The sequence below is a fragment of the Bubalus kerabau genome, chromosome 1 (assembly GCF_029407905.1).
Source record: "Bubalus kerabau isolate K-KA32 ecotype Philippines breed swamp buffalo chromosome 1, PCC_UOA_SB_1v2, whole genome shotgun sequence".
Lineage (NCBI taxonomy): Eukaryota > Metazoa > Chordata > Mammalia > Artiodactyla > Bovidae > Bubalus > Bubalus kerabau.
The window spans coordinates 149,394,500-149,509,945 of record NC_073624.1 but is presented as its reverse complement, the minus strand read 5'-3'; the positions used below and the strand labels follow the sequence as shown (position 1 = coordinate 149,509,945).

Genomic DNA, 115,446 nt, shown 5'->3' with positions numbered 1-115,446 from the left:
ATGAGCGGCTGGCAAGTTTAGGGACAAGATGTTTCCCTGGGGTGTCTGTGGGACCTCAAGTGGAGAGCAGAGCAGGCTGTTGAGTAAGTCCCATGAGTTAGGATAATGCAGGAAAAGGTCCCCTCTCCCCCAGCTCAGTGGCTAAAGACAATAGAAGTTTGTTTATTGCTCACAGAAAGTCCAAAGTCGTGCACCTGACCAGAAAAGTTGGGGGGGGGGGTGGCTGTCATGCATTTGGGGTTAAGGGACCCAAACTCCTTCCCTCCTACAGCTCTATTATCGCTGGGCCTGGGACCTCGGACCCTAGCAGGTCCTCTGTATACTGCTAGTGGATGGGGCAAGAGAGAATGGACAAGATATTCTGGCTTCTTTTTTAAAAAAATTATTTTTTATTTTGAAACAGTTTCAGACTTACAGAAAAGTAGCAAGAATCCCGACACACCCTTCCCCCAGACACCCCTTACCGCCTGTGCCAAACACCCCAGTGATGTTCTCTATGACAGAAAGACCTCATCTGGGATCATGAGTTGTACCCACTTGCCATGGCTCTCTCTCTACCTTGACGTGGAGCAGCTCCTAAGTCTTTCCTTGAGTTGGATGCCCTTGACCTTCCTGAAGTCATTTTGTAGAATGTGTCTTAGTGTGGGTTTGTCCATACTTCCACATGATTAGATTCAGGACGTACATCATTGGGATATCACATTAGTGATGTCTTGTCATTTTCTCCTACTGGGTGTCACATGATCTTTATTTGTCAAATTACAGATGATAATATCGATCCTTTGACTAAGATGATGCCTGCTAGGTTTCTCCACTATAAATTTTCTTTTTTGTTTGTAATTAATAGGTATTTGTGTGGAAATATTTGAAGACTGTGTAAAAATACTGTTCCCCACCCAGTTTCATCTACTATGCTTATCACACATTGATGTCCCTTGACTAACTTAATGTTTGCCAAATGGTAATCTTTTGTTTTCATTTTTCCTCCTACATTTATTCATTGGCATTCTATTGAAGTAAAAGCTTTCCCTTCTCTCCGTTTAACTATGTTTTTGTGGAATCATGGATTTGTATTTTAATCAGTGGATTATAATCTATTCTTGTCATTATTTTGATGCTCAAATTGTCCCTATTGGCTGGTGGGGACTCCTTCAAGCTAACTTCTGTGTTCTTTTGGCCTCTCCTCATCATTTTTTTTTAAATTAATTTAGTTGGCTGTGCCAGGTCTTACTTGTGGCATATGAACACTTAGTTGCGGCATGTGGGATCTAGTTCCCTGACCAGGGATTAATCCTCGGCCCCCTGCTGGGAGCAAGGAGTTTTAAACATTGGACCACTAAGGAAGTCCCCTCCCCATCATTCTTTGAGAACTTCCTTCAAAGCATACTGTTCTAGACTTACCTTGTACTTTCCCTGGAATCAGTCACTTCTCTAGGGTCCTTTTTCATTAGAAAATGGTATTTAGAAACAAATATCTAGGTACTAGATGTGCTTCTCACTCAGGTGTTGCTGCTCCCAGGCCCTCTCAGTAGACAGAACTTAGATCTGTATTTACTTCTGTCTCTATATATTGTAAGTCACGAGTTAACACCAACAGTTGCAGTTTGAAACTAAAAGCTCAATACCACAAGGTTCATTCTCGCTGTCCCCTTTTCATATTGGTACTTCCCTCCTTTCAGTGAGAAACACAGCTCCGTTATCCTCAATATATTAACTTGTTTGTTCCACCCCCTGCATGTAGCCAGTCTTCTGACCCCATCAGGCTGTCCCTACCACCCTGCTCTGATGCTGCTCTTAAACAGGCCACCATTACTGCTTTGCACAAGCCTGCCTCGTGATTTTTTTACTTCATTAGTAAAAAGGAAAGAAAGTTGCCCTTGCTGCGTAACTGCTTCAGCCCAGAAGTGACATTATAATCATCCCTGCTCACATTCCTCCCATGAGAATCTGGCCCCAGCCAGCAGCAAAGTGGTGTGGGGGAGATGGGCAACGTAGTCCCTGGCTGGCAGATGCTCCTTGGCAGGCCCCCTGTGCCATAGAAGGGGAGAATGACCTTTGTGGAGAGCTGGTTGGCTCTGCCAAGCTGGGTCTAGTTTTAGTGCTGCTTTAGGAACAAAGACTCACTCATATTACCAAAAAAAAAAGTCAGTTTGGCATTAGATGCTCCTGCACAGGTGCTGGAAAGCTGCTTGGCCTGGGGAAGCTCTAGGGCCCACTCGGCATGAGTGATTACTCAGCATCCCTCTCTGCTTTGCTTCCTCTCTTCTGGCCTGGCCTTCTGGGCACTGAGTCTCTCCTCCTGTGTTAGTACAATTTGGTCTTTCTGGCCCTTCTCTCCATGACCTTTTACCTCTAGATTTCCTTGTCACATGCCCCATTATCAGATTTCCTCAATAAATGTCCAAGAGAGCAAATATCTGCTTGAGCCCATCATTTTCTCATGCCTTGCTACATCTGGGAGCAGGTGCAGTGGAGAGCCTGGGGCTGCCAGTGTTTAAGAGCAGGAACCTGCAGGAGCCTGAGAAAGGACAAGCAGAAGCACAGGAAGTAAACCAGGGAGGCTAAGACCTCGGTCAGCAGGGCAGACACCAGGATCTGTTTTCCTCTCTTCTTTTCCGCCCATACTCTGGATGGCAACTCCTGGCCATCCCCAGTCGGGTGTGTCCATGAGTTCCAAAGCACAGAAGGGAGGTACACCACTTCTGGGCCCGGCCTTTTCTGTGCCCTTACCCCCACCTGCTGGGAGTGGAGACATCCCTTAAGAGACACCTTGGCAGCCCCTTGGTGAAGACAGTCCCTTTAGCTGGTCCCTGGATGATGGTGTGGAGCTGGCAGCCTCATTAACCAGTCCACTGGCCTGGTACTGAAGCCTAGGCAAGTAATCCACTTCTGTTGTATTTGAGCCATTAGACTGGGGGGTCTGCTTGTCACAGCAGTAGAACCTAGCTTCATGAATATAGTCTTCCCCTAGCTGTGAGCACTCTGCCAAAGCACATTTCAAGGGAGAGAAGAAACTGGAGGATTCCCCTGTTGTTTGAGGGTTGTGAATTTCACTAAAACTGACAAGATTCTTCAGATAAAGTTAAGAGTTGTCCCTTCCTTAAGTGGGAATACCGCTTCTGTTTCTCTGGGCCCTTGAGTTGATCCCAGTACCGTGGCGCTCCCCACAGCCCTGGGAGCCAGCAGTAGAAACACCTGTTGCTGTCAGGGAATGTATGCCTTCAGGCCTTGCTGAGAGCCAGCAATGCGTCCTCCTCTTAGGTTCTGGGATATTAGACAATCTGCCTGATGTTCCTACTAATTTTTTTTTTTAATTCAAGTTTCCCATCTTTCATTTTTTTCTAATTATTTTGGCAGTGCTGTGCAACATGCGGGATCTCAGTTCCCCCATCAGGGATTGAATCCGTGTCCCTAGCATTGGGAGCTCGCACTAATCATTAAGGTTCCATAGAACTACCAACATTAAGGCATCTGAATTGTATCTCCCTGGTCCCTCCAGCACCTGGAAATTCAAAGACAAAAGTCCCTTGTTAGGCAAGGAGCCACAATTTTCAGCGCCAAAGATATGTACACTGTTGAGTGGGAAGAGAGAAGTGATGTGGGGACAAGAAGGTTCCACTGGGACCTCCTCCCCTCTCTTGAATCAAGATGTTCCCTGGTGGCCAAGAAGGTGTTGAATGACAATGACACTTTCCCTAGTTTTCCTGGTGTGGGTCAGGTCCTTGGAGACGGGCCATACCAGCTCTGCAAGCCACGCTCCAAACCCAGCATGGGCCACTGCATGCCTCTCTCTCCTCCCTCCCAGCTTCAGGTTTGAGCTGCAATTTTAATAAGTTCTTTCCTTGTACCCTGCCAATTGGAATCCACTTCACCTGTATTGGTCCAGTCCTTCCACAAAACTCTCCTTGACCTTCCCAAGCCCCAGGGCTGTGTCCCTGCCCTGGGCAGGCTGTGGTGGTTTTCTCCACCTCTGTTTCCCACAGTGCCGGGGCATGAGCCCAGTGAATTTCTGATGCCTGTGTGACTCACCACTGAGTCTCTCCTATGCCTGCTCAGTGACCTCTGGCTCCCTTAGCCATGATGCCCTGATTTTAGGGTCAAGTCCCAGCTCCTCTCTTTTACTAACTGTGTGATTTTGCTGATTTATTAGCTTGAGTTTTAGTTTCCTCATCTGTGAAGTGGAGATGAATAAGACTTACCTTGGAGGATCCACGTGTAAAGTAAATTTGAGAAGCTATCCAAAGCACTTAGTCTGTGTTCAACAAATATTAGTTACTATGTTTCTAGGAGTACTGGTAGGGTTGTTTCACCAGATATGAATCATTCTGGTTGTCAGCGGCTGGATGGAGGCAGGAGTGGAGAGGGACTCCTCATTGAGTATGGGGTTTCTTTTTGGAGTGATGCAAATATCCTGAGCTACCCTGGTGGCTCAGACAGTAAAGAATCCATCTGCAGTGCAGGAGACGTGGGTTCGATCCCTGGGTCAGGAATATCCCCTGGAGAAGGGCATGGCAACCCACTCCAGTATTCTTGTCTGGAGAATCCCGTGGACAGCTATGGGTCCTTGGGGTCACAAAGAGTCAGACACGAATGAGCAACTAACATTTTGGGCTTCCCTTATAGCTCAGTAGGTAAAGAATCTGCCGGTAATGCAGGAGACCTGGGTTTGATTCCTGGGTTTGGAAGAGCCCCTGGAGAAGGAAATGGCAACCCACTCCAGTATTCCTGCCTAGAGAATTCCATGGACAGAGGAACCTGGCAGGCGACCTGGGGTCACCAGGAGTCAGACATGACTTAGCAACTAAACTATGGGATATCCTGGAGTTAGATAATGGTGAGGGTTGCATAGCCTTCACCCCATTATTTTATGTTTTAAAAGTGAATTTTATGGTATGTGAATTAAATCTTAATTAAAAAAAATCATTAAAGCAGGGACTTCCCTGGTGGTCTAGAGGTTAAGAATTTGCCTTGCAAGGCAGGGGACTTGGGTTCGATTCCTGGTTGGGGAACTAAGATCCCACATATACCTCAGAGAAGCTAAGGCTGTGCACCAGAACTACTGAGCGCGAGTTCCATAACTAGAGAGTGTGTGCACCACAGCAAAAGATCCCGCAGGCCACAACTAAGCCCCAGTGCAGCCAACTAAAGAAATATATATACTTTTAAATCATTTAAGCAAACATTAGTGAACTTTAAGGGAACCAAGTGCTGGGTCAGTGCCAGATGCTGGGGACTCAAAGTCCAGCAAAGCCTGGTCTCTGCCCCAAAGAGCTAGTCAATGGTGGTTGTTATCTTCAGTGTCAGAGTTTAACCACCCCACCCTCCACTTTCCTCTAGATCTTCCCAGGTGGTGCTAGTGGTAAAGAACCTGCCCACCAATGTAGGAGACACAAGAGACATGGGTTTGATCCCCGGGTCAGGAAGATGCCCTGGAGTAGGAAATGGCAATCCACTCCAGTATTCTTGCCTGGAGAATCCCCATGGACAGAGGAGCCTGGCAGGCTACAGTCCATTGGGTCGAAAAGAGTTGGGTATGACTGTCTGCGTGCCCCCCGCGCGTGCACACACACACACACACACACACACACACACACACCACTTTCCTCTAGGGATTTCAGGAGGACTAAGAGGAGATACAAGCTATTTGGAAGTTAGCAAAGCCCAGGACAAATGAAGGCTCACTGCGTCCAGAACATCAAAGCCAGCTCGGGGCTCTCTGATGCATCCCTGAGAGACAGGGGTGGGGTAGGCAGGGCTTATGGGCTCTCTGTACCCCACACTCTGGCACAGCTGCTCTTCTGTGACCTCAAGGCCTGAGAGAAGGAGGTGCAGACTCCCATGCCTCTGACTGTATTCTTTTCTTCAGCTCATGTTCTCACTGGGCAGGGTGCCAGCTGGATGGGAGGAGATGGGAGGATTCCAAAGGACCAGCAGATGCAGCCTGAGGTGTGTGGGCTAATAATGCGCATGGGATGTTCATGGGAGGATGCCAGCTCCTTCTCTACCTTGAGATGATTCTGGGTACCAGCATCCTCTAGATGGAATTTCTCACAACACTCCCTATGCCAGGAGTATTGAAAACAAGACCTCTGACCACAGCTTTTGGAAAAGGTACAGAAATGCTTACTTCTAGCATAAACAGTCATGAAAACCAAGGCAATAAAGGGCACTATTCAAAGGAGCACCGGGCTGGGAGAGAGGAAGCTGCCAATGCTCTGCGTCATAGCCTTGGGCAACCTAATTTCCTTATATCAAAGAGCTGTAATAAATGGCTGCTCTGTACTCTGCTGCTGCGTGCCAGGCAACGTACTAACACACTTCACACAAATGATCTCACTGAACCTTTTCTTTATTTTTTTTCCCATCAACTCTTCTACAATGCTTCGTGTTAGTGCTAATATTTGCATTAAATAGATGAAGATAGCTTTGCCATTTCACTAAGTCGTGTCTGACTCTTGGCAACCCCGTGGACTGTGGCCTGCCAGACTCCTCTGTCTGTGGGATTCTCCGGGCAGGAACGCTGGAGTGGGTTGCCATTTCCTTCTCCAGAAGATGGCTTATCTGTCACCACATTGGCTCGATCCTACCTCCAGTTTGCATCAGTATATTTCTTGACAGATCTGAGTCCAACCGCTTTCTTCTTTCCCCTGGACTCTTCTCCTCCTAGTTCCCTTAGTTTCAGGCAGCCTTCCGTTCCCCCATCTTTTCACCCTCCAACATAACTCAGACCTCACTCTTCTGCTTAAAACCCAGCAGTGGGACTTCTCTGGTGGTCCAGTGGTTAGGACTCCACACTTCCACTGCAGGGGCATGGGTTTGATCCCTGGTTAGGGAGCTAACATCCCTCATGCTGTGACCAAAAATAAACCAAAACCAAAACCAAAACAATCCCCCCCCCCCCCCAAAAAAAAAACAAACCCAACAAACAAACCCAGCAGTGGCCTCCCCATTGCCCTGGACAGTCTTCACCAGGGCCTGGAGGCTTGTGCCATCCTGCCACGCTGGGCTGCTCTGTCCCCAAGCTCCCCTGCAATGCCCCCATTGTCAGTTCTTTATCCTGCCTCGGTCTTTGCACACCCAGAGTACACTTGGCTCCTATCTGCCCAGGGCTAACTTATCCTTGGAGAGAGGCCTTGGCACCCTTCTTTTGCCCCCAATCTTTCTTACTGCAATTAGTGATATATATATATATATATATATATTTATTTATTTATTTTATTTTTTATTTTTTGCAGCTTAGTATCTTTCCCCAGACTATCAACCTCGAGGAAAGCAGAAACCATACCTGTCTTGTTCTACATTTTACAACCCCTCGTCCCCACCCAGCGCACCTAGCACAATACCAGACATGGATTAGGCGCTCAGCTTGTTACCTAAGCCAGGGCAGAAGGCTGGTGATCCGCGCCGCCGAGGTCCCATAGCCCGCGTCGGAGCCCGAGCTCCAAGGAACGGCAGGGAAGCCGGGCCGGCGCAGCGCGGGCGGCCTCGGCCGCAGGGGTCAAGGGCACACGGTTGGGGCGGTTGACTCCTGGGCGGCTGCAGTTCCCTGGGGGGCCGCCGGGGGCACAGCCCAGGCTGGAGGGCGGACGCGCCGAGTCACGCCGGCCCGGGCGGGGCCTCGGGCCGGGCGGCGACAACGGGAGCTGCTGGCGGGAGCAGGAGCTGCAAGAGGCTTCCGGCAGGTGAGGGGCGCGCCGGGCGGGCTCTCCGGGACCCCCGCACCTGCTGGGCCCCAAGATGCCCGGAACAGCGTCGGGGGCCGGGGCGCCCGATGTGGCCTCGGGAGGAGGGGGCGATCTGTATGGGAAGCGGGGTTCAGGCCTGCCGCCCCCCAGGTCCCCCAAAAGTCAAGCGGGAAGTTTGCTCCAGCGAGGATGGAGCAAACTTGCCTATCACCCCGTTCACCCCGCACCCTTGAGATCCGTGCTAAGTCTTCCCAAGTAAGACAGACATCCTCCCCCTACGCCCATCCCGGGAGGGCTCCGAGGGTCGCGGCTAGATGGTGGAAGCCGTCCTGGGCGGACTGAAGCCGGTGTCACAAGGCAGGAGCAAAGCCTCAGGGTCAGGAGGAAAACGCGGGGGTTACCGAGTGCTCACAGGCTCCAGGGTGCACTGGGAGGTCCTTTTCTCCACGGAGCTCCAGCTTTCCCGGAAACTAAGGCCAAAGGTGACTCAAGTAACTCGGATGGGCCGGCGGGGTCCAGGAACTCCTGATCCAGCGGGAGCTGCTTTTGGTGCCTGATGTCTGGCATTTTTCTTTCAAAGCACCCATTAAATATACCCTGTCTTTCCCCTCTGGTTACACTCTCTCTGCCCCTTGATTGTACCATGAGATTGGGAGGGGCAAGGCGCTTGGGAGTTGATGGTCCCACAGCAGGGCAGGCACAGGGCAGAGGTTCAGACATAGTTTGGGAAGGGGCTTCCACGTGTCCCAGCTCTGCACTTTGTGTTCAAAATATGTAAACGTGTTAAAACATCAAGGAGGCCTCCTTGGGTTGTAAGTGCCCCCAAGCTCTCAGAGGCCTCCAAGGAGTAGTCAGTCACCTCGCATTTGGAGGGTCAATTTCAGAGGGGTAGATGAGGCCCAGCTGGATGGGCCTTTGCTCAGGACTATCCAGCAGGTAAGTGAGGAGCTGGGCAGAGCAGGTATGCTCCAGGGCCAGCCTGATCTCTATGTCTGGTGGTGAAATGAGGAAGCCAGGGTCCAGGCACAGACTGTGGGGATGTTAAGGGAACCACAAAGTGACTGGCTCCCAGGAGATTGCACAAGTTGTGTGCCCTGGGTTTTGGCACCAGCGGCTATATGACACATGAAGGAACCTGTCTGTCCAAAAATGCCCTCTCCTGGGACATGAAATGACAACCTCTTCTTCAGACTTTGAGTCCCTTTTGGAAACTTGTCTTTTGGGGTTTTGTTCTGCATATGTTTACTGAGGAGCTGGCTGTGGAGTGCCCACTCTCAGCCTGGGCCCTGGTGTGCAGCAAGGGAGGCCCTTTACTCCTTTGCCTTCCCCTGTGGGGAGGGGTATGTTTATGGTGTTTTGAGTCACTCTCTAGGCCCTTTCAGATCTTTCAGCCACCCCAGTGGCTCAGTGGTAAAGAATCCACCTGCAATACAGGAGACGCAGGTTCGATCCCTGGATCAGGAAGATCCCCTGGAGAAGGAAATGGCAACCCACTCCAGTATTATTGCCTGGAGAACTCCCTGGGCAGAGGAGCTTGGCAGGCTACAGTCAATGGAGTCGCAAAGAGTCAGACATGACTGAAGCAACTTAGCATGCACGTACACACGCATGCTAGGTCCTCTCATCCAGGTCAGCCACTCTGGAAATGGCTGGGGAATCTACCTTGGGCATAACCAGTGAGCTCTCGAAAGCGGTGGGTTTTATTTGTAATCTCTATGAAACAATTCTGGGGTGATATCCACCGTTTGATCAGAGCCCACATGGTTCCCGCTGTGTGTCTTCCTGCTGTGTGTGACCTCTTCACAGCTTTGGCCTAAATGTAACTTCCTTGTTTTTCAGTTGATTCCTAAAAGCCCTTTGTTTTATTGGAGAAGAGTCCCGTTGGGATCAGGCTGAGTGTCCTTGGCAGAGGAAACAGGATTTACTGAGAAAATCTGAGTATAAACCACATTGTGTGTGTGTTGGGGAAGGGGCAAAGATAGCATTACTTAGGAGCTGCTGGACAGTTAGGATCTGTTCTCTTGGACCTTCTTTTATGCTGACATTTCTGCATCTAGGAAGATTCAGTCAAGATCCTCTGTGCTCATTCTCTTGGCTTGATGATCAGTAAAATCAGATGGTGGATTTGCAGTTCCTCAAAAAGTGAAGTCTAGAGTTACCATGGGACCCAGCAATTCCACTCACAGGTATATACTCAACAGAATTTTTTTGTTCATGCAGAGTTATACATTCATAGCAGCATTATTCACTTTAGCCAAAAGGGGGAAACAACCCAGATGTCCATCAGTGGACCAAAGGATAAACATAGTGTAGTATTTTCATACAATAGGATATTACTCAGCCATTAAAAAAAAATGAAATACTGATACAAGTTACAGCTTGGATGAATATTGAAAGTATCATGGTAGGCAAAAGAAGCCAAGAGCAAAAGGTATGGAATAGGCACATCTATAGTGACAGAAAGATTAATGATTACAGGGGTTGGAGGGAGGAAGGAATGAAACAAATTCTAATGGCTATGGAGTCTTTTTTAGGGGGAGTAGTGATGAGCATGTTCTGGTATTAGATCGTGGTGACAGTTGTACGACTTTACGAATGTTCTAGAATCCGCTGGGTTGTACACTCTAAGATAGTGAGCTTCATAATATATGAGAAACATCTCACTGCACCGCCTGGCTTACGGAATCTTGGTTCCCTGACCAGGGATTGAATCTGGGCCCTTGGCAGTGAAAGTGCGGAGTCCTACCACTGGACTGCCAGAGAAATCCCCCAAACATCTCAATTTAGAAAATTAGGCGGTAGGAGGCCTGCTCTGTCTTTAAAACTTTATTATTTCTGTAAAGTGGCATACTCACTTAAAAATATTCAAACAATACCAGAAAAGAGGGGAAAAGCTCAAAGAAGAAAGTAAAAACATCATCCGGCAAGCACTGTTAGCATTTAGGTTTAGAGTGCAGATGTGGTCAAATTGCTGAGGATTAATCTTGGGCAAGTTCCTGAAGTTCTTGCCAAAATGAAGAGGGACCCCTGATGCTGAATGCACAGATGTTGCTGAAAGCTCAGTGATGCCCGCTGTTGTCATGGTTACGTGTATGTGTATAAGTGTAGTTAGGTCCCTGTGCTTGGTGGTCCACAAATGAGATCAGGCTCTATGTGCTGTTCTGTTGTCTAACTTTTTCATGGACAAGCTTTTTTTTTAAGACTTTATGATGTTTTTAGAGTAGTCGTAGGTTCACAGAAAAACTGAGTGGAAGGCATAGAAATTTTCAATACGCCCTCTGTCCGACACATGCATAGCCTCTTCCATTCTTGACATCACTCACCAGAGTGCTCCATTTGTCACATTTGATGAACCTACATTGACATAATCACCCACAGACCATAGTTTATGTTATGGTTCTCTCTTGGTCTTGTATAATCTGTGGGTGCAAATGAATCATGAACAAACTTTTCATGTAAAAAATCTTCCACTGTAAAATTGCCTCCAGAATATTCCATTGTATGGGTGTATAATAGCGTAGCCTATAATCGCCCATTGGTGGAGGCTTCCATTGATTGATGGAGTTGCCCATTGGTTGAGGCTGTTTGCCCAGCACTGCTACTACGTTAGAACCTACAGTTCAACATCACCAATTGCACACTTCCTTTCTGAGCGCCTACAGGGTGTGTGCCTGGGAGTGCAGATCCGTGACTTAAGCCAAGGGTTTAGGTGTCTGGAAAAGTAGGTCACGGCTGATCAGAGGGGAGTCCAGTTGTCCTTGGGCCCAGGTGAGAATTGGCATTGGACGAGCCAAGGGAAAGGAGGGTGTCCAAGAGTGTTGGGCAAGGCAGGCTGCCGAAGAAAAGGGTGGAGTGGGGCTGGAGTGCTGCCAGGCCCCCTGTCCGCAAGCGGGTGTGTCAGGGGTCAGTGGAGGAGAGAGAAGGGCAGATTCCAGGAGAGGGGCCTCAGGCAGCTTGTGGCTAAGAAATGCCTCCCCTCCCCAACCCGGCTATGGCAGCCCTTCCTGGGCCTGGGTGTGTGCTCAGGCCCCACACTTTGGACCTGGACAACTAGAGAATCAGTTTACCTTTATTAAGGGCTGTGCCTAGTTGGGTGAGGCCAGGGTTTGTCCTCCGGGGACCCAGTTAATGATCCCGGGGGCACTGAGGGAGCAGGAGTTCAACTCGTTTGACTAACTCACTTCCCGTCCAGCCTGTGCTGGGCTCACGGGGCTTTCTTCCCTGTGAGGCCCTCAGGGCAGCCTGTAGGCCCAGACACTGGCCTGACATGACAGTCCTCTGTGTGTGCTAGGCCCTGCCACCTGCTTTCCTGGCTGCCCAAACCTGTTCCTTGAACCCTTCACACCCTCTCCCTTCCTGCCACTGGACTTCTTGGCCTAAGCTATTTCCTCTGTGATGAAGGCCCCTGGCTTCAGCTGTTTTTCAAGGCTCCACCTCAAGCTTCCCTGGATGGCCCATGGTGGACCCCTCTCCCCAACAATCTGGTAGCCTCTCTTAGTCCTATGGCCCCCTGGCTTTGGAAGCAGAGCTCTCTGGGTGGTCCTCTGACCTCCTCACTGGCTGCTGGCCCCAAGGGCAGGCTGGCACAGAGGGGGGCCATGTTGAAGGGGGCAGGTGAAATGTACCCCTTCCATAGCCTGCCTGACCACCTGCCACATTCCCAGGCCCCGTTCAGCTCCTGGTGTCTGCTTCTGTCCCTGGCTGGTCCCTGGGGTCCTCTTGGGTCCTGGCCCAGTTGACAGATTCAGCCTGATGAACACTCCTCGGGCTATATCTGGACAACCTTTCTGAGGGCCTGGGACCGTGAAGGTGACAATACCTGCTGGGGGGCTTGTTTTGGTCCCAGCCCTGCCAGTTTCTCATTTGTAAAACTGATTCATGTGGACATATGCCAGAGGCCAATAAAATATCGTAAAGCAATTCAGTTCAGTTCAGTCACTCAGTCATGTCCAACTCTTTGCGACCCTATGAACCGCAACATGCCAGGCCTCCCTGTCCATCACCAACTCCCGCAGTTTACCCAAACTCATGTCCATTGAGTCAGTGATGCCATCCAACCATCTCATCCTCCATCATCCCCTTCTCCTCCTGCCCTCAATCTTTCCCAGCATCAGGGTCTTTTCAAATGAGTCAGCTCTTTGCATCAGGTGGCCAAAGTATCGGAGTTTCAGCGTCAACATCAGTCCTTCCAATGAACATCCAGGACTGATCTCCTTTAGGGTGGACTGGTTGGATCTCCATACAGTCCAAGGGACTCTCAAGAGTCTTCTCCAACACCACAGTTCAAAAGCATCAATTCTTCAGTGCTCAGCTTTCTTTATAGTCCAACTCTCACATCCATACATGACTACTGGAAAAACCATAGCGTTGACTAGATGGACCTTTGTTGGTAAAGTAATGTCTCTGCTTTTTAATATGCTGTCTAGGTTGGTCATAACTTTCCTTCCAAGGAGTAAGCGTCTTTTAATTTCATGGCTGCAATCACCATCTGCTGTGATTTTGGAGCCCCTAAAATTAAAGTCAGCCACGGTGTTCCCCATCTATTTGCCATGAAGTGATGGGACCAGATGCCATGATCTTAGTTTTCTGAATGTTGAGCTTTAAGCCAACTTTTTCACTCTCCTCTTTCACTTTCATCAAAAGGCTCTTTGGTTCTTTGCTTTCTGCCATAAAGTTGGTGTCATCTGCATATCTGAGGTTATTGATATTTCTCCTCCAATTAAAAAAAGTCATAATTAAAAAGAATGGTAGAATGCATAAGTTTCAACACATTAGGGACCATTTAGTCAATGGAAGGCAAAGTTAAAAATTCCCTCCAATCCCCTATGCCAGATCTGCCCTCCCTCACCCAGGTTTTTACTTCCCCAGAAGAGAAATTAGTGTGTATTTGAATACCAATGGCAACAGTGCCTGGAGGTCCAACCATAAGCTGCCCCCATAAGTGTGAGAAGATCTGGGGACCACCATGTCTTGGAAAGCTACTGTTCAAGGACATTGCGGGCTGGCCCCTCCCATTACAGAGGGTAAATGAAGGCCCAGAGAGGGGAGGTGTTGTGCCCCAGACCACACGGTCGATGCAGGGCAGAGTGGTGGCCTTCCAGTTGCCTGCGGTGCTGCCTGAGGGTACAAGGTGGGCCGGAACGTGCTTCTGCATCGCTTTTTGGCAGCTTGCTGTCTGTCCGGTTCCTCTCCACTCCTTCTTGCTGTGCTCATGCGTGTGTGTGAGCCTGGGCCACACTTGGCCTGCAGACCTGGCCCTCTTTCCTTGCAGATGCTCTCTTTGATTGCAGGTCCCCTTTCCTGGGCATCACCTGCCGCTCTCCCTGCAGCCCTCATGATCAGCGCTTCTCCAGCCTCTTTCTCACCCGTAGACTTCCTTCTTGGTCCTTAACCAGCACTGTTTCTTCTCTCAGCAGAGCTTCCCTTCTGCCCCCTCTTTCCTGGGGGATATCACCCAGCAGTCCCTTTGCACCTCCTCTGTTCCAGCAGCCCCCTCCTCCTGACCCCACTGTCATAGCCTCACACCACAGCCTATTTTATAGGCTGGTTGTCTTACTGGCTAACTGATCTCCTTAGACCTGGGGCTGAAGCTGGTGACCTGTGAGCTGGTGGAACCTGGCCACTGTCTGCTTAGTGTGCTCCTTAAAGAATTCTGTTTGTTCCTTTAACGTGGCCTCTGCTCACCAGTTCCCCAGAGGCACACCCACTGTTTCTTGGTACTGTGCACATCCAGCTTCCCACATCGTCCACTGGCCCTTTGAGTTTGAAATCCTCCCTTTACAAGGGCTAAGCCTTATCTTTCTGTCTGTCTCTGACTACGGCATCCACAGCACAGAACACATCAAAGAATAAGAGGTTCATTAATTTATATTATTGACTGAATGAATATATTAATGAGTGAAAATAAGTGCAAAATAGTTGTTTAATGTGTGCAAAAAAAATCATGGTTATAGGTGCACAGAATATTTCTGGAAGGATTCATATAAACTTGGTAACAGTAGATGCCTTGGAGAAGGGAACTTGGGGGCTGGGGGGATGAGATGGAATTAGGATACCCCTTATTCCTTTGGAATTTAATTCAAATTTTACAAAAACTGGAGTTTCATTGAAAGGTGATTGCATGCTTTCAGAAGATCAAGTCTTGGCATTTGAGGCCTTTTTTGCTGTGGGCCCACCTCTGCCTTCTCAACCTTGAGCCCCCCTGAATCTGATGTGGTCTTTCCTCCTATCCCAGTAGTGCCCGGTCCGAGATGGGGTCCCAGGTCTCGATGGACGCGGGAGCCGTGCATGTTGTGATTGTGGGCGGGGGCTTTGGTGGCATCGCTGCCGCCAGCCAGCTGCAGGCGCTGAACATCCCGTTTGTGCTGGTGGACATGAAGGACTCCTTCCACCACAACGTGGCAGCCCTCCGGGCCTCCGTGGAGAGTGGTAAGGGGCCCCTCTCTGGGGCGTTCTTTGTGACAGTGGCCTATTCACCACTGTGGGTCAGAGGGTGGTTTTCTCCCTTTACGGCAAGGTGCCTAAATTCCACCATCGACAAGCTCTGGGGAATCTGAAGTCCCTGCCCTTAAGCGGCTACCACACGAAGGCCCCAGAGGTCAGAGTGTGAGTTTCCTTGAGGAGCTGGGGCTCATACTGGGTGCCTTAGGGTGTGGTGGGTACCCAGGGGTCGTTTAACCACTGCTGTCACTGTTGGCATGCGGCTCAGGATGGGTTCTGAGTTATTCTGGCCTCCTGTGGGCAGCCCAGCTTTATACTGCAACCTCCTTTCTATCCATTCCCCAGGGTTTGCCAAAAAGACATTCATTTCCTACTCGGTGACCTTCAAGGAAAACTTCAGACAGGGCCTGGTGGTCGAGATAGACCTGAAGAATCAGACGGTGCTGCTGGAGGATGGCCAGGTGAGTCCAGCAGGGGCTGACCATTCTCAGCTAACTGCAGGAGGCCCCTGGGATGCGATTGCTGGTGGGAGGATACCTAGGCTGGTCTCCTCAGGGACGAGGCACCCCCATCCCTGCCCTGTGCCTGGAAGATAGCAGATGCCTCCTGAGCCAAGGCCAGACCCCAGCAGCCACAGGAGAGTGGTGCAGACATTTTTGGAGCCCTCCCTGTATGCCAGGCACTGTCTGAAGCCTCATGTATTCTCCTTTAATGCCCAATGTGACCCTGGGAGGGAGGTGCACCCTGACCATAAGAGGCTTGCCCAAGACCCCACAGCTGGAAAGACTCCACCAGCATGTGGACCCAGGCAGTTTTTTTCGCCCAGCCCAGAGGCCCCCTTGCTGTCTGGAATCAAAGGGTAGGTGCCACGATCCCATCACCCTCCTGGAGTTTGTGCCCCTCAGCATGGCGTAAGTTCGGTACCTGGTGGATCCCCAAGGGACCAGAAAGCTGTCAGTGAACTGCCACCTGCCCACCCACTGGAGGGTCACCTCCAGCCTGGCCCTCTGCTCTAGTCAAAGCTAAGTGGGCATTGGACAGAGGGGCTCCAATTCCTATGTTTAATGAGTGTGTGGTTTCTTGTGAATTAGTCCTCCTTGAATCAGTTTTAAGACTATAGAACCTCTGCTTGGCATGATGATAGAAAACCTCGTTATCCTGTGGCTTTGGGTCCCTGAGGGCATCTCAGGCCTCCATGGGGGAGTGGCGGGCTGAGTAGGATACAGACCCTCCAGTCTCTCTCCCATCAGAGCAGCTCTGCCTTTGTCAATTTTAATCTGTAACATCTTATGGAAAAACCCGAATGAATGAACTTTTTGGCCAGCCCAAGGGATTTCCTTCCCCCTCTTTTTTTTTTTCTTCTTTTGGCCAAGATGGGGGAAGTTTCTTCTAGAATAAATGTAGTAGTAGGGAGATTCTAGACTAACTCCACATTGGAAGCTAGAATCCTACTTATTCCCCAGAAATAGTTTTTTGCCTGGTGGAGCCTGGGGTTGGATGCAGAAGCCCAGGCTCTACCCTCACCCCTTTTTTTTCCTTGCTCCTCGCAGGCCCTACCCTTTTCACATCTCATCCTGGCCACGGGCAGCACTGGGCTCTTCCCGGGCAAGTTTAACCAGGTTTCCAGCCAACAGATGGCCATCCAGGCCTATGAGGACATGGTGACGCAGGTGAGCTGCCCACTGCCAGGGGTGGGGATTGAGGACAGAGCTGGGGGAGGGGCCCTGGAGAGTGAAACAGCTGTGGGACACCTGGGGCGGCAGCAGGGAGCCCCCAGGAGGTGTCTGGGGCTGCAGGGACACTGTAGAGATGCAGAGTTACCAGAAAGAGGCTCCTGGGGGAAGACCTTTGGACCTGTCATGAAGTTTGGACATGGGCATCTAGACCTGCTCATGTAGCTATTGGCTCCTGTTTGTACAGGGCGTATGTTTTACAGAGCGGGCTTGGATCCATGCTCTTGGTTCTCATGGGGATCCTGAGAGGTGGGTGGCATGGGTCTGTCCCCACTGAATAGATGAGGCATGGGGACCTAGAGAAGGTCATGCAGCCGTGTGACTGAGGTCAGGCCTTTTCTTCTCTGCAAAGCCGCTGAGAGGCCTGGGGAACTTCTCACATAGTCATGAGCAGACGTTAGACTTGAAGTTAAGAACCTAGCCTATGAACTCAGGCAGATCCACTCATCTGCAAGGTGGGCAGGTAGTGAGAGCTTAGAAAGAAATGCAGGGAGACACCCAGCAAGAGCCTGACCCCCAGGAAACTTATTTGGACCCTGAACTTGGAAAAGGTTCTCTATGCTTCCTTGGTCAAGGAACCTGCTTCCTAGTCTGGACCCAGAGGTGGGGTGAACTTGAGGGTATGCTTCCATTTCCTGCTTCTATAGGTCCAGCGCTCACAGTCCATTGTGGTGGTGGGAGGAGGCTCTGCAGGAGTGGAGATGGCAGCAGAGATTAAAACGGAATATCCTGAGAAAGAGGTAGGCCAGTGACCTTGGGTTTGAACTCCCAAAAGTGGGCTTCTTTTTTGTCTAATGAGCATCAGAATTTGCTCAGGGCCTGGGAAGGGAGTCCCATTAACGTAAAATGGGAGCGTGTGTTTCCCATCTCCTGCTCTCTGTACTGGGGCTCCCCTAAAGTCCCATTCTGCTGGGAATTCTTCCTGGAGAGCTAGGGTGTGCCCTAACATTCAGTGAGGGGTTCTGCCCTCTAGGCCAACCCAGAGGATCAAGCCCGGGGGGAAACATTACAAACTCCCGTGTGCCCTGCAGCAATTTCTCCTTTGTGATAGAAACTTTGATTACCTCTTTTTGCTGACAACCAGCTTGGTCAAAGGTTCCCTCATTAGTGTCTTGTCTGGGTAAGAGATGAGTTTCCCTGGTGGCTCAGACGGTAAAGAATCTGCCTGCAGTGCAATGCAGCAGACCTGGGTTTGATCCCTGGGTCAGGAAGATCCCCTGGAGGAGGAAACGGCAACCCACTCCAGTATTCTTGCCTGGAGGATCCCATGGACAGAGGAGACTGGCAGGCTATAGTCCATAGGGTTGCAAAAGAGTGAGACATGACTGAGCGACTAACACTTACACTTTTTCTGGATAAGAGACAGTAGTCTTCTCCCTGGACAGATAGGGGGACCCTGCAGTGCACCCCTCACAGCTTCTGCTGGGGAAGGACTGGCCAGCACTGTTTTCTGCCCATGAGAGGGTGGCCCTGCTCCCGTTTGTGGAGGGATAGAGGCATCTTGCTGGCATCTTGGAGAGAAAGGGAGCAGGCTGTAAGGGCTCAGCCTGGGGCTGAGTGATGATCAGCAATTATGGATCCATGAGGCGAGAGGTTGCCTATAGCTGATCCCAGATCAGCTTCTGGGAGCCACGTGGAGCCTGTGGCTGGTTCTTTTTCCCTAGAGAAAGACAGGTTGGTTTTGAAAAGTAAGATCAATATAGGCTAATTTAATTATATGGCTATTCTTTGATGATTTATTGGAAATTATTATGAGCGACTGATGTAGAAGTTGATTAATTTTGGTTTACAGGGTAGAGACTGGTCTAAAGTAGTAAATAACTCAGTATAATTCTTGTATGTTTATAATTAGTAGACAGGTAAGAGTAATAGTAGTTACCCTTTATTAAGGAGTCACTATGTGCTGAGTTGGGGCTTCCCAGGTGGCTCAGTAGTAAGGAACCCACCTGCCAATGCAGGAGATGTGGGTTCAATCCTTGGGTCAGGAAGATCCTTTTGAGGCGGAAATGACAACCTGCTCCAGTATTCTTGTTTGGGAAATCCCATGGACAGAGGAGCCTGGTGGGCTACAGTCCATAGGGACCCAAAGAGACATGACTTGAGTATACACGTACATGTGCTGAGTTATGTGCTTTCTACTTACTTTGTCATTTCATCATTACAAAATTCCTCTGAGTGGGACTGTCCACCTTATGAAGTCTTTGGGAGGTGTCTGAGTGGATATCTGAGATGGGATTTCAACCCAGGCAGTCTGCTCTGAACATCTCTACAGGCCGCCTTCCACGTCACTGCACTGACCCAGGCAGCAAATAGACCTGCCTGGAAGCACCCGTTTTAGAACCAGCTTTAGTGCAATGTCAGCCTGATTTACAGAGTGTCGATGGCTTACTTAGAGACTGTGTACGTGCCCAAGGATGCTTGAAAATCATTTTCCACATGGCGCTCGGTGAGGTATGTGTCAAGAAGCATTGGCATATCTGAAAAAATTCTAGTCTGGGAGATATGGGTTCCAGCCCAGCTCACCATTAACTGGTCTGAAAGTGAAAGTGTTAGTCGTTCAGTTGTGTCCAATTCTGTGCGACCCCATGGAATGTGGCCCGCCAAGCTCTTCTGTCCATGGGATTCTCCAGGCAAGAATACTGGACTAGGTAGCCATTCCCTTCTCCAGGGGACCTTTCTGACCCAGAGATCGAACCCGGGTCTCCTGCATAGCAGGCGGATTCTTTACTGTCTTATAATTGGTCTGCCAGTGGGCCACTTACTTCTCTGGGGCCACTTACCTCAGATTCCTCACCTGTAGACTGGAAGTTGGGAGGAGGTGGGGGAGAAGTGCTGCTACGTTTTCGGGCCTCTTTGTGTGAAGGGGAGACTCAGTGTTTTTTCTTTGCCCTGTGGTTCTTTGCCCTCAGGTCATTCTCATTCACTCCAAGATGGCCCTCGCAGACACAGAGCTCCTGCCCTGTGTCCGGCAGGAAGTGAAGGAGATCCTGCTCCGGAAAGGCGTGCAGCTGCTGCTGAGTACGTGCAAGGCCCCTCCTGCCCGGCCCCTCTCCCCGGCAGAGGCTTGGTCTCTGCCCACAGTCCGAGTGAGGGTGGCCGCGCTAAGCCCAGGCTCTCTGTTCAGTGCCCGTTTAGCCCCTTGTCCTGCTGGAGGTGTGTCTGGGCAGGGCCGAGGCCCCAGTCCTGACAGACTTCTGTGTCGTGGAGGCAGCACTGTCCTGGCTGTTGCTTTGGACGGAGTACAGGTGGGACCCATTTGTTGAATGGTTTAAAAGTCAGGTAAAAGATTTGACCTGAATTATGATATCTCTTTGCTGGAGAGAAGAGGTGTTTTTGGTTTGTATTTTGAGGGTGGTGGGACTTCCCTGTGACTCAGATGCTAAAGAATCTAGACCCAGGTTTGATCCCTGGGTCAGGAAGATACCCTGAAGAAGAGAATGGCAACCCACTCCAGTATTCTTGCCTGGAGAATTTTATGGACAGAGAAAGTCTGGCGGGCTGCAGTCCATGGGGTTACAAAGAGTCAGACATGACTAAGCGACTAACACTTTCACTTTTCAAGGGTGGTGAATAGCATGGCTTTTGTCCAGAGCAGGAGGGAAGAGATCTACCCAGCATATTAGGGTGGGGCTCTTGTTCCTGGGGTGTGACCCCCCCCAGTTAACTGCCCGACCCTCTCACCTTTTGCTGGGAGGGTGAGGTGTCTTCTCCGTGAGAACCCTCCCAGCTCCTGGGCTTCATGGAAGTGGCTGTACAGCCCTCCTCCAGGCAGCAAGGACAGTGGACCCCTCGACTTCCCTTGTCGCTGACGGGGATAAACCTGGAGGGCTCGTCCTGCCTGGCTGGGCTAGTGGAGTGCACATTCAGGGAGGTGGTTTCCTCAAATAACTTTTTGCAGAACCTCTTGGGAAACTCAACCTCACTCTCCCAAGTTGCTTCTTGGAACCTGCCTCCCCTTGGGTCCCTTGGGACCAGATGTCCCGCTGGTGCTTCTCAGGGCTTCAGAGCGCACTGGTGTCCAGCTGTTAGGCCAGCCCTGGCTTGGGCCTCGGCCTTGGAGACACACCTGTCCTCTGCCAGCCTCCTGGTCAACGAGCCTCCCCTGACAGGTGAGCGGGTGAGCAACCTGGAGGCGCTGCCTGTCAACGAGCATGGCGAGTGCATCAAGGTGCAGACGGACAAAGGCACGGAGGTGGACGCCAACCTGGTGATTGTCTGCAACGGTATCAAGATCAACAGTGCAGCCTACCGCAGTGCATTTGGTAAGTGGGAGGCTGAGCGGAGGGCCCCTCCACAGGCTGCCTCTTCTCTCTCCAGCCCCTGGGGAAGATCCTGCAGGACTCTGCCCCAGGAATCGGCGCTCTGCCCCCGACCCCAACCCTATCTCAACGGCTCATTTGGTGTCTTCTGAATGGTGACATCAAACTTCAAGTTTGGGTCCACTCCTGCTGTGCTTCCCTCCGCTGTTTTGATGGTGACTTAGCTCAAGGTGCCCAGTGACCAGATTCTTCCAAAATCGGATCCCACACCCCTAGTGGTGAGAGATGGAAACAGGTTTCAGAGAGAAAGATTTGCTTTCTGTTACTTTTCTCTGCTTTTTTCTACTTTTCTCTGGGCTTCCCTTGTAGCTCAGTCAGTAAAGAATCTGCCTGCAGTGCAGGAGACCTGGGTTTGATCCCTGGGTTGGGAAGATCCCCTGGAGAAGGGAATGGCAGCCCACTCCAGTATCCTTGCCTGGAAAATCTCATGGACAGAGGAGCCTGGTGGGCTGCAGTCCATAGGGTCCCAAAGAGTTGGGTACTTAACTTTTCTCTGCAGATGCAGGGGAAATTCCAGGGTCAGGCTTTTCTCTGTCCATAGGTGCTGCTCTCCCAAAATCCTGGCCCAGACATTTGACCACTTGAGCTTGGAACAATCTTGAGGAATGGGGACAATAATGAAACCTCTTGTTCTTAAAGCTCAGCATTGACCTATTGAACTAAAATGGAGATGAGGCAGCTGGACCCATGGCTCCACCTGTGAGCTGGAGACTCAATGGTTCCTTCTCAGGTCCCACTGTGGGCGTGTCCCCAGGTCCCCATCATATGCTCCCCAGTACCTTTTCTAGATAAGAAGCTCCTGTTGTGTGTCTAGCAGAAAAGAATGATCCAATCCCAGAAAGAAACTAGTCCTGGCTGTTTGGGGGTGGGATTGAGGACTTAAAATGTACAGAGATCCCAGGACTTAACACCTAATGGTCCTAATGTTATATTCCCAAAGATAAATTGTTTAAGTCCCTTATAAAGAAAATTTTATCATTTATTAAAGCCTTGCATTTATTTAAAAAAAAATCTGATCCTCATTCAGAAGGAAATCCAAGACTTGCCTAGGTTGTCACTTAATCATCATAAGTGAATTCTTGTTAATCGTGGTAACTTATAAAGACTCAAGTGCTTTGTAAGAAGTGACCCTTTACGATATTTCTGACCAGTTCCCACCCTAGAATTGTAACCTCACCTTTGCACAAAGCATTCTGAGGTGGGGAGGTCAGGCAGACTTGCCTCTTGAGGATGTGCCTTTGGAGGGTGGCCGGACCAGCACCATGGCCAGGCCTTACTGTGGTTCAGGTGGCCACGGCAGCTCAGGATCTTGGTTTCGGGCTGGTTCTTCCTGGCAGGTGATCGGCTAGCCAGCAATGGCGCTCTGAGAGTAAACGAGTACCTCCAGGTGGAAGGTTACAGCCACATCTATGCCATCGGAGACTGCGCCGACGTGAGGGAGCCCAAGATGGCCTATCATGCCAACCTCCATGCCAACGTCGCCGTGGCCAACATTGTCAACTCCATGAAGCAGAGGCCCCTCAAAACCTACAAGCCAGGTCAGGAACCCCACATGCAGCACAGTCTTAAGAGAGTTTGGGTTAGATGTGGAGAAGCCTTTGTGGACTTCAGGATGCCTGAACGCTAGAACACACTCAAAGTTAGAGATAGAAACCCGCCCCCACACCAACCCCAACCCAGAGCTCTAGGAAGATATGTTGGGGACTTGGCCAACTTCCTGAAAGCCATATGCATTTCCCCACCCCGACACTGAAGGCCCGGGAAGAGTTTGTGCCCAGGGAGTTGCAGGCCCGTGAACAGTGAGCAGGATTCTAGATTGCACGCATGTTTCTGGTCCACAGGTTCACTGACGTTCCTCCTGGCCATGGGGAGAAATGACGGTGTGGGCCAGATCAGCGGCTTCTACGTGGGGCGGCTTATGGTTCGGCTGGCCAAGAGCCGGGACCTGTTGGTCTCCACGAGCTGGAAAACCATGAAACAGTCTCCACCCTGATGGGGGATCCGGGAGACAGGTACCACCGCCGCCTGGGGATCAGATTTCTTGACAGATGGTACCCACTTGACAAATGCCTAAGGGCAAAAGCTCTTTTCTTGGAGTAAGATGTCAGTGAAGTACCGACCAGAAACACAATTTATAGAAAACCAAAAACTGGGAGAGGGAGAGGGATATTAATGTTAAAAAAGACACCCCTAAGGAACTCTTTCTGGGTTTGGAAAGGTGTTCTTGTACTCATGCTGGCTGAAGGGTTCACTTGTTCCTGAAGGGCATGGCCTGCCTTCTCTACCCCAGCCTCCTCTTGGATGTGTGTGTTTGTGTGTAAATGCATGCATGCACACAAGCGTACGGTGTGTGGCTTTCAGAGCACTGAGTAGGGGAGAGAGCTCCCTCTCCTGGTGGCAGGAAGCATTTCCCTGTCTGTAAGGGCAGGAAAGAGGGCCTGCGCAAGACCAGCTAAGGAAAGAGGGCTGGGATGGAGGGATGGCCTGCATCCCAACCTCTCCCATCACATGGCGGGTGGGGAGGCCTGTACATCCTGCAACACTCAGATTAATAGGAGCCTGATTTTTAAACTGTTAGTCCATACCATCTTTATTCTTCATGAAACATATTATTTCTATTTTTAGATCCTGATTATATACCATAGGTTATATTTAAGAAGCATTAGATGAAATTTCCCTCCTGGTTAGTCCATTCTACCAGAGAGCGAGTTTTTATAGACCTAAAGGGTTAAGACAGAAGCCTGGTCTGCCAGCTGCTGGGGGTGTTTAAGGAAAGGCAGCCAAGCTAACGTGACCATGTTCATGGGTTGCAATCTGGCTAACATTCAGGGAATAGACTGGGGTTCAGCAGGGGAACCCCTGCATGCTTCCAGGCTAGCGTCATGGGCAAATTTGTGACAAATCTCTAGCTGATGCTGGGGCAGGAGTACCCTGTGGGAACCCTGTGGTTCTGTTCCTCTGATTTCCTGACCAACCCCAATGTCACTTATCTGGAGGCTCAGCCTTGAGGCAATAATGCCTGCCACCAATGATGTTAAGGTATAAAAAATAAAAAGTTGACTCCTCTATTAGAGAGAGGACTTCTAATCAAGACAAGCCTATTTGGGACCACAAGCCTAAGGCAGAAGTGGCTGATAAGTTCATCTGAATAAATTCAGGCCCTGCCCTGGCCCACCCTGTCTCTCCCTGCCTACTTTTAACAGTAACCTCTGGGTACTTGGCCAGAATTCTTAGGATACCAGCCTCACTGGGGTCTTGTGGTCTATCCTGTCTGGGCTGTGGCCCAAGTCTGTTCCATGCTGTTGCCCATGCTTAAGAGAGACTGTGCCTCTCTCCCAAAGGATGGCCCCCCCATGGAGGCTTCACCCAGGCCTCCATTCCTGCGGACCACAACCACCCAGGCTCCCTTCCTGCAAGCGGGACCTGCTGCCTGAGAAACACAAGCCATTGCGTGCAGTCTGTCCCGGGGCCTGGCATGGTGGGAGCCTCTGTCCTGTAGTGACAGGCTTGTTCTATGTATAGCATTCTAGAAGTGTCCATCCATGGGGACACAGTTCTCCAAAGTGAGGACAACGTTGCAATAAAAGAATATATTGTAAGAAAGACACTGGATCTTTTATTTTTTTTTTCCTTTCATTTTCTTTAAAAAAAACAAAACAAAAAAAAGCCTGAAGCAAAATCTTTTTAAGAGTAGTTACAGATATTATAGGGTTAAAGGTGGGGGCACTAAAACAGAGACAAGCACCAGTGAGATGCCTTTCTAATTTTCTTCTCTCCCATCACTGAATACAGACAGCCAACAAAGCCCAAGTCACTTTTTTTTCCGCCCTCTTCCCTTGCAAAAAAAAGGAGAAACAGAAGATTTTAAGAATTTTGAAAGGATTTTGTGTGTATGTAAAAGTCAATGCTATAAATCTAAACAAAGTCTGTGTTTTTTTAAAAAAGTTCTAAAACAACAGGAAGAAAACACATAGAAAGAAAACCCTGGTGGAGACCTGGTTAATTATGGACTGAGGCTCTTTTTTAACGAGAATATAAAATAATAGAAATGCAGAGGGCTCTTCCCGTGGGCAGGGCCTGCTCCTGCAGCTCCTGCTACCCGCTTCCCTTTCCGCTGCCCTCCGCTCCCCTGCCGTCACCCTTCCTTTCTCCTTTTAAAGATAAAACCCCGCTCCTGTGACTCTGATCCTCCTGATTCCCGTTGGTGAGTGTGGTGGCCGCCTGTGGGTGCAGGGCGGCTACTTGGCATCAAGCTTGGCCATCTCCTGTACGTAGATGCCGATGCTCTCGCTGTCGAAGAGGAGGAAGTAGACGTTCTTCAGCGAGGATGCACTCGAGTCATCAAAGTGGGCCGAGATGGCTTTGAGGGTCACCTGGGCTGCCGTCTGTTTGGGGAAGCAGTTTCTGTGCCAAAAGGAAAGAGGAGCCAATGTCACTTTGGTCCTGGGGCCCATGAAGGAACTCTGCCCTCAGCCCGGGGTGGGGGCAATGTGATTCCTTGTTATCCTGGCACCAGGCCCTTGTTCCTGTCACTCAAGGTCTTACTGTGTGCAGGGGGGTCCACACACAATCTCTTTTGACCCCAGAAGAGGGACAGCCTGGGAAGGAGACAGGCAAGGGTCATTGTCCCCACTTTACAGGTACCACACTGGCTCACAGAGGCACCATGGTTTTAGGGCTGGCTGGTGAGGAGCCCAGTGTTTGAATCTATGTGGCCTGACTCAAGTCCGGCTTAACTTTAAAAAATACCAACTCAGTATTTAAAAGACCTGATCTTGCAGAAAGCCTGTATAGTTTTAATCAGCTCCCTCAAAACTGGGTTCCATGCTAAACGGATTATTAATTAAAGGGCACAAATGTATGCTCAAAAGAGGGACGTCTTCATTAATTCCTGTTTCATGCATTTCACCTTCCTCTCACTAACCCATGTGGATGTGCCAATGTAATTTCAGCAGTGATGATTCTGGGCAGGGCCCCAAGCCCCAGGATGCCACAGGAGAGCTGTCTGCCAGGGACCCAACCATCGTGGTGACACCCTGGCCCCCTTGGGTGGGTCTGGGATGGGCTGGCCTGATAAGAATTCTTCTTGGTCAGCTGTCATGTCCCAGCCCAGGACATCCTGGCGAGTGGTCGCAGTTGTATGCGGAGAATTCCATTCACAGCATCTCCAGGCCAGGCTATGGAGACCCAGCACTGCCCACTTAGGTTGGGATAGAATTGTGGCAGGAAGCTAAGCCTCATTCCTTCCCTCTCCGCCTTCCGGTGTGACTCAGCCGTAACATCTTCAGACTGTAAATCATATCTTCGCTATGAAGGACTCTCGAGAGAGAGGGTGTTCAAAATTAAAGCAATAACTCCCTCTGGCTGTGAGTGTAAGGGGAGAGGCCATGCTACATGTGAGGACAGACAGCCTCATTATTTGCCTGAAATATTGCTCCCGTGCCCAGTTGGGGTCCGTGGCAGAGAGAGCAATCATTTCTCCAATCCCTGAAAGCAAGCCTTTGCTGAGGACCTTTCACTTCTCCAGCCTCTGCTGCAGGGATTCTGAGATCTGCATCCTAACTCGGGGCTCCATGCTGCTGGTCGGTGGACCACGCTTTGAGAAGCAAGCGCCTTTGAGCCTGGTGTTTACCATTCTGTGTTCTAGACACGGGACAGCTGGTGGGCACGCGGACTTTGAACCTGGCTCTCAAAAATGAACTCTGCCTCTTGTTCCTCCTGGAAACTACCTTTCTCTGTTTCGAATGATGGAAACTGGGATTCTCACTCTGTCGCCTGGTCAAAGTGCTTGGCTGCCGCTGGCAGTCCTTGGTTATGTCCTCTGGGATGGCCAAGCTGGATGTGACCAAGTGGGGGCGCAGCTGGTTCCCAGGGAGAAGGCTGGATGAACTGACCCAGCATCCCTGCTGCCCGCCCAGAAGAGAACATCTTACCTGCCGCTGGGGAAGGGCGGGAACGCCACCGACTTCAGCTTCTTGTCCTCTGCTGCCGAGAGGCAATTTTTGATGGTCTCTTCAAGCTGTTCTTCACATTTGTCAGAGCCCCACTGAGGGATGTGACAGTGGATGACAAATTTGGCTGCAAGTCCACTCGACTGGCTGACGGCAGCTGGGACATGAGAGAAAAATGCTGCAGGTTATTTCTTATGTCTTCCCCTTAAGCCGGGGGTTAGGCTGAATCTCCTGTGTCCTCCTTAGGAGAGGAAGAGCCGTGTCAGAATTGCTTTTGACAGTTGGCACAAGTTTTGGGTAAACAGTGAAAACAGATGTGACGGCATGCCACAGATGTTCACATGGTCTGCCTTCTGGCCTCCTAATCAAAGGTATGGGGCTTCCCAGGTAGTATGTGTGCAGTGGTAGAGAATCTGCCTGCCAGTGCAGGAGACGTGGGTTCGATCCCTAAGTTGGGAAGATCCCCTGGAGGAGGGCATGGCAACCCACTCCAGTATTCTTGCCTGGAGAATCCCATGGATAGAGGAGCCTGGCGGGCTGCAGTCCATAGAGTCATAAGGAGTCGGACATGACTGAAATAACTTAGCACAAACAGAAGCTGGAACAGGCAAGGAACAGCTGCTTTAAGAAGGAACCAGCCCTGCCAGCACCTTGATTTTAGTTTCTTAAGACTCATTGCAGCCTTCTGATGTCCAGAGCGCTAAGACAATGCATTTGTGTTGTTTGAGTCTACCAAGTTTGCACTAATTTGTGCGGGTCTGTAATAGTTTCTAGTGATAGGAAACTAATACAACGGCTTTTTAAAAATTGACAAGCCCTCTCTTCCCTCCCCATCTGAGATTCTGACTTGGTAGGTCTGATGCAGGCCTTGTGCTTGGTGATTTGAGGACCCTCCATAAATTGAGAACCACTCTATGTTGTACACCTCCTTGGACAGGGACTGTCTTTTGATCGTCCCTGTACACCTAAAGAGCCTGTAGCAAGCAGGTGTTCACAACAGGTTGTGAAGTTCGATTACGCCTGCTTGGTCTCATAATTTCAGTTCATACTCCCTACTTTTATTTTTTACTCCCCCAGACCTCTTTACTGTCAGTGCCGGAGCTGACAGTGAGCAGTTCTAGGTAAGTCTCTGTGGCCATTGATCTCCAAAGGAGCGGTTGGGTCTGATCCACTGGCCACTCTCTGGCCCCTTGGGGGCGTCGGTGGCTGCAGCCACCTGCTGCTTGCCTCTAAGCCACCCACCTTGTGGAGCTGGGGCTCTGTGCCACTCAAGGGACCAAATTTAGCAAAGGTCCCCCACCCTCCTGCAGTGGCCAGGCTCTGGGAGACGGGGGACTTCGAGCAGGTCACGCTGCTATGGCAGTGTTTCTAACAAATATATGTCTGCTGCATTCCAGAGCAGTGTGTGGGGTTGGTTTAAAAGACTTATTTGGAATGTATGATGCCTACCCAGTACACGAGCTGTGTTTCCTAGTGATGTCCATCCACAGTGCTGAAGAGGCTATACCTGCACAGGCCAGGGTGGGTGGCGACACATGCAAGGGGCGTCCCCCGCCTGTCGGCTACAGCTGTGAACGCCCTGCCTTCCCAGTGCCCAGGCTGGTGCCAAGTGTCTGATTAGTGAATGAATGAGTTAAGGAATCAGTCGATGTGAATACTGAGGCAGCAGCGGGCATGACTGGTTGACTCTCTGACCATGTACATTTGTACACCAGAAGCAGAATGTTCCCACTGGCCTTGTGGTTCAAGGGAACCCAGTATCGTGGGGACTGGCACTGCCTGCTTGGGGCAACTTCCCTGAGGCCCTCACTGTTCTTATACGCTGGGGAGATTTCAGCTCCTTACAAACCAGGTTGATTTATTTTATATATGTTTAAAATATGATCATGTTACCAGCTGAATGATATTCTTTTTAACATTAAAAGTCATTTTAAATAAGAGAAATGTACCCCTGATGGTAGTGTTAAGTGAAACAAGAAATGTGTTAAGTTAATCAAGAAAAAATGGCATGCCTTCTCATCTCCTCTGACACTATCTATTTACACTAGTTTTTTTTTTGTTGTTGTTTCTTTCTTTCATGTTTTTGGTCCATGCTACATGGCATGTGGGATCTTAGTTCCTCGACCAGGGATTGAACCCAGGCTCCCTGCAGTGGGGACCATCAGGGAAGTCCCTACTCTAGATTTTGAAGGAAGTCCATGGTAGCAGGTCAGCCTAAAACAAAGCATTTCCATGGCAACTGGAAATGGAAACCCCCGCTTGTAGTTGTAATGATTTAGTGTTCTCTAGAGGCGCCAAGGTGAAGGTCAAGTGATCTTGGAGCTTGGGATCCTGATATGTGGTAGAAACATCTACTAATACTCTTCATGTGATGTGACGTCCCCTGGTAAGTCACCTTTACTTGGTGGGGACCATGCTCTGAGATGGCAGAGTGGCTGCAAGGAGCCTCTAGAACCTTCCTTCAGGGGAGCCCGACACCTTTTCAGAGTCACCACCATCAAGTGGACAGCAGGGCGGCCCCAGTCCTGCTGGGAGGCTGAGGCTGCAGCTGGTCCTTGGTCTCCATGGCCCTGTGCTTTCCCTCCTGCCTCAGTTCCCTGCAGCAGCCCCTCCTTCTCCTGTCCACCCAGGCCTAGTGTTCTCTCTGCTGCCACTTGGCCCTGGCTCCTACAAACCATTTTTGTCCTCAGTTTTCATCAGCTGCTTACCAGTGGCCTTGCTGGAGCCTCAGGTCCAACAGGTGCCCATCAGAGTCATCACTCGCACCCAAAGCCAGTTCCCCTTTCTCTGTCTCTGGCACCACCTGTTGGTTTTCTCTGATTTGCCTCACTCCAGGCCCGTCTGCTTCACTTTCACCACCATGTCCCACCCTTCTCCCATCCAGCTTCCCGGCTGGAATCTGGACGCACTTATAATCGCTGTGGGCTTGGACCGAGATGAGTTCTTCCACAGGGAAGTTACGTTTGCTTCTATGTCATCTGGGGACTCTACCATACCCAGGTCACGTCCCACTAGCCTTCCCAATTGAGGTTTTGGGGCCACAGTGCAAATCCACAGGAGTACCAGCATGTGGTTCAAGTTCCCTAGTGAGGCTTTTCTCCATTGGTCTACCCAATGCCAAGGTCAAGACAGGTACTGGCTGCCCTTTCTGCATGGTGGGTCCATGTTTTGCTTCCTGTTAAACTGAAGGTGCCCAGGCTTTGTGTGGGGTTTCCTACTGGACACTCCATCTTGGAAATGTATTCTTTCTTACAATAAGGACATATCTTACAAGTGATGGTGTTTTGAAACTGAATGAAATATGGTCTAATTTACACCCTGATGAACTATCTCCCCTTTTCCAGATGCACCCACACAAAACCCTTCTTCCCCGGGAGATAACTGCTGTTTGGCCCCGGGGCCATGAATACTTGGACCTAACAGATGTATCTGCTTTCTTAGCTCACGCTTGTTTCCTGCAGCCCTCTCAATCCTTCTGGATTCATTTCTGTTTCTCCCTGTGAGGCTTCTGTAGTCCTTTCAGCAAGAGTCTGCGGACCTCTGACTCTCAAGTTTTGCTATCTGAAACTCTGCACCTTTTACCCTCCCTGTTGAATAATAACAAACAACATGTGAACTTCTTAGTGCAGTCTTCCCCCTTGGTGCTTTGAAGACACTTCTGTCTTCAAGCATCTTTTGTTGCTGACAAGTCTGCTGGCAGGAGAACCATCTTTACAAATGCCCTGCCTTTCCGTAGGCTGCTTTGCAGGTTTCTCTTGATTTTTGGAAATGCCACCATGATAGGCCAGGTTTTGGATTTATTTTGATGTTTTAAATATACTCAATAATGTTTTCAACCTGAGGACTCAAGGATTTCATTCTGGAAAATTCTCAGTCAAGATCTTTTTTCTTTTAAATTGAGGTATAGTTGATTTATAACATACTAGTTTCAGGTGTGCAACATAGTCCTTTAGAATTTTTATAGATTATACTTCATTTAATGTTATCATAAAATACTGGCTATATTAGCTGTATTCCCTGTGCTGTACAATATATCCTTGTAGTTTATTTCACACATAGTAGTTTTAACTCTTCATCTTTTTATTAATTATTATTATTAATTTTCTAAACTTTTTGGCCTGTGATACAAGATCCTAGTTCCCTGACCAGAGATTGAACCTGTGGCCTTGCAGTGGAAGCATGGAGTCTTAACCACTGGACTGCTAGGGAAGTCCCTTCATCTTTTTACATACTGCTTCTCTGCCTCCTATTTCCTACCTCTGGAACTGTTTAGAAGCACGTTGGAGGCTCTCGCTTTATGTAGGGAAGCTGTTTTTCTCCCCACCCTATCAGGCAGTTTGCAGGCGCTTCCCCAAGACCCCCCGTTAGGAGCCTCTCTATCACGGATGACTCAGGGCTCTGTCTCTGGGTTATACAAGGGATGGGGTAGACGCAGGCACTCAGCTGATGGGTGACGTGGCCCTGGGCTTGGGTAAGGGGCTGTCTGCACCCTTCTGCTTCTCTAGAAAATGGATTTCACATGAGCCAGAGCCCAAGGAGTCGCTCAGAACCTTGGCTTCCTGTAAGGGCTGGGAGTTTCATCCAGCCCTTTCCCTCAGCAGGGACTGGCTCGCGTGCCTTCCAAGTGTGAGGTGACTCTAGTTCTATCAGGTGACCTCCTGATTTCTCTGCATGTTACCAGACCTGCAGCCCAGCTCCCACGCCCCTCACTGTGGCTGCTTGCAGCTCTCCTATCTCTGTCTACATGGATGCTTATGTTTTATGTCAGCATGCTTCTGCCTTAAATTTTTTTTTTAATTTTTACTTATTTTCGGCTGTGCTGGGTCTTCATTGCTGTGCGAGGGCTTTCTCTAGCTGTGGTGAGCAAGGGCTACTCTCCATTGTGGCGCACGTGCTTCTCATCGCAGTGGCTTCTCTTGTTGCAGTGCATAGGCTCAGCAGTTGTAGCACAAGGGCTTAGTTGCTCCACGGCATGTGGGATCCTCCCGGACCAGGGATTGAACCCATGCCTCTTGCACTGGAGGTAGATTATTAGCCACTGGCCTACCAGGGAAGTCCAATGTCTTAAAATTTTAAAAAGGAAATTCTATCTATCATCGTGTGACGAGTGGTATGTGCAGCTGTAAAGTGAGGACACGCGTTCTTTCTTGATCAGTGGCCCTATAACTTTTCTTGCAATCAGATCTGATCGTGACATTCCCCAGCTTCTATTTTCAAAAGCACCTCTCTTAGTCTATATAGAGTCAAATCCAGACCATTAACACAGCCCACGGGACAGGCCCATCTCTGGCTGCTGTTCATCTCCTCCCTGCCGGCTCCTGACCTTGCCTTCTCACAGAGTGTGTCCCTACTGCCCACAATGTCCTTGCCCCCGTGTAGATCTCACATCCTCACTGGTACTTCCCCATCTCCCCAAGCAGAGTGTATGGCTCCCTCTCTGTGCCCCACTTATGTGTCTGTCTCTCCTTCTCGACTGTCCAGTGCTGGAGGACAGGAGTGGGATTTCTTTGTCCTTGGAGCCCCCGCCCCAGGACAGCACTTGGTACCAACTAGATGTCCCTGGAGGTAGGTGTGAACATGGATCTGAAGTTGGACCCACTTGTCAAAAAGTTACCTTTGAAAGTAAGTGTTCAAACAAACAAAAACCTGTGCACAGGTGTTCAGAGGAACTCTATTCACAGAAGTCAAAGGTGGAAATGACCCGTGATGAATGGATAAACAAATGAAATAGTATTCAGCCCTAAAAAGGAATGAAGCACTGATACAAGTTACAGTATGGATAAGCCTCCAAACATTTTAAGTGAAAGAAGCCAGACACAAAAGATCACATATTATACAATTCAATTTATATAAAATATCCAGAAGAGGCAAATCTATAGAAAGAGAAAGCACACTGGTGGTTATCAGGGGCTGGGGGAGGGACGTGACTACTCAATCCATGTGGACTTTCTACAGACGGTGATAGAAAGTTCTGGGAACTAGATAGTGGTGACAGAGAAGCAGCACTGAGTATAGTTAACGCCACCGCACTGTACAGGTTTAAAGGTCACAGTGGTAAACTCTGTCATGCATTTTCCGCACACACAGAAAGTTACCCAACCGTTCTAGACCATTTTTGGGTAAGCTGATGATGCAAAATGGCCCGTATCCAGACACTTTGTAGTCCCCATGGTGTATGAAATGATCTATGTGGGCCTGCTCAAATTATCTGAGAGATGCTAAAATACCTTCCTGATTGGTTGTGGCCTGTTTTGCTCTGTGAACTGAATGTGTGTGTAGCATGTCCCGCTAGAGGGGAAGGTGCCTGGGGACATGACCCAATTCCACACTTACCTTCAGCTACTTCCAAAGGGCCCTGGGACTTGCGAAGCTCCTTTACTGTTTCCAAGAACTCCTTGCCCCCAGCCTTTTCCAAGGCCTTACCTGTGAAGGACAATAGCGGAAAGCCATTGTGGTTGCCCTTTTCAAAGCCATTAATTTACACTGGTTGACAGTTTGACTAGGTCTTAAAAAAGTGCTTAGAAATTAGGAATCAACTTTTGCAATTAAATCCTGGTTACCGGGCTTCCGTGGTGGTCCAGCACTTAAGAATCTGCCTGCCAAGGCAGGGGACAAGGGTTCAATCCCTGGTCCGGGAAGATCCCACATGCTGCGTGACAACTAAAGCCATGAGCCCCAACTACTGAGCCAGTCTAGAGCTGGTGAGCCGCAACCACTGAAGCCCGTGCGTCTAGAACCTGAAACAAGAGAGCCACTGCCATGAGAACTCCGTGTGCCCCAGCCAGAGAGCAGCCGCCATTCTCTGCAACTGGAGAAAGCTCTCATGCAGCAACAAAGACCTAGAACAGCCAAACTAACTAACTAACTAAATAAACTTTAAAAAATTAAAAAATTAAATCCTGGTTGCCAGTGATCACCGGTGGCAGGGGTCCCTGTGCTTCTATCCAACAGTACTTAGATTCTAGCAAACTTTTTTTCAAAAGAATTATTTAATAGTTTATTTCACTTACTATTGCTTCTAATGTATCATAGGAATTATTTCCCCAAAATGTTAATCACAGCTGGATTGAAAGAATATTTGCGAAATACAGTAATGTTGTTTCCGTAACTGTACCACACTATAAGTCTCCTGGAGAGTCAAAGGGGTTTGCCTTTGTGGAATGTGAAACAAGAGCTCAAGGAGCAGAAGCTATTGAGGCAGGTCTCAGCCCTTTAGTCAGAACAGGGAAGAGGCAAAGAAGCTGCTCTGAAGATGCAGAATGCCTCACTCCCAAATTAGAAATTTTAAAAATGGCCCAGAAAGACAACAATAAAAAAGAAGCCTCAGAAGTTTGCAAAGAAGGAATTTTGTGGTGGTCCCATGGTTAGGGCTTGGCACTTTCACTGCCGGGGCCCGTGGTGTGGCCAAAAAAAAAAAAGTCTGCAAAGAAAACAAAGGTATTTATAACTTTAAGGTTTAGGGTTAGATAAATAAGGTTTTCTTTTTTTCAACTTATGTCTTTATTTCTTAACTTGATATTTCATTTCGAAGAAGTCTCCACTGTAGAGGAAAAGGATACTGGAGATATAAAAGACTGATCCCTCTTGAAAGCAAAAAGGAAGCATAAGAAAAAACAGAAGGAGAGGCATAAAATGGGAGAAGAAGTTATGCCATTATGAGTACTATCAAAGTAAGTCAGTGGTACAAGTTATATTGTTGGCAATTGACACAAACTCTTCAAAGGACCTTTTTAGGGGTTGATTTGTTCATAAAGCAGTCTCAATGACATGAACTCTTAATGATCTCTTTAAAAAATTAAGGACTCAGAACCTCCACTGGGTGTGGGATCTGACCTTGAGTTTTTGTTACAATTCTAGTGTTTTTTTTCTATTCTACTACCACCCACCACCTAAAAAACAGAGCTATCTTTATTGTTCTCCTGATATAAAAATGCAAATACTGTAGAAATGAAAAAGAAGGTAAAACTTTAAAAGATAAACTTATTTTATTTGTGAGAAGCTGCTGCTGCTGCTTCTAAGTCGCTTCAGTCGTGTCCAACTCTGTGCGACCCCATAGACGGCAGCCCACCAGGCTCCCCCGTCCCTGGGCTTCTCCAGGCAAGAACACTGGAGTGGGTTGCCATTTCCTTCTCCAATGCATGAAAGTGAAAAGTGAAAGTGAAGTCGCTCAGTCGTGTCCGACTCTTAGCGACCCCATGGCCTGCAGCCCACCAGGCTCCTCCATCCATGGGATTTTCCAGGCAAGAGTACTGGAGTGGGGTGCCATTGCCTTCTCCGTGTGAGAAGCTAGGACACACTTAGAGTGAAAGTGTTAATCGCCCAGTTGTGTCTGATTCTTTGTGACACCATGGACAGTAGCCCGCCAGGCTCCTCATGGAATTCTCCCGGCAAGAATCCTAGAGTGGGTTGCCATTCCCTTCTCCAGGGGATCTTCCCGACTCAGGGATCAAACCAGGGTCTCCTGCATGGCAGGGAGATTCTTTACCAACTGGGCCACTAGGACACACTTAAGGCAGAGCTCCAGATTAAGGCCACTAGTGGGAGGCTTTCCAAACGCAGTGAGTTGAGGGCAGCTGGTAGAGCCTGGGCTGGGTTTAAGGAGTGGAGTTTTCACCATCTCTATGTGCAAGAGAAATCCTGTTTCTCTGTAATACTAGTTTTTGTCGTTTGTTTTTTCTGTTTTCCCCCACCCAGCGCTATCGTATCTCCATTTCAGCAAAGCAAGTGGCCTGTGATGTCAAGGGGGACACACAGGTGAGCTCGGCAGCCTGGGGCCCCTGGTGCTGCCATCCTGGGCTGAGCTACTAGTATCCACCCCAAATCACCTACCTCAGGAGCAAGTCCTGTATCCCAGGAACAAAACCCTTTCCTTACTCATTTCTGTCTTGTAAAAATGGGTGAGATGGTGACCATCTAGTTGCCATCTTATTATTTCTAGTGTCAGGAAGCTTACCTTCCTAGGTTCCTCCACCTAGCCTGGTACCACTGGTGGGACAGATTGCAATCCACTGGTGAAATAATTCAGTGTATATAGCCTTACAGACAGCCTAACTTGTTCCAGATGTCAATTTCCTTTTTACCAGTGGTGTTCTCAATACTGCAGCTTAAAATATATGTACAGGTTTACCCAAAACAAGCACAACAATACTTAGAGTAACACTACTCATTATAGCCCACATTGGAAACAGCCCCAATGCCACCAGGGGTACACTGGATCAACAAACTGTTATATTTCTACAACAGAACACTGCACAGTAAAGAAAATGAATGAACTACAACTACGCTCAGCAGCATGCGTGGATTTCACAAAGTTGAGCTAAAGGAGCCAGACACAAAAGGAGACATACTGCATGACTCCTATAAAATATAAAACAGATGAGACCCCTCTATGCTATTAGAAGACAGGAGAGTGGTAGGGACTTCCCTGGTGGCCCAATGGCTAAGACTCTGTGCTTCCACTGTAGGGGGCATGGGTTCAATCCCTGGTGGGGGAACTAAGATCCTGCATGCTGTACAGCGCAGCCACAAACAAACAAACAAACAAAACAGAGGACATCATAGTGGTTACCCTCGGAGAGAATGGTCCTGGGACGAGGGATGAAGGGGCCTTGTGGGGTGCTGGCAAGGTTCTGTTTCATGATCACGATGCTGGTCACACAGTTGTATCCATCAAGCTGTGCACTAATGATCTGTTTTTGTATAACACTTCAATAAAAATTTCAAAAATATATGCATATTAAAAAAATTAGTTTTTGATCCCTGGGTCAAACCTGGGTCTCCTGCATTGCAGGCAGATTCTTTACTGTCTGAGGCCCCAGGGAAGTCCCAATACTTTAATGATGTTCAGTTAAACACAAAGGCAGAGTTTGACTGACAGGGTCCGCCAAGCAGAGGCTATCCAGCTGACAGAGACCAGCCTCACGAGAACTTGCCAGAACAGTAGCTATTCTAAGGCACTTCTCCTGAAGTCTCAGAACCTTACCTATATCTTCCTTGAGGTCAATTTCGGCTGTGGTTGGGTGGACGATGCCCTCCACTCTCATGGAGCCAATATGGCTGATGTCACTCTGGGTCAAGGACAGCTGCATTGGGAAGAGAAGATGGAGAGTTGGGAGAGATAAGTCCTATGGAAAACCTTCGCATCTGTGCATTCTTTCACTGACTGACAACAGAAATGGCTCTATGTGGAAAAACCATCTCAAATTTCCAGGTGTGTGGTTCTCAGTAGGCTCTTTTGAGCTCAGTGGATTTGATATTCACCCTGAGGTTAGCAGCACGCAACAAATCTGCCTCCTCTTCCAGGAACAGGAATGGGATCTCCCTTCCTTTTCTTCTCCCTATAGATTATGCCCTCATTTCTCATCTGGGTGGTCTTGGTGTTTGACGTGGTAGTTTCTGAGTAGCTCCTGCAAGAAGCTACTCAGTCCTCACCATTCTTTTCAGAGCAGCACAGACTTCTGGGCACAGGGACGCAAAGCCAACCACTTCTGCGGGAGAGAAGGTATGGGCTCCGGGATTCTGACCTGCCTGTATATGGCCACCTTGTCTTTTGGGGACCCTGGAGCCACACTTGTGAAATGCTGCCCTAGGGGCGTGAACTGAGTGGAATGGAAACCATTCTCCATCATCTCCCCACCTGAGCAAGAACTTCTTGCTCCCCTATTTAAGTGAGAGAAAGCGAATCATCTCGTAACTACAGACAGCCCCTAGAGCGGACGTAACTTCCACCTCTTTGCTCCGCTGCTTTCATCAGTGATAAGTTAGGAACCCGCCACTTTGATGCGCTTCTCAAAACATGCTCTTGCCAATGGCTTCAAAAGAGGTTCAACCATTGTCAGGCTGCAAACATTCGCTACCTGAGACATGATTAACTGACTCTTTCCACACGTGTCTTATTGCAGCCCCAGTTGACTTAGTAGATAAATTGTCTGTTATGCTTGTGGGAATGAATTATCTGCATGTTTGGCGGGGGCTGCTGTTGTGCTGCTGAAAACTGTTCAAATGTATAACCCAGTTTGTTTTCTTTCTACAGCCTAGAAAGGCAAGCAGACTGAATTATTGGCAAATAATTCACTTCTAACACCAGGGATATTCCGGGAACATATCTTTCTATTTTCTTTCTATGATAAATTACATCACATCATGTAAAGCAGGCCTCCCAAAGGCTGGTTGAGAAAGTTAGCTATGGATTTTTTTGGTGAGCACAAGAATAACTGGGACATGGGAAGCAGAAAAATACTGAGCAGAAAGATCCACTGGCTGACCAATGTCAGCATAAACAATTCTCAGCACTAAAGAGTTTGTTTATCCTCACAATGCAGACATTGCCACAGCTTTTTAGTTTAGAAATGAATATGAGACCAGAGTGAAAGTTGTATCAGGGAAGGAATGGATGAAGGTGGCATCATTGCTTGTAAACAGTAGGTTATAAAAATGCAGTAGTGCTTTATGACAGCACATTACAACTTTCTTTATTACCTTCTGCCCTAGAACAAGGCTCTTAGAAGACAGGATAGTGAATCCATCCCCTGGCCCGTCTTCAGAGGTGGAATTTGAAGTCCCTTCTTTATCGCTGTCCTTTGGTTTGGACTGTTGGTAGAAACCAGAAGGACAGATGAGAAATCATCCAGAAAAAGCCCAAAGTGGCTTTTAAGTCTTTCCCTTGGTAACCACCCTGTTGGATATAAAAGGAAGTGGTCAGGTGTTAGGTTCTACTGTTTTTGATGGAGGGAAGCAAGGGATACCAATATGGGGAAAAAAGGATACTACAAAAAATAAGGCGTATTTAAGGGATTCTTCGGAGAAGGCAATGGCACCCCACTCCAGTACTCTTGCCTGGAAAATCCCATGGACAGAGGAGCCTGGTAGGCTGCAGTCCATGGGGTCTCAGAGTCAGACATGACTGAGCGACTTCACTTTCACTTTTCACTTTCATGCACCGGAGAAGGAAATGGCACCCACTCCAGTGTTCTTGCCTGGAGAATCCTAGGGATGGCGGAGCCTGGTAGGCTGCCGTCTATGGGGTCGCACAGAGTCGGACACGACTGAAGCGACTTAGCAGTAGCAGCAGCAAGGGATTCTTGTGCACCCACAGTCCTTACTCAAACCTGGACACAGGTATGTTATTCTTGCTCTTTCAACACCTGCACGTTATGGAGGCTGGGGTCATTCACAGTACACTGTTCAATCTCCCTTCTCCCCAGGGCTCCCTGGGGCACAGCGGCCGAGAAACGAACTCTTTTGTCATCTTTTTAGTCATCACAGAGGTCCGAGGAATGAAAACTTGAAACCCCCAGAGCAGTGCTGTCCAACAGAACTTCCTTCCTTCATGGAAATGTTCTACCTCTGTGCTGCTCGGTACTGTCAAGCATGTGAAATGTGGCTGGAGCAACCAAGGAACTGAGTTTTTATTTCATTTTAATTAATTTAAATTCAAATTTAAATAGCCAAATGTCGCTAGTAGTTGCTGTACTGGGCAGCATATGAAAAATATGACTTCACAAATGGTATCTCTGAGTTATAGCTACTTAGCATATCAGGTTATCCAAACACCTGAAATGCCAGTGGCTGAACTCGGATGACTCTCTGTGGAAGGCTAGAGATGTGTCAGCTGCCATGGGGGAGGTGGGAAGTAGTGTTCCAGGCCAGCATCTCTCACTGAAGATTTTGGTGGGGGCAGTGGAAGGGGTCCGGAAACGTGAAAACCACCATGTTTGGGGGTTGGAAATCTCTAGTAGACCCTGCATGATTATCTGAGCTGGTCTCAAAGACTCTCTATTTATTTTTTTAAGATTTTTTGGAGGTAGCTAATTTTTAAATTCTTTATTGAATTTGTTACAGTATTGCTTCTGCTTTTATGTTTTGGTTTTTTGGCTTCCAGGCATGTGGGATCTTAGCTTCCCAGCCAGGGATGGGTTGAACCCACACCCCCCTGCAGTGGAAGATGAAGTCTTAACCACTGGGCTGCCAAGAAGTCCCCCCTGTTATTCTTTTTCACAGACATTCCTATCATTTCCTCCCCCCACCCACCCGTGGTACCAAGCTGAGGCAAGTACCCAGTCCTTTGGAGATGCTGGCCACATCCTCCTCTTTGGATGGTTCAACTTCCCTCCTGCTCTTTGAGTGTCCAGGGCTCACAGATACCACTAGGCTTACCTTTTTGGATGTCCGTGGTTTGGCAGCCTTCGATTTCTTTCCCCCCTTCTTTCCTGACGTGGCCTTCCTTCCTCTTTTCTCTGGGGGAGGGGAGAGGATAGTTTCTGACTTGCCTTTGGTCCCTCGCTTTTTGGCCAGCAGTTCAGGGTGGATTCTGGGCAGGACGCCTCCGCTGGCGATGGTCACTCCTTTTAGCAGCTGAAGAGAGACGATGTGTGAGCTCAGAAGCAAAGAGCACGTTGGTTCTGGATTTAAAATGATTCTAACTGTTGGCAAAGAAAGTGTTAAACCTGGTCTCTGCTTTCCAAAGAAACTGCATGATACATGATTTAACTGGTTTTCCCTGTCTCACGGGTAGGGCTTTTCTCTGTAGGTATCAAGGCAATCCACAATTTTGTATAGAAAACAAAACAAGCAAAGTGAAATGAAAGCGTAGACAGGGTGGAACCAGGGATGTTGCCCAGAGCTCGGAAATTCCAGACATAACAGAGGATAAAGAGCTTCAGACGTAGGAGCACAGCTTGACAAAGTGGGGTTCAAAGGTTAATGCAAGGGCTAGACTCAGTTAACAACCTTCCTCACTCCTTTGATCATGCATTCCATCAGTAAAATATGTTTGACCGTGCACCTCCCAATGGATATCTGTTTACTCTAACTAATCGACATGAACGACCACACTAATACATTTTGCACATTCTATAGCAGTGCTACTCCAAGTGTGGTCTGCAACCAGGGCCCGCCCACAAGCTATTAGTTACCCATCTGTGGCAAAAGCGCTACAGAAATCATGAGGAAGTGTCTAATAAGTTGATAGAGTTATTGTTTATCTATTCGATCTAGTAACAACAAAATTGTAGCTGGTAGTTTGTATATTTTTGTCTTTTAATTTTTCTAGTAATTACTTTTTATTTTATTTTTGGAAATTATCAGTTCATGTTGGATTGGAAATAGGAACTGATTCTTAGCCACAAACAGGTTGAAAAAATAAGACCAGAAAATAAATATAAATGAAAGTTCTTATACTATCCACATGCTACCTCACACATCTTCGGTGGGGGGATGAAGGTGGGAATTTACTTGATTTTGGAATCAGTTTTAAAGTATAAAGGGTTAGTTTTGATAATAGAAAGAAGGACACTTCTGCCCTCGTCAGAATAAATCATCAACAAAGTTTGGGTGAAGAACCTGTAAAGAGAAGAACACGTGTGTACTGCACCTCCCCTAGCAACACACAGAGCTTGCTTTTAAGGAGGAAGCGAAGCTCTGGCAAGATTCAAAATATATAATGGAGTCTATTCCAGAGACAATTTTATGTTGAATCTCAATCCTATACTATCTGAATGTTTCAGCGTAGATGTGACTGGGCACTATAGCAGGAAGGATTTCTAACCAGCTGGGTCCACAAGCAGTAATGTGTTTGGCAAATCCATTTGGTGGCTGGTGTCAGTGCTTCAGACGTACCTGGTTGAGCTCCTCGTCATTGGCAACAGCCAGCAGGATGTGTCTCGGGGCTATCCGGGCCTTCTTGTTGTCCCTTGCTGCATTCCCAGCCAATTCTAGAATTTCCGCTGAAATTTCAAGGGAGTGTTAATAGGCAATCATGGAATGGGGTCTGAGCTTTCCAAAGCTTTTCTTTGGAAATGGTCTTTGAGTTTGATCACTTTTACTCATTTGCGATTTTTATGTCTGGGACTGGAAAGAAATCCAGAAAACTGAAAAGTACTCGTCACAGACATGTAAGATATTTTAGAAAGGCCTGATATATGATCCTTTGGCAAAGTCTTCTAGCTGTCCCTGGACATTAATTCTCCCCCATCTTCCTTAGCAGTAGACCTCTGATTTTTTGCTGAGCCCATAATCACAGGAATGAAGACAGTATTCCAATCTCCCTTGTTGATAAATGTGGTCATGTGACAAAGATCTGGCCAATGAGAGGCAAGCAGTCGTGTTGCATGGTACTTCTGGGAAGTATGCGTCAATGAAAAGACAGTATTCTTCTTCCCTCTTTACTGGCAGACTGAGGACACGATGGCTGGAATTTGAGCAGCCACCTTTGTCCAAGAGTAAGAACTGTGGATTACAGAGCAACAAGATAGAAGGAACCAGAATCTCTTATGACTGTGGAGCCTCCTTGTCTTCTATAGACTTCTTTTGTATGAGAGAAAAAGAAACTCTCTTGTTTAAGCCACATTCAGCAGAAGTTAACCCTTATTAAAACATAACCCTAATATAAAACCCGAGTTTCTTTCACTGTGCAGCCATTTCTGAGGAGAGCTGAGACCGCTTTCAGAATCTCCTTCTTCTTCACTTGATGCCCCTGGTCCCTTACGTCCTAAAGGAAAGTGGATAGAAAGAACTGATTTATACTCAGGAGGTGAGGAACTACTTGACCTAAAAGGTGGACTCCTAACGGGAATACCTTTGAGACCTAGGAAGGGAGGTTTGTTGGGCCCCAGGGGTTTTTCACATATCCCTCAGGACCTAACCATGGCTCTGACTTTAGCAAACGTATCATTTGATAAATGTGAAAAAGTTTAAAGAAAAGAACATTCCTAAAAGTATTTCACATACTATCAAAATTTTGGAGTCAATAAATTTTTTTTTAATCCATAGAATTGGTTTATACTCTTGAATGCTTTCTCCTTCCACCTTTGTTTTATTATTATTTTTTTCTTTCTCAATTTTAGAAGAATGTTTTGCTAAATCAAATGTCTGCCTTCAAAAGTATGAATGAGCCTGTAAAAAAAATTCCTTCCCTAGAAAGAATTCCTTCCCTAGAGAAAGAGGCAAAGTGCCATGTGTTATATGTGGGGGTGGGGGGAATTGTATGTGCATGAATGTGTTGTATGTATGTATGTGTGCAGGTGTGTGTGTACGTGTGTGTGTTGAGGGGATTTGCTGGTACAATGGCATATATACTAAGCCCTAAAATTAACAGACAATTTTGCATGATTCAAATAAATCAACACATGCAGTTGCCATCATTCATAAAATCTATGGCAATAAAACAAAAACTTGGCATAAATACGCCATATTAACTAAGCAAATGTGATTAACAAAAAATCAGAATAAAATAAGCATTAGAGTTAAATATTTATATGGCATTTCCATAATGAAAGGCGCTAAATCACTGCAAATTCATTCTCACAACATCTTTTCTAGGTTATTAAGCAAGGAATATGGTGTTTACCAACAATTCATTTACATAGTCACGGCGTTTTCTGAATCAAAGATTGAGGCACCATGGTTTGAAAAATATGAGCAGGCTTGTTGGGAATGGAACACAAGAGCATTTGAAATGAATGCCATATTAGATATCCAATCTGGTTTGCTGCCTTCAGATTGTTGCCCAACTTTTCTTTCTTTTAAAAAGGGTACCCAATGGGGCTTCCCTGGTGGCTCAGTGGTAAAGAATCTTTCTGCCAATGCAGGAGACTCTAGTTCGAACCCTGGTCAGGGAAGATTCCACGTGCTGCAGAGCAACTAAGCCCATGCGCCACAACTCTTAAGCCTGGGCTCTAGAGCCCGAGAACCACAACTATTGAGCTCATGTGCTACAACCACTGAAGCTCGAGTGCCCTAGAGCCTGTGCTCCAGAACAAGAGAAGCCACCACAATGAGAAGCCTGTGCACTGCAAAGAAGAGTAGTTCCTGCTTGCCACAACTAGAGAAAAGCCCACTCGGAAGACTCAGCACAGCCAAAAAAATCAATCAATCAAATTATACAAAAGGGAACCCATCTAAAGAGGTGTCATTGTAAAGTCTTCACAATAGGCTTGTGTTATGATTCTAGGTTGAAATGTATAGCACCCCACTGAGTGCAATTAAAAGGACTTTCCTATACCTGCTGATCCTACGGGCCCCGAACCTGGGAGGAAGGAGCACTCCACTCACCCCTTTGTCCAGATGGGTGGAAATGCGCCTCTGAGTTTTAAGCTTCTGAACAGGTGAATTTTTAGCATCACGGACCATAACTGTCCTGCCTCTGTCACCAGCATTTAGAGGAAGCAGTTAAGGATCCTCTCCAGGGTTCATCAAATTAACCCTCAGTATGAGAGGCCAGGCTAATGGGAAGCTTGCAGCCTTCAGGAAGCCCCTGAAGGTCAGGTGATTTTCAGCTTGACAGACAGAAGCAAAGACTGGATTCTCAAAGGGAAAATCTGCCCTCATCGCACACGGCCACAGGAAGAGGCTAAAGGCAGCAATTTGTTAGAAGGCGCAGTGCAGGCCCACAGGTGAGGCTGGCCTGTGTACAGCTGGGCTCTTGGACTAACTCTTCCGAAATAATTTATAGGAAGGAAAAGCTTGATTGTGTGCTTGAGTGCAAAAGCAGAGGTAGAATTTTTTCTCTTTAAAGAGAAAAAAAAGAATACACAGCAGAAAATCTAGACCTAGAAGTTCTTTTCTCTGTTGGATGTTTAGCCTAAAAGTTCCTTGGGCCAGATTTCACCATTTAAATGTTTGAAATAATGTTAATCATTATTAATATCTTCAAATGTTGTTATGACAAATATATTCATGTCAACTATAAAAGTTTGCTACACTCCAGAGTGATTTTATTGATCTTGGGAACACAAGTATCCTTGCGTGAACTGGCAATCAATAGAAAAACTGAATTTATATGGCACACAATGTTTCACTGCAAATTTTGTGGGAAGATCATAATTTGTTAAGTGGTGGAGACTTCCACGGAAGTCTGGAAATTACTACAGCAAACTTCTCACTTCTTGCAAGTCACACTTCCAGTTGCAGTAACCATCTGGAATACAACTGAGTATCTGATAGTAAAAAGAATGATTTCTTAGCCAAAAAGGATGCAGGAAAGCTCATCATGCACATTATTCTTGGAGGAGCCCGTGTCCTCTCATTCTGGACACAATCTAAACCAACAATGGACAACTCAGCTCACAGGAGATGGGAAATACCACAGTACATCTGAGACAGAACACAGGATGGTCTCCTGCCCTCGCCTCTGCTTGTTTGTCCACCTGCCCACTAGGTGGCGGTGTCCCTGGGCCCGGTCTGGGTGCTCTGCTCTGCTCAGGCTGCGCAGTCTTCTGGTGAAACCTCATTCAGTCACAGCACCCGCTTCCATCCTCCTTCCCATGTCACCAGATCTGTACTTCCAGCCCTGCCATGATGTCACCTGGGTGTTCTGCAGGTAAATAAAACTCACCACATCCCCAAATCTAAAGCATCCCCAGAAACAGGCTCTTCCATCACCCCTGGGACTGGCAGTTCCATCCACGCACAGACCTGGAGTCATTCTCCATCCCTACCTCTCTTGACTTATCAGTCTTACACACCTTTTCTTCTCTTTTCCAAACTTATTGCCATTACCTGAGTTAAAGCTCTCTTCTCCTCCAGCCCAGATAATTGTCGTGGCTGCCTAAGTGGTTTTCCTGTCCCCGGTTTTGTCTTCCTCTAGACCCATGCCAAAAAGGCCAGCACTGGCTGATGGTATTTTGTGCAAATTAGAAAAAGATGCCCCTTCCTCAAGATGCTGGACTTCCCTGCTTTTGTTAGGACAAGATGCTTTACTGCCATCTGCTGGAAATGTTCATAATAATGTTACAGTTCTTTGAGGTCTATGATGTCAATGCTACTACCTTAAATGTATGTCTTTGTGCAGTGTACAACCACAGGTGTGATCCTGGCTGCCAAAGTGATCTTTTCAAAACCCAAATGTAAAACCTAAAAAATCAATAGATTAAAAAAAATGTTTGGTGTTAAATCGGTTCAGTCACTCAGTTGTGTCCCACTCTTTGGGACCCCATGGACTGCAGCACGCCAGGCTTTCCTGTCCATCACCAACTCCCGGAGCTTGTATAAACTCATGTCCATTGAGTCAGTGATGCCATCCAACCATTTCATCCTCTGTCGTCCCCTCCTGCTGCCTTCAGTGTTTTCCATTATCAGGATCTTTTCTAATGATCAGTAAGTATCAGTCCTTCCAACGAATATTCAGGACTGATTTCCTTTAGGATGGACTGGTTGGATCTCCTTGCAGTCCAAGGGACTCTCAAGAGTCTTCTCCAACACCACAGTTCAAAAGCAACAATTCTTTGGTGCTCAGCAATGGCACCCCACTCCAGTATTCTTGCCTGGAAAATCCCATGGACAGAGGAGCCTGGTAGGCTGCAGTCCATGGAGTCGCAAAGAGTCAGACACGACTGAGCGACTTCTTTCACTTTTCTCTTTCATGCATTGGAGAAGGAAATGGCAACCCACTCCAGTGTTCTTGCCTGGAGAATCCCAGAGATGGGGGAGCCTGGTAGGCTGCCGTCTATGGGGTCGAACCGAGTCAGACATGACAAGCGACTTAGCAGCAGCAGCAGCCTTCTTTATAGTCCAACTCACATCCATATATGACTACTGGAAAAACCATAGCTTTGACTAGATGGACCTTTGCTGGCAAAGTAATGTCTCTCCTTTTTAATAAGCTGTCTAGGTTGGTCATAGCTTTTCTTCCAAGGAGCAAGCATCTTTTAATTTCATGGCTGCAGTCACCATCTGCAGTGATTTTGGAGCCCAAGAAAATAAAGTCTCTCACTGTTTCCATTGTTTCCCCATCTATCTGCCATGAAGTGATGGGACCGGATGCCATGATCTTCGTTTTTTAAATGCTGAATTTTAAGCCAGCTGTTTCACTCTCCTCTTTCACTTTCATCAAGAGACTCTTTAGTCCTTCGCTTTCTGCCATAAGGGTGGTGTCATCTGTGTATCTGAGGTTATTGATATTTCTCCCAGCAATCTTGATTCCAGCTTGTGTTTCATCCAGCCCAGCATTTCACATGATGTACTCTGCATATAAGTTAAATAAGCAGGGTGACAATATACAGCTTTGATGTACTCCTTTCCCAATCTGGAACCAGTCCGTTGTTCCATGTCTGGTTCTAACTGTTGTTTCTTGACCTGCATACAAATTTCTCAGGAGGCAGGTAAGGTGGTCTAGTATTTCCATCTCTTGAAGAATTTTCCAGTTTGTTGTGATACACACAGTCAAAGGGTTTGGTGTAGTCAATAAAGATGTTTTTCTTGAATTCTCTTGCTTTTTCTATGATCCAATGGATGTTGGTAATTTGATCTCTGGTTCCTCTCCCTTTTCTAAATCCAGCTTGAACATCTGGAAGTTCTCGGTTCATGTACTGTTGAAGCCTGACTTGGAGAATTTTGAGCATCACTTTGCAAGCGTGTGAGATGAGTGCAATTGTGTGGTAGTTTGAACATTCCTTGGCATTGCCTTTCTTTTGGATTGGGTTGAAAACTGACCTTTCCCAGTCCTGTGGCCACTGCTGAGTTTTCCAAAGTTGCTGGCATATTGAGTTCAGCACTTTAACAGCATCATTGTTTAGGATTTGAAATAGCTCAACTGTGATTCCATCACCTCCACTAGCTTTGTTTGTAGTGATGTTTCCTAAGGCCCACTTGACTTTGCATTCCAGTACAGCTGGCTCTAGGTGAGTGATCACACCATCGTGGTTATCTGATCATTAAGATCATTTTTGTATAGTTCTTCCATGTATTCTTAATACCTTCTGCTTCTGTTAGGTCCATACCATTTTTGTCCTTTATGGAGCCCATCTTTGCATGAAATGTTCCCTTGGTATCTCTAATTTTCTTGAAGAGATCTCTAGTCTTTCCCATTCTATTGTTATCCTCTATTTCTTTGCATTGATCACTGAGGAAGGCTTTCTTATCTCTCCTGCTATGAATTAAATTTACCCATTGGTGTTAAATGGATAGACCCAATTGTCTGGAAATGATGTGTAAATGATAGGTTTCTCGGTTACATAAAGATTTCATGAAGCGCTCTCAAATTCAACCTTGTTTTTTTTATTTTGTCCATGCTGAGTGGCATGTGGGATCTTAGTTCTCCAACCAGGGATTGAACCCATGCTCTCTGCAGTGGAAGCATGAAGTCGTAACTACTGAACTGCCAGGGAAGTTACTCAACCCTGTTTTAAGCCTATTTGTCCAGTCAATTAAAAATACCTTACAGAACATTTTCTCACCATAAAATGATTATAAATTTCTCATTCTCAATATCTTAGATTTACATGATAACTATTGCTGATGGATATAAAATTCTTTTCCAGAATTTGGGCTTGCCTTTTCAGTCCATTTCCCTCACTACCATCAGAGATGTAAACCAGGCCAGCATTTACAGATTGATAAACTGAACTATGAATGTGATGTCCATTCTCGGAGGCTGGTGGATGTTTCTAGATGAGCAGTCCAACATGTACTTGGCTGCCGGAGTGTGCAACCTCCCCCAGAGGTTTGGACCAGAAATGGCATATGGCTCTAAAGTCATGATGTGTGAACCTGGGGTTGGCCAGGGAGCCAGTCCAGAGAAATCGGGCAAGGCCAACTACTATTTCTCCCCAAGCGCCTGAAAATTTGTGCAACCTTTTTTTTTGGCTAAGTAGCACCCACTCTTTTGTTTTTTTCCATTTGGTATAGATTTTATTTTTATCTGTTAAGTATTTAAATTTTTAATAGATTTTATTAAATTGGGGGATCTGCTCCAGGAAAAATTAAAATGGACTTTAAAATATGGATAATTTCTTGGTACAGTTTTACTTAATAGAAAGGATGGTTCATGAATTTCAAAGACTTGTGAAATATGACTTTGCATGCTATTTTTTAAAAATTTATTTATTTTTAATTGGAGGATAATTGCTTTACAATGTTATGTTAGTTTTTGCCGTACATCAACATGAATCAGTCATGGGTATACATGTCCCTTCCCTCTTGAACCTCCCTCCCTCCCACCCCACCCCCCTCATCCCATCCATCTAGGTTGTCCCAGAGCACCAGGCTGAGTTCCCTGCGCTAACAGCAACTTCCCATTAACTATCTATTTTACACATGGTAATGTATATATACCAGTGCTACTCTCTCAGTTCATCCCACCCTCTCTTTCCCTGGCTGTGTCCAAAGTCTGTTCTCTAAGCCTGTGTCTCTATTCCTGCTCTGCAAATAGGTTCATCAGCACCTTTTTCTAGATTCCATATATATGTGTTAATATACAATATTTGTTTTTCTCTTTCTAACTTACTTCACTCTGTATAACAGGCTCTGGGTTCATCTGCCTCACTAGAACTGACTCAAATTTGTTCCTTTTTATGGCCAAGTAATATTCCATTATATATATATATGTACAACAACTTCTATATCCATTCATCTGTCTATGGACATCTAGGTTGCTTCCATGTCCTGGCTATTGTAAACAGTACTGCAATGAACACTGGGGTACATGTGTTTTTCAATTATAGTTTTTCCAGGGTATATGCCCAGTAGTGGGATTGCTGGGTCATATGGTAGTTTTATTACTAGTTTTTAAAGTATCTTCATACTGTTCTTCATAGTGGATGTATCAGTTTGCATTCCCACCAATTTGCTGCTGCTGGTGCTGCTAAGTCGCTTCAGTTGTGTCCAACTCTGTGCGACCCCATAGACGGCAGCCCGCCAGGCTCCCCCGTCCCTGGGATTCTCCAGGCAAGAACAGTGGAGTGGGTTGCCATTTCCTTCTCCAATGCGTGAAAGTGAAAAGTGAAAGTGAAGTCGCTCAGTTGTATCCGACTCTTCGCGACCCCATGGACCACAGCCTACCAGGCTCCTCCGTCCATGGGATTTTCCAGGCAAGAGTACTAGAGTGGGGTGCCATTGCCTTCTCCGTCCCACCAATTTACACGCTATTTTAAAAACCCTTTTCTTTAAAAAAAATTTTTATTGAAGTATAGTTGATTTACAATGTTGTGTTAATTACTGCTGTACAGCAAAGTGACTCAGTTATACATACATATATGTACCTTCTTTTTTGTGTGTGTGTGTTCATTTACTTTAATAACACTACATTTACCATGTTATCACCATGGAATGTAAATTCAAGTTAGACAAGAGAATTTCCCCAGTACAGCAAAGCATTCTGTGACACTCAAAATTTTGTATAATGTCTGACCAAACCAGCTTGCTCATCAATCACTTCCATTATAGGCATTTTATTTAGTTGATGATTCTTTTGGAGAAAATAAACATACTGCACACATTTAAAAAGTGTTTTTCATTTACCTTTGCATTAGCACTTAAAATACACATTTGTTCCAAAATAACAGTTAAAATTATTCTAATATAATAGCAGCAAAATATAATTCTGCAATTACAGAAGAGCTAAAAGGGATCTACAATTTAAGTTATTCTCATGCTTACAACTATGATTCTAAAATAAATACTATTCCAAAGTGGCTCTGTTACCAGCTTTTTAGGTTTGGTTTAAAGACACACACAGACTTGCAGGGAGGTTTATAACGTTGTATTCCATGCACTGTTCTGAAAGGGTTCCTCAAGAGCCAACCAGCCCTTAAAACAGAACTCAGTCCACAAGGCAGTCAGAAAGTTAAATTAACTGGGGTAAATAGGATTCCTACATTACATCAAAAGCATATGATATTCTGCAGCAACTGGGAACATTTTCAGGATTGGCATGTTGTCTTCTTTAGAACTAATTTCAATAGAAGAGTTTAAGAAGGTGGACAGGTACCACTATCAAGTGTATTTAAAAGCGACATGTTTCTTTTGTGCTGATCTGACTCCCCTGAATGACCTAGCTAGTGAACTAGTCACCAGTAACCTGGTCACCACGCAAATCAAGCCTGCAAGAAAGGAAGCCAATTTTCAAATTACCATGTTCTTGTCTGACCCAAACAATTTATTTTCAATATGAACATATGAGCTCAATATGAGATGTCTAACTAAAGCAAGCACCACCAACAAGACCGATACGGCATCTCCTCTTCTAGGGTTTAGCTTTGCCCAGAATTCTTGATACAGGGAATAGCCCATACCAAGAGTCACTGCTCCCACAACAAAGCCTTGGGCTGCCACACGCAGGTTATCAGGTGAACAGACATTTTAGTATTTCCCCTGCTTTTCAATCTATATAATCCATATGCAACAATTGCTGCAAAACCTGCCATTCCAATGGGGACAAACGGTGCCTCTCTAGCTTTTAGGGTAAGTTTAGATCCCTGATCTTCATCAAATGAAGAAAGAGAAACATCTGTGTTGCTTGACATAGTGACTGAAGAATCTTCAGACAACTACAAGACGCTTCAGGTTCCTACTGGCTTCTTGTCCATTCTTTTTCATATTCTTTTCCATTATGGGTATTGAAGGGCCCCAGTATGCCACCTCCTGCCTTCAATGCCTTCCCCTGGCATGAGTGTGCAAAATGTGCACGTTCTCATGTGGCCCTCTCTTCACTCTCGTTTCTCCGCAATCTGACAATTAACCCATCTGAATCTATCCAGCTCCTACTAATTACTCATCACGGCTGCCCATCAGAATCTTTTGGGGAAATAAAAAAAAAATTCTGATGCCCAGGATTATCCCAGAATCTTTGGGAGTAAGATCCAGGCATCAGGATTTTAAATCAATCAATTTGTTAAAAAACCAGGATTGAGAACCTGATTTAGGTCTTTACGGCCCTTGCTTGATATTAGGCAGCCTCCCCCTGCTTCCCAAAGCTCCTCTAGCTTCCCTGCCCACAGGCATGCCATCTTATTGTGTTGTCTTTTGTTTTTGTTTTTTAGCTGCACCAGGTTTTAATTGTAGTATGTGGGATCTTTAGTTGAGGCATGTGGGATCTAGTTCCCTGACTAGGAATTGGACTCGAGCCCTCTGCATTGGGAGTGTAGAGTCTTAACCACTGGACCACAAGAGAAGTCCTTTTTTTGTTGTGTTTAATGTTCGTTGGTCCTGCTAGAATGTAAACCCAGGACCACATCTGTTTGTCTTCCTTTGTATTTTCAAGGCCTGATCCAAAGGAGAAACTCAGTCAATATTGTCATGAATGTTGAAGGTCATTTCAAGGGTGATGGGAGACTTTCACACTTTCAACTCCATTGCCTCAGTTCAGTTCAGTTCAGTCGCTCAGTCGTGTCCGACTCTTTGCGACCCCATGAATCGCAGCACGCCAGGCCTCCCTGTCCATCACCAACTCCCGGAGTTCACCCAGACTCACGTCCATCAAGTCAGTGATGCCATCCAACCATTTCATCCTCTGTCGTCCCCTTCTCCTCCTGCCCCCAATCCCTCCCAGAATCAGAGTCTTTTCCAATGAGTCAACTCTTTGCATGAGGTGGCCAAAGTACTGGAGTTTCAGCTTTAGCATCATTCCTTCCAAAGAAATCCCAGGGCCGATCACCTTCAGAATCAACTGGTTGGATCTCCTTGCAGTCCAAGGGACTCTCAAGATTCTTCTCCAACACCACAGTTCAAAAGCATCAATTCTTCGGCGCTCAGCCTTCTTTACAGTCCAACTATCACAGACCACAGGAAAAACCATAGCCTTGACTAGACGAACATTTGTTGGCAAAGTACTGTCTCTGCTTTTGAATATGCTATCTAGGTTGGTCATAACTTTCCTTCCAAGGAGTAAGCGTCTTTTAATTTCATGGCTGCAGTCACCATCAGCCGTGATTTTGGAGCCCAAAAAAATAAAGTCTGACACTGTTTCCCCATCTATTTCCCATGAAGTGATGGGACCGGATGCCATGATCTTCGTTTTCTGAATGTTGAGCTTTAAGCCAGCTTTTTCACTCTCCACTTTCACTTTCATCAAAAGGCTTTTTAGTTCCTCTTCACTTTCTGCCATAAGGGTGGTGTCATCTGCATATCTGAGGTTATTGATATTTCTCCCAGCAATCTTGATTCCAGCTTGTGCTTCTTCCAGCCCAGCGTTTCTCATGATGTACTCTGCATATAAGTTAAATAAGCAGGGTGACAATACACAGCCTTGACGTACTCCTTTTCCTATTTGGAGCCAGTCTGTTGTTCCATGTCCAGTTCTAACTGTTGCTTCCTGACCTGCATACAAATTTCTCAAGAGGCAGATCAGGTGGTCTGGTATTCCCATCCTTGCTGCTGCTAAGTCACTTCAGTGGTGTCTGACTCTGTGTGACCCCATAGATGGCAGCCCACCAGGCTTCCCCGTCCCTGGGATTCTCCAGGCAAGAACACTGGAGTGGGTTGCCATTTCCTTCTCCAATGCATGAAAGTGAAAAGTGAAAGTGAAGTCGCTCAGTCGTGTCCAACTCTAGCGACCCCACGGACTGCAGCCTACCAGGCTTTTCCGTCCATGGGATCTTCCAGGCAAAAGTACTGGAGTGGGGTGCCATTGCCTTCTCCAATTCCCATCCCTAAACAAAGTCAATTCATGCCCCTCTCCCAAACAAAACAAAGCAACAGCTAACAGAATCCTCCTTTTACTTATTCACCAATGGCCTGCAGTAATGATTCATTCCTTTGGCTTAAACTCCTTGTCTCATTAAAATGCAATACAACTCCCAAATAAACCACCTTTATGGAATTAGTCATTACACTTTACCCTAAATGATTTCATCAGCTCTTCATAGAAGAGAAAGGAGAAGGATAAGCATTTATTGAGTGCATCCTATGCACCAGACATTTTACATACATTGTGGCTCATTAATAGAGTTAAATGAGCTTAGCTCTGAAAATACCCAAAGATCAGAGAGGTTAAGGAATTAGTCCAAGGTAACGGAGCCGGTAAATTGAGAAACCAGATTTAAACTGATATCTAAACCCCTGCTCTCAACAACAGCCTGAGTTTGGAGAGGAGGAAAAAGCACAGAAGGAAGGGATGGAAAGGACACAGAGAAGCCAGAAGACCCGCTTCATCTTCTGCATTTGACCCAGGACAGCCGGAGGCTGGCCCTGGGAAGGAGTGTTATTGGAAACACCATCCTTCCGGGTGCTCCTCCTCCTGTCTCTCACATTTCATGTCCAATCTGTCAGCAGATCCTGTGATTCTGCCTTCAAAATCCCTCAGTACTCTGATCCCTCCACAGAAGCTTCACCGGCTGCCCCCTAGCCTCGCATCTCTAGCCTGGATCTCTGCAAGTAACTAACTTCCTTCCATTTTCCCTGCTTCGGCCTTGTATCCCTCTGCCTGCAAGGTCAGATAGCTCCACCTCTGCTCAAACCCTTCATGACAAGTTCTTCTTCCCCAACCAGCCACTGTCCCTTGGGCCTCCTTTACATTTCAAGCCCCTCCCTCAGCCCCAGCCTTCCGTCCCCACTGCTGCTTCTCAGATGCCCAGCACCTGCTTCTCTCTGCCCCGAGGGCCCACCCCACATGCCCCTTCCTGGCCTCCTTCAGGTGCCAGCCCCCTCAGTGGGCCTCCCTTCAGCTCCCAGCTTCCTGGAACAGCCTCACTCCTTTCCTGCTTTATTCATCCCGGAGCACGAATCACCATCTGATAGAGCACACACACTTCACTCATTTGTTGACTCATTTGTTGACTCATTTCTCTCTCCAGAATGCACTCTGCTCCAAGGCAGGGACTCCCGTCTGCCTTGGTCTTTGATGTATCCTCAGCATCTAGAACCACACCTGGCATATAGTAGGTGCTCAATAAATGTCTGTTGAGTGAATGAAGGACTATGAGAAAATGGGTGATGTTCTACTTTGAGAGACACCATCAGTCTTCACAGATGTGCTGTCTCAAAGTCCAGAGTGTGACATTCAGGCTATAATATGCATTGCTATGGGGTCTCGTGGAAGTAAGCCAAAATAAATGAAAAATCACATAAACAGCCCAATGCTATTACCAGGAAGAAGTCTAAGGACTTACTGTGTGCACTGACAGGTAGAGGCTTGGTCAATATTTGTTGAATGAGTGGAGAGGAAAACATAAGGTTTCTCATCAAACACATGTGAACCAAAGAAGAGAGTCTCTGGTGGTTAAAAAGGCCAAATTTTGTTTTATTACGCACAGTTTAGGCTTTGGCTAAGTGGAGGCACAGGAAGTACTAATTATTTTGATTATACAAACATTGTAATGGGCAGTGTATTGAAGTAGAAAATGCATGGCTTGGGATTGAAGAACCTCAGGGAACCCTGGCTCCTGCTTGGAGGATATGGCATCTCTGGGTTACTCAGGATCTTCTTGCATCAGTGGGTGATACAGACCTGATAGGTTGTTTTAAAACTTCTGTCACCACTTTCAAAGTCCCTCCTCTCCCTCCAAGTCAGGAGATTTTTTCCTATCAAATTCTTGGGTCCCACTCCAGTCCCAGTGAATCAGACCCTGGGGGGTTGCAGGCTGTGCAGCCAGGAACCTGCATTTTAAACAAACATTCATGCTGCTGAAAGACTGGCTAAAATCTCACTCCTCTGAGTGGTCCCTGGACCACATCAGCATCATTGTAGCGTGTTAGAAATGCAGTGTCTCAGGCCTCACCCCTGACCTTGTCCACAAGATTCCCAGAGCGACCCCCACTTTGAAAAGCACTGCTGTATCACGCTTGATTGATTTGCCTTTCAGATCCCTCCTGCCCTTCTCTCCAACCTCCTAAAGGATCCTCCCAAAAAACTTCTAGCTCAGGAATCAGCGTTTCATTTCATGAGAAGATAAAGACTCAAGATGCCAAGGTCTGCCTGATGGAAGCTTCAGGGGGAGGAGGTTTCCACGGGTGGATCACAGCAAACCTCCTGCCAGTAAGTGTTGCTTGGTGAGCGAAGGGGGACCAAGAGGGCAGAACAGGACTGAGTAGATAAAGAGAAGGAAGAGGCCGCTCTTGAAGGAGAAGCAGGAGGGAAAGAGGGACCTGGTGCAGAAGCGGGGTCATGTTGCCGCTGCAGGGAGCTTGGCTTCCCAGGTAGACAGTTTGGGGAGGTTTGTTCTGTTACCCCATGGACTTAACCAGGATTTAACCCTGGTATCTGGAGAATTTGTTAAAATGACCTCTCAAGGAACTAATCACATTTCTTCATATGTATTTTTATACTTATATATTTTATATATGTATATATGCTTTGATACTGTAAAGTTTGGTTTCTGTTTAAGACATAAGAGAACCACAACTAAAAAGCTAAATATAAAGTCGTCAAATAGATAGAGACCACACACAACAAAAATGTCATCTTTCAGTAAAAAAAAAAAAAAAAATTTTTAGCAACCAACATGGGAAACTATTTCCAATATATCTGTAGACAGAGGACCACCTCTGTAATGGAGAGTAAAATTAAAATACTGTTGGCTTTATAGAACCAACTGAAGATGCTTTCAGTGCCGGAGTCAACATTACTTATGGACATTGAGTCCCTTATTTATGGACATTGAGTTCAGTACAGCAGGAGTACTGAAGTGAGGACCCTGAAGTAAAAGTGAAAAACTCTCCTGCAAAATGAATAGCAAGCCCCTATCTTCCCTGTAGTTTGTCTTCTGCGGGAGCCTAGAAATTTAGGTATTACATTTGTATACAGCAAGACACACCTCTCTTGGGGTGGTCTAGGAAAGTCCCTTTGTTTCTCTTCCCTTCATGTTGATCCTCTGTCCTCTTCCCTAAAGCCTGCAGGAGTCAGTTTTAGTCAATCAGGCAACCCGAAACCCCAATACCCCCCACAGCGACCCTGAGACAGCCACAGGGCGAATCAAGGCTCCCCTGCCCAGCCTGGGTGGAGGGGTGGGGGGGGCGAGGGTTACCTGGGAGGGGTTACCTGACCTTCGTGTTCACATTACCTGCCAGGTACTCGATGACGGCGGCCATGTAGACAGGAGCACCCACGCTGATCCGGTACTTGAACGTCCCTTTCTTCAGGTACCGCATCAGCCTGCCCACCGGGAAGATGACCCCGGCCCTGGCTGAACGCGACAGCTTGGACATTTTCTTCTTCCCGCTCCGGCCCGACATCTTGCCTTAGTTTCCTTCACAGCTTGCTTTACACGGTGGCCTCCGGGCACTGACTCAATGCTGGAAAGGAAAGATGGCAGGGTGAGGAAGGGCGACTGGCCGATGGCTTGAGAACTGTGGTGCAGCCCCAGGGCACCTGCGACCCACCTAATAGCCCCGGGGAGGTAGCTGAGACCTGGCTGCCACTGCAGGGAGCTGCAGATGGGGAGCTGGGTGTCGGCACGCCCACCCACAAACAACTCCCCATCCCACCCAGCCAGCCCAGCCTCCGTAGGAGAGGCCACAGAAACTCAGGAGAGGGATACCCGGTGGTCAGTCTCCAAGGAAATCCACTTCATGATCTCCAGAACCTATGAATTGGCTACTCAAGCATGTATCTGAGGATACTTTTTAAGTTGACCTGGCTTTATACTCAGAAATGTCTTTTCATAAGTAGGCTTCCCTGGTGGTTCAGATGGTAAAGAATCTGCCTGCAGTGTAGGAGACACGTGTTCTGCCCCTGGGTCGGGAAGATCCCCTGGAGAAGGAAATGGCAACCCACTCCAGTATTCTTGCCTGGAGAATCCCATGGATGGAGGAGCCTAGCGGGTTACAGTCCATGGGGTTGCAAAGAGGTGGACACGACCGAGCAACTATCACTCACTCGTGTGGCCAAAGACACTTTGGAGATGTGATTAAGTGGGAGAGGTGATCCTGGATTATCTGGGTGGGTCTAATGTAATTGCAAGGGTCTTTCTAAGAAGGGAGGGAGATGAGAGGAGCAACAGGCTGACAGCAGGAAATGGATTCTCCCCTCAGAGCATCCCAAAGGAACCAGCCCTGCTGACATCTTCATTTTAGCCCACTGGAAATGATTTTGGGACTCCCCTGGTGGTCCACTGGATAAGAATCCGCCTGTCAATGCAGGGGCTACAGGTTTGCTCCCTGGTCTGGGAAGATCCCACATGCAGAGGAGCAACTAAGCCCATGCGCCACAACTACTGAGCCCATGAGCCTAGAACTAGCGCTTCGAAACCTGAGAGGCCACCGCAATGAGAAGCCCACTCACTCAAACTACAGAGTAGCCCCTGCTCACGGCAACTGGAGAAAGCCCATGTGCAACAATGAAGCCCCAGCATAGCCAAAGAAATAGTAAAATTAAGTTTAAGAAAGAAAATGATTTTAGACTTCTGACTTCTAGAACTGTAAGAGAATAAATTTGTATTGTTCAAAGCCACTAAATTTGGGGGATAACTTGTTACAACAGCAACAAGCAAACCAATATGGTTCCTCTTTGCCCTGATTTGCTTCTGCCTCTTGTTAATAAATAGTACAAAGTTAATATGGCTATGCCTATCGTAATGGTTAGCTTTGACCCACAACTCAGAGCTGATGTGCCCCTTTTGGACGGAAACACTTCTCTAAATTCTCTAGTAATGTAGCATCCTTGCAAACAGAAATATGCCAGAAGAGGCAGTTTTATTGAATATGCTAATGCAGAGTAACAAGCAAATGAAAAACCACAGTGCAACTCAGACTCTTGCTCTTTGGAATGGGGAACCCAGGGTGATTTGGGGGAGGAACTTCAGAATCAGCACAAAGAGGTGACTTCAGTACAATGCATGGAGAGATATGTATATGATTCATTGTCATTTCAGGAAGCTATCTTTAGTGCAAAGATGAAAAATAATTATATACTTCTGAAGAAGCCTTTGTAAGGCTAAAACTAATTCAGAGAATTGTAATAGAGCTTAACCTGTTGGTGGAGAGAGTATGATAACCAAAAAAAAGGAATATAGGCTAGAATAAGTAAAAGCAAATTACAAACAAGAAGGACCAAAGAAAAGGAAACAAAAGTTTTCTAGGAAAAATGTTAGTGAATCAAACCTCTCTCGCCCAAGGGCAACATTATTTTCAGTGGCCGTTTTCTTTGGGGATGGAAAATGAGAAGGTCAAAAATAAAACTGGTTCTACCTGTTGAGGCAACACAAATTTTGGCTCGGTCGGCTAGCCAACAGCCAAGATGTTAATGAAAGTAAAAAAAAAAAAATGACAGAAGAAAGTGCTAGATAGCTCTCAGAACCTTCCTGCCACCGCGTTCGGACCTCGCTGCTTCAGCCTCCGGGTCCCGTTCCATCTTTCCACCCTGCGACTAGCCGCAGAGAAAAACTAATTCCATATTATTTTTTTGCCCCATACACACTTTGAGGCGAGCAAAAAGATTAGAATAAATTTTAACAATGAGGGAAATCGTGCACATCCAGGCGGGTCAGTGTGGCAATCAGATCGGTGCCAAGTTCTGGGAGGTGATCAGTGATGAACATGGCATCGACCCCACCAGCACCTATCATGGGGACAGCGACCTACAACTGGACCGCATCTCCGTGTACTACAATGAAGCCACAGGTGGCAAATATGTCCCTCGTGCTATCTTGGTGGATCTAGAACCCGGAACCATGGACTCTGTTCGCTCAGGTCCTTTTGGTCAGACCTTCAGACCAGACAACTTTGTTTTTGGTCAGTCCGGTGCAGGCAACAACTGGGCCAAGGGCCACTATACAGAGGGAGCCGAGCTGGTTGACTCAGTCCTGGATGTGGTTCGGAAGGAGGCCGAGAGCTGTGACTGCTTGCAGGGCTTCCAGCTGACCCACTCGCTGGGTGGGGGCACTGGCTCCGGAATGGGCACCTTGCTCATCAGCAAGATCCGTGAAGAGTATCCTGACCGCATCATGAACACCTTCAGCGTGGTGCCCTCACCCAAAGTTTCCGACACTGTGGTTGAGCCCTACAACGCCACCCTCTCCATCCATCAGCCGGTGGAGAACACTGATGAAACCTACTGCATTGACAATGAGGCCCTTTACGACATATGTTTCCGCACCCTCAAGCTGACCAGGCCAACCTACGGAGACCTGAACCACCTCGTCTCGGCCACCATGAGTGGAGTCATCACTTGCCTCCGCTTCCCTGGCCAGCTCAACGCTGACCTCCGCAAGCTGGCCGTCAACATGGTGCCCTTCCCACGCCTCCACTTCTTCATGCCTGGCTTTGCCCCTCTAACCAGCCGTGGCAGCCAGCAGTATCGGGCCCTCACTGTCCCTGAGCTCACCCAGCAGGTCTTCGATGCCAAGAACATGATGGCTGCCTGTGACCCCCGCCATGGCCAGTACCTCACCGTGGCTGCTGTGTTCCGTGGGTGGATGTCCATGAAGGAGGTAGATGAGCAGATGCTCAACGTGCAGAATAAGAACAGCAGCTACTTCGTGGAATGGATCCCCAACAATGTCAAGACAGCTGTTTGCGACATCCCACCCCGTGGTCTGAAGATGGCAGTCACCTTCATTGGCAACAGCACGGCCATCCAGGAGCTGTTCAAGCGCATCTCAGAGCAGTTCACGGCCATGTTCCGCCGGAAGGCTTTCCTCCACGGTACACAGGTGAGGGCATGGACGAGATGGAGTTCACTGAGGCTGAGAGCAACATGAACGACCTCGTCTCCGAGTACCAGCAGTACCAGGATGCCACCACAGAAGAGGAAGAGGATTTCGGTGGGGAGGCCGAAGAGGAGGCCTAAGGCCAAGTCCCTATCACCTTAGGCTTCTCAATCCCCTCAGCCTTCTTCCTCAACGACCCCTTTCCTCTCCCTCAGAATTTGCATTTTCTGCATCTATCTTGTTTTTCTTTTTTGGGGGGGATTCTAGAACAGTGCCTGGCACATAATAGGCGCTCAATAAATATTTGTTGTTTGTTGAATGTCTCTTCTCTCTTTCCACTCTTGGGGAGCCTAGATTTTCTGCATTCTGGGTAACCCTGTCATTTTCCTTCTGGTGCCCACTCCTCCCATCTGTCCAGTTAACATTTCCCTCTCTGTTTTCGAGATAGCTCTCCAAGAGGCTGGGTTTCCTCAAATCTCATTTAGAACCGTGTGCTGAAAACCTGGATTGGTGACTGCCATCCTACGCCAGTGTGCTGGCCCAGGGGAAGGAAACTGAGCAAGTAGAAGTCCCTACCAGAAAGGGTTGGGTTTGGAGAGGGGCATCCAGGGTACTGAAGTCCCAGGTGCCAGGTATCTCCCTGCTCCTCTCAGCTTGTGCAGAGGTGTTGACAGTATTATCTTCATTTTCAATCTCCTTCCAAGCTCTGTCCTGAGCTATTACCTTTGCAAGTTTCTGGCCCCTGCCCTATCAAGTGGGAATCCCTTCCTCTTCCACTTTATCTCCTTCATAATAACGTTGAATTCCCTCCTTTCTCCTGTTTGAGAAAGGGGGTCAAGAGAAGCAAGAGATAGCCTTGGTCTCTAAGTCTCCAGAAAGCCCTCCCCACCCCATCTTTTCTTATCAAAAAAAAATAAATAAATATCAGCCCCTTCTGTACCTACATGGAAAGGTATGTGCTGCCACCTAAACGTCATTCCCCAGACAGGGGACAGAACACCTTCCATCTTTTGGCAAACATCTCATCTCTCCTGCTACTGCTTCCCCACTTCCTGATTTTGTCCTATTCTACACTTCAGATTTCTATTGTGTTGAACTTGCTGCTTTTTTTCATATTGAAAAGATGACATTGCCCCAAGAGCCAAAAATAAATGGGAACCGAAAAGAAAAAAAAAAAAAAGAAAGTGCTAGATAAATAAACCCATGACTAATATGAAAGATACAGAACTGGGATTTATTTAATCCAGATGGAAGACTGAACATGGAGTTCAATTTTCTAAAGTATCTGATTACTCTGTATGACTGAGGATTTTTATATAAAAACTATGGAGTTAGCAACAAACCCCATTCTCAGCACCCTCTTATCTCAGAGGTAAATGATGTACATTAGAGGCATCTTTACTACATACTTTACATACATTCTTTTTGTATGTTCTTATGTACTTACTGCACTCCTATTTTATGTCATTTTGCCACCGAGAGATGTAGGTATTCATCAAAGTTAAGTACGAGAAAGATGAGCAAATAGCCTAAGAACTTTACCTCTTTCCCAGTAAGGCACAAGGATAAGACAGCATGAATGTTTTTAGAACTTCCACCTTTCTGTGCGTTTGCTGCAAACTCTCACAAATCCACTTAGAGCTGTCCTCTCTGTGATGGAGCAAGTAGCTTCGTATTAGGACTATGACCATCAACTCATATTAAAGCAACTTAGGTCAGGCATTAGTAAGTGTATGAAGCACCTACTGGTCAGCACGGTCCTGGGGGACAGGGAACACTCCAAACAATGTTTAACAGTTGCTGTTCTCAGGGACAGCTTCGCAGCACATGCTGGCTAGCCCCTGGTGACATTCAGAATGGGGGTGGCCCCTGGTGTAGTGGAAAGAGCCGGGACCAGGCAGGAGTCCCTGGGTGTGGCCCCACTTCTGCATGACCAGCTATGGGAGCTCTATGTATTATTTGTGTGGGCCTCCTCTGTAAAACCAGGAGGTGACTAATTGATCCTGAAGGTCTCTCTGATCTTAAACATTCCAATCTTTGGAAATGCACTTCCCAGTGGCTCTGGAAAAGAAGCATAGTCTCTTTAAGAAATGAGTTCTGAAGAGTTAAAACCCTGTGCAGGTGCAATAAAGATGTGTTAGTGTTGGTAACTCCACTAAACCAATTATGTGCTTTTTCCAGTTACCGGTAAGTTGGGGGAGGGGGAGGATTAGTAGGTGTGGTTGTCAAGGAAACCACCTGAGAAGCCCATCACAGGATGGATATACTCTATGGCTACAGTACAACGTGCTGGATAGTCATGATCTCTCTGACAGAGAGCAAAACCCACGGAGCACAAATGCCACAAAGGGCAGGATCCCTTCATCCCCCCATGCCCAGGACATTTTCTCAAATGGAAACAGACAAGGAATGACTAGGTGTGCGTGATAAAGCCACCCAGGGGCTCTCCCAGAATCAGCCAAGTGAAGTCACAAATTGCCCTACAAGTTGGAAATGAGGACTGGCGGTAGAAGAGAAATAGGAGACTTTAGGGAATTGATGCCTAACACATTCATGAATACAAAATAGCCAAGAAAGGAAAACAAGGGTTAGATCAAACAAAGTAATGTACGAACTGAACACTATAAAATGTAGGGATCACCCCAAACATTGCACTTTGTATCGAGAATTTCTTCCTTTGACTTCCAGACATGGCAACCCACTCCAGTATTCTTGCCTGAAGAACCTCATGGACAGAGAAGCCTGGTGGCTACAGTCCATGGGGTCGCAAAACAGGACACGACTTGGTGACTAAACAACAAAAGGGCCTTAGAGCTAGGGATGCAGCACTATTTTAAGTCTAAATGTGAGGCTGACCGTTGCATGTGCTTTAGTAGGACTGGAGAGTCTTTGTGTCTGTGGACCTGTCTTTTTGATAGGAAACCAGTGACCAAAACCAGTCGCCGTGGCCAGGCACAATAATAATCATTTGCATGAACCACAAGTCTCACTACAGGAGGTCCTGATCAGGAGACTGATATATTCTGCCAACCTCCCAGAAACCCTCACGCTGGAACCTATCTTGGCTGAGAGATGCCCGGGCCACTAGGAAGAACCCTGAGTCAGACCAAGTATGGGCACAGGCAAGATGGCTAGCCAGAGTCAACCCAAAAACCCCACCACCACCATCAAAAACCCGAGACAGTGCGCCATGTGCAGAGCAGTTCTCCTGGGTTCCCTTACCCTGCTGCTCTCCACCCCCTTCCCAATAAAGTCTTTTGTTTCGTCAGTAGTTGTGTCTCCTTGGACAATTCATTTCCAAGGGTTAGACGAGAGCCCACTCTCGGACCCTGGAAGGGGTCTCCCTCCGGTTGCATGTGCAGACATTGCGCTGAGTTTAAGCAGCCTAACTCCTGGCCTCGAGGGCTGGGAGGCCCCTGCACAGTGAAAGAATCAGACCACGTCCAGGAATCCTTCGGGGAAGCAGACAGCAGGCTCACGGGAGCTAATAGGTCACACCTGCTGGGACCCATAGATGGAAGGAAGGGTAGAACCTCCTCAGCCCACTTGAGAGAAGACCCTACTTTCCAAATCCCCCTTTGCCCCCCAGCCTGCGCTGGACTCTGCCTGAAGTGGTGAGAAAAGATAACCTTTAACTTTCTTCTTTTCCAGACCACCCCTGACTCTATGCAGGCTTGGTAATACAGGAGTTAAAAAACTTGAATGCAGGTTTCCCTACTCTTGTGAATATGAAATCTCTGTGGAGGGGCACTCCTGGAAAGAGAAAAGAACTGGGCAATGTGAAACTTGTTTCACTAGACTAATAATTAAATGTTTACATTTACTTACCTTCTCGAAAAAAAGTTCTGTTCTAATTAGGCAGAGCTTAAGGACTATAGTGTGATGTTTGTTTATAGGACTGAAGAAGGAAGATGGCTGGATGAAGCTCTTCCAGTGGTTATACACACTACGCGGGGGACGAGAGGAATGGGAAAGCAGACCAGATACAAGCCAGATCCGCAACATACCTGTCCTTCCACATCTGGAAGACTAAGGTACGACTACTGTATAAAGTCTCATAATGACTTGCAAAGTGAACAGAAGAGTTGTAAGCATGTTAAGTTGAGGGAGGGCAGGAAAATAAAACTCAGGGAAGAGGCAGGGAAAATGAGTGTTGCCTGCTCACTGGCTTTCACCTCTGGGAGCACAGCGGTTGGGAGGACACCACTGGTTTTGTATGTGCTGTGGAAGAGGGCACATCAGACTCTGTTGTTTTAGGATTTATTTTTATGTTTGGGTTTTAAGTCCATAAGAACATGGGTTAGACTTTACGGGTATCACCAGGGACTTCCCTGGTGGCTCAGACGGTAAAAAGTATCTGCCTACAATGCGGGAGACCTGGGTTTGATCCCTGGGTTGGGAACATCCCCTGGAGAAGGAAATAGCAGCCCTGGACTCCAGTATTGTTGCCTGGAAAATCCCATGGACAGAGGAGCCTGGCAGGCTGCAGTCCATGGGGTCGCAAAGAGTCGGACAAGACTAAGCGACTGCACTTTTCATTTTACAGGTATCACAAGGGTAAATATTCAATTGCAGCACTGACTCAGCCATGGGCAATAAAAATCACACCAGCCTATTTAAATAACTATTGTATTTCATTGATTTTATGATGCACTCAAATTTTTTTTTAATCTCTAGAAATCAGTATGCATCTTACAATCTATGAGATCATAGATTCAATGAAAGTATTTATGGAGCACTTATTATTGAACAAGAAACTACATTAGATAGCTGTAAAATACACATGGCCTTTGTCCTCAAATATTTTCCAATGAAGTTGCATGACAGATCATAATGAAGTTTTAAAGATGCTAGAGCCACGGTTCCCAAACTGTGTGCCAAGGGACCCTGGGACAAAACAGCAAATGTTTAAGCTTTCAAGTGGACTACGGGATAGTCAACCTCTGGTTGTCTCCACAACCACCAGCTTATTGTGGGTCCACCGGTGGTCTAGGATAGATTGTACTAGCTTCCTTTTGGTGACTCCATATCTTTGCAAAGCTGAGTTACTGGCTGTTGTGATTAAAAGCAAGTGCGGGGTGAAAATGAATGTGAATGAGAATGGAGTGTTCAATCTGATTCCAAGGTGGGAGAAATCATGTCGTGTCCAATAGGTGTACACACCCTGTTTCTAACTTATCCCTGGTTATTTAAGAATGGGATGCAATTGTTCTCCTAATTCATGTGTTATTATTTTTTCAAATGGCTACTAAATTGTTAGGACAGAAATACTTATTAAGTTGTTGAGACCGAACCACTTAATAAATGGAACGGAAGGCTTTTCTTCTGGGTTCTGTGAAAAAAAAAAAATGGCCGAGACCCTAAATTCTCTGTGAGCTTATATAAGCTGAAACATATAATTAGGACTTGCTCAGGGTCTCCCTAAAGCAGGGAAAACAAGAAAGTTACATAAGTTATTTAAAATTTTTGAATTTATCTTTAAATTTAATACTTGCACACAACAGTAAAATAAAGTGAAAAGGTAAAGAAGTTTATCATTTTATTTCCACCACTGATTGCATTGAAAACTTTAAATAATATGTTTCAATCCCCATTACTGACTCCATCAACTTTAGGGCTTCCCTGACAGCTCAGTTGGTAAAGAAACGGCTGCAACGCAGGAGACTCCAGTTCGATTCCTGTGTTGGAAGATCTGCTTGAGAAGGGATAGGGTACCCATTCCAGTATTGCTGGGCTTCCCTTGTGGCTCAGCTGGTAAAGAATCCGCCTGCAATGTGGGAGACCTGGGTTTGATCCCTGGGTTGAAAGATCCCCTGGGGAAGGGAAAGGCTACCCACTCCAGTATTCTGGCCTGGAGAATTCCATGGACTGTATAGTCCATGGGGTCGCAAAGAGTTGAACACGACTGAGCAACTTTCACACACACAACTTTAGATACTGATTCCTGAGCCTTCGCCATGTAAAATGAGGATGTGCGGGCCCCAATCTTTCCTTGGTCCTCACCTCCCGACTTCACTTCCTTATTTCCACCTCTCTCTTCTGTATTTTCCACTATCCTGAATTACAACATGTGCCTAGGTGAAATTTTAAAAATAAATGCCCATGAATAGCATTTACATGAAGGCTTTGTAAACATCGTTCCCATCAGACCTGAGTGGGATGCTGGCATCCCACTTCCTTCTCTGTGGTCCAACGCTAGGACACTCCACACACACACCCAAGTTACTATGGGCATACCTCAGAGATATTGTAGGTGTAGCTCCAGAAAAACCCCAGAAAGTGAGCCACACGAATTTTTTGGCTTCCCAGCACATAAAAAAGTTATGTTTTCACGTCACTGTGGTCTATTAAGCATGCAATAGCAGTATGTCTTGGGCTTCCCTGTTGGCTCAGACAGTAAAAAATCATCTGCCTGCAATGTGGGAGACCTGGGTTCGATCCCTGGGTTGGGAAGATCCCCTGGAGGAAGGCATGGCAACCCACTCCAGGATTCTTGCCTGGAGAATCCCCATGGACAGAGGAGCCTGGCGGGCTACAGTCCACGGGGTCACAAAGAGTCGGACCCAACAGAGTGACCAAGCACACAGCACCAGCAGTATGTTTAAAAATATGTACATACCTTAATTAAAAAATAATTTACTGCTAAAAAGATGCCAAAAACAGCTACAACAGAAACATCCAAGGTCATTGATCACAAATCACTGTAACAAAAATAATAATCACGAAAACGTTGGAAATACTGTGAGAATTACCACAATGTGACAGACACATCAAGTTAGTCAATGGGTCGCCACAAAATTTCAATTTGTAAAAAACTGCAATATTTGTGAAGCACAATAAAATGAAGTATTTGTGTAATTACAGTTGATCCTTGTTATGTACAGTAGTCCTTTTTAAAAAAAAAAAAAACAAAAAAAACCTTTATTTTATATTGAGTATAGCCAGTTAACAATGTTGATTGTTTCAGGTGGACAGCAAAGGGACTCAGCCATACATACACATGTACCCATCCTCCCCCAAACTCCCCTCCCATCCAGGCTGCCACATAACATTGAGCAGAGTTCCATGTGCTATAACGTGTTCTATACAGTAGGTAGGACACTGCATTAGTGAGTGGTGAACAACTGTTCTGGGGAAACAGGGTTGGGCTGCTGTGAGCCTCTGATCACATTTTCATCAACGGATCAATACACAGCCTTGTCTGATGTATGTTTCTGTTCAAAGACACCTTATGTAATATGAATTGTTGATTCACTAACACTGAACTCATGGCCAGCATCAATAACTCTTGCTTGAACAGAGCTTATCTAACACACATATTTTCTACATAAGGCACATCTCAGCCTCCATGCCCTTAGGAACACTAGACATCACTTGAAGACTACGCTTGGGGGTCATTTTGAACAGTGAGGTTACTAACAGAAAGCACAAAACTGAAAAACATGGCACTAAATAGACCACGATGAAGACTCATGTACAAGGCAGAAGATGAAACAAGAAGGCAGAGTGTGGCCTTGTTTGATCTCAGCTGGGAAGGTGTGCAGTGGATGGGGCAGCTTTTTCTGCTCTGTGCATGTCTTTGAATGACTGCAAAAGTGCCACAAGTATTGATTTTTGGCTTACCAATAAATTTCAGTGAGTGGGCAAGTTAGCATATATGGAATCCATGAACAATGAGGGTTGACTGTACTTATCTTTGCTCTTGTTGACAGAAGAGAAATGTGCCTTGGGAGTTCCCTGGTGGCCTAGTGGTTAGGACTCCGGGCTTTCGCTGCGATTGACTAGTGCTCTCATGCTCAGTCGTGTCTGACTCTTTGTGATCCTACGGACTGTGGCCCACCAGGCTCCTCTGTCCATGGGATTTTCCAGGCAAGAATACCAGAGTGGGTTGCCATTTCCTCCTCCAGGGGATCGTCCCGACCCAGGGATCGAACCTGCGTCCCCTGCATTGCAGATGGATTCTTTACCGCTGAGCCCTTGGGGAAGCCTTCACTGCAGGGGGTTTGGGTTTGATCCCTGGTTGGGGCATCACCCAGCTTCTAGGTCACACTGTTGTTTGCAGGGGGCACTTTTCCCCCAGAGACATTGTTCCTGGAGCCCTCTGCCCTGGGCTCCAGTGTGGAGTGGTTGTTCTACCCAGTGGTCATCCTGGGGCTGTCTTCCCAGCTCATCCTGGATGCCATGACTTCCTCCTTATTGGCATTCCCCCTTGTTTTCCTTTTATCTGCCTCATATTGCTCTTCAGGGACAGTGCTGCGAGGTAAACTTTTTCTTACACAAATGAAATTGTCCTTATTGAGTGATCTTTGAATTATTATTTGGTGGAGTTTCTAGCATCAAAGTCATTTTGCTTCAACGTTTTGAAGCCATTGAGCCATCATTTTTGTTTCATTCAGTTTTATAGAGAAGTTTGGTAGACCCCAATCCCCCAAGCTTTTACATTTTCTCTGCGTGTTCTAAAATTTTACAAGGATGTGTCCAGGTGTCAGCACTTGATGATAAGCCTGTTCAATCTGAAAATTTTTCAAAACTCCTGGAATTTTTTCCTGTTATGTATTTGATTATTTCCCCCATCTCTTTTATTTCTTCCACTTCTCCCTTTACCTGTCTCTTAATGGGATGTCTGTAAACCAGGTCGTGGATCTCCCAGATTGCTCCCCCAAGTCTCAACCTTTTCCTTCTGATTCTTAGGCTTTTAAATTTCTCTCCTCACTCCTTTTCTTCCCATGCAGGATCTTAGTTCCCTCTAGGGAATCGAACCCATGTCCCCTGCAGGAAGTGTGGAGTCCTAACCACTGGGCTGCTGGTCCCCATCTTTTTAATTTTGGTAATCATATTGCTAATTTCTGAGCATTCTTTTGTTCTTTGATTGTTCCTTTTTCATAGCATCTTGTTTTTTTTTTTTTTATGAATGCACCATGTCTTCCAATCTCCCTGAAACTAGCTGGGGTGTGTTTACATCATCTTCTTTCTCTAAATTATTTAATAATTTAGACTCAGTTCATTTCAGTCGCTCAGTTGTGTCCGATTCTTTGCAACCCTATAGACTGTGCACGTCAGGCTTTCCTGTCCATCACCAACTCCTGCAGTTTACCCAAACTCATGCCCATTGAGTCGGTGATGCCATCCAACCATCTCATCCTCTGTCGTCCCCTTCTCCTGCCTTCAATCTTTCCCAGCATCACGGTCTTTTAAAACGGGTCAGCTCTTCGCATCAGGTGGCCAAAGTATTGAAGCTTTAGCTTCAGCATCGGTCCTTCCAAGAATATTCAGGACTGATCTCCTTTATGATGGACTGGTTGGATCTCCTTGCAGTCCAAGGGACTCTCAAGAGTCTTCTCCAACACCACAGTTCAAAGCATTGCTTCTTTGGCACTCAGCTTTCTTTATAGTCCAGCTCTCACATCCATACATGACCACTGGAAAAACCATAGCCTTGACTAGACGGACCTTTGTTGGCAAAGTAATGTCTCTACTTTTTAATATGCTGTCTAGGTTGGTCATAACTTTCCTTCCAAGGAGTAAGCGTCTTTTAATTTCATGGCTGCAGTCACCATCTGCAGTGATTTTGGAGCCCCCAAAATAAAGTCTGACACTGTTTCCATGTTTCCCCATCTATTTGCTATGAAGTGATGGGACTGGATGCCATGATCTTCATTTTCTGAATGTTGAGCTTTAAGCCAACTTTTTCACTCTCCTCTTTCACTTTCATCAAGAGACTCTTTAGTTCTTCTTCACTTTCTGCCATAAAGGTGGTGTCATCTGACGTTTTTTGACTCAGTTGTCCCATTTATTTCACCTTTCTTTTTCATGTTGGCTTTCCTACCATGTCTGGTGATCTTTGGGCATGCATTCATATTAAAGAATGAAAGACATGGTTGCTTACTACAGGCAGACAGAAAAGCTTTCCACAGCTATTGTTTGGCAGGCACTGTTCCTGTTTGGGACCTCAGGGTACATGCATGGGGCATGCCAACTAGCAGGCATCATCTTAGGATGCCTGGTTAGGAACTGAGAGCCCTCAAATGCCAGAATGAGAGTTTTACTTGGTGGAGCCATACCCATCCTCCAGATTCTAGATCTGCTCTGCAATTGTTCAGTTTCTTTAGAGAAGAAACCTCAGATTGTCAGTTTGGAGGATAAATGCCAGGTTGACAGAAGCCCTACTAGGAGTAGGGGAGGGAGAGAGACCCATTCACCTAGCTGTTCTGGAGACAGACCTTCAATGACTTTCCATTTTTCATCCTGCCCAACTTCAGGGCAGCTCCCTCCTGTTTTTATTCTTAGCTGTGGCTCTTTCTGTGATGCCATCTACGTTTCTATGTGCTTTCAGTCACAGAAAGAAATTTGCTGAAATCTCCCTCCCATCTGCAGATGACCATCACCAGCCCCCACTGCTTGGTTGCGAAGGGCTTATTTTCTTTGTACGTCTTTTACCATTATTTCTGTGGGCTCCAGAGGAAAAGCTCATGTGCTCTAGGAAAGCTCAGGTGCTCAGAGTCCATCACTTAGGACCGGAAATCAAAATGTCATTTTAATTTAACATCTTAACAAACATCACTTGTGAATTAGCCTAGATATGAGTATACCAGTAAAGAGAAAAAGCTCAAGAGTTTTGTGATTAAGAATGGCATATTGAAAAATTCAGATTTACTTTCATCACCAGGTGAGTCAGTGGAAACTAATTGGTCCTGAGACAACTGAGGAATATAAAATTTCTTATCAAGACATTGTAGGAGACTTCGACTTCCCTAGCAGTCCAGTGGTTAAGACTTTATTTTCTGTCGCAAGGAGCTTGGGTTTGATCCCTGGTCAGGGAGCTCAGATCCCACATGCCTCTCGGCCAAAACCTCAAAACATAAAACAGAAGCAATACTGTAATAACTTCAGCGTGCTAAGTCACTTCAGTCACATTCGACTCTTTTGACCCCATGGATTGTAGTCCACCAGGCTCCTCTGTCCATGGGATGCTCCAGGCAAAAATACTGGAGTGGGTTGCCATGACCTCCTCTAGGGGATCTTCCTAACTCAGGGATTGAATCCGTGTCTCTTATGTCTCCTGCACAGGAAGGCAGGTTCTTTATCAGTAGGGCCACCTGGGAAGGCCAGTAAATTCAGTAAAGATTTTAAAAACTGTCCACATCAAAAAGAAAGATTGTATAAGACTCACTAGTAGAATTAGATTCAGTGTGTCTGTATTTGCATAATTGTAGCATATGGAATTCCTATAAACAATATTTAAAACTATACTGTAATCCCAGATGGGAGGAGTGGAAGGAAAGAAAACATCCTAAGCAAGCATTTGCCCTTATTGAATGAATTGCTCTTGGTGAGAAACAGCAAACTTTACTTAATACACTGACTGCCTTCATGAAAAGATAAAATAATCTGGTTTCTTTAGAACAATGTGTGTGCTGTGTGCTTATTCACTCAGATGTGTCCAACTCTTTGCAACCCTCTGTCCATGGGGATTCTCCAGGCAAGAATACTGGAGTGGGTTGTCATGCCCTTCTTCAGGGGATCTTCCCAACCCAGGGATCGAATTCAGGTCTCCCGCATTGCATTGCGATTCTTTACCAGCTGAGCTCCCAGAGAAGCTCTTTTTAGACCAGTATCTTTCTTAATTTAAATAAGTTCTTTCTCAAGCATAAATAGCTGATCGAGAGTAAACTAAGTTTCATGCCCCAACTTCTTGAAGTTTTTTATTACATACAAACTGATGAGGAACAAGACAAAGTAGCCAACTGGCAAGATGGCCTGTTAGCAGCCGCCAGCAATTCTGATTTAAAGGACCACTTTTTCTGCCTCTGAGCTTCAGCAAACCGTCTTTTAAAAACAGACAGCACTCAGCATTTGAGATTGGCAGCAGTGATTACAGGCGTGTGTCACAGGTGTGGTTTGATTGGGCTGATGAGCCACCTTGACGAAGGATCTAGACTATCAAGATAGTTTATTTCAAATACTCTTTTGAGGTCATTCCCTTCAGAAGTATATAAATCAAAATGCTTTTATACATACATTATTTTAAATCTAGAACTAAGAGGTCTTCTCGCTTTTGAATGATAGAAATAAATTTAAAAACAAACTTCTGTAACGTTTATAATCATGAAATTCATAGTGTCATCCCCTAATGGATTCGTTTTAAAACTGCTGAAATTTATTCAATTTATTCATCTTCAGTTCCCATGATATTTCCCTAATCTGTCGTACTGTGCTTCAGAATATTTTCTATTGTAAATATTTATGAAAAAACAAAGTAGATCCTGCAATAAGCATCTTTACTTTGTCATTTCAAAACTATCCTTTGGGAGAATAAAATGAGATGAAATAAAATTAGGTAGGACATAAGGGAATTCAATGTAAATACATTAACTGTATGTAGAAATATGTTTTTAAAGGGTAGAAAAAAAAATTCCAGTCTCATACCTGATAAAATTCTAACATATTTCAGTGTGTTACCGTAAGTACTGTATTAAAATAATAGTAGTTTATTAGTATTATTTTGTAGCTGTAAAAACCATTTTCAGTAGAGCTAGCTAAATCACTTGCTCTATTACACTTCCATTTATGAACTCCAAGGGCAAATCATTATTGCACAAGTAATACTTTCCAAACCATTTTCTTCCAAGGCCACCTTTAAGTGAATGAGAAGAGTCAATAATTTTATCGTCATATATGTTAAAGCGCATTAACAATTTATAATGTAAAGAGCTATATCAAATGCAATTTCATCAGGATGACACGGATCAAATTAACTAAATTAACCAACCACGAACGTTAGAACCAAGCATTAACCCAATTTATTTAAATTATACTATCGGATTACAAATCAGTCCCGTTTCAGAAAGCATTTCAAGTCATGTCCTGGAATAATCTGGCGGGAAAATCAACTGCCAGCACATTCTTTCTAATTCAGAGGCAGAAGATATGCGGCTGTCTGAGACATTTTAGAAGGGATGGAGAGCAGAGCGTGGGATGGAGCCGATGTGGAGTGGACTTAGGTTATCTGCTGCTACTGTAGTACATGGTGACTTTTCTTTTTAAGATTTTTTTCTGATGTGGACCATTTTTAAAGTAAAAATCTGTTACAACATTGTTTCTGGTTTTTTGGTCATGAGGCATGTGGGATCCTAGCCCCTTAACCAGGGATGGAACCGGCACCCCCTGCATTGGAAGGCAAAGTTTTAACCACTGGATCACCAGGAAGCCCCGAGTCTCATACAATCTCTGGATAAGAAAATTTATATTCCTCAATAATCTCTGGTGACTCTTAAAACATTTTGTATTCATTGCACCAGAGTTAAGGATTTTTTTTCTTCTTCTTTGTTATTAGCCTTCTGTTTCTTTCTAATGTAAATACATTTGGCCACCTATGGTATTAATTAGATGAGAAATGAGTATACATGAATGAATAAAAATACTTTGAATTCTCTTCGATTCTGAGTTAGTAACACATCCCAGAAGAAAATGAACCAGTTTGCCTTCCTGAATCTATTTATTCACAGAAAACATAATAAAAGAAAACCCTTCACTGGGTCCAGCCTGGTTTTGTCTTTTTGCTCTTTTGAGAATTAACAAATCACAACAGTGGGCATGCTACCCTGTTTCCTTAAAATCGAGTAGTTTCAGATTAACAGTGAGGTGTATTGTTATAACAGTGACCTGTCCTCGCAGGGGACTAGCTTTGAATCCAGATGAGCTGCTCAGTGGGAGGGAAGGGGATGTAGCCTCCTTTGGTGGTGGGTGAGTGGACCAGTCCATCAGTGAGTGGGCTGCAGCCCCTTGTGCTGCCTGACCCACCAGGGGCTTCCAGATACATCCAATACTCTTGGGCCACTGAGGATACAGGTGGCGCCACTTGCGGGCTCTCACAGCTACAACAGACTGCATGTTGAGCAGAGGCAGCTGTCCTGGAGCCCCTCCTCCTCCACCCCTCCCTGTGCCTGCCTCTCCCCACCTTGTGTTCCTTATGGTCAGTCCTCAGGCAGTGGCTACCTTGTGGGCAACAGTGGCTGGGGGACTGTTGCTTCGGTTCTATGTTGGTGACAGGCAGTGTTGCTCCCTAGTCAAAGTGGTGAGTGTCCCCCATAGTCTGGGGCCCTGGCAGGTTGTATCACCTGCAACAGTAAGGAGATTGCCAGCCATACGGTGCCATTCTATCTGCGGGTGGAACAAGCTAGACCTCACAGTGTGCATTATGGCGGGGCAATGGAAGGATTCCAGGTCTGCATCGACCAGCTGTGGCCCTCGGGCAAATCAGTTAATTTTTCAGAACCTCTCTTTTGCTCAAACGAAAAACCTTTCAGAATATATATAACACAGAAAGAGGGGGAGTTATGTGGATTGGAATGGGGAAGGCCTGGGAAGCTTGGTGGCTTGGGCCCCACCCTTTGTCTTGGGCCTCCAAGGAACTCTGGGCCTGTGGTACTCCACTGGAGAACCATGGTGCTAGTGGACCTCTGAGGTCCTTTCTGACCTAAAAGTTGCTGCTACTCTAGGAAGGTGCTTAAAATGTCACTTCTTCTGACCCCCCACCCCCATCTGTCACTTTATTCCTAGAAATGGAACAATTGGTAGAATTAAATCATATGCTGGTGATCTTTCCTTTGAAGTCACTATTCCATCACCCATGATAACCACAGAAAAGAAAACGCAGACCTGAAAAACTTGACTGAGTTTTATGGCTTGTTTCTTTTCCACCCCAAGACAATGATCTATACTGTTTATTAAAGAATAGCCAGGGGTGAAAATCCAGTTTAGAAGCAGGGGGCAGTGCTTGAGTGGATGACCACCTTACTGAAATTCTGGAAGGCCGGTTGATTTGGAAGTTTAGCGCTCTGGTGGGGAACCCAGTGAATTATCGTCTGATCTAAAAGTTTATGTGGTATGAGCTACTGGAACTTACCTCTAGTCTACCACCACTATTTACTGTTATGGTTTTGTTGAGCAGTGAAGGCAGCAAAAATACAAGTTACACAGTTCTGTGTATGAACCATTACTGAGGCCAGACCAGTGAACACAGGGCCTGGGTTTTCCCAGAAAGTTTTATTTCATTCTGTTAGACTTTTATCCTGTTGTCATGGAAATAACCACATTTAGGCATCGGAACTGTAAGGACTACTTCTCATATCCAGAAATGATCTTCAAATCTTTGGTCAGACCATGTGTTGCAACTTTGACCTAAACTATACTATTGCTGTACTTAATTCTTGTGGCATCACAGAATCAGCTGAAATAAACATCCCTGTACGAGGCTGGTGGTCCTATGCCTGTTTCCATACACGTTCTGTCAAAGCATGGGAATTTTGACTTGAAATACTTACTCCATTCCAAGTTGAAATTGGCAATGCCAGTCAAATAAATCGGGCAAAGTATGATGGATGGTGAGATGGATAAATGAACAGTAAGGGCTTCAGAGAAACCACCAAATTTATCTTATTTAATACTTCATGACAAAGACAGTTTAAAGTACAGTGTGATGTGGTTCAATCTGATGCTCTTTATCTTTTATTGACACAGTCAGGTAAAATAGTGACATAAAGAAGAGTTTTAACAGAAAATTTGCATACAATAACGTTAAAAAAACTTTAAAACGAACATAATCTGAGAATCAGTGGAATGCTGGTGCCTCCTGTTCTCTCCGCGCACACAGGAGGATGTGGTTGGTGGAGTGAGACTGCCTGCGTGGGAGTCCTAAGTCCACCACCCACCAGTTGTGCCGTGAGCTTGGGCACATTTTAACCTCTCTTTTCTGCAAGATGGGTATAACAACAGTACCTGTCTTTAGGGCTGTTGTAAGAATGAAACTCATCGATACATATAAAATGCTTGGAACAGTTACCTGGCAGGCAGGAAGGCATTTAATAAACATTAGCTATTATGACTTATTTCCACAAAAGAAAGTTTCAGAGACTACTTTTATAGAATGCAGGCTAACATTTTAATTCAAAAGCGACTATTATTATAGTACAGTGCTGGATGTGTGTATAACATGAGGCTTAAAACTCAGCGATGTCTTTCTGCTTCTCTCATTGCTCTTAGGAGGCAATGTGAAGGGGTGGAAAGGAAACAATCCTGGGAGAACACCAAGAGCCACATGCTCTGTGGGAATGCTTTTGTTTCCCTCAAGGCCTGGCACCTGGGGCCCGTCTCGTTCTAATCTCATATTCCCATCTTCCATCTTCCTGGGAATTCACAAGCATCACAATGTTAGACCCATAAGATCTCACAACATCATAACCTAAAGCTGAAAAGGACCTGAGTGATTAGTCATTTAGACCCCCTCCCCAATTTTTGCCACAATAAAATGAGGGGTGGTGGCCACTGAACAACTTGTCCATGGCTACAGTCTGTGTGAGACCAGACCAAGTCCCCTCAGCCCCACTTCTGGAACCCTGATCTGGGGCTGTTTCTCATACCCTTTGTTGTATGTTTCATCCCCACTGGCACCTTGCATAGTATTTTGGGGTTCCTTTTGTAATATTTGGGGAGAGGGAATGGATCACCTTCTCAAACACTTTTCCCTCCAACCTACTTCCCAGTTCATATCTCATTGAGTATCCAGAGGAAAATCAATCCCCATCCTTGTTTGCACCACACTCCTTTCCATTTTTATTTATTTTTAAGTTTTTTTTTTTTTTGACGTGGGCCATTTTTAAAAAGTCTTTATTGAATTTGTTACAATTTTGCTTCTGTTTTATTTTGTTTTTGTTTTTTTTGCCCTGAGGCATGTGGGATGTTAGCTCCCAGACCAGGGATCGAACCCACACCCCCTGCATTGGAAGGCGAAGTCTTAACCACTGGACCACCAGGGAAGTGCCCCCTACATTCCTTTTCAAAATGCCATTTTCCAATACCACTGTTAGGACTCATGTCCTCATTTTTTCCTTCTACATCTAACTTAAGGTATGCCTAGAATCATAGTCTATGGGGTCGCACAGAGTTGGACACGACTGAAGTGACTTAGCAGCAGCAGAATCATAGCGATGAAAGCAACTGTGACCTGTTCATTTAGTTCACTCCCCAGCCTGCACCTGGGCAGGCAGGACAGGCCAGGATTCAGCCTGTGAGGGAATGTACATCATCACGCAGAAGAAAGAGGAGGTGCCAGCTAGAGCCTGGCATCTACATTAGGTTTCCTTCTCCTGCCTGTTTCTTTTCCCTCTTTCTCTCCAATCCTGGTACATTCTCTGTGAAGCCTTGCCCAAGCCCTCCCTTCCAGCTTAGAATTCTTTTCTCCCTTTAAAAATTGTTGTAGCATTTTAATTATGGCTTTTATTACATATTATCAATCACTTTGAAATTAATTGTGTTTAGCTATCCAAGCAATATACAGATTAATCCAAGTTGTAAAATTTCAAATATTATAACAATGGTTACGGACGGGTATGATTAATATGACTAAACTCCTCCACAATCCCTTTAATTCTTGTCTCTCTTAGTGGGTGTCTTATTCTACACCTTTCCTATCCATTTATGTATGCATTTTTACTTATACAAATTCATGGTTTTATTTTGTTTTCATGAAAGTGGTACCATTCAATATATATTGTTTTGCAATTTGCTTTTTTCATTAATAATAAGTCTCAATGACCTTTCTGTCTCAGTATATATAGGTATACTTCATTCTTTTTAACCATTTCCTAATTTCCAAGAAGATGTAGAGTTTATTCAGCCATTCTCTACTGATGGCCATTAGGTTTTTTCCATTTCAAAATTACCAAAACTCTGCCATGGAAGGGAATAACATAATATGTGTACACGCTTGCCTGCTTCTCTACGATATATACTGAGAAATGGAATTGCTGGGTCATAGAATGTGCACATTATTAATGCTGCCAAACTGCCCTCCAAATAGGCTATATCAATTTACACACCTGTCAGCAGTATATAAAAGTACCCATTTTCCCATGAGTTTGCCAATCTTAATCTCCTTTCCCCTTCTTTTACCTTCATATATATTTTATTTCCTAGGTTTGGGGGTGTAAGTGCTCTGAAAGCAGGGTCTAGGATCTCCTCATATTTGGAATTCTTCCACCATCCAGTGGGGTTTAATAACTGGTACTTCACAAATGCTTGTTGAATGCTCTCTAACCATAAGTTTTCTGTTCACCTCTGCTTAATATACACTTTTCAAGAGCATTTACCAAGATAGCATCTAACTTTGAGAATGAAAAAAATTCTAAGAAAGTTGGTTGTGGGTTTTTTTTTGCACATACCTCCTCCCTGAACAAGTTATAGATATCTTTCATTTAAAGTTGTCTAAGACAGGATTCTCTCCCGCCTTGCTGGCAGGAAGCAGTGAAAACAGACCTGGTTATCTCAGACAATAGCTAGCAGGGTGTCCCACCCGCTGGGAAACAGGAGACCAAAGGCGCCTCAAAACCCCCGGGAACTAGACAAGACGGAATAGTGAGGGAGCAGGGTCACAGTCTTTGGAACATTCTGGATCCAAGAAGGTAAATTCTTTTACAGGGTTTTGAAATAGAGGAAACCATTAATAATGTCCAAAGTATGGCAGTAAATGGATCTGGGTGAGGAGGAACTGTGACAGGGTAGGAAAAACCAGAGTGAGAACTGGGCTTATTTTTAAAGGAAATGTGGATACAGGAAATAAGGGTTTTAAAGGTGTGAATTACGTGATTCAAGAGAAACTTCCCTCCAAGCAGTGCCTATATTTATTTATATGATAATCTTGAGCTAAAGCAATTCTAAAAACCGACTAGTGAAGTTCCAAATCTTGGTGTTCTGACATTAATTTGAAAATAAGAAGAATTTTACAAAGGGGTAAAAGATAGCTTTCAGCCAAATGTGAACTCATTGAGAATTACATGTAACTTGGTTTGCGTTTCACAAAGGAACTGCTCCTAAATAAGAAACAACATACAGGAAGACACATGTTCGCTCTTAATAGTGTTTCTTTTTCTCTCACCTAATGAACCGTTTCAATAGCAACTGCGCAGCCCAGCGAGGGTACAATTGCATTTCGACACAAAAACAAATGAAAAAAATGAGGAAGTCGTTTGCTGTGCTGGACCGATTGGGGAATGGGCCCCTGAGGTCTCAGGGGGCTTAGACCTAGGCCAGGTTTTGAATTCCCCTGGGCTGGAGAAAGGCTAGAAAGGCTAATACTTTAGTTCATTAGCGCTGTTGGAAAACCCAAACTGCCATTAGCCTACCATCAGGGCTTCGGGGCTGTGGTCCCTGATACACCCCCTTAAAATACACAGGGACCCGCGCTGTGGTTTCTCAGCCTATCCTCGTCCCTTTCATCCCTTCGCCCACCCTGGGGCCATTGCCAATAAACCCAGCAGTGACCAGGCTTAATTCAAGTCCGCGGCGGCCGATTTCAGGCCAGGAATAATCAGGGTCTGGAAATTGGAACAGGAGGCGCGTTTGGGCCTTTAGAGGCTCAGTGCCCTGGCCGTTGTTGTGTGGAACAAAGAGGGCAGGAGCGGAGGGCGCCCCCAGGAGGAAAGGTGGGGAAGGACACCCGCGGGCGGAATTCTGGAGGCGGGCGAGGCTGAACTAGGGTGCTCCTGGAGAGCGGGCTGGGCGCCCGGGGAGGCAGGGCTGGTCCCCGCCCCGCGCGCGATTCGCTCCGCATCTGGCGCCCGGCGCAGCCCTTTCCTGAGTCGTAGACACTTTACTTTTATTCCTTTTCACCCTAATTATTATTATTATTTTCCCGCGCAAAGCGGGAACCTGGGACTGCCCAAGCGAGCGGCGGAGGGGCCGCCATTTCCCGGGGAAAGCGCAGCGCGCGCGTCGGCACCGGGCGCCCCGGAAAGGAAACCGGAGGGGAGTGCCCGGCCCCGAACCCTCCTCCGCACCGGCCCGGGGCTCGCAGCCGCCCGCGGCGCCCCGCTCACCGCGCGGCAGCCCCAGACCCTAGCCCCCAGGGCCCGCGTCCCCGGCCTGACCTTCTCTGGCGCGGCCCGCCCCCGGACCCCGGTCTCTTCCCTCCACCCGGCGCCTCCGCGCCCCTTCCATTGTCAGCCCGGAGCACCCGGCGCCCGACCTGGGCACCCTCGGAGGCCCCCAGAGCGGCCTTTCCCGGGCTCTCCCGGCCCCTGCGCAGACCACCGCCCCCGGACTAGCCCTCCTCTGCAGCCGGGCGCCTCCCTTCTCTCCCTCTGCGCCCCCAACTCCGCATCCCCAGGAGCCCTCCGCTCCCTCGGGTCCAGCTTCGCCCGGGGCCGGCGGCTGGACCCCGCATCCCTTCTCCTCCCTCCCTCGTCGCCCAAGATGCCCCCGGTTCCTCGCCGGCCCCAGGAATTTTACCGCTTCTTTAGCAACACCCCCCCCCCCCCACCTTTATTTCCCGAGAAGGCAAGTTGGGCAGCTTGATTTATTAATTTTTCTTTTTCTTTTTTTTTTGCGGGAAGGATCGGCTCTCCGGGGAGCGCCCGCAGGGGCTGGGCAGCGGGGAGGGGCAGGGGGGTTTCTCCGGCCCCTGCACTGCCCCCGCGGCGCGTTTTGTTTCCAGACCCCGAAGCCCCCTGAACAATAATGCCACCGCCATGGCGGGCTCACCTGGTGCTGCGCCGCCTGCTCCGGGCGCCCGGTGCCCTCCGCGCGCCGCTTCCCGGGCGCAGGTTCGGCCGGCGCGGCGCCGGTGCCGGGCAGGACTCTTTGCCTTTCTTTGGGTTCTATCTGTGCGTGTCAATGGCGGCAAGCGGCAGTTCTCCGGGCCGCGGATAGTAGCGGGGGGAGGAGGAGGAGGGAGAAGGGATTGCTCCTTCTCCACATAACCACCTCTAGGAGGAGTCGCTCAGCCTCATCCCCCGCCAGCCCAGGCTCCGCGACGGGTCCGGGGCTTTCGGTGGGGCTTGATGAGCTATTGTCCTTCAGGAGCATTAATGATCAAACCGCGCGGTCTCCGCTTAGCTGGCGGATCCGCTGGATGCGCTGAGGGCTACTTGCTAAGATGAGGCTTCCCCCAGAGCTGGTGATTGAGGCGCTATGGTCTCGATCCAGAGTCTCCTGTTAGCGGGATCCACCTTTGGTGGAAGAAGGTGGCGTGGGCGTTCATCTGGTAGTCCTGGGGAAAGCCTTAGAAGGTGAAAGGGAAAAATGCCATTTTCCAATGTCTCGTGTCCTTAAAGAATAATAAATACATTAACGATTGTGTCCACCACTGGGACGATAGCGTTGGGTGGCCACAGCCACGAGAACTAAGACTTTATATCCATGCCTGCCTTTTAGCTTTTTATAAATTAAGACAGAATCCAGTGCTGCATATTCTTTGGAGTAGCAGATGTATGTTTTCATGGGTAAGACTGTGTGCATGGACATAATTTTTAGTTCAGTTGCCTTTACAGGGTGTTATTTTGTATTCTTTGTAGGTATTAAGACTAGCAGGAGGCTATTGTCTTAAAGACCAATTTCTATTAGTTTCTGGAAAAAAATACATTTATGGGGGTGTGGTGGACAACATCAGGTGTGAAAATGGAATTTATTGTAGTTCTGTTCTACTGGAAGCCAGTTCTGTCCTTTGTATTACGTTAGCTAGGGCTCCATGGCTAGGGGGGTTGAGTCAAAGGAATTTGTTTATTTCAGTGGGAAAAGCTAACTTGCTATGGGCCATCCTTGTTTCCTCTGATCTCCTGCTCTTGGTAAGTCAAAGGATTGACAAAAGGAGAGGCAAATTTTTGATGTCTTCACGAAAGAGAAACCCACAGGAAAACACAGTTCTCCAACACTGGCCAAATGGATGCATTTCAAAGCCTCTTCCATTTGGTAATATTACGTGTATTTGATCCTATTAATGTATAAGTGTTTAGGCAATCTTTCAGTGTAAAAGCCTCCAATAGACTTAAGTGGGAAGACCCCAAATGTCCATTACCCTCTGGATTTATACTAATTAATCAGGGCTGTTGATGGAATTAGATAGCACATTAAACCAAATGTGCTTCAAAGGGTTTTTTGAGCATTGGTTTATTTCCCAAAAGATTATAATGTATCATAAAGGTATAAATAAACCTCTCTCTCTTTAACTCTCACATGGCTTCTCAAAGTCTCCTGGACCCAAATGGTCTCTGTTCATTGGGACTTCCTTCCTTCACCTTCATACTCTTTTACACTCCCTGTGTATGACTTCACTGTTCTTTGTCTTTGAAGGTCACTTTCCAGGTCAGAATCTAGTCAGGACAAAGTTCACTTTTCCTAAGACATGTTTACAGAGTTTAAAAATGATCCCCTGGGGCATCTCATAATGGTTTCGATTTTCCCTTCCTACAGGAAGCCCCTACCTCCCCTACTGTATAGATTTCTGATGCCTATACTTGATCAGAAATAACCTCCAGGCCAACATTCAAGAGGGCTCAAGAGCCTTCTGGGAGTGCTTCAAAAATCCTCCTATCCTGTGACATAGGCAGCCAGGCTGACTGAGATAGAGCTGAATAATTCATCAATATATATTAGATTCACATTCTCCCTATAACTTCCCAATAAAAATGTACGCATGGTCATTTTTATGTGTAGTTTATATAACTTGTTTCATCGTAGCATTTTGTTATATGCTCTTCTGATAAAGGCTGAGTCGAAGAAATTTACTAGACAGGACCTTCCCCTTTCATACTGGTTGGTTCCTTCAAATAGATGATGTAGTTGAAATTCAGAGAATCAGGGGAATGTCAGTTTCATAGTAGTCTGGTTCTTAGAAGAGATCCCAGAGTTCACTTGGTCAAACCCTTTATGTGATAGGAAAAATCTAGTATTCAGGATGTAGAGGGGACAAAAATGTAACCTAATGTGGAGATCTAGTTAAATTGTCTATATTTATTATTGAACATTTAGAACATGAACAGGAATTTAGCACTGAGATAATATTGTATAGTTAAAATACATTTGAAATAGTCAACAGGATTATGAGTTCATCAATAATCTTGAGTTCTGCAATGGCCTCCCCACACAGGGAGCCTCTGAAAAGGTGAATAATAAATAATGTTAGTAAGACCTTACACTTATTGAATGCTTATTGTGTGCACTGAGCTTTTCCAGTACTAACTCAAGTAATCTTGACAGCAACTCTATGGGGGGGGTGTTGTTTTCTCCTTTTTACAGGTGTTGAAACTGAGGCAGTGAGCGGGAGAGAAACTTGACCGCAGTTACAATTAGGAAGTGGCAGCCTCGTTCTCTTTGTTTTGTGGTTGTTGTTTAGTTGCTAAGTAGCCTGCCAGACTTCTCTGTCCATGGGATTTCCCAGGCAGGAATCCTGGAGTGGGTTGCCATTTCCTTATAAAGAGGATCTTCCTGGCCCAGGGATTGAACCTGGGTCTCCTGCACTGCAGGCATATTCTTTACCGCTGAGCCACCAGGGAAGCATTTGCTTTAAGCAGAGCAATTTTGTGACTGGTCACAAGGTCGAAAGTCTCTTGGACCGTTCCTAATCCATATCCTCAAGGAGTCAGTGAAAAGCATGATTATAATATGTTTGGTTGATTACCGTTGCAATGAAAATATTTTCTTAACCCTTGACCTGTATGTGTGCATGATTTTATGAATAAATGTATTGATTGTGAGTTGACTCCATTAGCAACAAGGATCTCTCATAAACATTTTATTGAGATGCAGGATGAACTGTTTCTTCACTTACAGACAGGCATGTCACATGATTTAGAGATGAAAGAAATGAATTAGCCATGCTACCAGATTCATATTCTGTTGGGTCTGCTAGTAATTCATCCACAAAATCATCAATTTTAAAAATAGGCTCAATTTTGCCCACCCTCCAAGCCATTTTACTTTTTCTGTGATCCAAATGTTTGATGTTGTGTGAATTTAGTGGGCTTTTATTTTCCATGATTAGTTCTAATCTGGTTTATGACAGCTATTATAATTTGTGATTGTCTTACCCTTCTGAGATCTTGGGATACAATTACCTTATTAATTTCCTGATCCTCACCTCTTCCAGAAGACTATATCATGTAGGTGTATGTTTTTATCTGACATATCTAAGTACATGAGTATGAGATTTCTATGTCCAGAGTAATTTCATTTGAGAATTCTGATCTCCTTTGAAGTAACCTGAGATTCCCTGGGAGTGTCATAAAAACAGATGGAAATCATTGGTTTAAGCTCTTCTTTGAATGTAAGTTAGGCAATTCTAGATGGTATATTAATTCCATCAAGGCACCAACTGGCCTAACTCTAAATAGCAACTTGGAAGCCTGAGGTTATGAATGCCCACAAAACATCAAGCTAAACAGTTCTCCACTATGCTAAGAAGCAAACACAGCTTCTAAATGTACCTTATAGCCTGGAAAATATTAGGCAATCTGACGTTAAAGTTTTTTATTAGAGAAATGCGGAGTCTTTCCTGTTGTTATATTTTGAATTGTAAACATGATTAATGTTGAACATTTATTTCCTTCATCAGAACTGGTGGCTTTAAAATCTTAATCATTTTGGGTAGTGAATAATATCCCTAAAGAGAGAACACATAGGCAATTATTGTGCCAGCAAAGTGCATTCTTGGTGTCTCAGGCTAAAATGAACATCATCCCCTAACAAAAGAAACATTTTACTGGTTCTGGTTCTTAAGAACAACAATAGAACATGTCCTTTTAGATACTGTGTCCTGACCTTTTGGGCTTCTCGGGTGGCACTAGTGGTAAGGAACCTGCCTGCCAAAGCAGGAGACGCAAGAGACGCAGGTTCGACCCCTGGGTCGGAAAGATTCCCTGGAGGTGGTAACCCACTCCGCTATTCTTGCCTGGAGAATTCCATGGACAGAGGAACTTGGCAGGCTATGGTCCATAGGGTTGCAAAGAGTCAGACACAACTGAAGCCAGTTAGACACAACTGAAGCCAGTTAGAATGCAGGACATTTTGGTTTGAAAGGGGGATTTACATGAGTGGGTGTGATGCATATCTATGTATATACATCCACATATGAACAAATAAATATTTGGTGTGTATGTTACATGTGTGGACGTTATAAGATGGGTAGTGACTGAGACTGCTGTAGGTTCAGAGTTAAGCCCAGTTTGGGACTTCTCTGGTGGCGCAGTGGATAGAAGTCCGCCTGCCAATGCAGGGGACACGAGTTCAGTCCCTGGTCTGGGAAGATTCCCCATGCTGTGGAGCAATGCCGTGTGCCACAGCTACTGAGCCAGTGCGTTAGGGCCCCCGAGCCATAACTCCTGAGCCTGTGAGTCCACAAATCCTGAAGCCCACACGCCTAGAGCCTGTGCTCCGCAAGAGAAGCCACCAGTGAGAAGCCCACACATGGCAAAGAAGAGTGTGCCCCTGCTCACCAAAACTGGAGAAAGCCCAGGCCAAAAAAAAAAAAAAGGGCTGATTTGGATTTTAAAGAAACCTACCAAAGGTTTAGCATTTAACCAATGAGCTATGTTGTAAAGGAAAATGAAATGTTTCATGTTTCTAAGGGAAATACATTGTCAGCCCCAATTATGCAGAGTTTTAGTTAGGGAAATAAGGCACGTGATGTCATTAAATTGAATGGAAACAGAACCTGGAGCTCAGGGGAGTGTGCCAGTTGGTATCTTGCTCTGTTTGGTGCTGGAGCTCCCTGGGAGATCATCCCAGTACCCCCAGGCAGAACTCTTCATGACAGTTTTGATGGAAAGTGGCAGCGTGCGGCTAGAGACTTTGGACTTTAGCATCTGTGTTGGGAGATTGTGCGATGTGGCCTCACACCTCAGTGAAATGGCCCTTTACAGTTCAGACCCATTCTAGAGAATGGGGGCATTGATTTTCTGCACACAAGCAGAATCCCATAGTAAAACTATAATTTATTTATACAAATGGTGTGTTTTTACAAAGGCCATCTGTCAGTTGACTCTCTGATCTAAAACAAATCTGTTTGTTCCCCAGAAGAAATAACATGTCTGTTGAAAAAGGATTTATGGACGACAGGCTGCCCAATCCACCAGCCATTGGTATAACAGTAACTATTTATGATATATTTACTTCTAAGGGAGTGCTGTGAGTAGAAACTATCACTTGTAAAAGTATGGTAATTAATTTTTCATTACCTCAAAGCCAAGAAATGGAGCCCAATCGCATTTATTAAGATTGCTGCACGAGAAACATGTTTTTTTCTAGAAAAGTAAAAGCATTCAGAGAGCTATGGCCTCATGGTAGTGCACGGCTCTGATGGATGGGGTAGGACTATGGGCTTGAACTCAAGCCCTGGATTTGGTTTTGGAGGCCAAGAAGGCAAATCACTATTGAATGGTCCTGGCCACTTGATTTCTAGGCACCAACTGGTAGCCCTTATTGAAAATTAGATCTTAGCTTTAATACTGAAAGAAAAGAGGACTCTAGGTGAGGGAAACAAATGAAAGAGAAGGGAAAACCCCCTGTCCCCATCCCTCTACACAAAACGGATACTCCACTAGATGATTTTGGAATGGAATCTAATATTTCTTAATATGTGCCCTTTTAAAGAAACTGGATTAGGTCACAGGAGAGGTACAAAAAGGTATGTTTTCTTCTCTTAGGAAGCTTGCCATCCACCTGATAACTCAGGACATGGTGATAGATACAGAAATCACCTTGAGATTATCAATAAAAAATGGTTCACCAGAGTCAGTGGTTATCTTATCTCTGAACCCTTTCCTAAGTCAACACCAGTTCTTATAGTTTGGTTTTCCAAAGTATTCTTAAAATTAGCCCTACCAAGTTTCTTCCCCAAATATTTAATTTTATTTTTATATTTCAGACATTAAGATATATATGACACACAAATAGAAAAGTGCGAAGGTAGATGGTCCAAGGGGTCCTTTCCCTGCGTCCGCCAGGCAGCCAGGTGCATTCCCCAAAGTTAAGTTGCTTCTCTGTCCTTCCAAGCACCACTTTTCCCCTGGGTGTCTCTTTGTGGACAAAAGTGTTATTTGTCTTCTCCAAGGGACTCTGGAAGAGTCTTTACAGTCAAACCTCAAAGGGGACAGATTCTATGACAGCACATTAACTCCTCTTTGTTAAGATCTCAGGCAGAAGTTTGGGCACAGAGACTTGGAGGTGAGATGTCGGTGAATGTAACCACGAGGACCTCCGGCTGGTGAGCCAAGTGAACATTCCTACCCCCACCACTCTGGATCTAGAAGAATCCTCACGTGATGTAAGTCAAACCCCAGAGACAAGGCCGGCACTGAAATACATTGCGTCTATCAGGCTGACGGTCCAGAGTCCCAGCTCTGAAGGCAAGGGGACCCTCCCTCAACTCTTGATGACTGCTTGATGATGCCTGGATGCCATTCTGTTTTATTTCCTCGTAAATACCTCCCAGGAGTGGGGCTAGAGATGAAATGGGCACTGCCCCAGACCCCCGTTATGTGGACAAGTCTCCCAGGGCAGTTGGACTGAACCCATTTACCCCCAAGCTCCCCACTTCAAAGGGCATCAGAATCGATGAAATGTCTGTTGACCCACATCACATCCAAGGTCGTGTCTGCTTGGGATCTCTGCAGCCTGGGGCCCCTGAACAGGTTCACCTTCAGCTGGCGCTGCTGCTCCCTGGTTTGGGCTGCTAACCTTCCCACCTGGAGGCTGGTTCCAGCTCAGCCTTTCAGGGAACTGAAAGCAGTGGACCAGGGCACAGAATGTTCCTGGAGCCTCCATGGACAGGAGGCTGATTTAGCCAAGGCACTAGAGAAATGAGCTCTGGAAACAGTGGGAATGGGGCAGCTCATGGCTTCCTGCAACCTTTCAGCTGTGGCCTCCTCAGGTCTGGTTCTCAGTAGCCCTTGTGTTGCTCCCTCCCCTATTCTTACAGAGGAATTTATATATATATATACATATATATAATATATATATATATATAGAGAGAGAGAGAGAAGAATTTAATGCTTGGGCTTCAACAGAAGACTTTCTGCCTCACCTAAGTATTCCTTCTATTTGATTTGGGTTGGAGAAGAGTATCAGAGTGAATGGGAAGAGAGTTTACGTCAAAGGAGACTTAGTCACTCACACCTTTGCTGTCCATAGAGGTTTCAACCTGTTTCTTCTTTTTTCCCCTCCCTCCCTGTCTCCCTGCCCCACCCACCCCGACCTTCTCCTTTCCTCCTTCCCTTCCTTCTTTCTTTCCCTCCCTTTTTCCTCTTTGAAAATTCTTAGCTTGGGTTTTTGGGCACAGAAAGGTCCACTGAGAGCTATTGAGCTCTTGGGAGATACTAAGGCTCTGGGACGATTTGTGTGTGTGCGTTTTTGTTGAGCTCCATCTTATGTTGTTGGCAGCTTCTCACGGGGATTTCTCCCACAAAAGATAGCTGCCCACTCAATCTTCTCATCTCACCCCAGACTCCTCACCTCACCAGCTAGCTCTGGTTCCTTTGTTACGTACTCCCAGAAAACCTCCTTCATAGCAGATTGAAAACATTTTTCTGTAAAGGGACATATAGTCAATATTTTAGATTTGTGGAGGATATTATGTAGGTATTTATATAGCAAGAGAAGAAACAAATGTCCATAATTTTTTGTTAACACAATTCTAAATATAGTAATAATAATGGAATATGATTTTTGTTTTTATTTATTTAAAAAATTAGTTTACTTTAATTGGAGGATAATTACTTTACAATATTGTGATGGTTTTTGCCATACATCAGCATGAATCGGCCACAGGTATACGTGTGTCCCCCCCATCCTGAACCCCCCTCCCAACTCCCTCCCCACCCTACCCCTTTGGGCTGTCCCAGAGACTGGCTTTGGGTGCCATGCTTCATGCATTGAACCTCCACTGGCCATCTATTTTGCATATGGTAATGTATGTGTTTCAATGTTATTCTCTCAAATCATCCCACTCTCACCTTCTCCCACTGAGTTCCAAAGTGTTGTTATTTACGTCTGTGTTGCCTTTGCTGCCCTGCATGTAGGATCATTGGTACCATCTTTCTGAATTCCATATATGTGCATTAATATATAGTGTTTGTCTTCTCTTTCTGACTAATTTCACTCTGTATATTAGGTTCCAGGTTCCTCCACCTCATTAGAACGGACTCAAATGTGTTAAATATTCATTAGAAGGACTGATGCTGAGGCTGAAGCTCCAATACTTTGGCCACCCGATGTGAAGAGCCAACTCATTAGAAAAGACCCTGATGCTGGGAAAGATTGAAGGCAGAAGGAGAAGGGGATGACAGAGGATGGATGGCATCGCTGACTCAATGGACATGAGTTTGAGCAAGTTCTGGGAGATGGTGAAGGACAGGGAAGCCTGGTGTGCTGCAGTCCATGGGGTTGCAAAGACTTGGACATGATTGAGTGACTGAACAACAGCAGTATTTCATTGTGTATATGTACCACAATTTCCTTATCCATTCATCTGTCAAAGGACATCTAGGTTGCTTCCATGTCCCAGCTATTGTAAATAGTGCTGCTGTGAACATTAGGGTCCATGTGTCTTTTTCAATTCTGGTTTCTTTGGGGTATATGCCCAGCCATGGGATTGACGGGTCATATGGCAGTTATATTCCCATTTTTTTTTTTTAAGGAATCTCTACACTGTTCTCTATAGTGGCTGTACCAGTTTGCATTCCCATCAACAGTGGAAATGTTGAGGGTTCCCTTTTCTCCATACCCTGTACAGCATTTATTGTTTGTAGACTTTTTGATGATAGCCATTCTGACCGGTGTGAGATGATACTTCATTGTGGTTTTAATTTGCATTTCTCTAGTAGTGAATGATGTTGAACATCTTTTCATATGTTTATTAGCCATCTTCAAGTCTTTGGAGAAATGTCTGTTTAGGTATTTTGCCACTTTTTGATTGGGTTTTGTTTTTCTGGTATTGAACTGCATGAGCTGCTTGTATATTTTGGAGATTAATTCTTTGGAATACAGGTCTACTAATGAGAAGAACGGGATTCTATTTTAGGGGTGATAACATTTCTCCTCCTCCTTTCTCTCTTTCTTCTCCTCCCCTTCCTTCTCTCTCTTCCCCCTCTCTTCTTCCTCTTCTCATAGACATTTCTCTTGCATCTCTCTCTTTGCATACTCCAGGCTGTGCTGCTTGCTTTCTAGGATTGCTGTCTAATTATTTGAGGGATTTATCTCTCCCGCCCCTTTAACAATTTCCTTCTCCCCTTTTGCTGTCCTTCTTATTTTTGGTTGACTTCCTTGTTTTGGTGGGGAGCATTTTCCAGGAACTTCCTGAGAAAGGGTGCATAGAGGTAAAACTATTTGCATGTCTGAAAGCAGCTTTAGTCTATTAATACTCTCACATTTGATACTTTCATCTGTGCTCATTTCTCTTACACTTTTTCTCCTTAAGGGTTTATGTCTGTGAATTCCTTTATTTTTTTAGTGGAGTTTCAGGAGGAGGTGAAAATAAACATAGGTAACAGAGTTAAAATTCCACCTGCTAGTCAGTGAATTTTTCCTTTTTTAGAAGAACCCCCTCCCCTAAATTTTAGTGAGATAGTCAGAATAACGACTGTTTTTCCTTGTTTCCCTTGGAGCTCGATGTGGCTGTGTTATTAAGTTCTGGCTAGTTCTGCATGTGATATGTGTGTAACTTCCAGGTCAAACTCTAAACGGAAGAGGCTGGTCTTTTCCTTCTCTACCCTTTTGCCTGGAACATGGTTATGGTGGTGAACCATCCTCAACCTTGCAGAAGAAGGTAACACTTGGGGAGGGCTGAGCAGCAAAAGAGAAGGAATCTGGGTCCCCAGCATACTGGGGCACCTTATCAGCTCTTGGCTTCTAATGAACCCTGGTATGTGGGAGAGAATTACACCTCTGTCTTGTTTAAGTCATTGTGACTAGACTAATGCACTGCATGTTCAATCTGTCATGTTCAGGTGGAGGAGGTTCTTCATTACATGTAAAATAAATCTCTCACCTTTTTCACATGAGGGAATTAAAAGGCTCAAAAGTGGTAAGCAGTGGAGGAGGTAACACATGTCTCAGCTGGGTGATAGGTGAACTGTTGTCACATGACCACACTCCTAACTTATTTTATTTTTCTTCATGTGGGTTCCTGGAGCTTAGAAATGAAAGATTTAGTTCTAGTCCTAGTTCCTCCACTGTGTGACTTTGGAGGTGATAGAATCTCTTTGAACCTTAATTTCCTCATCTATAAAATGATAATAATGGTTAAGAATGGGGTGGGCAGTGTACCATATTGTACTTTTGTAATTAAGTCTTTAAATGTTTGCTCTAAAATGAATCTTTAAAATGAATTTTATTTAACATATAAACTTACTGTACTCCTCTGTCCATGGACTTCTCCGGGCAAGGATACTAGAGTGGGTAGCTGTTCCCTTCTCCAGGGGTTCTTCCTGACACAGGGGTCAAACCTGGTTCTCCTGCATTGCGGGCAGATTCTTTACTTCTGAGTCACCAGAGAAGCCCCCATAATATCAATAGCTATTATTTGTTGAACATTTTCCATGTGCCTGGGTCTGCAAAGCACTTTTAGAATAGTAATGATGTTAATAATAATAAACTCTATTGCATGCTTATGATGTGCTGTGTATTCTGCTAAGTACTTTGCATGTATTATCTCATAAACTTCTTACAATAATTGCGTATGACCCAGAAATCCCACTACTGGGCATATACCCTGAGAAAACCATAATTGAAAAAGGCGCATGTACCCCAGTGTTCATTGCAGCACTATTTACAATAGCTTGGGCATGGAAGCACCTAGATGTCCATTGACAGATGAATGGACAAAATAGTTGTGGTATATATATATATATATATATATATATATATATATATATACACACACACAATGGAATACTACTGAGCCATAAAAAGGGATGTATTTGAGTCAGTTTTAGTGAGGTGGATGAACCTAGAGCCTGTTATACACAGTGAAGCGAGTCAGAAAGAGAAAAACAAATATTGTGTATTAAAGCATATATATGGAATCTAGAAAAATGGTACTGATGACTCTTTGCAGGACAGGAATAGAGATGCAGACATAGAGAACAGACTTTGTATACAGCAAGGGAAAGAAAGGGTGGGACAGATTGAGAGGGTAGCATTGAAACGTATACATTACTGTATGTAAAATAGATAGCTAATGGGAAGTTGCTGAATAGCACAGGGTGTTCAGTGCAGTACTCTGTGACAACCTAGAGGAGTGTGGGGGGTGGTGGTTCAAGAGGGAGGGGACATATGTATACTTAAGACTGATTCATGGGTTTGATCCATGGTCAGGGATACTAAGATCCTGCATGCTGCTTGGCATGGCCAAAAAAACCCCCCAAAAACTAAAGATGTACATTAAAACAAGTATTTTGGATAAGATAAAGAAAAGTCTTTTGCAATGAATCATTGAGACGTACCTAGGGCATGTTTTCCTTTCTTCTTCTAGGCTTCTTTGGCAAGAGGCACAGTTACATCACAGTCTCAGAGAGAATTTGTCTTCTAACTTTGTCTTATGGGCCCAAAGTCACACAGCTAGTGGCCCAACAGGCATCAGAACTGGGACCTTCTGATGGAGAGTCCAAGGTTCTTTCCATTTCACCTAACTGCCTCTGGTAATCTCACTGCACATCATTGTGTGCGTCTCACATCAGAGGTTAGAAGAGACTCCAAAATAATTCAACACAGGAAGATTTTGCAGTTGGATTTTATGTGGACAAATGAAAATGACCCCATTTCTTTATTGATACACATTCATTTTCATAAAAAGATACTTTTCATGGAAGCAATTAAGTAGATGTGCCCAGAATCTTCTGGTGTATTCATAGATTTATGACCAAAGGACAGTGTAGTCACTATTTACCGATGAAATCATTTTCTTATCTGTACAAGGTCACAGCTGCCTTGTCCTTTGAGTCTGGTTTTGTCAAGAGGCCCAGTTCTCTTTCTAGTACACTGGGCTACCTCTCTCTCTGGTTGCCACATTCATCCAGCTCGTTAAGTGAAGGTAGTCACCACTTCGCTCTGTGTCGATGGTCATGAAATTGAGTGCTCCCAAACAGTGTAACAAGTGAGCAAGAAGAACCTTACTTAGAGCCAGAGGTGGTGGTGGTTTAGTTGCTAAGTGGTGTCTGACTCTTGCAACCCCATGGACTGTAGCCCACCAGGCTCCTCTGTCCTTAGGATTTTCCAGGCAAGAATATTGGAGTGGGTTGCCGTTTCCTTCTCCAGGAGATCTTCCTGACCCAGGGATCAAACCTGGGTCTCCTGAACTCCAGGCAGATTCTTTACCTACTGAGCTACCAGGGAAGCCTGTCAGAGCCAGAGGGGCTGGTCACAATTAAGATCTTTAAGAACTTTGAAAACGACATCCCTGTAGAGTGGCTATGGCAGCTGCTGCTCATTGAGACGAGAAACCATTGGCTCCGAACCAGCCAGCTCTGAACAGCAGGGCTTCATGCGCTACTCCAAAGTGTTTATTTCTTTCCATGGTGGTTGCTGAAATGCAGGCTCTAGGAATCCTGCTTTAAATGTGCCGCTGGAGACTCTGGGCTATTAAGGGTTATTGCTAGTGGTCCTCCGTCTAGGAAATGATTCCAGTTCTGTATTATCCGTCTTTGACTTGGCTTAAAGGACTGCATGTATTACTGCAGAACGTTGTGGTGATTTTTGTGTTTGCTTTGGTAACCCGTATAGTCATTTGTAATGAAAATTATGTTGAGGATATTATGGTACATAACCCAAAGAAACAAATGTTTACCCATCAGATGCTCTCAATTCTTTTTAGAATAAATTCTGTAAACTAAGCTTCACACGAACATGTTTTTATTTTCCAAGCAGAATGTGTGTTCAGATTACCTTTAGCTCACATTTATATATCCTTAAAATGGTTATGTGTATGAATGATTCAGTTAATAGCCCCAGTTAAATAGTTCTCTTGGAACTATTTAAAATTTTCTTATATTGCTTCAAGGCTAGATAAAATCCCAAATTTTGAAACTCTTTGTCATGAAAAAAAACCTACATTATATGTAGTGAGAGCTCATGACATCCCATGTACCACCACATTCCTTTTCACATTTTAAAAAAATCGGTAATCAACCTGGACATTCCTTTTATTTTTTTAAAGTACGTTGTAGTCCCTTTGCTAATCTTTTGAGTGTGTAAAGTGTTTTCTTGCAAATGCTATCGGGCTGACATTCTTTTGTGGCTAATCTTACTTGACCCAGCCCTAGTCATTCACAAACAACAGATGTTCACGGGCTATTTTTCACTTTCCTGCTTGCTCTGTGAGCAATTAAGTTTGTAGTAGGCTGTGTCTTTGTCAGGTCCTCAGATTTCCAGTCAAACCTGGTATTTTCCTTGAGCTGATTTTTCCTCCCTTGGGACACGGTCTTTTGGTGCGGTTGGAGGTTTGTGGCAGGCTTCACTTACGTTTGTTCTGGTTTGGGGTACAGCTAATTCAGGCATAAGGTTTCTGTCAGATGATATTTAGAGGCATTCTGTATTTCTGTTTGGAATACTGGAACTATGGCTCTTTCTACAGGATTCATGAGTGCAATACCTCAGTCTCTTTGTTTACAAAATAATCACAAGACCTTCTAGACAAGACCAGAGTCTCCCAGGGTCTCTAACTATTAACTCTAGCTTTAGGATATCTCTCAGTAAAATATTATTAGAGCAAAAGATTGACAAAAATGGGGTTTTAGTTGCCTTTAATTCAGTTCTGTACAAAAAACTTTTGGAATATCTACTGTTTACTAGATATTGACTGTTAGCACACACTCCAAACCAATTTGGAGAGAGGTGGGCAGGACTGATGTAATCAAAGCAAAGATGCAAAGATAGTTAAATGAGTATGAATTTTTTCCCTAAAAGACCACATATCCAATTTGTGGATAAAGTGTTTCTGTTCAAAGTATTTATTGGTTCTATTTATTTTTTTCCTGATTGCAAAGTAAATAATATCCATAGTAGGCATTTTGGAAAAAAATAAGAAAAGTAGTCTTCATTGACACTCTCAACATCCATAAACTAACTATTTACACTTTAATCTCCTTCCTTTTTTCTAAGCATGTCTATATGATTCACAAAACTCTTCATATTGTTTTTAAGAACTTTGTCTTGTAATATAAAACCTCTATCTAGAAAATGACTCAAATGTATGGCTTAATATAAGTTATCACGAGGTGAGCACTCATAATTAATATCTAAATAAAGAAGTGGAACTTTACCAACACCAGAAACCCCTCATTCTGCCCCATCACCATTTCAACCCCCTCACCTCCCATGAAAGTAACCACTATTCTGATTTTTATCATGTATAACATTTTATCATTTATAACTTCTATGTATGCTACAAGCCTCAAAATACATTATTATTATTTTCATTAAACTGCCAACGATCTTTTAAAGAGATTTTAACAAATAAGAAAAACACTTTATATTTATGCAAATATTTCCATTTCTGGTGCTCTTCATTCTATTGTATAGATTCAGATTTCCATCTAAGTTTCATTCCATCTGCAGGACTTCCTTTAACATTTCCTAAAGTATAGGTCTGCTGCTAATAAATTCTTTTAGCTCTTTTATGCTTGAAAAAGTCTTTATTTTACTTTTGTTTTTGAAAGGTATTTTTTTCTGAGTATAAAATTATAGGATTATAAGTTTTTGTAGTCATTTAGTTCTTAAAATGTTGCTCCATGGTCTTCTGACTCGCTGTTTCCATTCACTAGTTTTTATTTTTAGATTTTTTTTTTTTGATGTGGATTTTTTTTTTCCAAAGTCTTTATTGAATTTGTTACAATATTGTCTCTGTTCTATGTTTTGGTTTCTTGGTCATGAGGCATGTGGGATCCTAGCTTCCCAACCAGGGATCAAACCCTCACCCTCTGCATTGTAAGGCAAAAGTTTTAACCGCGGGAATGTCAGGGGAGTCCCTAATTAGTTGTATTCTTATCAGTTGGCTGCTTATAAGATTTTTATCTTTACACTGACCTAAGCAGTTTGGCTAAAATCTTGTTGTTGCTCAGTCGCTAAGTCATGTCTGACTCTGTAACCCCATGGTCTATAGTGTGCCAGGCTCCTCTGTCCTTCACTATCTCCCCGAGTTTCCTCAAATTGGTGTCCGTTGAGCCAGTGATGCTACCTAACCATCTTATCCTCCACCACCCCTTTCTCCTTTTTCTTTCAATCTTCCCCAGCATCTGTGTCTTTTCCAATGAGTTGGCTCTTTGCATCAGGTGGCTAAAGTATTGGAGTATGCCTCGGTAAAGTTTTCTTCTTGTATTCTCTGCTTTGGGTTCGTTGAACTTCTTAGATATGTGCATTTGATAATTTTGATAAATTTTGGAAAAATTTCATCCATTATTTATTTCTTCAATTTTGGCCCCACATCCCTCCTCTTTTCTCTTCTTTGGGGACTCTAACTGTTCTTTTTCAGGCTGCTGGAAGTTACCCCATTGCTCCCGGGTGCTCTGGGGTTTTTCTTTCCCAGACTTTTTTCTCTGTATGTTTTATTCTGGATAGTTTCTATTGCTAGGTCTTCAAGTTCAATACTTTTTCTTCTGCAATATTTAATATGCTGGTCCTCTTGCCCAGTGTGTTTTTTAAAATCACAGATACTGTAGTTTTCATCTCTGTTCATTTGAATCTTTTAAAAATATTTTGTTCAAGTTGCTGCATGCTCAACCTTTCTTTTACTTTATTAACTATGTGTATTGTAATTACAATTGTTTTATGTCCTTATCTACTAACTATTTGCGTCATTTCTGCCTCTCCTTTTTATGGGTCGCATTTTCCTGTTCCTTTTTATACCTGGTAATTTTTTGTTGGCGCCAGATCTTATAAATTTTAACATGTGGGATACTGGATATTTTATATTTCTGCAAATATTCTTGAGTTCATGTCTGGGATTCAGTGAAGTTATTTGGGAACAGTTTGATCACTTTGAGGTTTGCTTTTAAGCTTTGTTAGGTGAGGTGCAGGTCCTCTGGAGAAGAAAATGACAACCCACTCAAGTATTCTTGCCTGGAAAAACCCATGGACGAGGAGCCTGGGGGTCTGTGAGGTTGCAAAGAGTCAGATACAACTTGGTGACCAAAAAACAGCAACAGGTGAGGTCAGAACAATTTTTGTTTTAGGGCTGATTTTGCCCTACTACTTAATGCCTCATGAATTATAAGGTTTTTCTAGGTAATGGACTTTTCCTGGATTTACGTGAGCTCCAGAAATTGTTCACCTTTCTCTGTTTGATGGTTCTTTCCCCAGATTTGGGTGGTTTTTTATAGCCGTGTGCTGATCAGTACGCAGAGGTTGTTCTCTGCGGACCTCTGTTGCTCTTGTCCCGCATTCCTCTCCTCACCTGTAATTTGCCCCGTGGACTCTAGCCACCTGGCCTCCTGGACTCCCAACTTTGTTTCCTCAGCTCAGGAAGACGGCCGGGTTTCTCCTGTCTGCATTTTGGCTTGGATCTTTTCTCTAGGCAATAAGCTGTGGCAGTTTTAGAGTTTACCTCCATTGTTTCCCATGTTTTAGGGATCACTGTTCTGTGCAGCCAGAGAGCCAATACCTAAAAATGCCCGCCCCCCCCACATATATTTTGTCTATATCTTGGTTATTTCAGGTGGGAAGCTCAATTTGGTCCCTGTTACTCCATCTTGATCAGAAACAGAAGTCCCTATCTTGACTTCTATAGTGATTGCTCATTTATTCTACTTGGTAGTTTTATCACCCAGGGGTACATCTCTAGAAACTTTAGTCTTGCCCATAAAAAAGTTATTCTGCACCTTTTAAGTCTCTTTTAACATATAGATTTCTTCATCCTTTTCTTTCTCTTTCGTTTGATCTGTGGAAGAACTGAACTGTTTGACTATGCTCTCACATGCTCTGGCTTTTGCTGATGCATATTTTTGGTGTAAGTTTAACATATTGCCCGAGTCTTTTATATTTCCTGCAAATGGGCAACCAGATCCAGAGGTCTGATCAGTTTTGGGTTCAATCCCTTTGGCAAGATTTCACCAGGAGGTACATAATGTCTGCTTGTTTCTCTTTTTGTAATGTTAGCATTAATGTTTAATGCCTAAATGTATTCATTCACTAAGGATTGCAAAATGGAGATATTCTAATTCTTTAATTTATTTTTCATTTATTAGGTGGAATGCTTTATAAAGAGACACATGTCCTCATTACTATTTGATTATTCATGGTACAGCTTATATGGGAAGGTAGAGTAAATGATTCATTTAAGATAACAAATTGGTTTCATATCATTCTCTCAAGATGACTCATTAGTTTAAAAATTCATTTTTAATATCATTATTAACTCATTGATTGATCGGTTTTAATCAATTGCAATTATACTTTTTGAAGCTCAAATTGCCCTGTCTCTGGTTAGGGGGAACCTCTTCAAGTTGGCTCTGAGTTTTTTTTTTAACTTTTTATTTTGTATTGGGGTATAGCTGATTAACGAACGATGGGACAGTTTCAGGTGAAAGCAAAGGAAGGGCTCTGAGTTTTTTTTAACATCTTAATAGCTTAATAAATTCCTTTGTAATATGCCAATATATTCCAGGCTCATCTTGTACATTTTTTGCCCCAAACCAGGAATGGGAACTTGCCCAAGAAGTCTTTTCATGGAAAATTACATTTTAAACACTCTGCTAGGGATGATCATTGCTGTTAGTTGATCAGTGTTAGATCATTGCTGTTGGTCATTGTTTTCAGGCTTCTTTAGTGCACAAAGCTAAGATTTTATGTGTATATGTTTATGTGTGTGTATTTTTTCTTTTAAGAGAGAGACTATCTCATGCATTCATATTGATACTTCTAATTCATAATGACAGATTTGTAAAATTCAACTTCTTCTATATTACATTTATATTTCCTGTCTTCTACACCAAGAATCTTGATTATTAAGGACAGAAGAGATGATAGAAATATGATATCCCATAATCACTCATCTACTCTATCCCTCACACAAAACACCCTTAGAATAATAACTGTAATATTACAACCCCCAATGTTATTACTAAGGGCAGTTAAAATAATTTTTTTGCATATAGCGCCCCACTTAAACTGTATCTACTTGTTTGCACTTCAGCCATTTCATACTATAAACCTCTCTCTGTTTTAGACCTCATTTAGTGTTAGTTCTATAAATAGCTTCTTGTTTACTACTTATCACCAATCCTTATGTTAAATGTTCCTTTAATCATTTTGCTTGACTGAAGCTCCTTCTCTGGTATATTTCTCAAGAAGTTCTCATGGGAACAATATTTCATAAGTTTTTGTGTGTTGGTAACACTTTATTCCTTTGTACTTGAATGCTACTTTTACTGTCTATAATCTTAGGCTTGTATTTTCTTTCTTTGAATATCTTAAAAGTATTCTCCATTTGCTTCTGGAGAAATGCTAGTGTAGAAATGTTTCATGAAAATCTAATTTTCTTTCTTTTATAACTCAACTACTGTTTCAACTAGATATCCAAAGTATTTTTTTTAAGTTTAGCAATTCTATTAGAATATTTTGTGATAATTGGTCATCCTGGGTTGATAATCTTAGATACATATGATATGTTCTTTTAAAATGTAGTTTCAAAATCTTTTCTTTTAATTTAAAGGAAGTTTTTAAAATTATGTGTTTTGGTATTTATTATATTCCTTTGTTTTAATTTTCCTCTTTGGAGACTCCTAGTATTCATACACTGAATTTTCTTATAGACTTTATTCTTAAGAGCACTTTAAAATTCACAGAACAATTATCTGAGATCACTTACTTTCGTCTTAAAGATTCATACTGGATCTTATTTACAATATCTAATTATTGATAAATAAAAAGGCACCTTAATTTTTGAAAGATAGTTTTGCTGGCTGCAATATTCTTGGTTGACAGTTCTTTCTTTCAGCAATTTGAATATATCATCTCACTGCCTTCTGGCCTCTCATTGCTGAAGAGAAGTCAGCTATTAATCTTATTGGGGTTCCCTTATATGTGATGAATCATTTTTCCCTTGCTGCTGTCAAGATTTTAGTTTTGGGTTTGAGCCTCAGTATTTTTACTACGATGCATCTGGTTGTGGATTTTGTGTGTGTGTATTAGTATTTATCCTACTTAGAATTTACTGGTTATTGTAGTGAGCCCAGGCTGCTTTAACATAACACATAGGCTGGGTGGCTTAAGCAAAAGAAATTTATATTCTCAGTTATAGAGGCTACAAGCCCAAGACCAAGGTGTCATCATGGTTTCTTTCTGATGAAAGTTATCTTTCTGGCTTGTAGATGTTTGCCTTCTTGCTGTGCCCTCTCATGGCGGGGAGAGAGAGAGAAAAAAAAAAGAGAGAGAGAGAAAGAGAGAGAGAGAGAAGGAAAGGGAAGGGAAGATGAGAGGATAGAGTTATGGTCTTTCTTTCTTTTCTTATAAAGGCACTAATCCCATCATGGGGATTAAACCTAAGTACCTCCCAAAGTCCTTACCTCCAAATACCAACAAATTGGAGGATAGGGCTTCAACATATGAATTTTTGAGTGAAAACAAACATTTAGTCCATCTCATGCCTCCAAATTTAATTGCAAGAAAATGACTCCCAACTTCACATTTCTAACAGAAAAAAAATTTATTTACTGCCATCATATTTATTTATTTACTCATGGTACCTACAGATGTGAGAGCTGATCCATAAAGAAGGCTGAGCACTGAAGAACTGATACTTTTGAACTGTGAGAAGACTCTTCAGGGTCCCTTGGACTGCAGGGAGATCAAAACAGTCACTCCTAAAAGAAATTAACCCTGAATCAACCTCTTAATTTCCCTCTGCACTGTCCTTAATTTCCCTCTGCACTGTCTGTATGCTTGATTCCATTTCTGTTTTATTATATTTGTTCATTTACTCTGTTTTTAGACTCCAAAATAAGTGAAATCATACAGTATTTGTCTTTCTCTGCCTGACTTATTTCACTTAACATAATACCCACATAGTCATCTTCTTCCTTTTTTTAAATTGAATTATAGTTGATTTACAATGTTGTGTTGGTTTCTGGTGTACAACAAAGTGATTCTGTTATGCATATATATTATTTTTCATATTTTCCACTATGGCTTATCAAAAGGTATTAAATATAATTCCCTGTGCTATACAGTAGAACCTCATTGTTTCTCTGTTTTGTATATAGTAGTTTGTATCTGCTAATCCCAAACTCCTAATTTATCCCTCCTCCACTCCCTTTCCCTTTTGATAACCATAAGTTGGTTTTCTATGTCTGAGTCTATTTGTTTCATAAATAAGTTCATTTGTTTCATTTTGTTTTTTATTTTTAAAATTCATTTATTTTTGGCTGTGCTGGATCTTTGTTGCTGTGCAGGCTCTTTCTCTAGTTGTGACAAGCAGGGGTTATTCTCTAGTTACTCGGCATGGGCTTCTCATTGTGGTGGCTTTTCTTATTGCAGAGCATGGGCTCTAGGGCACACAGGATTCCAAAGTTGTGGCACATGGGCTCAGTTGTTGCAGCTTCCGGGCTCTAGAGCACAGGCTTAGTCGTTGTGGCTCACAGGCTAAGTTGCTCCTCGGCATGTGGGACCTTCCTGGACCAGGGATGGAACCTGTGTCCCCTGCATTGGCAGGCAGATCCGTTACCACTGAGCCACCAAGGAAGTCCCATTTGTTTCATTTTAGATTCCACATGTAAGTAATATCGGATGGTTATTTGTCTTTCTCTTTCTGACTTCTCTTAGTATGATACTCTGTAGGTTCATACATGTTGCTGCAAATGGCATTAGTTCTTTCTTTCTTTATGGCTGAGTAGTATTCCATTGTGTGCATATACCACATCTTCTCTAACCTTTCATCTGTCAGTGGACATTCAGGTTGCTTCCATGTCTTGACTATTGTAAATAGTCTGTGAACATCAACCCTTAATACTCATTGGAAGGACTGATGCTGAAGCTGAAGCTCCAATACTTTGGCCACCTGATGAGAAGAGTTGATTCATTAGAAGAGACCCTGAAGCTTGGAAAAATTGAAGGCAAAATGGGAAGAGGGCGACAGAGGATGAGACGGTTGGATTCAATGGACATGAACTTGGGCAAACTCTGGTTGACAGTGAGGGACAGGGAGGCCTGGCATGCTGCCATCCAGGGGGTAGCGAAGAGTTGGACACGAGTTAGTGACTGAAAAACAACAAAAACTACAACGTTAACATTGGGATGTATGTATCTTTTCAAATTACAATTGTCTCTGGATATATGCCCATGAGTGGGATTGCAGGATCATATGGCAACTCTATTTTTAGTTTTTTAAGGAATCGCCATACTATTTTCCACAGTGGCGGCACTAAATGACATTCCTGTCTCCAGTGCCTGAGGGTTTGCTTTTCTCCATACCCTCAAGAACACTGGTTATTTGCTGTCTTTTTGAATAGCCATTCTGATAGATGGGCTTCCCTGGTGGCTCATCTGGTAAAGAATCCACCTGCAATGCGGGAGACCTGGGTTTGATCCCCCGTTGGGAAGATCCCCTGGAGAAAGAAACAGCTACCCACCCCAGTATTCTGGCCTGGACTACATACATAAAGTCCATGAGGTCAAAAAGAGTTGGAGACCACTGAGCGACTTTCACTTTCACATTTCTATAGACATGAGGTATCTCTCATTGTGGTTTTAATTTGCATTTCTCTGATGATTAGCAATGTTTAGCATCTTTTCATGTGCCTGTTAGCCATCTGTATGTCTTCTTTGGAAAGGTGTCTATTCAGGTCTTCTGCCCATTTTAATTGGGCTGTTTGCTTTTTTTTATGTTGAATTGTATGGGTTCATTGAATCTTTTGGATATTAACCCCTTGTCAGATTATATTGTTTGCAAATAAAAAGAAATTAAAATGTTTCCTCTATTGATGGACATATAGGTTTGTTCCTATTTTTTAAATAACAAACAATGTTACATTGAGTATTCTTGTGCATTTTCTCTCTATATATGTATAATTATATATGTAATACATTGGCATATATTTTTATCTATATAATATTGATAGATGATATATAAAGTATATTGAAAAATATTTTGAAGTTGTACACAGGGCAGTTTCTAGAACTATTGAACAGAATGTTTCTGTTTATACTTTAAATAGACAATACTCATGTTCCAATGAAATAATTTCCCATTTATTTTCCACTCATTTTTCTTTTCTTCCCACTTGTTTTCATCTACTATTAGGACGATTTTAAGAGAATCATTGGGAAAAAAAATCAACCATAATCCTATCACTTTACATAAGGAACTTTTTTTGTGTGAGTTACATTTGTTCATTTTGTCCATGTATTACTAGAATCTACCATTGTGTTTCCTGGACAGGGAAGCCTGGTGTGCTGCAGTCCATGGGGTTGCAAAGAGTCAGACATGACTAAGCGACCGAACTGACTAACTGATCTTGTTTCCTGTTTATTTTCATTCCACTTAAAACTGTCAAAAACATTTCCCTGTGTAATTACATAGTCTTTCATCATCATCTTTATCATTATCATATGGTTTTATGATGGCATGATAAACTGAACAGATAAGATAGTAAATTTACTTAACTGTTTTGATGGAAACCATTCTCAACTGCAATTAAGAAAGATGTTCCTATCCCTTTTGCCCCAAAGATGCATGGATCTTTAGGTCTCTATTTGGAAGGGCTAGGCTACTTTCTGGAGGCTAGTCAGAGAAATACCAGGTGCTCAGGGAGTTTCCTGTCCAGTCCAGAGACACATTTTTAATAAAGGTTTTCATTCCAAAAGCAAGTTTGGAATTTTGTTATGGAAATTTTGGAGGGAGAGAGAGAACATTAGCCATCGATACTACCACTGTAGTATTAATATCTCCTTTCACTTAAAAATTAATTTATTAATTAATTAGTTTTTGGTTGCACTGGATCTTCATTGCCACACATGGGCTTTCTCTAGTTGCGGTGTGCAGGCTTCTCATTGCGGTGGTTTCTCTTGTTGCGGAGCACGGACTCTAAAGCAAGTGGGCTTCAGTAGCTGTGGTCCACAGGCTCAGCTGTTGCTTGGCATGTTGAATCTTCAGCAATCAGTGATCAAACTCGTGTCCCCTGCGCTGGTAGCTGGATTCTCAACCACTGGACCACCAGGGAAGTCCCGTTTTGTTTTTTGTGTTAGTGCATTTCCCCCTCAATTTGGTTTCTTTTCTTTCCTTGTCTTCTGTCTTAAAAAGTACAGAATACACGAATACATTCTTACTGTGTAAAACATGAAAATAATTATTAAATGGAGAAGAAACAATATACCGCTCTTCATTCTAGCACAGGAGCCTCCCTTCCCTCTAGAAGTTCATTACTATTAAATATTCGGTGAGCTGAGCACAATTCCAGTTTTATTTCTTTGTAGCTATATATATATATAAGTACATAAACAGTTATTTTCTTTTTACAAGTAACATCTTTTCTCTATTGTTCTGTGACTTGCTTTTTCAGTTCACAACATAATCTTACAGCTAGTCACGTTAGCACTACATTGTTTTCTTTAACATCCATTTGATATTCTACAGAAGGGATTATGGCGAATTTTAAAATATTTCCTCTATCAGTAGACATTTAGATTTGTTTCTACTTTTTCTATAACAATGTTACAGCACCTACATTCTTTTTTACATATCAAAACATATGAAAAATTCTGTATGGTAGGTTTAAGTTGAATTTCAAGTTCACTTAGTAGACATGTTCAAAAGTTTGAGAGATGTAGTCAAACTGTCTTGAATTTATGTCCTTTCTAACAGTATAGTGGAGTGTCTGTTTCCTTTTATTCTTGCCAATTTAATATTGTTCAGTCGCTCAATCATGTCCGACTCTGCTACCCCATGGGCTGCAGCATGCCAGGCTTCCCTGTCCATCACCATCTCCCGCAGTTGGCTCAAATTCATGTCCATTAAGTTGGTGATGCCATCCAACCATCGTGTCTTCTGTAGCTCCTTCTCCTTTTGCCTTCAGTCTTTCCCAGCATCAGGGTCCCTTCCAATGAGTTGGCTCTTCACATCAGGTGGCCAAAATATTGGAGCTTCAGCTTCAGTATCAGTCCTTCCAATGAATATTCAGGGTTGATTTCACTTAGGATTGACTGGTTGGATCTCCTTGCTGTCCAAAGGACTCCCACGAGTCTCTCAAACACCACAGTTCAAAAGCATCAATTCGTCGGCTCTCAGCCTTCTTTATGGTTCAATTTTCACATCCATACATGACTACTGAGAAAACCATAGCTTTGACTATATGGACATTTGATGGCAAAGTAATGTCTCTGCTTTTTAATATGCTGTCTGGGTTTGTCATAGCTTTTCTTCCAAGGAGCAATTGTCTTTTGATTTCGTGGCTGCAATCACCATCTGCAGTGGTTTTGGAACCCAGGAAAATAAAATCTGTCATTGTTTCCCCATCTATTTGCCATGAAGTGATGGGACTGGATGTGATGATCTTAGTTTTTTGAATATTGAGGTTTTTGCCAGTTTTTTCACTCTCCTTCTTCACCTTCATCAAGAAGCTCTTTAGTTCCTCTTTGCTTTCTGCCTTAAGGGTGGTGTCATCTGCATATCTGAGATTGTCAATATTTCTCCCAGCAATCTTGATTCCAGCTAGTGCTTCTTGCTGCCCAGCATTTTGGTTGATGTACTCTGCATATAAGTTAAATGAACAGGGTGACAATATACAGCCTTGATGTACTCTTTTTTTCCCAGTTTTGGGACCAGTCCATTGTTCACATGGACATCACCAGATGGTCAACATCGAAATCAGATTGATTATATTCTCTGCAGCCAAAGATGGAGAAGCTCTATACAGTCAGCAAAAACAAGACCAGGAGCTGACTGTGGCTCAGATCATGAACTCCTTATTACCAAATTCAGACTTAAATTGAAGAAAGTAGGGAAAACCACTATACCATTCAGGTATGACCTAAATCAAATCCCTTATGATTATACAGTGGAAGTGAGAAATAGATTTAAGGGCCTAGATCTGATAGATAGAGTGCCTGATGAACTATGGACGGAGGTTCGTGACATTGTACAGCAGACAGGGACCAAGACCATCCCCATGGAAAAGAAATGCAAAAAAGCAAAATGGCTGTTTGGGGAGGCCTTAAAAATAGCTGTGAAAAGAAGAGAAGTGAAAAGCAAAGGAGAAAAGGAAAGATATAAGCATCTGAATGCACAGTTCCAAAGAATAGCAAGGAGAGATAAGAAAGCCTTCCTCAGCGATCAATGCAAAGAAATAGAGGAAAACAACAGAATGGGAAAGACTAGAGATCTCTTCAAGAAAATTAGAGATACCAAGGGAACATTTCATGCAAAGATGGGCTCGATAAAGGACAGAAATGGTATGGACCTAACAGAAGCAGAAGATATTAAGAAGAGGTGGCAAGAATACACAGAAGAACTGTACAAAAAGATCTTCACGACCCAGATAATCACGATGATGTGATCACTGACCTAGAGCCAGACATCCTCGAATGTGAAGTCAAGTGGGCCTTAGAAAGCATCACTACGAACAAAGCTAGTGGAGGTGATGGAATTCCAGTTGAGCTATTTCAAATCCTGAAAGATGATGCTGTGAAAGTGCTGCACTCAATATGCCAGCAAATTTGGAAAACTCAGCAGTGGCCACAGGACTGGAAAAGGTCAGTTTTCATTCCAATCCCAAAGAAAGGCAATGCCAAAGAATGCTCAAACTACCGCACAATTGCACTCATCTCACATGCTAGTAAAGTAATGCTCAAAATTCTCCAAGCCAGGCTTCAGCAATATGTGAACCGTGAACTTCCTGATGTTCAAGCTGGTTTTAGAAAAGGCAGAGGAACCAGAGATCAAATTGCCAACATCCGCTGGATCATGGAAAAAGCAAGAGAGTTCCAGAAAAACATCTATTTCTGCTTTATTGACTATGCCAAAGCCTTTGACTGTGTGGATCACAATAAACTGTGGAAAATTCTGAAAGAGATGGGAATACCAGACCACCTGACCTGCCTCTTGAGAAATCTGTATGCAGGTCAGGAAGCAACAGTTAGAACTGGACATGGAACAACAGACTGCTTCCAAATAGGAAAAGGAGTACGTCAAGGCTGTATATTGTCACCCTGCTTATTTAACTTCTATGCAGAGTACATCATGAGAAACGCTGGACTGGAAGAAGCACAAGCTGGAATCAAGATTGCCAGGAGAAATATCAATAACCGCAGATATGCAGATGACACCACCCTTATGGCAGAAAGTAAAGAGGAACTAAAAAGCCTCTTGATGAAAGTGAAAGTGAAGAGTGAAAATGTTGGCTTAAAGCTCAACATTCAAAAAACGAAGATCATGGCATCCGGTCCCACCACTTCATGGGAAATAGATGGGGAAACAGTGGAAACAGTGTCAGACTTTATTTTTTTGGGCTCCAAAATCACTGCAGATGGTGACTGCAGTCATGAAATTAAAAAGACGCTTACTCCTTGGAAGGAAAGTTATGACCAACCTAGACAGCATATTCAAAAGCAGAGACATTACTTTGCCAACAAAGGTTCGTCTAGTCAGAGCTATGGTTTTTCCTGTGGTCATGTATGGATGTGAGAGTTGGACTGTGAAGAAGGCTGAGCGCCGAAGAATTGATGCTTTTGAACTGTGGTGTTGGAGAAGACTCTTGAGAGTCCCTTGGACTGCAAGGAGATCCAACCAGTCCATTCTGAAGGAGATCAGCCCTGGGATTTCTTTGGAAGGAATGATGCTAAAGCTGAAACTCCAGTACTTTGGCCACCTCATGCAAAGATTTGACTCATTGGAAAAGACTCTGATGCTGGGAGGGATTGGGGGCAGGAGGAGAAGGGGACGACAGAGGATGAGATGGCTGGATGGCATCACTGACTCCATGGACGTGAGTCTGAGTGAACTCTGGGAGTTGGTGATGGACAGGGAGGCCTGGCGTGCTGCGATTCATGGGGTCGCAAAGAGTTGGACACGACTGAGCGACTGAACTGAAACTGAACTGAACTGATTGTTCCATATCTGGTTCTAACTGTTGCTTCTTGACCTGCATACAGGTTTCTTAGGAGGCAGGTAAGGTGGTCTGGTATTCCCATCTCTTTAAGAATTTTTCAATTTGTTGTGATCCACACAGTCAAAAGCTTTATCGTAGTAAATGAAACGGAAGTAGATGTTTTTCTGAAATTCTCTTGCTTTTTTGATGATCCAATGGATGTTGGCAATTTGATCTCTGGTTCCTCTGCCTTTTCTAAATCCAGCTTGTACATCTGGAAGTTCTTGGTTCACATACTGTTGAAGTCTAGCTTGAAGAATTTGGAAATTTATTATTATAAAACAAAAATGTTTAGTAATTTTTGGGAATGCCTTATTATTTTTTCAACTTTATATTTTTAAAAAAGCATTTATTTTTAATTGAAGGATAATTCAGTTCAGTTCAGTCACTCAGTGGTGTCTGACTCTTTGCGACCCTATGAACTACAGCACGCCAGGCTTCCTTGTCCATCACCAACTCCCAGAGACTACTCAAACTCATGTCCATCGTGTTGGTGATATCCAATTATCTCATCCTCTGTCGTCCCCTTCTCCTCCCGCCTTCAATCTTTCCCAGCATCAGAGTCTTTTCCAATGAGTCAGTTCTTCACATCAGGTGGCCAAAGTATTGGAGGATAATTACTTTACAATAATTGTGTTGGCTTCTGCCATACACCAACGTGAATCAGCCATAGGTATACATATGTCCCCTCCCTCCTCCTCCCTCCCAGCTCCCACCTCCTCCCATTCCTCTAGGTTGTCACAGAGCACCAAGTTGAGCTCCCTGAGTCATACAGCAACTTCCCATTAGTTATCTATTTTACATATGGTAATGTGTATATTTCTATGCTACTCTCTCAATTTTTATTATTGTTTTAATTCATTTTTTTTTGCATTTTGGTACCTCTGTCTTCTTTCACATAACACAATGTTTTCAATATTCACCGATGTTGTAGCATGGATCAGTGCTTCATTTCTTTCTTTTTTTTTCTGACAGCATACTATTCCATTATGTAGATCCATCACATTCAGTTTATCCATTCATCAGCTGATGGACATTTGGGTGGTTTATACTTTTTTTTATTATTATGAGTAATGCTGCTATGAACATTAGTGTACAAGTTTTTGTGTGAACATATGTTTTCAGTTCTTTTGGGTATATTCCTGGGAATGAAAATGCTGGGTCATTTGGTAGCTCTGTGCTTAACTTTTTGAGCAACTGCCAAACTGTTTTCAAAGGAGTTGCACCATTTTGCATTCCCATTAGCAGTTTATTAGGGTTCTTCTTTTCCTGCAACTTGTTAACACTTACAGTTATCCATCTTTTTTATTATTGCTGTCTTAGTGGGTGTGAAGTGGTCTCTCATTGAGTGATTTGCATTTCTACACAGGTACCAGAAATGTCTTTCTGTCTTTCTTTTTTTGGTTGAAGTACACTTTCTAGTATTGGGTAGGGTTGGCCATCTTGTTATAACTGCAATGAGAGTTCGTGGTCTAAGAAGTATTCTGAGTCCTGCACATCTGAATATGTCTTTATTTTTTCTGATACTAGAATAATAGTTTGATTGGATATAGAATTTAGGTTCAAAATTATTCCGTCTCAGCACTTTGAAATTATTCCCACATTGTCTTCTTTTTAAATCTATTTTTTGAAATAATTTCAAAGAAAAATTAGAGTAGTATAAAGAGCTCCTATATACCCTTCACCCAGATTTACCATTTTTGCATTTTCCCACATGTGTTTTATTATTTTATTTTTGTCTTTATCCCTTTCTATTTTTTTCTGAACTATTTGAGAATTGTAGTTATCCTTCCCCTTTACTTTTATTTATTTACTCACTGTGCATCTTCTAAATGCAAGAATAATCACTCATATAACTATAATACCATTGTAGAAACAGAAAATTTAAGATTGATACAATACTATTTAAGCTTCAGACCATATTCAAGTGTTTGCAGTTGCCCTATAGTAAATTTTATAGCTTTCCTTTTTTCTCATCCAGGATCCACTTCATTCTCATGTCTGTTTAATTTTTATTCTTCATTATTCTGGATCAGTTCCTTGATCTGTCTTTGTTTTTCATGACATTAATATTTTTGAAGAGTACAGGCCCGTGTTTTTGTTGAATCTCTCTCCATTTACATTGTATTCTTACACCCGATGTTGTTAGTGAGAGTTTGGAGGTGGAAGGACTGAAGGAGAGTGTATTCAACTCAGCTTGACCCCTTCTCACTCTTGAAGAGCCAGGGAGGTAAACAATCTATTTCTGCGATATTTGGTTCCCAGGCTCTTCAAGGCCTGCTCAAGCTCAGAATCCCTAGAGATGCCCTTTGACAGCTCATTTAGGAGAATTTACCGTTCTCTCAAATGGAGCCTGAGCTGGGAAAGAGATCTCTATGTGTTGGTGCTGTCCAAGCCAATCTTCCCTCAATTCCCACCTTACAAATCTTGTCTCTGAGACGTAATGTGCTGACTTTCTTCAGCCACACTCACAGCTGTCAACAACAACAATTATAGTCATATCACATAAAAGTACCAATGATCACAATTGATCTTTGGCTATCGCTGTAGGCCATCATAGTATCAGAAGAGATTTTGAGTTCAATGATTTCACTTTTTTGGCAAAGTAGAGGCCTCAGGAGATGGAGAGCTGGGGAAGGTCTCATCCCTGGTTAGCGCCACAGCCCTGTCTCAAATGAATATTATGATTTATTATTTAAACTCGAAGTCCAGAAATCCTAAGGAAACCACTGTTCAGCAGTGGCAAGACTAATACAGTGGCCACTTTAGTTAAATTAATACGGAAAAAAGTGGAGCGGGTGGGGGACATAGTTCATGTCTCCAGGACTAAGATGCTGTGAATTTGCCAGCCTGATTAAAAAGGCCAGGTGGGTGATATGCATGAAGCATCATTGGCGAGGGGGGGCAGAGCTTTATGAGTTCAAAAAAGAGAGACCGCAATTCATTATGCTAAGAGCATCTTAACTGTCAGCACATTGAATTAAGGGGCCAGTAGCAAAGAGGGCCTTCTTAGTTAACAGTCACAAACGTGAGGGGTCAGGGGTCTTTAATTCAGAGGAACGACTCTAGTCGTGTAAACGTAGAGATTTATTGCTTACCCAGTGATGAGTGCCGTGAGATCCAGGGTCAACACCCCTCACCACATCTGCTTTTGATAAGCTCTGCTGAGTTAGTTATTTATGTCATGGGTTCTTAGCCCCAAGCTAAGTGGGGGTGGGGGTAGGGTGACAGTGGGAGAGACAGTGAACAGAGAGAGGGGAAGGGCTCAGAGCTCACAGAGGTCAGAAGGTTAACGCTCAGATATGGGGCTCCATCAATAGCTGTTCAAGGGTTTTCCTGATTATACTTTTACCAGGATAACGTATGAGTTGAAAAAGATGATGGGTTTTAATATTGGTGAAATAGGTCTGGGTGGTAAATAAAGCAGAGCATGGCTTTACAATTGTGAAATATATTTTTGTGTTTTAATGGAAAACTATGTTTCATCTACAGCAGGGGTCCCCAACCTCCGGGATGTAATGCCTTATGATCTGAGGTGGTGCTGATGTAATAATAATAGAAATAAAGCACACAATAAATGCAGTATGCTTGAATCATCCTGAAACCATCCCCCCCCTCCCCCGCCTCCACCCCGCCTCCCCCACCGCCATAAGCCATGGTCTGTGGAAAATTTGTCTTCCACAAAACCAGCCCCTGGTGCCAAAAAGGTTGGGGATCGCTACTCTACAGCCCATCCTTCTGGGTCACCAGTATTTTGCAACCCTTTGTAAGTTGTAGGTGATGGTCAGATTTGTAAATTCTATCCCCGATGGTAATAATTGGCTTTGTTCCCTTTGCTATTCCCCTCAACATTCCTTTCATCCACACACATATGTACATTTTAGACTTTTCCTCTGGACAGGTTAAGACAATTGTCTGGTTCTCTCATCATATGAGTCAAAATCTTTACCATGTGTTCATGTTATATCTGTGAGAGCGTCATGATTTTACCTTTTTCTGAATATTATCTTTTCACAGAAAAATACTTCCGTCGCCTGATTGTGAAAAAGTTCAGCCCCTCTCCTCTTCCATGTCTTTCTGAGATTTTGTTACGCAGATCAGCTCCCTGGAAACTTCTTCACGGGCACGTTTATATATCAGTTGTTTAAAACAAAAAACAGTTGAAACCTTCCCCCTCCTCCTTTTTGATGCTATTTTCTGCATTGTGGGGTTTAATCATTCGAAACTACAGGTCTATGTATCTAAAGTACTTGTCTGTTTTACCAATTTTACATTAAGGAGCTGATACAAGTTTGGGGATTGGGGTGGGGGAGGACAGGGGGAAAGAAAATGTCAGGAAACAAAACAGAAGAGGTGTTTGACGTGCCTCACCCCAGTGGGAGCAGTTCAGGTCAGGAAGGGCTCCTGGTCACATTTAATGGCAGAGTCAGATGCGGAACTCGTATCTCCTGTTGAGTTGTTGGTCTGTTCTGCTTCAGAAGAGGAGAGGCAAGGTAGACGTTTTTCCTTTTAGAAGCCCCTCATCAGACCCCTAAATTGTTTGATGCAATGACTGTATTTCTGATGCTCTATTTTGAAGAGGGAGGGCCACAGGTGACAAGGTGAATGCCCCAAGTTCCCTCCCACCTGCCTTCCCCAAGCATCATCTAAAGGTGATTTATTTATTAACTTTGGCTGTGCTGGGTCTTCATTCCTTCGTGCAGTCTTTCTCTAGTTGCAGTGAGTAGGGGCTACTCTCTATTTACGGTGTGCAGGCCTCTCACTGTGGCGTCTTCTCTTGTTGTGGAGCATGGACTCTAAGATGCCCGGGATTCAGTAGTTGGGGTGCACAGGCTTAGTTGCTCTGTGGCATGTGTAATTTTCCCGGACCAGGGATCAAACATGTGTTCCCTGCACAGGCAGGCGGATTCTTAGCCACTGGACCACCACAGTCCACAAGTATCACCTAGAACAGTAGGCAGAGAGGGAGACCCCATAGCCCCAGAGAAGGGCCTGGGTGGCCCCTTCTTTATCCCTAGCTGTTTTTCTCATGAACTGGAGAGACCATGATGTTGAATCACAAAAATTCTTTTTCTCATATACATGAGGAGGGGACTGGAGATGATTTCAAAGGCTTGTTTCTACTCTGACATGGTAGGAAGCCAAGATCAAGCCTTTTGGTCAATTGAAGTTGGAAGCAACCTGCTATTCATCATGACTTTCTTTTGAATTGTATGGCTTCAGTTTGGTCATCCACAAAGGATAAGATGCCACTTCTCAGCTTTGATGGAGTTACATGCAGGATTTCCGTGGCTCCATCACAGAGTTTGCCTGAGACCCTCCTTGGGAATTCCTACCCACTTTCAATGGATTGTCAATTCCAGGTTATTTGACTATATTTCTGCCTTGGCAAAGGTTTTTTTTCATGTGATGTTAGACATCGATGAAACAATTTTGGTCAAACCAAGAACATATTCAAAGTTTGACTATTTCATTAAAAACTGTTGGAATTTATTTTTTCCCTAAATGCTCTTAAAGCTAATAAGATAATTCTGGTTATTAATCATGGGTCTTATACATAAGAGCCCTATTAATCATGGGTCTTATACAATGGAAAAAGTTCATTTCACATTCAGTTTCTTTTTGGTTTTGTCCCCAAATAGAATTGAAGCAAAATAAAATACTAAATAGAAACCTCCCTTATAAAAATATTCATAGTCCAACCAGTTGGCCTAATGAAAATTAAGACTTAGTAATTCCAAGTGCATCTGCTACCTTTCAAATTTTAAAAACAACTGTGGCAGCTGTTTTCATTTTTAGATGAAGCTCCAAGAGGTTAAGTGACTTAGGCAGTCTCACATCCGTTAATGAAAGAGTCAGAACTAAAACCCACTCTCCTGAACCCTAATCCTTTCCTCTTTATATGGTACCATCTTACTTCCATTAGTTAGGAATGAATGCTCCCTTTAATCATGAAGCTCTTTTTCCCTTCTGAAAGATGTTAAAGTAAAGGTATATAATTTCTGGGGAAAAGAAAGAACAAGATGTAGATGATTTGTAATTTATTACTTAGATCAACTTCCATTTTAGAAAAGACAAAAAGAAAATATATAATTCATATTTACATCTTTTGCCATGGAAAGTATTTACACCATAGATATTAAGTACAAAATAGCATATAAAACTCTAGGACGACACAGACAGGAAGAACCGCAATTTTGGCAGGGAGTTTTCTGTCTCTTTTTTTCCTCACGGGTTTAAGTGCATTAGGCTAACCGTTGCCTAACATTTTGCTGATTTAGGCAGTTACTGTTTCATCTTTTTAGCTTGATGGGCTCTCCAAAAGAGCCTTTGTTCAGAATAATTAGTAATTGATCTTGCCACATCACTTGCATGGGTTCACCTTTGAGCTTTAGGATACTGTGGTTCAGGCCACTGGCCTTTGTGGGTTTCCAGTGGGTACGGCTTTCTACTTAAAACCGTAGTTGGACTTATTTGCTGCAATGTTACTCATCTGGGAGGAGCAAGGGTACATTTCAAGGAATAGGCTCATTTGCTATTTGCTCAGCCATGTTTTTCAGTAGAGAGAATTCCAATTGCAAAGACTATTCAGCCTTGAACTTAATGGGGCCAAGGACCAGACTAGACTGGTCACTAACTAGTCTGTCAGTTAGTGAACCACTGGCGGAACTGGGATCGAAGCTGACCCTGTATGTCAAAAACACTGAAGAAGCCACTTGTGAAGCCATCTAGAAATAGGTCCTTAGGCAAGTACTGATCACCTGGGATGTTTTCCCTGTGGTTCACCTGTAGCCTGGAAGTTACTGAAATGGAGCAAAGACCCCACTGCCATGCTGTCTTTGACCTGGTAGGATCAGGTTGGCAAACTGAATCATAGGCAATTAAAAATCAAAGTAAAAAATGGAAAGGACAGAACAATCCAGCAGAGGAATCAGTTTTGTTGAAATAGCACCTGATAAGAAGAAGAAAACCATATAGGTAACATGTTAAAGGACTGATCTTTTAATGTCAATATCTGTCTATCAAAGAGCTTGCTCACTGCTTAAAAAAAGTGCTTTCCTATGTCTACTATCCCAAATAACTAACATAATGCCAAAATATCAAAGGTGATTAGAAAAATAAATTGAGTGCACC

General features: G+C 44.6%; 2 protein-coding genes and 2 pseudogenes across 6 annotated transcripts; 2 read left to right on the top strand and 2 right to left on the bottom strand.

Annotated features, from left to right (window-relative positions):
* Positions 1-7,583: 7,583 nt before the first annotated feature.
* AIFM2 (apoptosis inducing factor mitochondria associated 2) lies at positions 7,584-24,780 on the top strand. 4 transcript variants are annotated; one of them, XM_055534927.1, is made up of 11 exons: positions 7,585-7,682; positions 9,743-9,871; positions 14,920-15,113; positions 15,471-15,586; positions 16,676-16,795; positions 17,506-17,598; positions 19,768-19,876; positions 20,968-21,120; positions 22,515-22,715; positions 23,019-23,189; positions 24,519-24,780. In XM_055534927.1, the coding sequence occupies exons 2-10, from the start codon at positions 9,846-9,848 to the stop codon at positions 23,168-23,170; spliced, it is 1,164 nt and encodes a 387-aa protein (XP_055390902.1). In that variant the 5' UTR covers positions 7,585-7,682; positions 9,743-9,845; the 3' UTR covers positions 23,171-23,189; positions 24,519-24,780. The 4 variants fall into 4 exon arrangements, with proteins under 4 accessions (XP_055390926.1, XP_055390902.1, XP_055390919.1 ...); XM_055534936.1 differs by lacking the exon at positions 7,585-7,682 and adding an exon at positions 9,605-9,623; XM_055534951.1 differs by lacking the exon at positions 9,743-9,871 and having other exon boundaries at positions 7,584-7,682; positions 14,923-15,113.
* Positions 24,781-24,849: 69 nt separating this feature from the next.
* LOC129619696 (core histone macro-H2A.2) lies at positions 24,850-81,560 on the bottom strand. 2 transcript variants are annotated; one of them, XM_055534969.1, is made up of 9 exons: positions 80,957-81,560; positions 56,837-57,068; positions 41,745-41,851; positions 40,284-40,481; positions 38,607-38,717; positions 37,111-37,210; positions 33,462-33,551; positions 27,111-27,285; positions 24,850-25,581 (listed from the first exon to the last, which is right to left on the bottom strand). In XM_055534969.1, the coding sequence occupies exons 2-9, from the start codon at positions 57,006-57,008 to the stop codon at positions 25,416-25,418; spliced, it is 1,119 nt and encodes a 372-aa protein (XP_055390944.1). In that variant the 5' UTR covers positions 57,009-57,068; positions 80,957-81,560; the 3' UTR covers positions 24,850-25,415. The 2 variants fall into 2 exon arrangements, with proteins under 2 accessions (XP_055390944.1, XP_055390937.1); XM_055534962.1 differs by lacking the exon at positions 80,957-81,560 and adding an exon at positions 57,314-57,918.
* LOC129641229 (HIG1 domain family member 1A, mitochondrial-like) lies at positions 50,964-51,364 on the bottom strand (annotated as a pseudogene).
* Positions 57,918-60,740, top strand: LOC129619675 (tubulin beta chain-like; annotated as a pseudogene).
* Positions 81,561-115,446: the final 33,886 nt, after the last annotated feature.

Excerpts from the sequence above, each read along its gene's own strand:
- AIFM2 (XM_055534927.1), top strand. The coding sequence starts at position 9,846 with ATGGGACCCAGCAATTCCACTCACAG. Across the intron at positions 15,114-15,470 it reads CCGGGCCTCCGTGGAGAGTG|GGTTTGCCAAAAAGACATTC; the intron begins GTAAGGGGCCCC and ends TCCATTCCCCAG. Across the intron at positions 15,587-16,675 it reads TGCTGCTGGAGGATGGCCAG|GCCCTACCCTTTTCACATCT; the intron begins GTGAGTCCAGCA and ends TGCTCCTCGCAG.
- LOC129619696 (XM_055534969.1), bottom strand. The coding sequence starts at position 57,008 with ATGTCGGGCCGGAGCGGGAAGAAGAAAATGTCCAAGCTGTCGCGTTCA. Across the intron at positions 38,718-40,283 it reads AACCACGGACATCCAAAAAG|TCCAAACCAAAGGACAGCGA; the intron begins GTAAGCCTAGTG and ends TTCTACCAACAG. Across the intron at positions 33,552-37,110 it reads TGACCTCAAGGAAGATATAG|GTAAGGCCTTGGAAAAGGCT; the intron begins GTAAGGTTCTGA and ends TGTCCTTCACAG.